The sequence below is a fragment of the Chanodichthys erythropterus genome, chromosome 24, assembly GCF_024489055.1.
Source record: "Chanodichthys erythropterus isolate Z2021 chromosome 24, ASM2448905v1, whole genome shotgun sequence".
NCBI classification, from domain to species: Eukaryota; Metazoa; Chordata; class Actinopteri; order Cypriniformes; family Xenocyprididae; genus Chanodichthys; species Chanodichthys erythropterus.
The window spans coordinates 20,837,322-20,981,500 of record NC_090244.1 but is presented as its reverse complement, the minus strand read 5'-3'; the positions used below and the strand labels follow the sequence as shown (position 1 = coordinate 20,981,500).

Below are 144,179 nucleotides of genomic sequence, written 5' to 3'. Positions count from 1 at the left end.
GTACTGGGAAATCTCTCATTAAAAGTGTAGGCAGTCAGAAGAACTCCCACTGAGGGAACTGAGATGGGGAGGGGCAGACTGTGAGACCACTCATCTCTGTGATTTAGCTCAAATATAATATAAGAAATGCGATAGAGCACCATTATACCTAGATTATCGAGGTTATGATCCGTGTATGAATGAAAGTTAAGCAAAACTGAACTTTTATAGCATATGACCCAGGTTACTGGATCATAAAGAGATATTTCAGACTGAACTGATATATGAACTTGATGAAATGCCCACAAAGATTAGTTTTATTTGTGTTTGGAACTTTATATAGCTAAATGAGCCAAGACTGATGCAAAGTTCAAGCTAACAAATGAGACGCTGAATTCTCATTGGTCATAAATTAATTATGGCTATTGACTTCAGCTCAGAATTACATCCAATGTCTTTGTTTGCAGCGTTTGAGGGCTTTTTACTCCTTCATTATGTTAAAATGCTTTTTTTGGATGTGAATTCTAGCATTGCAACAGATATCTGGTTCTATTATTGAGAACTGTGAACAAGCAATTATTAGGAAGGGCAAAATCCTTCAGACGTAATAAGGTCATATATTCTGTTCTCACTAGTGTGAATTCAGGGATGAATCATGAAAATAGAGAAGCATGATACAGTCTCTGACTGTACTGGCTTATATTCGCTTATCAGTAATGTTGTATATTCACATATCAAATGTCATAGTTCAGTCTATCTTGCCTCCACTGTCTGGCAACTCCTCCACATGGTTTTTCATTTGTCAAATACCCGTCATGATAATGTAATCAACAGCCCAACATTTTTCCTTACAGTGTACAGAAATTAATGAACACTTTTTACAGACTGTGATGATGAGTTTCTACAGATATTAACATAATAAACCTAGCAAATATATATATATATATATATATATATATATATATATATATATATATATATATATATATAAATATATATATATATATGGTCATTTTCACTTTAGAAAAGGATATACAAACTGTTTTTGACACATTTAATTTCAGATAACACTGATTGAGCCAGGATGTGACTTTTGCCATAACATCTGTTAACTTATTGCAACCTCTTCTGCATTTTTACCATGTGTTAAAAAAGTAACTGTATCATCAGCATACATTATGATATTACATTGTTGACACATCATGGGTAAATCATTAATATACATGCTAAAGAGAACTGGGCCCAATATGGACCCTTGGGGAACACCAGTTGATAGACATAGTGAATTAGATTTATAATTATCATTTTTTCTAATTGAGAAAAGGAAGAAAGATAAGATTTGATTAAATTTACAAACTTTGTTGAAAAATTTAAATTTAATAATTTATGCAAAAGGTTATTATGGTTTACAGTATCAAACGCTTTCTGCAAATCAAGAAATGCAGCCTTCTATTTTTTTTTTTTTCAGTGTAGGTTATTTGAGTTCTGTTTCTCTCACAATAAAGAGATTATACTTACAGTTCAAAATATGCTACATCCACAAAGATTAGTTCATATGGATTCTATATAGTTAAATCAGCCAAGGTTGACGCAAAGCTTAAGCAAACTACAAACCCGATTCCAAAAAAGTTGGGACACTGTACAAATTGTGAATAAAAACAGAATGCAATGATGTGGAAGTTTCAAATTTCAGTATTTTATTTTAGAATACAACATAGATGACATATCAAATGTTTAAACTGAGAAAATGTATAATTTTAAGGGGAAAATAAGTTGATTTTAAATTTCATGGCATAAACACATCTCAGAAAAGTTTGGACAAGGCCATGTTTACCACTGTGTGGCATCCCCTCTTCTTTTTATAACAGTCTGAAAATGTCTGGGGACTGAGGAGACAAGTTGCTCAAGTTTAGGAATAGGAATGTTGTCCCATTCTTGTCTAATACAGGCTTCTAGTTGCTCAACTGTCTTAGGTCTTCTTTGTCGCATCTTCCTCTTTATGATGCGCCAAACGTTTTCTATGGGTGAAAGATCTGGACTGCAGGCTGGCCATTTCAGTACCCAGATCCTTCTTCTATGCAGCCATGATGTTATGTAGTATGTGGTCTGGCATTGTCATGTTGGAAAATGCAAGGTCTTTCCTGAAAGAGACGACATCTGGATGGGAGCATATGTTGTTCTAGAACTTGGATATACCTTTCAGCATTGATGGTGCCTTTCTAGATGTGTAAGCTGCCCATGCCACACGCACTCATGCAACCCCATACCATCAGAGATGCAGGCTTCTGAATTGAATAACAACTTGGGTTGTCCTTGTCCTCTTTAGTCCGGATGACATGGCATCCCAGTTTTCCAAAAAGAACTTCAAATTTTGATTCATCTGACCACAGAACAGTTTTCCACTTTGCCACAGTCCATTTTAAATGAGCCTTGGCCCAGAGAAAAGGCCTGCGCTTCTGGATCATGTTTAGATATGGTTTCTTTTTTGACCTATAGAGTTTTAGCCGGCAACGGCAAATGGCACAGTGGATTGTGTTCACCGACAATGTTTTCTGGAAGTATTCCTGAGCCCATGTTGTGATTTCCATTACAGTAGCATTCCTGTATGTGATGCAGTGCCGTCTAAGGGCCCGAAGATCACGGGCATCCAGTATGGTTTTCCGGCCTTGACCCTTACAGAGATTGTTCCAGATTCTCTGAAGCTTTGGATGATATTATGCACCGTAGATGATGATAACTTCAACTCTTTGCAATTTTTCTCTGAGAAACTCCTTTCTGATATTGCTCCACTATTTTTCGCCGCAGCATTGGGGGAATTGGTGATCCTCTGCCCATCTTGACTTCTGAGAGACACTGCCACTCTGAGAGGCTCTTTTTATACCCAATCATGTTGCCAATTGACCTAATAAGTTTCAAATTGGTTCTTCCAGCTGTTCCTTATATGTACATTTAACTTTTTCGGCCTCTTATTGCTACCTGTCCCAACTTTTTTGGAATGTGTAGCTCTCATGAAATCCAAAATGAGCCAATATTTGGCATGACATTTCAAAATGTCTCACTTTCAACATTTGATTTATTATCTATATTCTATTGTGAATAAAATATAAGTTTATGAGATTTGCAAATTATTGCATTCCTTTTTTATTCACAATTTGCACAGAGTCCCAACTTTTTTGGAATCGGGTTTGTAATATAATGCAGAAATTAATATAAATACCAAAACAAATTAACATATAAATAAATAAAATGTAAAAAACAAAATAAATAAACAAATAAGTAAATAAATGTAAAAATGCATTAATAAACAAATAGAGTTTTCTCTAACTGCCTATTTTGGGGCATCATTAAATATACACCGATTCAGTGTGCGGCCACTTTAAATGGCACGCTTCCTGCAACATGCTAACGAAACATTTATAAAGACAATTCACAAATATCACTAAAAATATCATGATATCATGGATCATGTCAGTTATTATTGCTCCATCTGCCATTTTTTTATTCTAGGGCACCTTTAAATTAAGCACAGATGATTCTTAGGTTGGTTTTATGCATTCATAAAATGCATAAAATTATTTTAGTGCAGTTTCTCTCGTAATAAAGAGATTATACTTAAGATTGTTTAAAATATGGTGCATTGAGACTCATTGCAGTAAGTTTGACATCAATGGAGTGTCAGATGGCATTGGTTTTCAAGTCATCATTGACAACAAATGTTTTAATGTGTAATTCAAATTAATGCAAGTGAAAATGAGCTACAGCAGAAGGAAAGATTTAAATAAATCAACAGGGAAGGTTTAAATCAGTATTAAAATTAGAAAGTCATACAGGTTTGACACAACATGGAGGAGTAAATAATGGCAGAATTTTACTTTTTGAGGTAAACTATCCCTTCACTACATCTCACTGAGGGCATCTGGCAGTCACTTTCTTTCTCTCTTGTAGGACATCAATAGCATGAGCATCCTCTTGCTGTCCAAGAGATCACAGCTTCTGTTCTGCCCCGGTTTACTTAAAGAGAAGAGGCTGGGAGCATCCAAACAAGGCTGGGGTATAAACCGCTCTTTGTTCTTCTTCTGTAAATAATAATTGTGTTTTCTTTCGTTCCGTCAGCTCCCTCCCCCTCTTGTTTTCTCTGTCTTTTGGCTCCGAGAGCCCAGGATTGTGTAGAAGCTTTCGATTTGCCCCCCGACTGGCCTTTCCCCTTCCCCCATCTGCCTCAAAGCCAGATGCAGATGAAAAATTTATGGCAAAGTGCCTTGAAAAAGCCCCCTTCCACTCTATTTGAAGTGAAGCTCTTCCTCTGAAGTTGCCTCGTCTGATGACGGCCATCTTTGCTCTTGTTTTCGCCCCTCTGCGTGTCAGTCTGATACAAGGCGTGAAGGGTCATCCAGCTGGCATAATTTAGGGAATTGATCCAATCGACTATTGATTGGGTTTCTTTTCAATCAAGTCAGTCGTGATTATTATTGGGTTTATAATTAGTAATGGAAGCAAATCCCCAAGTAAATTTACATAGATAACGCTTCCCACTTCTCCGATTGCGGCCCATTGCATCTCCCCGCAAGGTCATACGGAACGATCCGGATTTATTATTCATAAGCGTCTCATTATTTGGGCATCAGATCAAAAGGTAGAGAAACATTAGCACAGTGTCTCTTTCTTTCACTGGGAAAAGCCTCCAGCTACCTAAATGGAGAACAACACTGAAATGGATTTACAATTCAATGTTTCATTTCAAATCGAAAGCACTCAAGGCATTTAACTTGACACTCAAAGGGCATTTTTGAATGTAATGGCATGTAATTTTTTTTAAAACTAAAAAAAAAAGGTAAAATGTTGACATCCTTTGCTCTAGCATTTAGAAAAAGATCATCTTTTATAGAGCTATGCTGTAAGAAATCTAATTTTAAAAAGAGGTAAGTAAGGGATAATGTACATTCAGACGGTTGTTATCGCAAAATAAACCCTGAAGGGTGATCAGGACCACAATGCGAAGTGGAGACCTTTTTTTCTGACACAAACTTAAGATCTGACAGTTTTCCTGCAAAAACATTTAGAGCAAAGATCAGATGACCTCGTAAAACACACCCTAAAGGCTAAAAAATACATGAACTGTCCATGTTAGATGGTCTCATCTAGTTCACTGTGAATCATTCATAAGTGCACACAGACATAGAAGCTGGAGAATCTCTTTCAAGAATTCATGTGCCCAGCCTGGCATGCAGATATTGCCCAATGTGGCATGAATCTTCACTCACACCAGATGCTAAAAGCACCATTACACAGATCACTCCAGGTGGAGGTCAGGTTCATTTCATGACAAACTGAGCCATCATGCTTCAAAAAGCAAAAACAATTACATTTAAACGACCATCAGTTGGTAGTTCAGCAAATTGTTCTTTCGCTAGTCAACAAGACCATGTTTCAGTGGTTCATACAGACCGGTAAGTCTTTCCTCAGATAATATGTAATCTTTAATACTAAACAAAACATAATTTACAAAGGGGCGGGGAACGTGATGGCTCATCAGCCAATCAGGAATGAGGAAGTTTATCCAGGTTACTCAATAAGGTGTTTCCAAGTTTTCCAATCTTCTCCTTACATAAAAAGAGGTTGTGGCATTGTATAGTGACTGTATTACCATGGTAAATTAAATGCACCGTATATCAATTTTACTGTATTATTATGTCCTAAATTGTCAGGGTTCTGTCACTTCAGTCTTGCTTATTTCTAGCTTTTGTGACAGAGCTCTGACACTCCCGTTCTTGTCGTGTTTTTGTGTGAGTGTACGGTCTCGAGTGTTCTCGGGGCTGTGCACTCTCTTGTCTGCGTGCCTTGTTTCATGTTGGGAGCGTGGCGTTCGGATCCCGGCACTCGTGTCTAGTTTGGTTTCGGTTTCGTGTTGGGATTCGGACACTCGCGCTCCCAGTCCTGTCTTTGTTGTGAGCGCACGGTCGAGTGTTCTTTCACTTGCCGTGCGTTCTTGTCTCCTGTTTTGTCTCTTGTATTGTCATGTTGTGTAGCACGCGGTTATTTCCACATGCCGCATGCTTTCATGTTGTTTTTGTCTTGTGTTGTGTAGCACGCAGTCTGTGTTTCACGGGCTGTGTGCTCTCATGTTGTCTTGTTTTGTGTGAACACGTGGCTTATGAGTTTTCATAGTCACGTGTTCATGTCTCGTCTTGTGTAAGCACATGGCTTGTGATTTTTGTCTTCATTGGCCATGTGCTTGTGTCTTTGTTTTGTTTTGGTGTGAGCACATGGCTTGTCATGTGTTTCTTTGTGCCATGTGCTCTCACGTCTATTGTCTTGACCCCGCCCACCTTGTTACCTCATTATTGGTTGATTTGCCCCACCTGTCCTCCTTTACCTGCCTTGTTTGCTCTCCTATTTATTCTCCTTGTGTTTGCAGTCCTGGGCTGGTTCGTCGTCGTTTATTCCCTCATGTTTTTCCTCCAAGTCAAGTCAGTCAAGTCCAAGTCAAGTGTTTTGTCTGTTTTCCCCCTCGGGGTAGTTTTTGTTGTTTTGTTTCTATTTATTATTAATAAAAAGCCCTTCCTTCCCTGCATTTGAGTCCTCGCTCCTTCTATCATCCTTCCAAACCTGACAGAACGAACCAGCCAATTGAGGACTCAGCAGAAGGATGGGTATCTTCCTTTTCCCATCTCCCAGCCCCTCCGCTCAGCTGATGGTGGATCAGCACAGCAAGCTCCTTTCTCTTCAGCAAGGGGGAGCCAGCATGAAGGAGTTTGCTCACCTGTTCGTGTTCACAGCGGAGGGGCTCAACATCAACGACGCAGCGCTCAAGGACATTTTCAACAGCAGCCTTAATGAGCCCGTCAGCGCCTGGGAGATGGGAATGCTGGGGATTTTGTCTTTCTGGCAGTTTGTGGGGTATGTATACAATCGCGGAGAAGAAGGTGGCCTTCCCCCTCTTGGTCCACCTCCCATTCCCCTCACAAGCTGCCAGGTCCCCAGTCCTCCAATGACCTCTTCGGGGAGAGGGAGGAGGAGGAAGAACAGGTCAGCCTCATCTGCCACCTGCCCAGAGGTGGCTGAACCCACTGCAGCCACTCCAGTGGTTGCTGTGACCGCTGCAGCATCCCCAGAGCTGACCAAGGAAGCTGCAGTGCCCACAGAGGAGGTAGGCACAGTGCCACCTCCTCGCCCACGTAAACGGAGGAAGAGGAAGAAGCCTTCCTCCAACCCTCAAGGCCCGGAGGCCTTCCCAGAGCCCGCTGTAGGCCCGGAGGCCTTCCCAGAGCCCGCTGTAGGCCCGGAGGCCTTCCCAGAGCCCGCTGTAGGCCCGGAGGCCTTCCCAGAGCCCGCTGTAGGCCCGGAGGCCTTCCCAGAGCCCGCTGTAGGCCCGGAGGCCTTCCCAGAGCCCGCTGTAGGCCCGGAGGCCTTCCCAGAGCCCGCTGTAGGCCCGGAGGCCTTTCCAGAGCCCGCTGTAGGCCCGGAGGCCTTTCCAGAGCCCGCTGTAGGCCCGGAGGCCTTCCCAGAGCCCGCTCCAGCCCGTGAGTCCGCTCCAGAGCCCGCTCCAGCCCGTGAGTCCGCTCCAACCCCAGAGGCCATTCTTGTGCCGCCCAAGTGCCTTGCCCTGCCGGCGCCACCCAAGCGCCTTGCCTTGCTGGCGCCTCCCCAGCGCCTTGCCCTGCCGGCGCCACCCGAGCGCCTTACCCTGCCGGCGCCTCCCCAGCGCCTTGCCCTGCCGGCGCCACCCCAGCTGTCTGCCCTGCCGGCGCCACCCGAGCGCCTTGCCCTGCCGGCGCCACCCGAGCGCCTTGCCCTGCCGGCGCCTCCCCAGCGCCTTGCCCTGCCGGCGCCTCCCCAGCGCCTTGCCCTGCCGGCGCCTCCCCAGCGCCTTGCCCTGCCGGCGCCTCCCCAGCGCCTTGCCCTGCCGGCGCCACCCCAGCGGTCTGCCCTGCCGGCGCCACCCGAGCGCCTTGCCCTGCCACCGCCTGCCAAGCTGTCTGCCCTGCCGGCGCGTCCCCAGCGCCTTGCCCTGCCGGCGCGTCCCCAGCACCTTGCCCTGCCGCCGCCTGCCAAGCTGTCTGCCCTGCCGCCGCCTGCCAAGCTGTCTGCCCTGCCGGCGCCTGCCAAGCTGTCTGCCCTGCCGGCGCCAGCCAAGCGCCTTGCCCTGCCGCCGCCTGCCAAGCTGTCTGCCCTGCTGGAGCCTGCCTGGATGGTCCCTCCAGTACCGCCCTGGTCCTTAGCCAGGAACCCTGTCCCGCCGGTCCCGCCCTGGTCTGTCCCGCCGGTCCCGCCCTGGTCTGTCCCGCAGGTCCCGCCCTGGTCTGTCCCGCAGGTCCCGCCCTGGTCTGTCCCGCAGGTCCCGCCCTGGTCTGTCCCGCAGGTCCCGCCCTGGTCTGTCCCGCCGGTCCCGCCCTGGTCTATCCCTCCAGCTCCTCCCTGGCCCTCAGCTGGGACCCCAGACCTGCCTGAGCCTCCCTGGCTCAACCCTCCCGTCCCTCCCCATTCTGTTTTTGTTTTGTTGACTGACTTGGCTCCCCTCCCTCCCTCCCCTCTTTGTCTTTGTGTTCTGTCATGTTGTCTTGTTGGTGTTTTTTTTGTCTTGTGTCATGTATGTTGTCATGTTTGTCTTGTGTCCCTCGTAGGGACGCCAGGTGGCGTCCCTTTAGAGGGGGGGGGGGTAGTGTCAGGGTTCTGTCACTTCAGTCTTGCTTATTTCTTGGTTTTGTGACAGAGCTCTGAAACTCCCTTTCTTGTCGTGTTTTTGTGTGAGCGTACGGTCTCGAGTGTTCTCGGGGCTGTGCGCTCTCTTGTCTGCGTGCCTTGTTTCATGTTGGGAGCGTGGCGTTCGGATCCCGGCACTCGTGTCTAGTTTGGTTTCGGTTTCGTGTCGGGATTCGGACACTCGCGCTCCCAGTCCTGTCTTTGTTGTGAGCGCACGGTCGAGTGTTCTTTCACTTGCCGTGCGTTCTTGTCTCCTGTTTTGTCTCTTGTATTGTCATGTTGTGTAGCACGCGGTTATTTCCACCTGTCGCGTGCTTTCATGTTGTTTTTGTCTTGTGTTGTGTAGCACGCAGTCTGTGTTTCACGGGCTGCGTGCTCTCATGTTGTCTTGTTTTGTGTGAACACGTGGCTTATGAGTTTTCATAGTCACGTGTTCATGTCTCGTCTTGTATAAGCACATGGCTTGTGATTTGTCTTCATTGGCCATGTGCTTGTGTCTTTGTTTTGTTTTGGTGTGAGCACATGGCTTGTCATGTGTTTCTTTGTGCCATGTGCTCTCACGTCTATTGTCTTGACCCCGCCCACCTTGTTACCTCATTATTGGTTGATTTGCCCCACCTGTCCTCCTTTACCTGCCTTGTTTGCTCTCCTATTTATTCTCCTTGTGTTTGCAGTCCTGGGCTGGTTCGTCGTCGTTTATTCCCTCATGTTTTTCCTCCAAGTCAGTCAAGTCCAAGTCAAGTGTTTTGTCTGTTTTCCCCCTCGGGGTAGTTTTTGTTGTTTTGTTTCTATTTATTATTAATAAAAAGCCCTTCCTTCCCTGCATTTGAGTCCTCGCTCCTTCTACCACCCACCCAACCTGACACTAAATAGCCTGGTAGTGGCATGGTACATGTCTAAAAATGTGCTGTTTTTTATTATCATCATCATGATATTATGTCTAGAAAATATGGAAGCTTGTTTCCACCACAGAATAAAAAAAAAAAGTTTATCTCACAATTCTGACTTTTTTTCTTGCAATTCTGACTTTTTTTCTTGCAATTGCAAGTTTATCTCACAATTCTGACATTTTTCCTCACAATTCTAACTTTTTTCTCACAATTACAAGTTTATATCTCGCAATTCTGACTTTTTTCTCACAATTACGAGTTTATATCTCGCAATTCTGACTTTTTTTCTCACAATTCTGACTTTTTTCTCGCAATTCTGACTTTTTTCTCACAATTACAAGTTTATATCTCGCAATTCTGACTTTTTTTCTTGCAATTCTGACTTTTTTCTCGCAATTCTGACTTTTTTCTCATAATTACGAGTTTATATCTCGCAATTCTGACTTTTTTTCTCACAATTCTGACTTTTTTCTGATAATTGTAAGTTTGTATTTAGGGCCTGAGCACCGATGGTGTGAGGACCCTATTGGAATTGCTCAGCCAATTATTCTTCTTCTCCAAAGTGAATCGCATTTTAGAGGGCCTAAACGTTCTCAAAAACTCATGAAACTTTGCACACGTGTCAGAAGTGGTGAAAATTTACATCTGATATGGGTTTCAGAATTAGGTGTGGCAAAATGGCTCGATAGCGCCACCTACAAAATTTCAATTAAGCGCCCTTCGTGCCACGTTTCATGTACAGTTATGAAATTCGGTAGACAGATGTAACAGCCCAATACCTACAAAAAAGCCCCGGGTGCAAAGTTTGTAAACCCAACAGGAAGTGAGATATTTTGGATTTTCCCTACAAAATTTTGGCAGTTTTTGCCATTTCCACATGTTGTACTTTAACGAACTCCTCCTAGAGCTTTAATCAGATCAACATCATATTTGGTCAGTCTAATCTAAAGGCTTTTGTGACGTTAAATTGCGAAGATCTAGAGTTTTCTCTGAAGGGCGTGTCCATGGCGGCATGACAAAGTCTGATGTTTTGCCATGAAAAAGGAAGTTGTTGTAACTCTGACAAACAATGTCGGATCTGCCCCAAACTTCACATGTGTGATAAGAGTCCTGGCCTAAAGACATCTATATGACAATATTCTGTGAGCCATGGCACCACCTGCTGGCAACAGGAAATGGAATGCTTTACACTGTAATTCACTACCAGATTCACATTTCTTTATGCCACGAAGTACCAAAAATGCTAGAAACACGTTAAATCATGCAACACTTGGCTGAGTGCTAATGTATGCAATTAACGGCACGAAAGAAACAGGAAGTTGTTGTAACTCAGGCATACAGTGTCCGATCTGCTCCAAACTTCACATGTTCGATAATAGTCCTGGCCTGAAGACATCAACATAGCAATATTCTGTTACGGTCAATGCGCCACCTGTTGATAGCAGGAAGTGTGGCATTTCTAAATGAATTTGGCATAATTCTCCTGTATTCTCTCGCTTACATCATGTCGCCCAATGTTCACTGTTTTCTTAAGGCCAACGGGTGGCAGTGAGCCTGGGTGCGAGGGCCCTTTCATCGCTGCTTGCAGCTTTAATTTACAATTGTGACTTTTTCTCACAATTCTGACTTTTTTCTCGTAATTGTAAGTTTGTATTTTACAATTGTGACACTTTTTCTTGCAATTCTGAAATTTTTTTCACAATTCTGACTTTTTTCTTGCAATTCTGACATTTTTCTCACAATTTGCACTTTTTTCTCACAATTTCGAGTTTATATCTCGCAATTCTGACTTTTTTCTCAGAATTCTGACATTTTTCTCGCAATTCTTTTTTTTTTTCGACAGACAAGACAGCAGGTTACTTTTGATATGAAACAAAGTCTCAAATTTTGTAATTTTTAAAGAAATTTAAACAATATACAGTTTTGTGGCTTAATGTGTCATGACAGGTCGCTGTAGCGCCTCAGTTCAAGCGGCTCATGAACCGATCATCTCTTTCTACTAGTTCATTTATAGCATCAAATAAACATGAATGAACATCAGAAGGAATGTTGTTTCAATCACGGAAAGACATCAGTACGCACCATTTTTCAAGTTCAAGTCTACTTACGTTATTTTGCTAACTCCCCTGACTGCTTTGTTTGACAAAATTGTGCTTTTTGATTGCTTAGATTGCCTGTCAATCAAACTCCTGGCGAAGGGTCAATTGGGATTTTTTTCTCGCAATTCTGACATTTTTTCCTCACAATTCTGACATTTTTTCTCGCAATCCTGACTTTTTTTCTCACAAATCTGAATTTGTTCTCATAATTGTAAGTTTGTATATTACGATTCTGACTTTTTTCCTCACAATTCTGACTATAACAATTCTGAGGGGAAAAAAAGTCAGAACTACGAAATAAAAAGTTGCAATTACCTTTTATTTTTTATTCAGTGGCAAAAACAAGCTTTCATAAGAAAAAGCATGATATTATCATGATCATTCATTCATTCAGTGATACCATTTCAGTCGGATCCAACTCTTGGTGATTCTATGGGCCTTCTTCCTCCATACATGAGAGACTCTCCCATGAATTATTGCCATGAATGTCCAAATAAATATGGCATTATCATGATACTTGTTCAAAAAAAAAAAAAAAAAAGGTATTAACATGATCCAAAAAAACAAAACAACATTTAAAAAAAAAAAAAAATTCACTGTTTTACCATTGTACCGTCCAAAAAAAAAAAAAAAAAAAACTCTGGTAATACCATGGTTCTTTTTTGCTAGTTCTAATTTTAATTTTAATGTCCTTCACATGTGATATGAAACAACTGTGTGTCCACAAATCGAATATACTTTAATACAAAGAGCTTAATTATTCATGAGTCGCTTATTAATTATTCTATATACAGCCTGTCTAGTTGTGGTTAGACAGATGGCATCTCCAACAGAGCAAACTCATTAGGAGAATTAGGAAAAAGAGAACCTTTACACTGATGGTGACCTAAGATCTTATGAATAATGCTTTAACTTATGACAAACATATCTTGAGGTGACCTGTATTTTGGGAACCTATTATCTCACCCAAACACATAATTATGAAAATAAAGATTGCTTATTCTATATGACTCTTGTCAGGCAGTGTTGAAAGGAAAGAAGTACAGGTATGATTAATGTTGAGCAGTGGGGTAATTATGGGGTGTTGTTACTCACACAATAACAAACGGCAGTGGGACGCCTTTGTCACTCATGGAGGGCAGGATGATGCTCCATGTCTCCGCCCTGAGCAGGCCACACTGAGATCAGGAGAAAGGGATTGGGCGGAGCCTGGTTCAAAACACAGTTTTACTTTTAACACATTAAAAATACCAAGATGTAATAGCTTGATTGTCTTTGCAAGATCATCAGTGTTTACAATCTACTCAAAATATGGAAACTCTAAATTGTTGCTAGGGTGTTGCGTGCCGTTGCTAGGGCATCATTATTATGTTATGGGTGATTTCTGGGGTCAAACTTTACATAAAACTAGATATCATGGGTGGATGCCAGGCAGTGTTATGCGGTTCCGAAAGTGTTCAGATTTTTCCCCCCATAATGCTAGGCATGGGTAGTTTCTATGGTGTTATTAGGTGGTTGCTAGGGTATTCTGTGTGGTTGTTAAGGCATTACTATGCAGGTTCTAGGGTGTTATGGCTGGTTAAGGGTATTGCTATGGTAAACTGCATGGTTGCTAGGGCATTACTATGCTGCTGCAAGGGTGTTTTCAAATTTTACATACTAGACTCTACTTTAACTAGATAATAGGGTGCATAGTTAGTAGTTGCTAGGTAGTTGTTAAGGCACAATTCTATGTGTTTGCCATGGTGTTCTGGGTGGCTGTTAGGGTTACTATGCAGTTGCTAGAGAGTTATGGCTGCTGTGCATTTGCTACGGTGTTCTGGATGGTTGTTAAGACATTTCTATGCTGCTAGGGTGTTCCCTTTCGAGGGAACTCGAGCTACGTCAAAAGACGACTCTTTGGGGAATGCCTTTGCACGATGGCGTCTGAAGCACATGTGAAACTAGTCCAATCTTGACTGGTGCTGCATCATGAGGTAGCATGTGACTGTGAACCTCAAGCTATAAAGGGATACTGGAACACAACAGCTTCTGATCTTCAGTAATCCCTCTGTGTGTGAACTTGAATGTCTTATTTGGTGTTGTCTGTCCCGATATATATTGTATATTTTACTGTTATGGTGAGCATTTTAAGCTGTGTGTGCCTCCCTGCCCAAGATACATCAAGGGTGGGGACACACACAAGCTTTGTGTTCATTGCCTGGGAGTGGAGCATGCACAGGCAGCCCTCAAGGAGGAGCAGCTGCCACTCAGAAAGCTCTGCTGCTGCATATGTCTGTTTGACCAACAGAACAGGCTCATGCTCCTTGCGGTTTGGGGCTGCAGCGTCTCAGATTGTGGGAGCTGGAGCTGTTGAGGAGCTTGAGATGGCTTCAGCCTTTTCTCAACCCTCACTGGCCAGCTCCAGCACACTCGCTCAGGATACTGAAGCCCACTCCATGGCTTCTTCCACCCAGAGTGAGAGTCCAATGCTGGGATTGTCTAGCTCTGAGGAAATAGACGTCCTGAGTATTGAAGTGGAGGGTTTTGAGGACTCACCACCTCTATCCCCATCATATGAGGAGCTGTTGGAAGCTGCGACTCGTGCAGTGGCTAAATTATTGATTGGCCATCTGAGAAGCATGAAGCCCTTAAAAAGAGCAAGCTCGATGAGAGCTTCTTGCGAAGCAGAGTGCAGCCTCCAGGTCGGGGCCTTCCATTCTTTCCTGATCTCCATGCTGAGGTATTGAGATCATGGAAAAAGCCATTCTCCTCGTGTCTCACTAGCCCTACAGCTCATAATTACTAGTCTATTTTGGGCGTGAAGGAGAATGGCTATGGGATGATGCCACGGGTTGAAGACATATCTCTCACCCGATGTTGCCTCATCCCTCAGTGCCCTGATACTGCACACCAACCCCTGTACAACAGCATCCGCTTTGGTGGTCAAGGCATATATGGCAGCAGGTCAGGCTGGTATGTGCTTGCACACTATGTCCATCATGCAAGTATACCAGCCCAACCTGCTTAAAGACCTAGATGAAGGCAAGGGGGTTTGGCCCGACTATATTAAAGTACTACATCAGGCCACAGACCTGTCTCTCCTGGCCACTAAGGAGACTGCCCGTGCCATCTACCACTCCATGGCAGCATTAGTGGTTGTGGCGAGACTTCTATGGCTGCACCTCATGGACATTAAGGAGAGAAATTGAACTTACCTCCCTGATGCCTTGCTTTTGCCTTCTGGCTTGTTCAGTGACTCCATCAACTAGATCTTTGACAGGTTTCAAGAGGCAAAGCGACAGTCAGTTGCTTTTAAGAGGTTCATTCCTCACATCTCTAGGTCACGTGGGGCTACTGCCAGGGAGCATTTAACCAGCTCCTCATATGTACAACAATAAAAAAGAAAGTGTTGCCTCTCGAGCCACCATTCAAAGAGCTTGGGGGTCGAAGCAACATTCTTGAGAGACTGATCCCCTTACTAGATTACATAGAAGCATGGAAGCTCCTACCCAATGTATCTCAGTGGGTCCTGCGTACAGTGGGAAAAGGGTACAGGATCCAGTTTGGGTCCCATGCATCAAGGCTAAACGGTATCTTCAAGACTGTTGTAGACCCCGAGCAGGGTTGGGTACTGGAACAAGAAGTTCAGTCCCTCTTTGCGAAGGGGGCGTAGAGTGTATAACTCCTCCAGAGGGGGAGTCTGGGTTCTACAGCCATAACTTCATTGAATCATTCTTTGAGGAGATTCAAGATGTTAACAATCCCTTTGATTGTGAGTAAAATCAAGTCTGAAGACTGGTTTGTCAATATAGATCTGATGGACGCATACTTCCATAATTCCATCCTTCCAGAGCACAGGAAGTTCCTGATGTTCGCTTTTGGGACAGAGCATTACAATATCAGGTTCTTCCGTTCGGCCTAGCCTTATCCTGTCGCACCTTCACAAAATGCATGGATGCAGCACTGGCTCCGTTGAGACTCCAGGGCATTCATGTCCTCAATTATATGAACGTCTGGCTGATTTTAGCTCAGTCGCGGGAAAATGGCAATTTGGCATCGAGATGTGGCCCTTGACCACTTAAGGTGCTTGTGTTTGCGACTCAATGCCAGGAAAAGTGTGTTATCCTCTCTGCAGGAAACTACGTTTCTGGAGGTGGTGTGGGACTTGACTACGATGCGGGCACAATGGTCTCCTGCTTGTATCGAGTCTATCCTGAATCCTGACTGCAGTTTCCAAGATCAAGCTAGGCCAGGCCATCACTGTAAAGCAATTCCAGAGACTGTTGGGGCTCATGGCAGCAGCGTCCAATGTTGTATCCTTTGGCCTGCTGTACATGAGACCCCTGCAGTGGTGACCAAGGAACAGGGGGTTTTCCCCAAGATGAAACCTGTTCTATATGATCAAGGTTACGTACAGATGCCTATATGGAAGAAATCATGGATCCTGTCCCAGGGAGCGCCTTGTCATCAGAAAATAGTGACAACAGACGCATCGCTCAAAGGCTGGTGTGCGGTTATTGAGGACTGATTCAAAAGGGGTCTGTAGAAAGCTCACATAAATTGCCTGGAGATGATGGCTGTACTTCTAGCTTTGAGGTACTTCCTTCCAGGCCTCAGGGGCCATCATGTTATATCACTTAGGTTGCGCTCTCTGTTCAGACTGGCCCATCAGGTCCTGTGGTCCCAGGTCAATTTGCTGTTGCTCAGAGCGATGTACAACCCGACTTTCAAATCACATGAGCCAATATTTTATTCACAGTTGAACATAGATAACATAAATGTTTAAACCAAGAAATTTTATAGTTTTATGCACAAAATCATTTTTGAGCTCATTTCAAATTAGATGCCTGCTACAGGTCTCAAAAAGTTGGCATGGGGGCAACAAATGGCTGAAAAAGCAAGAAATTTTGAAAAGATTTAGCTGGGAGAACATCTAGCAACTAATTAAGTTAATTGATATCAGGTCTGTAACATGATTAGCTATAAAAGGGATATCTTAGAGAGGCAGAGTCTCTCAGAAGTAAAGATGGGTAGAGCTGTGAAAGAGTGCATAAAAAGATTGTGGAATACTTTAAAAACAATGTTCCTCAACATCAAATTGAAAAGGCTTTGCAAATCTCATCATCTACAGTGCAAAACATCATCAAAAGCTTGATGAAACTGGAGAAATCTCTGTGCGTAAGGGACAAGGCCGAAGACCTTTATTGGATGCCTGTGGTCTTCGGGCCCTCTGACGACACTGCATCACTCATCAGCATGATTGTGTCAATAACATTACTAAATGGGCCCAGGAATACTTCCAGAAACCACTGTCGGTAAACACAATCCTCCGTGCCATCTGCTGATGCCAACCAAAGCTCTATCATGCAAAAAGGAAGCCATATATGAACATGGTCCAGAAGCACTGTTGTTTCCTTTGGACCAAGGCTCATTTAAAATGGACTGTTTCAAAGTGGAAAAGTGTTCTATGGTCAGACGAGTCCAAATTTGACATTCTTTGTCATTCCGTGTCCTCCGGGCTAAAGAGGAGGGAGACCTTCCAGCGTGTCATCAGTGTTCAGTTCAAAAGCCAGCATCTCTGATGGTATGGGGGTGCATAAGTGCATACGGTATAGGCAGCTTACATGTTTTGGAAGGCACTATGAATGCTGAAAGGTATATAAAGGTTTTAGAGTAACATTAAATGAAAAATATGTCAAAGACAACCACAAACTCTTCAGCAGCTGAAAACCTATATCAGGCAAGAATGAGACCAAATTCCAACACCAAACCTCCAGAAACCCATAAACTCAATGCCCGGACATCTTCAAAATGTTTTGAAAAGAAGAGGAGATGCTACACCATGGTAAACATGCCCCCGTCCCAACTATTTTGAGACCTGTAGCAAGCATCAAATTTGAAATTAGTTCATTTTGTACATAAAATTGTAAAATTTCTCAGTTATTTGTTATGTTATCTATGTTCTATTGTGAATAAAATATTAACTCATGTGATTTGAAAGTCTTTTAGTTTTCATTTTATTCAAATTTAAAAAGCGTCCCAACTTTTCTGGAATTCGGGTTGTATATACCTGGGAACCAGAATCTGGGGGCAGACATCCTGTCGAGACAGGGGCTGAGGCCCGGTGAATGGAGACTCCACCCTAAGATGGTGGAGTTGATTTGGAGGAAATTTGTCCAAGCAGAATTGGATCTGTTTGCGTCTCAAGAGACCACCCACTGACCGCTGTGGTTCTGCCTCATGCATCCAGCTTCACTGGGACTTGATAACATGGTACAGGCATGGATGAGGCGCATCTGGCTATAACATTGCATATAATCTATAACATGCTCTTTTACATTTTGGGAGGAGTAAAATTCAAATATGTGGTTTCAACAACCAGATGCATTTACACTTGTCCAGTATTGTCTGGGATGCATCTCAGACCACCTCCCGAAATTGGATTTAAATCCATCTCGAAAGCATTTCAGAGGGCATTTACACCTGGACTTTTTAAGATGGAATAGCTATCTGATCAGAGAAAACGCATAAAGTGCCCAGTTGTAAAGAGGCCTTAAATATGATTTAAGTCCCTCCCTCAACAGCATTTTCACCAGTTTTATCACCCACCAGGTGAAAATCATAAATCTGAATGCGTAAAAAATAACACACCTCTCCTCAACCCACACCCACTCTCAAGACAAACTGTGTGGGATGTGATACAAGCCAAAGTTTAATCCTTAGGGTTAGGGGTTTGTTCAATGCAAGTACCACTAATTATGCTAAACGAAGGTTTCTTTGTATAAAGAATTAAAAGGAGACCTTGGCTAAGCAAGAACAGATCCATTCAGTCATAATGGTTTCTAAGCAACAGGTAATTTCACAATAGACGCAGCTGTAGTTTAAATGGCTATTCACAGTGGGAGTCGTATGCAGCTCCTCTGGAAGTCAATCTACCCCTGCATCATGCAGCAACCTTGACGCAGTCCACATTCTTCACTGCACTGGGGTAATGACTATCACTTTTCAACCTGAAATAAAAGATAAGGAAAGTCTCTATGTCAAGATAATGAAATCACATCTCTCGCATTTCCCTGAGATTCTCTTAAAGAGAGGCTGGTTCAAGCACAAATCTAAAGTTCGATGGAATCAAGGTTTTTTTTCAGGTCTGCCTCAGTTTTTTCATCTTCTTATGAAATAAGCTTCTTAAACGAAGGCAGGGCAAAGAAAACAGCGCTAAAGCCCAACAGTATCAGTAAGCCAGCTGCTACAGTCCGAACGCAACTAAACTAGAGCTCCATTCAAAGTTGCTCAACCCAGAGACGTAATCAGATGGGGTATTTTGCAGCTGAACCTTGGCTTTTGGGTCTTACAACATCATGCTCAGTGGTCATGTGACCACTTATGAAGTTTAATTCTTGATTTCGATTGGTTGATATAATTTCAGCACATTCTTCATTCTTGTGTCTTGCTATGAACAAATGATTGACTCCGGACTGTTGAATTATTGAAAAATTAATGCATTATACTTTACATTGTGGCCACATTATGACCCTGGGTGAATGAAATCATTTTTAATAATTCAATGGTCTGTTGTCAATTATTCCTTTCTTAATATTAAATTTGGGATTTCTATTAACCCTCAAGTACATAGAATAAATTTTGTAGATCCAGATAATGATGGAAAACATTTGTCACAGTTGAGGCTGTAGTATTTGACACACCATGTTCAGTTTTCACTGTCTTGTATAGTTTTAGACATCACTGTCTAATATTAAACCATTTTAATAAAAATCATTATGCTAATTTGTTTTATTACAGGAATGTGTAACCGTAACGTGTACAAGAACTGGATATTAAAACCAACAAAAAACGACCATGGGTTATGTTAGACATTGTACCATGGTAACACCATATTGTTTTTGGAGATTTGTTAGCAGTTTTGTACCAAAAAACAATAGTTTTGGTACTATGGTAACACTTTGGAGACTAAAATGATGGAAATATCATGGTATTTGTTAAAAGACCACTGTAACACGGTTAGTAGTTGGGGAAAGAAGGAGGCGGGAACCGGCGAACATTCAACAAACTTTAATTCAAAATAAACAAAGAACAAAACGAAAGTAATGCCGGCAGACCCTCGCGGACGTCTGCCGGCCACACAAACATAATAAAACATAAAATAAAGTCCAGGCCTGGTCCTCTCTCGTCCTTCATTGTAGTCACTCCTCCTTTTATGCCTCCGGAGCTCCTCCGTGAGAGACTCGAGGCCGGCACGCCTGCAGGTGACGCTCATTATCACTCGCGTCACCGGCCTCACGCAGTTCCCTCACGGCTCTCGCCCGCCCTGCTCGTCACAACCACATTTTGCAACATTACAGTATGCATATATTAAAATACTATGGTATTAAATCAGTCAATCAATCAACCAATCAATCAATCAATCACATAAACTTAAAGAATATCAAACCATTTTGGCAAGTATCTGAGATATAACATACCCCATCTCTCTTATTTCGTCCTTCACCAAAAATCTCATGTTTCTATTGACAGAGACATGTACAAACACATCTCAAAAACAGTAGAAAATTATATGATTATCAAGAACTCCAGACAGACATTGAGAAATATCAGAGGAAACGTTCTTATCTGACTCTTTCCACTGGACTGATTGTTATGGAGGACAGGTCTGCATTCTCTTCAACGGTTCAATACAACCCAACATTGACTCAAGCTATCCACGTTCCACGATCTCTTGAGACTTCAGACTAGTCAATAATTCAGAAGCCTAGGCTGAAATGATATAAGCATGAACAGACAGCAGGAAAAGAAAGAAAATGTGGAGAAAAAAGAAGCGAAAAGGGGTCGTTTCGAAGTAAACAAAGCAAGATATACAGTGGACAATAGACCATGAGCATAAAATAAGTTTACGCTGCATAGCAACTTTACTTTCTAATAAAAAAAAAAGATTAAAAGATGGATAGAATTTATAACACGTATGAAAAATGAAAAAGAAAACACCAGGCAACGTGATAAATAACCGTCTAATACTCATGATAAATAACCGCCACCTTTAATTTGGTATCCAGCTGCTGACAGCAGTAATTTGAGAAACGAGACATCGTACATGTGTAAGAGTGATGATTTAGGTCATTATCAGCATCTACACTTATCAATGCTGCATCAGTTATTAGACTGAGTGGCTGTAAGGCTGGCAGACAAACTTCATTTACTGTTTAATTATTCCACATGCAGTATTAATCCCAGCTACAGATAACACATGTAATTTGTTAAATCCTAAATGTTTGCTTAATGATCTATTCTTGTGCGGTCTGTTTTGCTTGACCACATGAGTAAATAATTAAATTTGCAAGGCACAGCTGGTCTGTTAGGGAGGATTTATTGTATTGAGTTGGTTTGTGAATGTCATAAACATGTCAAGAACACATCCAGGTCATATTATCATTATAACCCCCCAAAATATAAGAAAGAAGCAAGACAAGGAAGTTTACTTCTAGGAGCATTGAGGGATTTTTTGCCTGGAATTGTGATAGTATTTGCATGAATAAGCATGCTTTCACAAAAATATTAATATGATAATGAATAATAATAATAATTAAAAGATGCCACTAAATTATTGCCTAATTTATGCTCATTTTAATAAATAATAAATAATTCATTATTATTATTATTATTATAAATTACTTATAATTTACTAAATTTAGCATACATTAGGCAATGATAGTGATACATTTTAATATATCTTTTTATCATTATTTTTAGATATATTTTTATTTGATTAAAGGTACCATAGAACGTCTTTTTAAAAGATGTAATATAAGTCTAAGGTGTCTCCTGAATGTGTCTGTGAAGTTTCAGCTCAAAATACCCCATAGATTTTTTTTATTAATTTTTTTAACTGCCTATTTTGGAGCATCATTAAATATGAGCTGATTTAGAGATGTATAAAGAATGAAGATGTGTTTATGAATTATACAGACTGCAAGTGTTTAAAAAATGAAAATAACGACAGTCTTGTCTCCGTGAGTAAGAAACAATTGTAACTTTAACCACATTTAACAGTACATTAGCAACATGCTAACGAAACATTTAGAAAGACAATTTACAAATATCACTAAAAATATCATGTTATCATGGATCATGTCAGTTATTATTGCTCAATCTGCCATTTTTCGCTATTGTCCTTGCTTGCTTATCTAGTCTGACGTTAATACTGGCTGCCCTTGTCTAATGCCTTGAACATGGGCTGGCATATGCAAATATTGGGGTCATACATATTAATGATCCCGACTGTTACGTAACAGACGGTGTTATGTTGAGATTTGCCTGTTCTTCGGAGGTCTTTTAAACGAATGAGATTTATATAAGAAGGAGGAAACAATGGAGTTTGATACTCACTGTATGTCATTTCCATGTACTGAACTCTTGTTATTCAACTATGCCGAGGTAAATTAAATTTTCCATTCTACGGCACCTTTAATATATTTCTTCTTATTGTTGTTGCTGTTGTTGTTATTATCATCTTTATTATATTTGTTGTTAATAATAATTCATTTTTATTTACCAAAATTTGAATACATTAGGCAGCGATATAGTGATATATTTTAATACATTTTTCTGTTTATTCTCATTTTAATTATCATCATTCTCAGTCTTATTAACTAATTATGAAAATTATCATACCTTAGGCAGATATATTTTAACATTTTGTTTATTATTAAAATAATATAATTATTATTATTATTATTATTATTATAAATAGAAAAAAGATAATATACAGTATCACCGCCTAATAAATGCCCATTTTAATTAAAAATTATTATATTAAATCACTGTATTACAGGAATGTTTAATGTAATGTGTACATGCACAACCAGAATGAAGGGAAACCAAGAGAGCCAAAAGTTTCCCAAGTTTTATAAGTTTACCTAATGTAAAGTTATTGTTGATCTCTTGATAGTAGAACCAACAAAAAATGAATTATGTTAGACAGTGTACCAGGGCAATATCATAGTGTTTTTGGAGATGTACTATGGTAACACCACAGTTTTGAAGACTAAAATGATGGAAATATCATGGTATTTCTTGAAGCACCTTACAAAGACCACATATGGCAGCACTACAAAATGCATATATTAAAATACTTTGGTATTTTAATCTGATCCCATCCTTGACCACGGGGCCAAACTAACAGATTATAGAAGATTATTCGATTGTTTGAAGGAGATCCTCTGTTCTCTGATTTTATAGTACTAACAATGGATCTGTTCAGTTTGTAGGTATTTAAAGACAAACAGAATTAGCTTTGTCAAGCATTGGTATTTTGGTAGGAACTATGATGAATTTTACTGAAGAATCACTGCAGTTATTGCGAGCTGCTGCATGTAAAGAATCATAGTGATGTAAGAGTACAAAAGTAAACCTTAAAACAAGAAAGGAACAAGATGCTGAGGCATTTAGCTGTTGATAAAAGAAGAACAAAGCCTGATCACGCTGAACACACTCGACAGCGCAGCGCTTTTGAAAACTTGCGCAAACAGCCGAAGGGCCAGAGTGACAGAACGCGACTGACTCGATAAAAGTGAGGCGGACTGAGGCGGTTTGAGCTCCGCGCCTCACGTCTCCAGAGGAAAGAAGTCTCCCAGCAGGATTTAAAAGCCTCGTCTTTATCAGGCTCCTCACTGCGCACCGACTTTGAAATAAAATGATACTCGTTTGCAAATCTCTCTGTGAAATTTTCAAATGCCACAAAATGCCATTGAGAAGATATCTTGTAGGGACGGTTTTGGATTTGTATAGCAGAAAGCTTTCAAAGGGATTTGCTTCTTTTATTGCCATGTTCTGTTCATTAAAATCACACTAGTGGGAATATGGGTTTCAGAAACTTTATACTGTAGCAGGCCTTAAACTGAAACAAGAATGAAAGTTACAGTAGTCACAGATCAGGCAAAACATTATGACCAATTTCCTAATATTGTGTTGGTCCCCCTTTTGCTGTCAAAACAGCCCTGACCCGTCGAGGCATGGACTCCACTAGACCCTTGAAGGTGTGCTGTGGTATCTGACACCAAGATGTTAGCAGCAGATCCTTTAAGTCCTGTAAGTTGCAAGGTGGGTCCTCCATGGATCAGACTTGTTTGTTCAGCACATCCCACAGATGCTCTACTGGATTGAGATCTGGGGAATTTGGAGGCCAAGTCAACACCTCAAACTCATTGTTGTGCTCCTCAAACCATTCCTGAACCATTTCTGCTTTGTGGCAGAGCGCATTATCCTGCTGGTATTGCAATTAATCTAATTTTTTTAAGCCGTTTTTCACTTCCAGCCTTTGTTAACAATTAAATATCATTAAATGAACACTCCACTTTTTTGAAAATAGGCGCATTTTCCAACTCCCCTAGAGTTAAGCAGTTGAGTTTTACCGTTCTCTAATCCATTCAGCCGATCTCCGGTTCTGGCGGTACCACTTTTAGCATAGCTTAGCATAGTTCATTGAATCTGATTAGACCGTTAGCATCTCGCTCAAAAATGACCAAAGAGTTTCAATTTTTTTCCTATCTAAAACTTGACTCTTCTGTAGTTACATTGTGTACTAAGACCGACGGAAAATGAAAAGTTGCGATTTTCTAGGCTGATATGGCTAGGAACTATACTCTCATTCCAGCGTAAAAATCAAGGAACTTTGCTGCCGTATCATGGCTGCAGCAGTGCAATGATTTTATGCAGCGTCTCTCACAAATGTCTCCATGGTTGCAAGGCACGTTCCCTGTGCAAGCAGGGGCTCACGGGCGCTGCGTAATATTGCGCCTGCTGCACCCATCTTAGAAAATCGCAACTTTTCATTTACCGTCGGTCTTAGTACACGATTTAACTACAGAAGAGTCAAGTTTTAAATAGGAAAAACTATTGAAACTCTTTGGTCATTTTTGGGCGAGATGCTAACGGTCTAATCAGATTCAATGAACTATGCTAAGCTATGCTAAAAGTGGTACCGCCAGACCCGGAGATCGGCTGAATGGATTCGAAAACGGTAAAACTCAACTGTTTAACTCTAGCGGAGTTGAAAAATGAGCCTATTTTCAAAAAAGCGGAGTGTTCCTTTAATATTAACAGTAGTTATTAAGATTGATGTGGTTTGGAATTAGTAAAATATGCTTGGAAAAAAATATGAACAGAATATCAACTTGCAAAATAATCATGCAAACACTGTATTTTGTTTATAAAGCCAAAGTTTTAAACAAAAGCATCAGAGAAAAGCATGATGTGAAGAAAACTGACTGATAATGGCAGCGTTTAAAGGGGCTGGAGTCTCTTTGTTCATGAAATAACACCAGCGGGGATTAAAGCTGCAGATCATGTCTCAGAGGAAATGGCACGTTTGTAACTAACACGTTTGGTGGCGGCTCAACAATACATGCTGTCTTTCATATCTGAAACAATCTTGTTTTATATTATAACAAGCAAATCCACTGGCTCAATGCTGTTTATCAGAGATTAAACAACTTTCATAAATAATTTTTTTCTCCACGGGGGAGCATTAAATATGAGACGGCTTCTGATTGCCTTAAAAACAACAGCAGACGTGACCTCATCTCCATTAGTGGAAGTCACTTCAGATGCTGAAAGGCAATCAACACCTTGCATATAATTAGCAGCAATATGAGTGTTTTACCAATGACTTTCTCTCCAAGGCCTGTTCAGAATCCAGTATTAAAGGGTCATCATCCCCAACTCTGAAACACAAACTCTCTCTCACACACACACAGCCACACATCACGTTCCTTCCTCTCACAGGGACCTGCGCATGCAAATGACAATCTGTTATGTTACTAATGAAGGGGCTGGGTCATGTGACGTACTCGTATCCTGAGGGTGAAGAGTCCCTGTACGGAGATGGGGGAGGTGCTGTGAATAGGATTGCCTTTAATCCCTACAATTAGAGGAATCATTCCCACCCAATTTGTTTTCATAAATTTAATTTTTATGAACAAATTTACCAAGATTTAATTAAAAAAAAAACTTGATAAAAGAATAACAAAAGTAGTTAATAAAACTTGAACTCAAAAGCTTTATGTGAGGAACAGAACCAAATTTAAATGAATACCATATACGTTTTCTGACAGACATGATAAATAGATAGATAGATAGATAGATAGATAGATAGATAGATAGATAGATAGATAGATAGATAGATAGATAGATAGATAGATAGATAGATAGATAGATAGATAGATAGATAGATAGATAGATAGATAGATAGATAGATAGATAGGAACTTGACTGGCCTGACCTCAACCCAATAAAACACCTTTGGGATGAATTAGAGCGGAGACTGTGAGCCAGGACTTATCATCCAACATTACTGCCTGACCTCACAAATGTGCTTCTAGAAGAATGGTCAAAAATTCTGATAAACACACTCCTAAACCTTGTGGAAAGCCTTCCCAGAAGAGTTGAAGCTGTTATTGCGACAAAGGGTGGGCCAACTCCATATTAAACCCTATTGATTAAGAATGGGATGTCATTAAAGTTCATGTGCACATAAAGGCAGGCGTCCCCAAACCTTTTGCAATATAGTGTAGATGAATAGACAGATAGACAGACAGATAGATAGATAGATAGATAGATAGATAGATAGATAGATAGATAGATAGATAGATAGATAGATAGATAGATAGATAGATAGATAGATAGATAGATAGATAGATAGATAGATAGATAGATAGATAGATAGATTTTTTTTTACAATGTTACATAATCCATCTATTACTGTATTATGACTGTTTGATATAAAACAGACTTCATTTATTTGTTAATTAGCATAATGTCATAAAATGTCTCTGGGGAGAGTGGAAGAATCATGTAACATGCTTCCTGCCATCGATTTCCACGCAACAACAGTAACAAAAAGGTATTATGTTCAGTCATTAGTAGGCTATCTATTTCATAAATGAGAGATTTCACATAACAGTCTGGGTGCAAGCTGTATCATGGAATATAAAGTTCTTCATAAAACCACAAGAGCACATCTGTCCCATGTCCACTGGGCTTTCGGAGATGCCTCATGTCCGGTCAGAGAGATGACTCAGAGACTGTATCATCCACCAACAAAACAATGAGGTCACTGTATAAAGGGACTGTAGGAAACTATGTATTGAACCAGTCTTTGCCATCTTTCTGAATAAAATGAGTTGTGATTGATATAAAAAAAAATACTATTTCTGCACTTCCTGTACAACAAAAGTAGACAATTTAATATGAATTCTTGTGGGAAGAAAAAGAGTGAGAAAAGCTGAGTCAGACTGTGGAGGAATTAAAACGTCACTTTGAAACTTTTATCAGCAAGGCTGCGGTGAGAGAAGTCAGTCTTAAGGAGTTATTCATAACATTCTGTTGCTACTGTATGAACAGGAAGACTATGCTAGGGTGCATTTCCCAAACGTATCGTTAGCCTAGCATCATAGTTCAACGAGACGGTGTTTCCCGAAACCACATTAGTTCCAATGAACATTCGCAAAGTTGTGTGGTTGGAAGGACAGCTGTGGTTAGAAGCATAGTTTCTTGTTTTTATGACATATGGACTTAATAAACACTTATCTTGAGCTAAATAAGCAAGCTGACATGCAGTATAATGTATATCTTTTATTTATATGCAAATGTCATTTACATCTTTTATTTTTTTAAGATGTAAAGCACCGTTTTTGAAGAGTGCGTATGTGCATACGTGCTCTAGTACGCAAGAATGAGCCTATGATTGAAGCTGGAAATAAAGCAAAATAACTGAGAAAAATGGCAATTAGCCCTCAGATCACAAGTCTATAATTTATAGCATTTCTAGCATTAATTCAATCTCAAACAGATTCATTATTATTCTATCACCTGCATGACATCATTAAAGGCACAATATGTCATTTTTCGCCACTAGAGGTCACCTATTCAAACAAAGGCTTAGCTTGTTGATGCCAAAATTGAGCACGGAATCATGGGAGATGTTGTCTTCAGCCAGGGGAAAAGGATCCGACTGGACTCGGGCAGAAATCATGCTCATGGATGAGAATATTAATGTTATGAGGCAGCTGGAGCGATTGCTAATGAGAGACGAGCGCAACATATGGCTCGAGAGCAGCAGAACTTTTATTATGCCCCAGTCGCCACTTTCACTTCTTCAGATCAAGCGTATGTGGGGTAAAGCAGCACTGTTTATATTTGATACATTTGACTGTGTTGCAAATTATGTTATAACGTTACTCTGAGCGTTCGCTCGGCAGCTGCAGTGAGACATTTGTTGCACACTGCAGTAAGCTAGATCGATATTAGAATATCTACAAAAAAAAACCGAGGGTAAATAGAGGGTAATCGGGAATGATGTTATTGACAGGCGACGCACTGACATGGTCCGTGTCCTGGTTAAAATAGCTTATTTCTCTGAATTTAAACATTCATGGAAACATCTGGGATAATGTAAGTACACAAGTATATAATATATAAAATATATAACACTGGTCTATTGGTTTTTGGATGTTTGAATCCAAAAATCTGGTAACACTTTATTTTACAGTGTCGCAGTTACACATTACTACCAACCTGGTCTCATGACGAAAACGTAGACGTGGGCACGTTTTTGCGAGTCGCGAAATACGTACAAGTGAGTACATATCACTGCAGTTTCGATGCGAAATGTCCACTGAGCTGCGATAAAAGCGTTTTTTTTTTGTTTTTTTCGGAGCAGATAATAGGGTGAATACGGTACGTTTTTATGACGTTGCTTTTTTGACAAAGCGCAGCGGTTCTCGATTTGACATTGGCGCTCCTTTGCGTTTTAAAATAACTTCCCACCGACACTACGCCTAAACCTACCCGATAGTGTTAACAAAAGCAAACGTGACGTAAGAAGCATCTGCGATCGTACCGTTTACAGCTCGTTTAAATCTCTCTTTGAGCTCTCTTGTTGCCGTCAGTCGCCTTTCACGGGATTCGTACCCAGGCAGGGGGAGTCGACTCCTCGTCGTAAGTTCAACTCCGTATCGGCTGAGCTGCCGAGCAAGCTTGGTTGCGGCCAAAAAAAGCGAAACGTGTAGAGCCGGAAAGTCAAAAGTACGTTCCTTTACAAATCGGGCATCCCGGTAAGAAGCGTTTTGAAGCCGTGACTTGATATTGCGCAAGGAGACGTCAAAACGAGTCTTTATGAATCCATAATCCGACCCCGGATTATGTGTGAAAACGAGCCAAAGTGTCAATGACGCTTTACCGGCCTCTAGTGTTCGTTTCTGTCGGAAACGGCAGCCAGACGTACGCGCCGGTACGTATTTTGTGTCTCGCGAAAACGTGCCCACGGGTACGTCTCTCCCATGAGACCAGGTTGATTACTACATGTACTTATATAGTAATAACAGTAAATTAAGCATAATTACAAGTAACTAAACCTAAACCAAACCCTACCCCTAACTGTAACTCTATAGTAAGTACACTTAGTTAAATTATAGTACTCAGTACTTATTTAAGTAATTACAATGTAACTATGGCACTGTAAAATAAAATGTAACCAAAAATTTTACATATCATGCCTTTAACTAACGTGGTTGAATTACAAATATGACAAATACGGTTTAAGGAGACAGTCGTGACTAGTGACTGTCAGCGATGCATTGTACTATGGTAATTAAGCAGCAAGTTACGTCATTGTACGGGAAACGGACCCCTGTAGGCCTCATGGGTGACGTACACTGTAAAAAGTAATATGCTTTATCTACTCAAAATTGTGGCAACAGATTACACGCAATATTATGAAATAAATTCACTATATACAAATTTAGATAGAATCAAATTAATTGGCAACCATTTAAAATGTGTTAATTAGCAAATTAATTAGCAAACAACATTACAAAAACCACAAACTGACATAAAAAGCAATGATTCAAACTGCAAAACTACATGAAACACTGATCACCATAATAGTGACCAACAATTTTCAATAAAATCTACATCAACATCTAAACCTCTGTTAATTCTTGTTTTTCTCTTTTCTTCAGTGATTCTGCTTGTTATCATCAGGTGTCTTCAATGTTGGCAATAAAAAATAAAGAGTTCTTAATTCATCTTTGACATCTGTCTGTTATTCAGATATTTGTTTAGATTTTACTTAAATTTTACTTGTTTTAAATGGTTGACATTTAATCTGACTAATTGTAACTCAAACAATAAATAAATAAATAAATAAATAAACACAACAAAATATTTACACATTTTTATAGGGAAATACAAATGATGTTATATATAGAGATAATGTGTTTAATCTTAAGTTGCAACTTCATAATAAATCATATCTTTTTTCTTTTGGGAAGCCATGTAAAAAAAAAAAAAATACCATTTTGTAATTTTGTATTATCTAAATTTCCGATCAGATGTTACTAATTTCAGAAAAGTTCTGGGCTCATTTGAAGCTGCTCCCAAAACAAGATTTTACTGCTGTACTGTGTTTATGTGGTCTGGCCAAAGCCGCAGATCGGATTTGTTGCCAGGCATATCTCTGCGTGATCTCAGTCAGGGAAAGGGAAGGAATAACACCATGCAGTTTTCCTTATGCCTGACAAAAAATATTCTGAAATTACTCAATTCACACATTACCACAGTTAATAACTGCACTGTGCATTAGGCCTACTTTACTTCCAGGAACTACTATTGGGATTCAAAATTAAATTTCTTAATTAATTTTAAAATATTTTCTTATCTTAAAAACGGCTGTATATGCTTATACTAATTAAAATATATTATATTATATTTTTTTTTTACATTTTTTTTTTTGACCGTATTTCATAGCATGAAGTACCTTAAAAATACAATGACATATCAATATTGCCATTAATATACCAAGGTATGTATCAAAGCACTATATCACCATTTCACATCTGTATTACTGCAGTGTCACTGCAGTACTTTTTAAATAGTAAGATGAAAAAAACATGTGTTCATCTGCATGTAAAATAAACACTGACAAATTATGACCATTTGCCCTCAGTCCATTTACAACTCGTGCAACCAGCCATACGGTGACATCAGTGTGTGTGAGTATTTGTCAACGTGTGTCTTTGTTTTCACAGAGTGGGCCGTAATGGAGGACCACAGTCATTGATCTCCACAGGGGGTTGAAAGAATGGAAGGTGGGACTCTCAGATGAAACGCATCAGGCTGTCGGGTCATTTGTATCGCGATGACGTTCACAAACATCACGCTGACTATTCACCGGCTTCAAAGCATCAGTTTCACGTCTGAAAACAGCTGTCCAGGGCTTCTCATGGTCAGACGATTTGTGTTATACTCCTAGATTTCTGAAGCCATATGATGCCATTTCAGTCAGAGTAAAATTGACTAAAATTAATAAATATAACATGACAAAAATACATATTTTCATCAAAAAGATAAAAGTACGACTAAAACAATCACTATATACGTTCCGCTGTATGGAAAAGAGCAGCGTGAACACTGTTCAAAATATCTTCTTTTGTCATCTACAGAAAAAAAAAAAAACAACAAGAGTGAATGATGAAAATTTTAATTTCTGGGTGAATTAATAATTTCATGATGATGAACTTCATCTTTAGTCAAGTCTATGGGAAACACAACAGATTACAATTATCAGTTTACACAGAATTATATAGTTTCAATCAAGTGTTCCTGCCATCTAACCTTTGTCTGAAGTCTGTCTGAAGACGATAAGCTCCTTCCACAAGAAAAGACTTACACAACACTAGCTTTCTGAACTACAGAAAATTACAGCTTTATGGCTGGTGTCGAAATCCCACAGAGATAAGACGCACACAGTCATATATCACCGCAAAATTGGGTCTTCTTCAAACACTGACAATAAACTCACAGCAAATTGATGCCAAGATTTAATTCTGACCATCCCAGATGGCCAAAACAGAGTCCACAATATTGTGCCAAATGAATCATATAGCAGTTATAAGTCCAGCCTGCATTGCCAGTGCTGTAAATGAGATTTTGCTAAACAAACTCTTTACAATATTTCATTTGTCCTCTTGCTGGCCTTTTGAATCAAATACAATTTTATTCTGGCATCATTTCCTCATTATAATGTTGTTCCCAACCCATATGACTTTCTACAGAACACAAAAGAAGATATTTTAAGGAATGTCTCAACTGTTTTTGTACAGTACCCTGACAGCAACATAGTGTTGGCCCAGATCCGGCCCACATCTGGTACATGTGGATTACACGCAGACCAGATGTGGGCCGGATCTGGGCCGGATCTGGGCCAACAGTATGTTGCTGTCAGGGATACATACAACGGAAATAAATGGGGCCCAAAACAACAATGGATCCCATAGACTTTCACTGTATGGACAAAAAAAAATACTGCTACAATATATTTACATGCAACCATGGTCAAAAGCACTTTAATTTTCTCACCTAAACCTCTGCTTTCCTAAAGCCTACTCTGCTCTGATTGGTCAAATGGCCCAGTCTGTTGTGATTGGTCAACTCTGCTCTGATTGGTCAGATAGAATTTGTTACAAACCTAAGTAGGTTTGAGCAGGAAGTAAGACTGGAATTACTGACTACTTGCTTCAGGCAGTTTAGAATCCGTTCTTTCTTTTACATGAGGTAAGTAATTTACATAAAACACGCCCAAACCATCTCCATATAAGGGCATTGCGTTTTTCTTTCGTCACTTATCGTCATTGTTGTAAAAAAAAAAAAAAAAGATATTTTTTATCACAATAAAATAGCATCTCTTGCCAGGCTCTAATGCTGACAGGGCAAACCCTAATTAGTGAACATACTCCAAATCCTGCAACAATGCCTCTGTCTCCCTGGTGAGTGTCTGAATGTTCCCGACAGAAATCAGGTTACTAAGGCGCACTATTTCCATCTTGCCTTTCCTTCAGCACTTAAGAAAAAAAGATGGCAGAGAATGTATATTAGATGGCACCAATACATACATGCAAACCTTGATATTCCATAACTGTACTAATGAAAATATGATAGGATGAAAAAAATCAGGACTCCCACAGCACACGCCATGATGATGAACCATGATGAATCTAAATAAGAGGAGCAAAACTGTCAGAGATGATTAGTGTTTGGATTCACTTTGAGATGAAAAGCCCAGTTGGACATTAAAGTTGGCATGAAACAGAAGTCGTGAAAGTCTTTTCTTTCCTATTGTGACATATATCTGAATGAAACGGCTTCTCAAACAAGAAAAAATGTAGGGCGGGACTTGATTTTGTTCATGGGTAACACAAAAACGTCTGACCCAGGATCTGGGTAACACAAAAACTACCCGAACACTGGGTTGTTACGTCTGACCCAGGATCTGGGTAACACAAAAACTACCCGAACACTGGGTTGTTACGTCTGACCCAGGATCTGGGTAACACAAAAACTACCCGAACACTGGGTTGTTACATCTGACCCAGGATCTGGGTAACACAGAAACTAAAACTGGGTTATTACGTCTGACCCAGTATCTGGGTAACACAAAAACTACCCGAACACTGGGTTGTTACATCTGACCCAGGATCTGGGTAACACAGAAACTAAAACTGGGTAATTACGTCTGACCCAGTATCTGGGTAACACAAAAACTACCCGAACACTGGGTTGTTACATCTGACCCAGGATCTGGGTAACACAGAAACTGAAACTGGGTTATTATGTCTGACCCAGTATCTGGGTAACACAAAAACTACCCAAACACAGGTTTATTATGTCTGACCCAGGATCTGGGTAACACAAAAACTACCCAAACACTGGGTTGTTACATCTGACCCAGGATCTGGGTAACACAGAAACTAAAACTGGGTAATTACGTCTGACCCAGTATCTGGGTAACACAAAAACTACCCAAACACAGGTTTATTATGTCTGACCCTGGATCTGGGTAACACAAAAACTACCCGAACACTGGGTTGTTACATCTGACCCAGGATCTGGGTAACACAGAAACTAAAACTGGGTAATTACGTCTGACCCAGTATCTGGGTAACACAAAAACTACCCGAACACTGGGTTGTTACATCTGACCCAGGATCTGGGTAACACAGAAACTAAAACTGGGTTATTATGTCTGACCCAGTATCTGGGTAACACAAAAACTATCCGGACACTGGGTTATTATGTCTGACCCAGGATCTGGGTAACACAAAAACTAAAACTGGGTTATTACGTCTGACCCAGGATCTGGGTAACACAAAAACTAAAACTGGGTTATTACGTCTGACTGATCTGGGTCACACAAAAACTACCCGAACACTGGAAAAATAACCCCAAAAAATGACCCAAAAGGCTCAACCCAGGAGTTGGGTGGAAAAAATAAAATAAAAGATTTTTTAGAGTGTTTGTAATAAATTTTACAGCAATATTAAGAATTGTCAATTTAGATTTCATGTTGACTTTAATATCATATGCAATACCAGTGAAAAAAGTAACATACAGTGGATGTAAATTAACATAATTAACAAACTAAGAAAAACAAATATTGCACTAATTATCATACCATTTTTTGAGTCTTTAATCTAAAAGCAGTTATATTAGACACTGACACAACATGGAGCAAATCTTAGCAGAAAAAGAAGTTGAATTTTCTCCAAACTGGAAGAGGCAGGAAAATCAATATTCATAATTGTCCCTGTGTGTGCATGCATAATGTTCCTTATTTGCATAAACATGTGAATATTTTGTTGCTGCTGCACTAGAGAAATATCACTGCAACTAATTTCACTGATGTAGAATGAGTGTTTATGAGTTTAAATGTGAGCAGAATATGAGATTAGCAAAAATCCCAAATGTCATATCTTGATTTAGCAAATTGATTTGCCATTTTCAATATCCTGCATGTTTACTTTCTTTTTGAAAATCAGCAGAGGTGTACAACTGCAAACTTAGTATAATTATTGCTAAAAATAAATTTAAAAAATGCATTACTAGTAAAGATAGTGATATTGTGTTTCATATTTCTCAATTTAACATGTTTAGATTTTTTTAATTGAATATTATTTCCTAGTAAATATATATTTTTTTCAATAATAATGATACAGAGTTTATTTTTCAGTACATTACTCGTCATTTTTATAATGTAACAAATTAGCTTAAATGACCACAGATTTACCCCCAAATCTCTCCCACACAAGTTCACAATAAAACCCAAATCTATAAATCCATCATCAGCATAAAACTAAATGCACTAATGGCAAAGGCACATGCAATCAGTCCTCGGCACAGCTTTCACACAAAATACTCCCTGAGCTACCATAAATTTCAGCCATTAATTACAGTACTAATTTGCTGGAGTACATCTTTACAGCCTGTGTATACGCAGCCACAGAACTCTGCAGAAACACCTATAGATCTGATTCTATTTAGGAAAGATCTTATTAAAATGGCTGCAAGCTGTGTTCGAAGGAGCTTAAAAAGAGCACCACAGGCCAAGGTCGAGACGACCGTGAAAACGCAGCAAGAGATGGACAATCACCTTACAGAACACCCTCAGTGCTGTAGAGGACAGAAGATGAATGTAAAAAAGTACAATTGACAGGAATTTATATATATATATATATATATTATAAAATGTTTGTGTGTATGCAAGTATTATTTTGGCTTACATATTAGATATTATTAAATAAAAAATAATGTTGATTAATTAAAGATATTATCATAAATAAATTATTCTACTAAACAAAATAAAATAGTTAAAATATTTTTTTAATATATTTTAAATATAAAATAAAATAGTTTAAATAAATTAAAAATAAATACTCTCAAACAAATAACATTACATCAAAAATATTTTAATTACATTTTTAATTTAATTAAATTTTTTAAATATTGAACAGATATTTTCATAAATGATTCTACTAAAATAAGAGTTCAAATTTTTTATATATTATATTTAAATTATTTTTTTTTATTTTAAATAAATAAATGTATTATTTATTTATTTTATTGTTTATTTATTTTAAATAAATTAAATATAAATATTCACAAACAAATAACACAACATTACAAATATTTTAAATCTTTCTTCTTTTTTTATTTTTTTTAAATTTTAAATATTGAATTTTTTTAGATATATATAACTTTAAATAAATGATAATACATCTAAAATAAAATATTTAAATTCATTTTCATCTTTAGTTTAAAACATTTTAAAAAAATTTAGATATCCTCGAAAAATATACTAATTTTAAAATAAAATTTGTTTGTGTGTGTGTATATATATATATATATATATATATATATATATATATATATATATATATATATATATATATATATATATATGTATATATGTATATGTATATACTGTATATATATATATATATATATATATATATATATATATGTGTGTGTGTGTGTGTGTGTGTGTGTGTGTGTGTGTGTATTCAGAGCCCCTTAAATTTTTCACTCTTTGTTATATTGCAGCCTTTTGCTAAAATCATTTGTTCATTCATTTTTGGTGAATTTTACTGGTAGTCCACTGTATGAGGAATTTTTGGGTATAATATGTCATGGTTTACTTGATTTTGCTATCCTCACTTACATAAATGAACTATAGTGTCCTGTACACACTAGTAAAAATATATCAAAAATATCAGAATAATTTTTGGTTTGACTGTGTGTGTATATATATATATATATATATATATATATATAAAATATATAACATATTACAAAATATATGCAAAATAAGTAAAGTCCTTTCTTTGAAATTGTACATGGTTTGAAGTGATACAGTATCTGTGTAGCATGCCACTGTTTTTAATTAAATTCGGCTTGTTCCTGTCATAGTGTCATCATGGTCTGTTCCCTGCCAGTAAGTCTTGGCACAGCAGACGGCGTGATGTGTCACACACAGCTCAACTGTATTACAGACGAGAGCCGTGAGTTTACAGGGGGCCCGAGTACACAGCCAAGAACAAAGAGTAATTAAAGAGAACGTCAATTTCAATGTTCTTCAGGCTCTCCTTGTTAAAGTACCTTAACCTCACACTCTGACCATTCATGTGCATTAGAAAAACACTTTCCCTGCAGGTTACCTCAATTACATTGGTATCTATAACTCGGTACTCAAATCGCAATTTGTGTCAATACGCAATAATAATGGAATCAAGTTTTTACAAAGCTTTTGTTTGGATGCTCCAGGAACATTGAGCTGTGGTGCTCATTTGGGAAAAACAGATTCGAATCCAGCATGCAACGTATCCCAATCTGATTGACTGTTTAATTATTTCTTATCACCTATCAATAGTCTTGCTTATGCTGAATGTCCTACGCCTTTCCTATTCAACTTACGGAAAAAACGAAACTGGCGCCGCGTTCGTTCCGTAAGTAGAATAGGAAAGGCGTAGGACATACAGCGTAGGCGTTTTGAAGAATGCGGAAACGGGAAGTACGTTCAAGGGGATATTTTGAGTTTATAAAGCATAAACGGTTGTATTTTTTTCGAAAATGACCGATCGTTTCACTAGATAAGACCCTTATTCCTCGTCTGGTATCGTTTAAAGCCCTTTGAAGCTGCAGTGAAACTGAAATTTGGACCTTCAACCTGTTGGTAGCCATTGAAGTCCACTATAAGGAGAACAATCCTGGAATGTTTTCATCAAAAACCTTAATTTCTTTTCGACTGACAAAAGAAAGACATGAACATCTTGCATGACATGGGGGTGAGTGAATTATCAGCAAAAGATTATTTAAAAGTGGACTAATCATTTAACTTGCGTACTTGTTTGAAAAAGTAACTCCGATATTTTGTTTACATTTAAAGGTAATGGATTACTCATTACTTGAAAAAAGTAATCTGATTACATTTGTTACTCTCAACACTGCCTATCAAAAAAATGGCAAAAAGTCTCCAAAAATGCATCTATAGCACAAACTGAATAAAAATGAGGAGTCTGACATCTCTATTAGCCCAAGATTTAGTAAATCAGTGTGGTAGACAGCAAGATGTGTGCTGTGTTAGTAAAAGAAGCCGTCATAACCTGACAGTGTGAATATGACAAGAGCTGCGCTGTCACACATCCACGAGCGAGAGTAATTGTGTGCGTATGCCTCTGTGAACGCAGACTGCTGCTGTTTTAATAACCAGCGGAGTGATTTGTACATGTCAAAGAGAGTCTAGTCTGTAGATTCTGACCCAGCTCAGGCTTCATTACACAGCGGTGCGATAAATCCGCACTCGCGCTCTCTGTAACAATGTTAAATCACAGAACAGATCATCCCCTCTGACTAAAATTGATTTCCCCTCTTTTATGTCCAGTCACCATTTGTGAAAATCTAATCAACCTTGGCTGTCAAGGCAGCTATATCATGTCTGAAAATCTCTCTATGTGGTTTTAAGCAAAAACAACCACTGACATAGACTTGAACGTTAAGATATTTTATATATTCTCTGATGCATTTATCAGTCATATATTACAACAAAAAAGTAAATTTACCACAGGTAAAGATCGTGGTTACACATAATGCAAAGTGGAGTGCTTAAAAAAATTGTTTTTAATTGAATGGCAACAACCATATAATAAAAGACACTAATGTTCAATAAAAAATGACTAATGTTCAATAAATAATTACATTTATTAATAATTATCACAAAAAATAAATAAATAAATAAATAAAACAATCTTCCAGAAAGTAATACTGCTCATTAGCCTAATATTATATTATATTATATTATATTATATTATATTATATTATATTATATTATATTATATTATATTATATTATATTATATTATATTATATGTTATTATATTATATTATATTATTTAAGGTTATAAAACTAAAACTATTATAATATATATATATTTTCAGTACATAAAAAAGGTTAAATATAAAAAGTCAACTTATTTTATTTTAGTTAGTTCAATTTCTATTTTTGATTTAATTTTACTTAATACTAAAATAAAACTAAAACTAAAATAAAATTAATAAAACCTATATAGACATATTTAAAAAAATACTAATGATAAAAAAACTCTTTAAAAATATTGCTTTTAATTTAATGGCACTAACCATATAATAATAAGACACTAATTTTCAATAAATTATTACATTTATAAAAAAAATAATCACCAAAAAAAAAAAAAAAAAAAAAATAAACTTCCAGAAACTAATATTGTTCATTAGACTTAAGTTTGAAGTAGCTATTCTATTCTATTCTATTCTATTCTATTCTATTCTATTCTATTCTATTCTATTCTATTTAAAACAAACTACTATAAAAAATAGATATTTTCAGTACTTAAAAAAAATATATATATAAAAAGTCAACTTACTTTATTTCAGTTAGATTTCCATATTTCATTTAGTTTAACTTAAGTACTAAAATAATTAAAACTGAAACAAAAATAAAATTAAAGAAATAAAAACTAAATAGACATATTTAAAAATTACTAATAAAAATAAATACTAAATTGATTTTAAAACTACTACACTTTGTAAACAGTATATTAATGATACTAAAATAACACTGATACATTCTCTAAAATACCCATATAATCTGCAGATTTTATATATCCAGATTACATATATTCAGAATAATTTCACAAATTATTGTGACAAGGAATGCGTGTAAGTGGTGTTTATCCTGACACAAGCAGCAGCTGTTTCAAGCTCTGTGTGTTACACTTGTCGACAGTAATAATCTGCTCTGTCTCCTCAACTGAACAGGGGACTGACAATTCCACCAGCAACACGCATCAATCCAATTAAGCCCTAATTGAGTGTTGCAAGGTCCATTGATTACAACTGCTGCAGAGTAATAGAACGAGCAAGCGCTGAGACGACCTCAGAAATTAGGCACACGACCCTGGAGGTTTCAGGGTGTCAGGTCGTAATGTTGGGGCCAATGAGGGTGAATCTGCTTTGGGAGCCCTGATTGCTTTCTTCTGTCAAGACTCTACAATCATTCAATGTCACATAGATAAGTACCTTCAGAAATGAGATGTTCTGAAGCTGTAAATGAAAGAGGACAGAGAATGATACTTACATGTGGTGTGTCTTCTATCGGAAAGACTGGCTTGCCATGCAAAAATGGGTAGGGAATGATCCTGGGTTGTTTTGTAACTGAAAGAATTTCACTTTGAGGACAGAGACGAGGACTGTCATCGGAAGTTTGTGATTTAACCTCAAGATCTTGATCTGGATTATCTGCGTTCACACTCTCCATATGGTCTGAATCTGGATCAACCAGGTCCACATTGTCCTTAAAAGGCATAAAAATAAATACTAAATTATAAAATGTATATTATATTTATTGAATCCATTTATTTTGTGTCTCTTATAAGTCTCTTATGCTCACCAAGACAACATTTATTTGATCAAAAATACAGTAAAACAGTAATATTGTGAAATATTTTTACAATTTAAAATAAATATGTTCTTTGTTAATATATAGTAAAATAGAGTTTATTCCTGTGATCAAAGCTGAATTTTCACCATCATTACTCTAATCTTCAGTGTCACATGATCCTTCAGAAATCTATCAGAAATTCTAATATGATGATTTGCTGATGAAAGAACACCTCACCTGCTTTCGTTTTTGAATCGGACACCCGGATGGCTTCAACTTTGAGAAGAATGTCATGATTTTTGTCATTCTGGCAGAAACATATAAAAATGTAATGAAATATAGTGACGTCCAAAATTAAGAAAAGGAAAACGTTTCTTAGAAATTAACTTTTTGCATTAATGTGAGGACTAATTTAACGTTTTTGGAGAGTTGCACCACATGGCATTTTACACCCTGAAATAACCTTAGCTTAACATAGAAAGGTCTCTATGACATCATTTCCTGTTATTAGTGTTGTCAAAAGTACCGACTTCGGTACTTAACTGTAGTCAGTACTGAAATTTTAAAAACGTGACGCTTTGAGCGCTGTTGAGTGGATTCGTAAACATCTCTGATTGGCCGTTGTTTTCACGGCTCATCGGATATGTCTGTGATAGGCTTCAATGATCAACGCTGTAAAAACGTTGTAAATAGTCATCAATTAATCTCTTCACTAAGCGCACAGATACACACAGGAGCGTTTGAAAGCAGGCGTCTATCGCGGATCGGTCCACTGTTAGACGCCTGCTTTCAATCGCTCGCGCTCCCACTTTCAAAACGCTCCCACTTTCAAAAGTATCTCAAATATATATTTTTTCTAAGAAATAAAAGACTACTTAATGAGATTTTTTGGCTTTTTCATTATGATATCAGGACAGTTGTACCACCCTAATATTTTTATGTTTTGCCCCCGAAAAAAAAAAAAAAAAATTATATTGATTTAAATTCAGAAATTAAAAAAAACACTAGAGGTCAATAGTTAGAATGGTTTCTGAAGGATCATGTGACTCTGAAGACTAGAGTAATGATGCTGAAAATTCAGCTTTGATCACAAGAATAAATTATATTTTAAATATATTCAAATAGAAAACAGATCCGCGAAAATGACTAAAAACGCTGTATTATTTAGGCAATGCCAGTAGGTGGCGATGCCACTTTGTAAGGAAAACAATGCGCCTATAGACTGAACATGTAATACGCATGTGAATGACATTACCGTTTTCACAAATTCACGCTTTTGTAGTTTACACAGAGCATATGTCGTGTAAACGAATGGCCAAAATGTATAAAAAGTTTACGCTTTTAGATGAAACATCACCATCTTCAAGTCTTCAATCTCGTTAATATGATATAGTTTTCAACCAAAATTGTTTTTAAAAACAAACAAAAAAAGTTATCATCTCTGTGTAAACTACAAAAATGAGAATTTGTGAAAATGGTGACGTCATGCACATGTGTAATATGTGTTCAGTCTATAGGCGAGTAGTGTTTCTTTACAAAGTGACATCGCCATCTACTGGCCTGGCATAAATAATACAGCATTTTAGCCGTTTTTGCGGATCCATGTGAATGGGGATCGTTTTGACACTGTTTTGTCGTCTATGCGCGAAAAATGAAAATACATTCTTTTTCCATTTTTAGTACGTTCCTTGATTCTCTCTGCACAATCAGAGAAGATAAAGAAAAACAAATGTGGTGAGAAAAGTTTACATTAATTAATCCAATTATAGCTGGTTTGTAATGCATATATAGAACATACAGTGTATGTATAAGTTTTGTTCTGTTGCTATAGCTAGAGTCAGAAGGCCAATCTGCTTGCCTTAAAGAGTAAACAGATGTTGCAAGGTTATTTGTTCCCAGAGACAATTAAAAGGCACTATAAAGCTTCATCCTGTGGTCTATATACCATGTGTTTGTGTTCAATGCAATAAAATACAAATGTTTTGTACAGTTTGCACTTCTGCACAGAAAACTTTGATCCAACTATATCCAGTACTATGTGAATGCAGAGCAAAGAATGTATCAATTTCCCTTGGTGATGTTTCGTATCAGTGATCAAAGGCCACTGCTTTGAACTTCAGCCAAGAGGTGTCCTATCTTACAACAGCACTTTCCTTGTGTCTTTTTTCTTTCGAAGTTCGTTACCAAGATATTGTGGCCACTGCAAAAAGGGTCAAAGTCTGCAGAGGCATGTAGTGTTCAGACAAAACCTTATCCACTTTCATAACATTGAACAAATGGTTATTGCAAAGTTAAAGTGGGAGACCCAAGTGTGTGATGCATACAGTATAAATACACTTAGCTGAAGAAACTTACGGAATATACTGGAATATAGAGGAATTTTGCATTGTAGAGTGTCTCAAGGTGGAAGAGAACTTTGGGATCTCTTGGAATCAAGGTAAAGAGTGATTTTATTTTTTTTAATGTTTAAAAATTGATTCAGTTTGATGGTTAAATGGTTTGTTTTGTTGTTGTTTTTTCATTGAAAAAAAAATGTATTTTGTATCATATTTTTTATATACAAATTTGAAAAAGGAACAGATTGGATATTGGGAAACTTGTAAACTGTAAAATGTAAAAAAAATACTTCCTTACAAATAATAATAAAAAAAAAATGGATCTGTGTGTGTATATATATATTCAATTAAATACTAATTTTATGCATTGTAAATTATGCTATTTCAATGGTAGAGGAGTTCTTGTTTCATATATTTAATATGTTTGTGTGTGTATATATATATATATATATGTATATATATACACACACACACACACACACACACACACACACGTCGAAATATATCAATGGCAATGAAAGTTGCATAAATTATCGATTGTCTTGTGTATGAATGCACGTGGGCCATTATGCACAGTATGATGGATCAGTTCACACAAACATCCATAATTGTTCGTAAAGGTCAGGTGAAAGAACATGTGCGCACGCGCCATCTGATGTCTGGAGATGGTAAAAGGTAATTTGTTATCACAATAACTTGCATTTCACACGCGCCATTGAAAAACACGCTAGTAAAAACCCTTTACTGCGCCATTCATTCATAAAATGCGTTACTCATCTTTCGATGCTAATTAACATAAGCTTACAAATACAATGCAATCTTAACATCCTCAAACACTTGTTAATAATCTAAGCAGTTGCACCGTTTGGGCGTGTATCAAACCCCTTGCACCTCGCATGAGCCTCGAGAAGAACTAGATCGTGGCATTTAACTATTTCACACACTCCGAACTTTGGCGTCGCACCGTTTGTGCTACAAACTTGAATGATGATCGAGCTAATACTTTTCTAAGCTATTACACTTACAAATTTCGACAATGAAACGTTGAGAAAATCCCATACACGGCGAAGGTTGGACCTGAGCCATATCTCCAAACTTAGGAGTGGGCTTTTTTGTGACAGAAAACGCCACCTTAAAGACCCCCTGTGGTGAAAATCAATTTTTTAATGTTGTTCATATGTCTATCTGGTGTTTTTAACATGCTTTAAGACAAACCATGTGCAAATTCATAAGTCAACACCATTGCTGAGTATTTTCTTTTTAAATCTGCTGTAAACCAAAGATAGCTGGTGTTTCTTAGGTCACAAACTACCTTGTAACCAATCAAGTCAACGTGCCGGTGGGCTTTAGCATATCATTAACAGGCCGCGCAAGGAGTCTCAAAAGAAGGTTATCCCGGTATATTTTTCTGTTGCTATGAAAAATCGGTAGATTTAGCAATATGGTGGGTGTATGATGCATATTACGATGTTATGAAGAACTATATGCCTTTCTCCATTGACGTTCTGAGTTGTTCAAAGTGTTTCTAAAGGCAGGAACACACCAAGCCATCGTCGGCCGTGGGGCAGTTTTTCTTCGTCAGCCGACTAAGTTTTCTCAGTGTGTTCCGCTCCACCGGCTGAAGTTGGTCCTTTTTTTCGACCGATTCGATATGTTGAATCGCCGTCGGAGCTCGTTGGGCCATCTGGTCACACCTGCTGGTACGGAAAGGCATTTCATCTTGCGCAGGCGCAGAACAGACGTGCTACTTGGCCGTCACTTGGTTTTATGTGTCAGGCCAACTTTGGACACAGACGCTGCCGACGTGAGCCAACCCCGCAGTCTGCTTTCGTCGCCACTATTTTGTCGGCGTCGGCTTGGTGTGTTCCTGCCTTTAGCAGCTGACTGACTCGTGAATGTGAACATGGTTTGTGTAACATTAGCAATACATTATTAGTTGATTGATAATGTAGTGAAGCAAAATGCTAATCATATTAATTGCCGTTATGTGTCCGACGTTGTAAAAACGATACCATTGTGCAGCGTTTACCTCAGTAAGTTGACCGAGTGGATCTCATCTGAGCTTGTGCGAGTGAGTGGAGGCGGGGATAATTAGCATATTCATACATCTGTGTATATTAAATGAGGCAAGAGTGTAGAGATACATTCAAGCTATTTTACGGCATTGATATTTTTTACAGGAAAAAAAAATTTAATATGGATAATAAGGATAGTAAATCATTGTTGATGGCCTTGATGTAAGCTAAAGCCTATTGGCTATTTTAAAAGGGGGAGGAGCTGTCCGATATATACCACACCCACATTTTCTGTTTCCGATAGTAATGGTGCGTTCAAGTCCTCCTGGGAAGCTCGTATTTATGAGTTGGAAAGTCGTAACAAAGACTATAGATTAACACGAGACGCATCACTCGTATTGTTTTGAATGGGTGAAAGTGCAACTCGCAATATGGCGGAATAAGTCCCGTCTTCTAAATAAGCCAATCGCCGATTGGAAAAGTCATCGCATCACTGCAGCGGTCGTTAGAAGCTCCGGTTTCTATAGAAACAGTCAGACATGCGCCTCCGAAATGAGGTACAAGAGACCCATACTTAGGTCTGCGTATGCGCATTAGCTTGATCCAGCCTAAAAAATACTTTTTTTTTTGTCATGATTTGAGTGTTTAGAAACAAAATTTATGAGATGTTGTCAGATTTCATTGGTGATTTTAAATATGAAATTTAATTGAAAGCTTGGCAAACAGCTTTGGAGAATTTGAGGTTTCCCCATACAAAGAGATAGGAGCTGCACTTGAATGCCCGAGAGGCGTTTCAAAGGTGACCGTCGAGTGAAATGGCTTGTCTTAAAGGGACTTTGGTCGTAATTAGGATATCAGGTGCATTCAAATCACTCTGGTCTGCGGAAGATGGACAATATGCCTTTTCTACAATAAATACAGCAAGTTTTTTTTATCTCTACCTTTACAAAATGACAAAATAACTAGCATATTTTGTACACAGACCTTATTGTAAAATTAAAGAAATGCATATTAATTTCATACATTTAATTTGTGGGTTACGTTTGTGTACGTTCAATTTGTAAATATGATCTTTCCAACATGATTTGAACACGCCATAAGTAAACAGAAAAAAAAGACACTTCAAATAGGCCTATTAGTTGGTGAAAGCTATGTGGCCCCCTTTTATGATTTAAAGAAAACAAACAGTTATATTAGTGTGTTCAGATGTGCCATTTTCAGTTCTCTCATGTACTTTATCTTCATCACCTCCAACTGCGTCTGTTTTGTATGTATATTCAGTTACAAAATCCATTGTCAGCCTATGTAATGGCAGTCTCGGTTGTCACCTGACCTTCTTTATCATCTAAAAGCTTTACCGTCAATGGCACGGTCATGTTAGCACCATGGAGACTGTTTTCTCTGTAAATGGTGACTGGAGGTTTTCCCCAGAGCCCTTGAGCGATGGTGGCTGATATGAAGTCATTACAGGCAGCATCCATCTTGTGTTGTGTGCTCCATGGCGTTGCCTCCTTAATCAGTTTCATCCTTGCTAAGAGCTCCTGTGGACACTGACAGGATCCCATTTAGGTTTAACCATGCCAGAATGAATCCTCTAAGCACACTACACCATTTCAAAGGCCACCCACAATGGTGGTCCATGATATTGATGGGCTTTGCAGTGTAATTCTGTTGGGGTCGTTTGTTACAATAGCACCAGTCCAGTATGTAATATGGTGTGAATGGTGCGGTAGGAGGGATATCACACAGATCAAGCTTCTACATGTGTTCGCTATGAAAATAAGTATAGCTGTGAGATGGCTTCATGGCTCCAGTGAATGGTGCACTATATCTTTTTCTTTTTGGAATAGCTACGTTGGGTTCTTTGAAATAAGAGAGGAAAGATTGAAAATCTAGGAAAGGAATTAGCCTCATATCTCTCAGGTAGATCCAGATAGATTCCGTAATCCATTGTCTATGTTATTTGGAAATTAGATGCGTCAGAACCTTCCACACAAAGGCGTTTAATGGAAATAACCGTTGACCTTTTCCCAACCAGACATAAGCAAACTTTCAGGCACATTTCCATGATGTAATCAGAGCTCTTCAAAGCATTCTTTGTTCTGCAACCATTATTTGTCAATCCTGCTTTGTTTTAGTTTATTTCCTGATGGACAAATGTGGTTTGAGAAGTTCTCAGCATTGTTAAAAATGGATTTGTGTTTTTTTTTAACCGTCTTTGACTGTAATCCCTGTATAATGAGTGAAACAATGCAGCCGAAGATTCCCTCATACTCGTGAAGGGGTGTGGTCAGTTGGTGGGTGGAGCAGTGGGTGTAACAATACACCTTACATCACAGCAGAGCATTCAATCATATTCATTCATTTTTTGAATCTGACAAAATGATCTGTGATCAGTGTTTGTATGCACGTTCATATCATAAATGTGGTCCCATACCAAATTGCATCATATTAGCTCTAATAATATGATCTGAAAAATGACAATGCAGTGGATTTAGCCATCTTAAAGAGTTAGTTCACCCAAAAATAAAAATTAATTTACTCCAACTCAAATTAAGACATTTTTAATGAAAACTGATAGATTTCTGATGCTCCATGCAACCAAAACTTTGACGCAACCAAGACTTTAATACAGATTGTAGTACTTAAGTAGGGTAGAATATTAAGGCTCCGGTATACTTCAAACAAACTTCTTTTTCGTTCTTCGTTTAGGGGTAAAACGAAGTTCGAAATGCGTGACCAGCGATATACTGTAAACGAACATATGACGCCGCCCACACCGCTGAGAGCGACGTTTAGATGAATATGTAAATGTGTACCGTGCACTTTCTTCTCAGTAACAAAATAAACACAACAAAAATGAGAAAACAGAAAGCATTTATTATAGAAAGCATAAGAAAAGGGTCTGATCATAACAACATGGGAATGTTAGCACTAGCTCTGCAAAGTCCAGTCACGTCATATCTTCATATAGCACTTTATTCAATAGATTGCTTAAAATCAAGCAGCTTTACAGTATCAAACATGAAAAACAGTGTTAGTGCCTCATTTTTTTACAAGCACAACTTCATTTTGCAGCTATCTAGTCTGTTCATGTTTTCACCCGCGGAGATCTTACCTAGACAAACTCTACAGATCAAATGAGTCAGAGAAGCGTTCTATGCGAATGAAGGCGGAGCCTCGGCGCACACCTCCTGCTACGTTATCGTCACTGACCAATGGTAGAACGAAGGTGTTTTGGTGCTGGAACGAACTAGTCCTGAAAGTTCGCTTTGGCAAGCCGTTTCGAACTTCCAAAAAGAACACAAAACAAACTTCATTTTTGGCCTGATTTTGTTCGAAATGACGTCACATCAGTTCGTTCTTCGATTTCATTTGAAGTATACCGGGGCCTTTAAAGGGATAGTTCACCCTAAAATAAAAATTAAAGGCCCACAGAAGTGTTTTGAAACACGTAGCATTGTTCGATGTGTTGACGTAATTTCCACTGAAACAGGAAGACAGCGTGGGAAATATTGAAGAGCTCCTCCCCTTTTTTAAAATAGCCAATAGCGTTTTGTTTATATCACAGCTCAGCCAGAGCTGTTGAACTTGGTAAAGCCTCATTTTCTTTCTAATCTCTAACCGTTTCTCCTCTTAGGGTGTACTCAGACTAGGCACGGTTGCCTTGAACCGAGCCCGAGCGTGATTGTCCCCCCCCTATCCTGCACTCACACTTCACTTAACATTCCAGGCCGAAGCACGCTTGCGTCATATGCGATGCAACTTTTTGAATGGAAGAAAACAGGAAGAAATGCACTTTCGCTAAGATACTGCCTAATATATAGGCTATTTATAATTTATGCCGCACAGCGATTTTCAATAGCACGTATCAGAGGATTATTATGAAGGCAGCCGACATTAATGGAGGAATTTGCAGCTTTACTCAATTCCTGTTCATGAATAAGGTGAGAATCAGATCCGTTATAAACCCTCACACTGCATGCAAACCGCACTCGAGCCCAACCGAGCCGTGCTCTGGCCCACCTCTTTCAAGCTGGCCAGGGCCGGCTAAACAAAACGGAACGGAACGGGCTTTAGGGTTCAAACGCGCTCGGGCGCGGTTCAGAGCGCCTAGTGTGAGTACACCCTGATTCTCCTCCATATGGCTTTAAAATATAGCAATCTGTGAAGAATTCATATAGCTCCCATGCGTTTCGTGGTCTGTGCCAACTCGCGCATATGATCCGCTCTGTGTTATTGTGTCTCTGGACCGGAGCAGACTGTGTGTGCGCTGTGGCGTTTTCGTGACACTAATGTGAAACCAGACTTCATTCACCTCAATGGAAAGCATATTTAGACTGTCTGAATCGTTCCCTATCTCCTATATAGTATGTGCCATTCACCATGTAGAAAATAGTAAATGTGTGAACAAGTGACCGATTTTTAGCTTTTTATAATGTTGGGGGCGGGACGCTTTAGATTCTAGAGAGCATTTGATTGGACAGAACATCTGATGAGAAGCTGAAGTGCATATTTATCTATATTGGCGGAAGTGAGAGACTGTAAGTAAGCGGCATTTAATAGACAGAGCCGTAGTTCACTGCTAAGCCACGCAATATCGCGTTCAATATCGACGGCGATTCATATCGATATTGAACGCGATATTGCGTGGCTTATCAGTGAACTACGTCTCTGTCTATTAAATGCTGTTTCATTTGAAAGCAGGTAATGGCGATTTAGCGGCAATCAGGGAACCGGCTTTACTGACGAAATGCGCGTGACAAAAGCATTCGATATATCGCCCAGCCTTATGAACGCTTATATCTTCTACAGTAAATACGAACTGTGTCATTGTTTTAGAGCACACTAGCTTATAGATAACAGTAAGCTTTATAACAGCAACTTTAAGTCATCATTTACTCACGCTGGTGTTGTTCTAATGCCCTTCTTTCTTTTATGGACCACAAAAGGAGAATTTTTTAAAAAATGTCCATATAATGGTAATGAATAGAAACCAGCATCAAGCTTTAAAATGTTCTGGAGGTATACAATATGAAATTTAATGCTGGTTTGTGTGACTCAAAACAGATTTTTTTTAATGAGAATTCAAGATGCACAAAAACGTGTCACGAAATATTTGATCATATACCATCAGAATACTTGGAATTTATGACACTTTTTTAAAAAGCTTGATGCTGGTTTCTATTCACTGCCATTATATGGACGAGCGCAAGCAGGACATTTTTAAAAATTCTCCTTTTGTGATCCATGAGAGAAAGAAGGGCGTACAACATTAGAACAACACCAGGGTGAGTAAATGACTTGATTTTCATTTTAGAGTTAACTTTAACATAATACTGTATCATATTAATAAACTATTCTGGGTTTGTTGTTGTTGTTGTTGTTTTCAGTTTTTTTAGTGCTGGCAACCACAGCTGCTGTTATTTTAATCATACATTTTTACAGAGTAATTTAGAAAGTGTAACACAAACTGCACCTGACTTGATTCTTCACTTGCCTGTCCGTTCGTGTGTGTGGTTAATGGAAATGATTTCCTTATACCTCACACTTTGAGTCACCTTTGGGAATCTCCACAGCCTGATAACTGAAGCTCACACACATGAATTTCCCTGTTATCACTCTGGAATATGTCAGCATTCGGCTCCCACACAGTTCCAGCCTGCTTTGGCTCAGTTTTATAAGTCCAGCGCTCACTCAACCAGCCACAAGACTGTCCACCTAATCCCTCTGAACTACAGGTGGCAGGAGAGATCGGCTGCCCCATCTGGAAATCTGGAAAACTTCTCTCTGGATTGATTTCAACCCCCTTCTCTTTCTTTCTCTCTCTCTCCATTGCTTTCCTCTCTCTCCTGGTTTCCAGTGAGGTGGTAATCCCCAATCTGAAAAGGAGATCCAAGCTGAAGTAAAGACGTTTTGGGTTGGCATGCTACAGAAAGGGACCCGTCACATTGCTCCTCACAGCTCTCGGCCGCAGTGGTAACACCTGAACAAGGGGGCTAAAAGAAGACTTAAAGAACACAAAGGAGCAGTTTCCAGCTGCCAAACTTTGGAGGAGACTTTATTTTCCCCCCCAAACCTGAATGAATTTGTATCCCGAAGGAGTGTGAAAGAGTGATTTCGGCTGCTCTCTAAGTTATTGGAGCTCACTGAAACTTCTGTTCCATCTGTAGGTTGGCACCATGAGTGCTGAAACTGTGAATGACTATGACTACTCAGATTGGTACGAAAATGCTCTGCCAACCAAACCTCCTGTTGAGTAAGTACTCTTAATTGCTGTTTTATAGATGTTTCCTTTGGGTAATTTTAAATATGTGGAAAAAAAAATTGCAATTTGAAGGTCTTTCACTTACATTTGTAATACATTTTTCCATCATTATAACTGAACATGTAAAATGTATACATTTTTTGAAAGAAATTAATACTTTTATTCATCAAGGATGCATTAAATCAGTCAAAAGTGACGGTAAATACATTCATAATGTTACAAAGCTTTCTATTTCAAATAAGTACTTAATTTAAAATATGTGCATTCATGGGTCTGCTGGGTTTAGACATTAACTTGTGATTTCAGCTAGATAACATGGGTAAGTTTATCAGATATTCATTATATATTATCTTTATATCTTTATTGCTGCTTGTCATATAGTCTTGTTGCCGTCCCATAATGCACTACCCAGAACATTTATGTGGTTCCAAGTCTACAGGTGTGCAAACATATCTGATTATATTTCAGCAGAAAGTGATATACACATCCATCACTGCGATTCATGCAGAGATTTTCTTTTTGATCTCATCTTTGATTCTTTTCACATATGCAAGAGACTTTTCGGCAACAAGACACCAAACTGTGAAGATAGGGTTACTTCATTGCGTCACCAGGACTTCTTCTGTTTGTAAAATTGAATGAATAAGGACCTTTTCATTCATCTAGAAGTTCCCTAATTCCATCTCTGCATTCCAGTTTACTTGGAAGTGTGATCGCATGCTCTGGCGTTTCGCGTCAGTCACATTACCTTCGCCAATCGGTTTAAATGAATAATCTTCACTTGAAGAGGTTCAGTAAAAGTGCTCTTGTTAGTAATGGTCTGTTGCTTAGGAAAGGAGGGGAGGAAGGCTGAGTAATCGGCCTGGATCTCACCAGCTTATGATAAATACTTTGTGTTTGTGAAATTTTCAGAGTTATCCCACCATGTGACCCCACAGCTGAAGAACGACTCTTCCACGTTTGCATTGCTGCAATATCTGTGAGTTCCCTTCGGATGAGACATGCTTGTTTCTTTATATTCTCATTTTGCTCTTTTTGTCTTTTGCCTCTTATTCTTTCTCTATATTGGTCTGTCTGAAATTCAGTATCTTTGAGTACTTGGAACATTGTAATCAGTCAGTACCATGGTATGCATCAAAGTACTAGCGATACACCAATATATGTGACCCTGGACCACAAAACCAGGGGTATATTTGTATCAGTAGCCAAAAATACATTGTATGGGTCAAAATTATAGATTTTTTCTTTTATGCCAAAAATCATTAAGTAAAGATCATGTTCCATGGAGATATTTTGTAAATTTCCTACCGTAAATATATAAAAAAAATATTTTTGTGAGTGGATATGCATTGCAAATGACTTCACTTGGACAAATTTAAAGGCGATTTTCTCAATATTTTTTTTTTTTTTGCGCCCTCAGATTCCAGATTTTCAAATAGTTGTATCCTGGCCAAATATTGCCCTATCCTAACAAGCCATACATCAATGGAAAGCTTATTTATTCATGTATAATGTATATAATGAGATGCATAAATCTCAATTTAAAAAAACTGACCCTTATGACTGGTTTTGTGGTCCAGGGTCACATATATTGGCCAGAATGATTAAACTGTCAATATCTAGATATTCTGATATGCACTTTTGTGTCAAAATCTAGAAATAGCCTTGGATACTAAACAATTTCTGATTTATTTGTTTGTTTGTTATATTTCGGGATGTGATTCTGGAGTAAATAATTTGTAAAAGAACTTCTAATCTTGGATAATCAATAGTAAATGTTTAATATATTTGTTTATTTAATAATAAGTGGGTGTCCCTTTTGAATTATGGCAATAAATAACTACCCAGAACACCTTAGCAACGTCTTAGCAACCACACTAAACACCCTAGCAACGTCTTAGCAACCACACTAAACACCCTAGTTATTCATATTTTTATGTTTTTATATTTATAATTTCTGTTTTTCTTTTAGTAAAAATCTTATACATTTGAGCGTGTTTGTCATTTTATTAGGTTTTTTAAAATATTTATAAATAGTTTTTATTAATTATCAGTTTTAGTTTATTTTAGTACATCGTACAACTAAATAAAAATGAGAAATGTTGCATTGGCAACTAGCTGAAATAAAATAAGATTAAGTGTTTTATTTTATTTCAACTAACAGAAGTTATTTTATGCTTTTAGTTTTAGCTTACTATTATAGCCCTCCTAATTTCTACATATAGCTATGAGCATTTGCCATTCAACACCTTATATAAGTTGACCACTGCAAAGTACTGTAGTATTTCCACCTGGTACCATGGTACTGCCATAGTACTTGTGTAAAAAAACATTTAAAAAGTATGCAACACATTTGTTGTCATTCATTTTGTAACTGCCAGACTTCCCACTGAGCTGCTGGCCTTTTCCTTTCTTTGATATTTATACAAAAAGCCACATGCTAATTGACTATGATGGACCCATGCGGACTCAGATGTCACCTTTAGGCCGTGACGCTTCCTAAAAGTGTTACAGGTCACTGCTGGTCCCTGACCCCAGAGAATCAGAGGCTTTGGAAATGGGCTCTGGCCTTGTTTCATAGGGGTCTGTGCTTTCATTTGAACCAAGAAGCTGTGATGCGGAAGAGGTTAACAAGAGGTGGACGTCACAGCTGCGCCAGGCTCTGGTGGGCCATTAGAGGAAGTCAGGGAGGTTGTAAGACTGACAGATTGTCCTCTCTTTATGTCCAAAGCTGGTGGTCATGCTGGTTCTTGCCATCCTGGCCAAACGACAGAAGTTGGGTGTCAATCAGAGGGGACTTACAGGTTTACTCAGGTCAGTTTGACATCTGCCAGTAAACATCCACCTTAGAACATCCTAGCAACACCCTGGCAACCACCACCAACATCAATTTTTGTCTGTTTTTATTTTAGCCCAGTAAACTTTTTAGACCACACACAACACAAGGGTCTTGCTGTAGCGGTGTACGGCGTTCTCTTCTGCAAGTTGGTCGGAATGGTCCTCAGTCACCAGCCACTTCCTTTCACTAAAGACATCGTGAACAAAGGTACGATGACTGGATTTCTTGCTCGATGGAGTGGTGACATGCATTTAGTGTGAATATTTCATGAGTAATTATATTTACAGTGGTGGCCAAAAGTGATGTCCGGCCTAGGAAAATCGACATCTTCACCCTTTATTCAAATATTTTTAAACATGTGTTAAAGATTTTTGTAAAGCATTTTGTAGTTGTGCTTGTAGTTGTGATAACGCAATGAAAGGTGCCAAATTTTGCGGATCTTTGGCCAGGCTGTCATTTAGTGTTTTGTTCTTCCCTCATATTTAAAATACTTAAAAAAATATAAAATATTTTCCTCATATTTTGATGGTTTAATCAAACTTGTAGGGTCATTAGAAACAAATGTCCCCTTCCAGCCATCACTTTTGGCCACTGCTGAGTTTACTTTCCTTGTTTTATTTTTTTCATGTGGCCTAGTGGTTAAGGCTCAGGACTGGCAAATGGAAGGTCGCTGATTCAATTCCCATAAGGAACGAGCCTTGAGCCACCAACATTTTGCACTTAAAGGATTAGTTCACTTTCAAATGAAAATTACCCCAAGCTTTACTCACCCTCAAGCCATCCTAGGTGTATATGACTTTCTTCTTTCTGATGAACACAGTCGGAGAAATATTAATAAATATCCTGACTCATCCAAGTTTATAATGGCAGTGAGCGGGATCAATGATTATGAGTTGAAGAAAGTGCCTTCATCCACATCCATCCATCATAAATGTATTCCACACAGCTCCGGGGGGTTAATAAAGGCTTTCTGAAGCGAAGCGATGTGTTCGTGTAAAAAAAAAAAATCATATTTAACAAGTTATGAAGTAAAATATGTACACAGCAAATCAACTGTATTCAGAGTACATATGGTCCCTCTCTATGTAGTGTTAAATTAAAACTGAAGCAGAGTTAAAGGTAATGAGATAAGTGATTAATTAAGTTATGATTGAGCATTAGTGATGAACACCTGCTGTTAACCAGCAGAATCACTGAACAGAAATACAAAAACTACAACTGACTTCCAGCCACAGCCTAAGATGAACTCAACTGAAGATAAAAGACATTAAACCTCTCAAGATCTGATTAAACAACTCCACAAACAGCATGTTATCTCATTAACTTTAACTCTGCTTCAGTGTTATTTTAACTCCATGTAGAGAGGGACCATATGTTCTCTGTGCAGAGTTGTTTTAACTCTGGGGATTTTGCTGTGTAGTTTCCGCCAGACCGCCTTCCATATTCAACTTAAGAAGAAAGCGCAAAGCCTCTCGCAGTTCAAAAAGCTTACGCTACATCCTACGCCTTCCCTACTCAACTTACGGAAAAGCTTAACTGACGTGACTCCAGTTCAGTTTTTTTCGTAAGTTGAATACGGAAGGAGGTCTGGCGGAAGCTAGATATTTTACTTCATAACTTGTTAAATATGGATATTTTTCTTACACAAATGCATCACTTTGTTCAGAAGGCCTTTTTACCCCCCCCCCGGAGCCATGTGGAGTATGATTATGATGGATGGAAGCACTTTCTTCAGCTCATACTTGTTGGTATCATTCACTGCCATTATAAAGCTTGGATGCATCAGGATATTTATTAATATATCTCCGATTGTGTTCATCACAAAGAAGAAAGTCATATACACTTAGAATGGCTTGAAGGCGAGTAAAGTTTGGGGTAATTTTCATTTGAAAGTGAACAAATCCTTTAACCCCAGGTTGCTATCGGAGAATTGCACTGTTCTTTGGCAGCATTGTGAAGATTCAATTCTTTAAAGATTCGAAAAGAAGAGATTCTTTTCTATCATAATGTTTATCAATGCTGTAAGATTTCAGGCCACCAAAGTGTTTGGGAAATTCACCGGTTAGGAGGGATATCTCATGGGGAATAGTGGCTCACCTTACTATCAAATGAACATTGAACACTCTCCCTATTCACAAGATGGCACCTATCCAAAGTAGGCTCAGTTCACACAAGAGGATGAAAAGTAGCACCCTACCTGATCCTTTTTTCCCCCATCTGAATTGCTAGTCCTTCTTAGTTGTTTTGTAATTGGATTATCGTCTGCATTTTTTCTTTTGCCAAACAGGGCCTTAAACATTATACATAATGCTGTATTTGCTTTATGTAACTATTTGGCGCTTTAATAAGTGAATTTTGACACATAAATCTGGATGAGCCACCATTGTTATTCCCCTAATTCTCTATCATATGACATGTTTTGCTGTTTCCAAAGTAAAATAATCATGATCAAGTAGCAAGCTGTCATTTTACTCAAAGTAACTTACAGTACACAATCCTCCTGGAGCAATCTGAGATTAAAAGAATGAAAAGAAATTAATCATTTACTCCCCCTCCTCTTTTAAATGTGAGTTTCTTTCTTGCGTTGAACACAAAAGAAGAAATGCTAAAGAATGACAAAATCCCCTTCAAGGAAAGTCTGTTCACTCGGCGGCCATACTTGCAACGCCTCCGGGCAGCTATTTCGGGCATCCAAGACCAAGTCCTGTCTGTTTGAATGGAAGAATCCTGAAATCTCAAAAACTGCTTGCCAAACTCACAATTAAATTACATATTTCAAATCAGCAACAAAATCTGACATGAACTGTCCCATAAATTATGTTTCTTATGCTCAAATAGCATTAAAAAAAGCATTTTTTTCAGGCTAGACGAGTCAATGCGCATGTGCAGTCCAATGCGTGAGTCTCAAGTTACTGTGGGAACCAAAGCTTCTAACGGCAGCTGCAGTGACGCAATGACTTTACCAGTCAGCGATTGGCTCTTTTACTTAGAAGGCGGGACGTATTCAGCCATATTGTGCATTGCAGTTTCTTCTATACGTAACTAATAAGAGTGAACCATCTATATAAAAGACAAATATCTATATTAGAGAGTACAGTGTTCTTTTATAGGGAACGTTTACACAACACCATTTTAACTAGAAAACTTTTTATGCATTTTGGCTGTTCATTTACAAGGCAATGGCATTTTGGAGGCCTGAAAATGCTAACGCTTGAAATGGGATTCAAAGTGCAACTTTTTGAAAACGATACCATCTCTGTGTAAACTACAAAAATGCGAACTGTTGAAAATGGTGATGTATTATATGTCATGAGTATTACGTGTTCAATCTATAGGCATGTAGTGTTTTCTTTACAAAGTGACATCGCCATCTACTGGCCTGGCATGAATAATACAGCGTTTTAGTCGTTTTCGCCGATCTGTGCGAACGAGGATCGTTTTGACAACATCGCATATACGCGAAAAAACATAAAAGTAGAACTTTTCTGTTTTTAGTACATCGTTGTCATGTAAACGTACCCTAAAGCCAGTTTGAGAGCACAGAGATGTTTACCTGGACTATAATATTTTGTTCTTTATTTCTGTAGAGTTATGGCTGATCCTGGCTCTGTTGTACTACCCCGCTTTGTACTACCCTCTTCTGGCCTGTGGTACGCTGCATAACAAGGTCGGTTACGTTCTGGGCAGCCTGCTGTCATGGACACACTTCGGAGTTCTAGTCTGGCAGAAGGTGGACTGTCCCAAAACACCACAGGTACATGTTATTATGGATCTAAAACATTGCCTATAGAGTATTTCAAGCATGGGTTCTTACTTTACTTTCCCACAGTGTTTTAGAGGACGTTGAATAAGACTCTGAGATAAGTTCATTAACCTCATCCGGTTTTGTTTCCATTGTCCTCGTGTCTCTTAAAACTTCAAAACAATTTGTTCTGCTTCTGGGGATCTCACCATGGAGCTTTCCTTCAGTTAATCACTTTAGTTTCTGTCAGAACTAAAGAAAAAGTACCAGTAGCAAGAAAACAAAGGGATCAAACTACAAAAACTGTCTGGGTTCTTACTGAAAGCCGTTTAATTATTTTAGGACAAAAAGAAAGACTTGTTTGGTTTGTAATATAAATTCTGAGCAATGTTTCTTGATTGATTTGCACAGAATATGTGTGAAATGAATTGTGGGTAATATAGCCAGACAAATTACTGATGTTATTTGAAATTGATTTGTCTGTTCTTTTTCAATGTCTGCAGATCTATAAGTACTTTGCGCTGTTCAGCAGTCTTCCTCAGATTGCCTGTCTGGCCTTTCTTAGTTTCCAATACCCGCTTCTTCTGTTCAAAGGCTTACAGAATAAAGAGACAAACAATGCCTCTGAGGTAAGACTGTCAAGGAATTATTACAAAATACAGTAAAGGATGAAAAGAAATGAAAGGATGAAAAAAATCTTCTAAACATATTGTTTCTTCTTTATTGCAATCTGAAAACAGTTGTATAATCATGACATTTTAGACATGCCCTTTGGAAAAATGAATTATACATTTTGGGGGGAATTGAACAACATATTATCATTTTTATGTATCATTTCATTTCATCCTTCCATTTTTGTTTTCATTCTTTTACTGTATTTTTATTTACTTTATAATAAAAGATTATCACTTAATAATGTAATGAGGGATATGTGTTTTTTTAATATATATATATATATATATATATATACAGTACAGTCCAAAAGTTTGGAACCACTAAGATTTTTAATGTTTTTAAAAGAAGTTTCGTCTGCTCACCAAGGCTACATTTATTTAATTAAAAATACAGTAAAAACAGTAATATTGTGAAATATTTTTACAATTTAAAATAACTGTTTTCTATTTGAATATATTTGACAAAGTAATTTATTCCTGTGATGCAAAGCTGAATTTTCAGCATCGTTACTCCAGTCTTCAGTGTCACATGATCCTTCAGAAATCATTCTGATATGCTGATCTGCTGCTCAATAAACATTTAATGTGTACAATTGTACAAAATATTTGTGTACAAATTTTTTTTCAGGATACTTTGATGAATAGAAAGTTCAAAAGAACAGTGTTTATCTGAAATCTAATCTTTTGTAACATTATAAATGTCTTTACTGCCATTTTTGATTGATTTAATGCATCCTTGCTGAATAAAAGTATTCATTTCTTTAATTTCTTTTCAAAAAAATAAAAATAAAAATTCTTACTGACCCCAAACTTTTGAACGGTAGTGTATAATGCTACAGAAGCTTTGTATTTCAGATAAATGCTGTTCTTTTGAACTTTCTATTCATCAAGGAATCCTGAAAAAAAAAAGTACACAACTGTTTTCAACATTGAAAATAATCATAAATGTTTCTTGAGCAGCAGATCAGCATATTAGAATGATTTCTGAAGGATCATGTGACACTGAAGACTGGAGTAATGATGCTGAAAATTCAGCTTTGCATCACAGGAATAAATTACTTTGTCAAATATATTCAAATAGTACACAGTTATTTTAAATTGTAATAATATTTCACAATATTACTGTTTTTTTACTGTATTTTTTATTAAATAAATGTAGCCTTGGTGAGCAGATGAAACTTCTTTTAAAAACATAAAAAAATCTTAGTGGTTCCAAACTTTTGGACTGTACTGTGTATATATATATATATATATATATATATATATATATATATATATATATATATATATATATATATATATATATATATATATATATATATATAATTGTGTATGCTCACATGTACCTAAAAAATATTATTATTTTAAGTAAATTATATTTTTAGAGTCATTAAATTGAACATTTTCTTGAAAATGGTATAAAAGTTTTCTAAAACACATGAAACTATTATGAAAAAACATTTCTAAGAACTTGCCACATGTTTTAAGCTAGATTTAAAAAATGTTTTCATTTTCTTTATCATGGACACTCTTATTTGTCATGGATCTATTTGTCTTATTTGTCACTGATCCATCATTTTTCCGTGCTGTACTGTATGCACCCTTTCAGAACAGACCTGTGACCCATTTTAGGGTCATGACCCACCAGTTAAGCACCACTGCGTTAATTCATAATGAGGGACTTAGCAACATGGAAAGGCAAGAGGGGAGTTTGTAAACTCGGCACCTGCATTCCAGAGGTCTAATCATTGTAAGCAGCTCAATGGGATTGGGTTATGTTTGACTCACAGAGGACATTACACAAACAGCGTGCTGTTTTCCCACACGAAACGCACAATGCCCATGCTATTCAGCTATAATCGCAATGACGAATAAGTTTGGATGCAATAAGAGGAACAATTCCCTCGCAAAGCGTCTAAACTGCAAGAAAACGATTTGACAAATCTAAAACATTTTTCAGAATTACCTATTTGTCTATAATGCAAGCAAGCAAAGTTTTGATCATGTCAAGCTGTATGATAGACACTGTTTTAGATTTGATAGATTCCATACAGAATGAATGTTGCTATTTTTTTCACAGGACCTCAGTAGCAGTTATTACCGAGATTATGTGAAGAAGATTCTCAAGAAGAAAAAGCCCACCAAAATCAGGTGAGGCCCACTTTTGTGGCACCTTTATTTAGTAACCCAAAGGTTTGAGAAAATTAAAGCAGCAGAAATTATACTAGTAACCCAAGACTTTCACAATGAGCTGACACTATCCTTGAATATTGTTGCACATTATTTTTATTTATTATTTTCATTATTACTGTCACAGCCAAGAAATAAAACTTTAGTTTGACCTCCTGAGGTTAACGTTTTCTGAAGGTTCAGCACCTTCTTGGATGGACCATTTTGACCTTGGACAAGACATTTTGACCTCAAGAATTGTTTTTTAATCATTTCACACCCTGTTCTGTTGCTTATTAATGGAAAGTGCCAGTTATAATGCTGACAACATGTAAATTACTCTTATGAAACCATTTTAGTAATGAAATGGATTCCACTAAAGGAATGTAAAGGTGAGGTATTTTCTCTCAAGCAGAGCACTGCACAATAGCCATGTAGATGGGCTATTGTCCAAAGACTACTTCCTTCCTCATTTTCATTGACAGACGATGAATCACACCTTCTGTAAATTGACTTATGCAAAGAGTCGTAGATAGCGATCAGCCACTGCCCTGCAGTCTTTAGAGTCTCAATCGTGAGCTAATGTCATTCAGTCTGTCTGTACTGTACAGATGCTGATCTTCTTCATGCAAAAATATATCTGGAATGTCATTGAAAATAGTCCTGTGAGCCACATGAGGAAATGTTTCCTGTTCCATGGAAACTCCTTTGTGTCTACATAGGAAAGCAACTTCACTTAACTTCACTTCCCAAGCTGGCCGGGTCTGTCCTCGGAGCGAGTACACTGCAGTGGGTGCCGCAGGATTCCGAATTTCATTCATAATGCCATTCAATGGTAATCAATGGCAAAATTCTTGGCGTCAAGGAGGTTGAGCCACATATTCCTCAGATCTTCCTCAATGTGTTTGATCCACGTCTTCTTCGGTGCGGGTATTTGCACCAACCAGACAGCTTCCAAAGGAACTGATATGGCATTCCACAGACCATTCAATTGGCCGAACCACCCAAACCATCCGCCTTCACTGGATCACTTCTTCATTCGTCTATTTATTACCATTTCTCTCCCGGATGACTCGGTTTCGGATCTGATCATAGAGGGACACAGATAGAAATATAGCTGCAAGCAGCAGTTATCGGGGTTAAACACTTTAAGGCCTTTAAGAACGTGTGAAAAGGTATTATGTTTTAATTAGCAAGCATGTAACCATCTCGATCATAGATAGAAAAGCCCATTTACAGCCAATACAGGTAATTTACCTAAAGAAAATATATAGTTTTTAAAGCTTTTTAACAGTTATCGAGGTTGAGCCAAAAACCTAGGACTAAGTCGCCAAAGTTGGTTTTTGAAATAATCGAACATTTAACGAACGATTCGATGGACATGTTGTGGGCGTGTGTGAAAAATTGTGCAATACACAATCCTTTAAGCATGTGAAAAACACGAAGGCAACCCTGGTGGCCGATTTCTTTCGAATTTCTCAAAGGCCTCTAGGGTTGTGAGTCGAACAGGCCCAGCGAGTTTCATTCCAATCGACCTCCGTTAACCTTGTCTGATAGCTGTTCAAAATTCATTGGCCAATGGCGGACATGTTTTTTGAGATATGTCAATGTCCTCATAAACAATCATGGCACCTCAAACAAAGACGCTGTATGCCAATTTTCAAGTCAATCGGACTAGCGGTTGCTTAGTTAAAGCCGTTTTTTTAATAATTATTGACTGTCAGACAATTTTACTGCACTGGTTTGGTTCTGATCGGGCCAAAAACCTAGGACTAGTTCGTAAAAGTAGGTTTTTCAAAAAATCCAAAATTCCAGAAAATTTCACAATGAGCGAATCCAAGGCATTTCATCGTGAGTCAAGGATTCCAATGATATAAGACACTTGAGTCTATGCCTAACGGTTCAGGAGTAATACACGATTTCATACTTTTCACTGCTGTAGCGCCCCCGTCAGGCCGATCGGGGTGAGTCTTGGTGACGTTGTAGGCGGTGTGAGTACTACCAGCCCTCAAAGTTTTAAGTCTCTACGACTTACAGTTTGGTCTGCCCGATCACATTTAGGGGAGAATGCTGATCCTTGGAAATTTTAACAATTACAATAGATTTTCAACGCTACGCGCTTGAACCCCTAATCAGCCACAGGCATCACATTTGGAAAACTTCAAGTTCATCTCTGGCTTTAGCAAGGTCTAAGTATGCATGCAATGAAGCGATAATATCCTTTGGTAAATGTGGCAATTATCTGAGGGAAGGTATAGACATTAGCAGCCATCTTTATTGTGCATTGTGTTTTGAACTTCCCTTTTTGCGGAAGCTCTGGATTATGGCATCGCTGTCGAAGAGTAGTTCGCTGGATTTACCTATTGTAGAGTTAACGGAAGTTATCGTGAGCATTGTAATGTTTGAAGTGGATGTCATAACAACTGTCAGTAGACCGGGAGGATTTTAAAACGAGCGGTTCATTCATAAATCCGTAAGATCTTACCTTCATGATGTGGAAATACAAACCGGAAAACAGAACACAAAGAGTGCAGCGCTGAAAAGTGTTATATTCATAAGGTCTATATGTCAACAAACTTCACATGTGCCTTAAATACCAAGAGGCCATGAGGTTGAAGATCTGGACTGGTTGTTCAAAGGTTGTAGGTTCGAATCCCATTAAAATTTTGAATTTTAAAATGTTGAAAATTGAACATTTTAAATTTTGCAACTTTAAAATTGTGCAAAGTAATATTTGTACTGTAATGGTGCTTTTCCACTGCATGGTACGGCTCAGTACGGCTAGCTTAAATAGTACCACCTCGGTTGAGGTTCCAAGCGTGCCGAACCGATACTAAAATGTGATGTGTAAACACTGCAGATCACTGATTGGTCAGAGAGAATAGCAGAATCCGCAGAGACACTATCAGCGTCATTGGATTTGCGACACGAGACACCAAACCTTTTAGATTTAGATAGTCAGCAACAACCACCGCAGTATTTGTTTGCACAACTTTTTTAAACGACTTGCTTTAAACGGCCGACATACGCAACTTGGAAAAAGAAACGTCTGTATCGTGGTCAGTAGACAAGGTGGTGGTGCAACTATAATAATCAATCTATAATCCCACCCACTTTGAAGCGGTACGAACCACAGTGGAAAAGCAAACCGAGCTGCGACATACCACACAGTGGAAAAATGAAGCAAGCCGAACCGAGCCATACCATGCAGTGGAAAAGCGCCATAAGTCACTTGAGAACAGGGGTGTCAAACATATGGCCGAGGGCCGAATAAGGCCCACAAAGGTGTCCAACCCGGCCCGCGGGATGATTTGAACTATAATAAAAAAATAGAGATGCACTAGTCCACTGGTCATAAATCGCTATATCACTGCTGTTCCATAAGCGCCACCTACTGTCAGAGAGTGAATTTGCATTTTCATTCAGTCCGTCTGCTGAATTTGTTTTGTGCAGGTGTCTTATGTAGCATAATTTCACAAAGCCAAAGTCAGACCATGCTGTTAATCTTGAAATTATACAATAATTTAAGTTAAAACTGCTCATGCTCATGTGCATAACATCTTTGTTGGGATTTTGATTAAAAAAATAAATAAATGCAGTGTTTGCCTCTAATATCAAAGAGCTACACATATTTTTTTGAACAAATAAACAACAAATAAATTTGCTTTAAAAAAAAAATCTGCAACCAATATCAGAATCGGCCAATTTGCTTCTAAAAAAAAATTGGAATTGGCCACGAATAATCAAAATAGGTGCATCACTAATAAAAAAATATTTTAAAAAACATTATTTAAAAATGTAAGTTTTTTCGCTGTAAACTGTATACTAGTTTTCTTGCAAATTAATTTGTTGTTCATATGGTTAATATTAATGCAACTATCAGTGCACTAAGATTTTTATTATTATTATTATTATTATTATTAATTCGGCCCGCACATGGTTATTTTTTTCCAATCTGATCCTCAACCTAAAATGAATTTGACACCCCTGCTTTACATAAAGGCATCTACTAAATGTCTAATTATGTATTCGAAAGAAAATGAAGGGGTATTATTATAGAATTATATTAAATTGTGTTTTCTTGTTGTTGTTTATGCTAATTTGCAGTTCCAGCGCATCAAAACCCAAACTACTTGAAAGACTCAGAGATACTGTCAAGTCTTACATCTACACACCAGAGGATGGTAACTATTACATTTGAATGCTTCTGATAAACCTAAAGTTATACAGTAAAAAATATACACTATTGTTCAAAATTTTGGAGTCAGTTAGAGTTTTTTTATTTTTATTTTAAGAAATTCATAAATTCATCAAAAATGTCAATAAATTCCAAATAAATGTTGTTCTTTTGAACTTTCTATTCATCAAAGAATTCTGAAAAATGTATTGATAATAATAATAAATGTTTCTTGAGCAGCAAATCATTATATTAGAATGATTTCTGAAGGATCGTGATGACTGAAGGCTGGAGTAATATTCAAATAGAAAACAGTTATTTTAAATTGTAATAATATTTCACAATATTACTTTGTTTGTTCAAATAAATGCAGCCTTGGTGAGCAGTAGAGACTTACAAACCAGAACTTTTGAATGCTCGTGTATGTATTCATTTATTGTGTTTCTTGTCCATCAGTTTTTAGGTTCCCGTTGAAACTAGCGATCTCTGTGGTTGTGGCATTCATTGCTCTTTATCAGGTAAACACGTGCCCGTTTTTGAGTTATTTCTGTCTAAAAGAGATAATTAATGCACTTCTAATTCATTTAACGTGGCAAAAGTATCATAGTAGTATTCCGAGTAATTTTCCATTCTTTCAAATCTCCGAATCTCTTAGATGGCGCTCTTGCTGGTCTCAGGAGTGCTGCCCACCCTACACATCGTCCGTAGAGGAGTGGATGAAAACATTGCCTTCCTGTTGGCTGGTTTCAATATCATCTTGTCAGATGACCGTCAGGAGGTGGTCAGGATTGTAATGTACTATTTGTGGTGTGTTGAAAGTGAGTCAGTTGTCTTTTTATGCTTCTTATACTTAGGCCTACACAGAATCTGTGCCCACAAATTCAGGCAGAATTCAAACGCACATCATTTATTAAATTCTACATACTTCCATTCCCTTGTATAAGCAAAGTGATTAATTGAAATACTTTTTCTAAAAATCTAGTTCACAGAAATCCTGCTGATTCTCCACAATAATCACAAAAAAACAAGTGTACAGATTTCATGTGGGCTTCGCAATTACCCTCTGAAGCCTTTTTAAGGTTGTATTCATTTAAAGTGCCCCTATTATGCTTTCTTAGATAAATTACAGTAAGAAAGCTGGAGTCATTTGGATCAGTGCAGTTGGCTAGAACTGGTTAAATGATGATCTCTGATAAGCTAATGTATACCAACACAGCCATGCAAATGTGAGCTCTCTGTTGAATCACTTGCATTGATCCAGAGGTTTGTGTGCATCAGTGCATCTACTGCATGCGGTCTAATCATTCGCATGCATTCACTTTCACTCAGCTTTAAATACCTATGTAAATCAACAGTTGAATAATGAAGCAGTCAGCAAAGCCGACTGCTGAACTGTAGCAAGACTCGTTTTCCAATCAGTCAGTGGGAAAAAGTGCTGAGGTCGTGAGTACATACTTGTGCTTCTGACATTGACTTTCCGGCTCATGTGATTGTGTTTATTTCAGTTTGCTATTTGTCAGCGGTGACCCTGGCCTGCCTGGTCAACCTGTTCATGCTCATGAGGTCCATGGTCCTGCACAGGTGATACTAAAAACTACAGATGTCACATCCTAATCCGTCTTTTTAGATGTTAAAATACTTTTTACTATCCCAGTTTGAAATGCTGAAACAAATATGTGTAAGGAGAAGCGAGTTTACTAGGTACATTTTATAAATTTGGAGTGAGAAATGGGCAGAAAAGACTTCAGAAGTTTCTGAGGTCAAAATAGACTTTATGATTGCTAATTGTTTTTTTATTTTAATTTTATATATAAATTATATGTTTTATATTTATTTAATTTAATCAAACTACTTATCAGAAACCAATTATCAAATTAAAATTTCAAAATTTCAATATTTTAAATCAAATGTATTTATTTATTTTTGTATTTATTTTGCAAAAATAAAAAAACAATTGTAACTTTTTTATTTGATTTAATATTATAAATATAAATATTTATATTTATATCATATTTATTAATATTAAATATTATGCATTTCATATAAAATATAAAAAAAATGCATTTTTGTTTTATTTATTTAATTTAATATAAATATAAATATTAAATCTATAATATATTAATGTTAAATATTATAGATTTAATATTAAATCACTTAAAATTTATTCTTTGTTTTGTTTATTTGATTTAATATTATATATATTAATATTGTATATTATGTATTTAATATTCAATATGTTAATGTGTATTTTTGTTTTATTTATTTAATTTAATATTATAAATATAACTATTTATATAATATATTAATGTTAGATATTATATATTTAATATTAAATATATTAAAAATGTATTCTTTGTTTTATTTATTTGATTTAATATTATAAATATTAATATAATATATATTAATATTAAATATTATGTATTTAATATTCAATATTTTAAGATGTATTTTTCTTTTATTTATTTAATATTATAAATGTCAATTTTTATATAATATATTAATATTAAATATTATGTATTTCATATAAAATATTTTTAAATGTATTTTTTTGTTTTTTGTCATTTGTAATTGTGTATGTATAACTCTAATATGTGAGTAACTCTGCCAGTTTACCTCTGCCAGATTTAATGACATATTTCCTATCTTTTTTTTTTATGTGAATGCATTACTAATAATTTTCTCTTCATCATAACTGCGTCTATTATGAATAATAGCTAGCTGGAGGTGTAACACTGGAAAAATCATTTACTAGGCTAATGAGAAAGAGGTAATTACAGTCAGGAATACCAGATTAAAAATAACGACTTTTCAAATTGAGTTTTTAAATGTCATTAATGGCAATTTGACTCTGTGACATGCAATTCCATCTCAGTTCCTTCTTGATAAAGTAACGTCCCCATTACATGCATTTGCGCAGATGCTGTGTGTCTATTACAGCTCTGAATGGTGTCTCTGTGTTGTCTCAGGTCTAACCTGAAGGGACTGTACAGAGGAGACATCTTTAATGTGTATAACTGCCACAGGAGTATTCGACCGTCTCGGCCCGCGCTGGTTTGCTGGATGGGCTACACCAGCTACCAAGCTGCCTTCATTTGTCTCGGTGAGACCACATTTCTTCTCTGTACTGCATGTAAAACCTGTCTGTTTGAGAAACTCCCTCATTCTCAAGGTATAATTATTTGCATTATAGTATAAAAGTATGAGAATAAATAGATCTGAGGACCTTTTTTTTAAGACTGACAGTAAAACCTTTTATTTAAACTTAGCTTTCACCAGCTAGTCTAAATTTGTGTACTGGAGCAAACAAATTCCCTTTTTTATGTATGTATGTAGGGCTTGACATTAACTTTTTGCTCACTAGCCACTGTGCCTAATGGTTTCTGGAGTTACTAGCCACTCAGCATTTTCACTGGTCACAATTTTGAAATCGATACCATGGGGAAAAACTGCCATATTTTAATATTATCTCATAATTTGGCAGCAGGTATATTAGGCTGCTGTCACTTTAAGACCTGACGCACAGATCTATTTTACTGTTACACATGCGTTTTCTTTGTTTAAACTGACTGTGTTTACTAAAATTATGCGCAATACCCACAATTCCACATCGCAATTCAAGCCCTGTAACACCAACAATATTCATCCGGAGCAAATGAAACAAGTGAGTGAGGGGAGGCGGGTTTGTGTGTCAACTCACTGTCAGAGATGAGAGAGAGAGAAAGAGCAGCTGGTATCGTGTATCTATTCTGCGGAAAATGATTATTGGAAGCTTTTCAGATATTTCAGTATCGTTATATATTATTATATTGTTTTTGACAACACTATATTGCACTTAATTTATTATTTCAGATGCCTTTTTAAAAGACTTCAATTTAAAAATGTATATTTTATATTAAATTCATCCCGTCAAAGTGGCTAGTAGGAGTGACTGCGTTACACACCACTGCTGAAATCCACCCGCATTTGGCGAGTTTGCGGGTGTTAATGTCAAGCCCTGTATGTATTTATGCATTTATTTTTATTTATTGATTGATTGATTGTTTGATTTTTGTATTTATTTATTATTTATTTATTTATATTTTTTAATTTATGTATTTATTTTAATTTTGAAATGAAAACTCCATACTTCGTACATTAGCAAACAATAAAAAAAAATCCATCATACATGATGAAAGTTATTATTTTTTAACAAATTTCTATAGATTAATGTATGCATCGAATATCCAAACAAAATACTAGGAAACACTTATTTAAGGGTTAGTTCACCCAAAAATTAAAATAATGTCTTTTATTACTCACCCTCATGTCGTTCCACACCTGTAAGACCTTCGTTCATCTTCAGAACACAAGTTAAGATATTATTGATGAAATCCGATGGCTCAGTGAGGCCATCATAGCCAGCAATGACATTTCCTCTCTCAAGATCCATTAATGTACTAAAAACATATTTAAATCAGTTCATGTGAATACAGTGGTTCAATATTAATATTATAAAGCGACGAGAATATTTTTTGTGCAACAAAAAAAACGACTTTTTAACAATATCTAGTGATGGCCAATTTCAAAACACAGCTTCTGACCTCTTATGAAACGAGTCGAATCAGTAATTCGGATTGCGTATCAAACCGCCAAACTGCTGAAATCACGTGACTTTGGCGCTCCGAACCACTGATTTGATTCGTAAAGCTCCGCAGCTTCATGAAGCAGTGTTTTGAAATCGGCCATTAATAGATATTGTTAAAAAGTCAGTATTTAGTTGTTGTTTTTTTGGCACACAATAAATATTCTTGTCGCTTTATAATATTACTATTGAGTCACTGTACTCACATGAGCTGATTTAAATATGTTTTTAGTACTTTAATGGATCTTGAGAGAGGAAGTGTCATTGCTGGCTATGTAGGCCTCTCTGAGCCATTGGATTTCATCAAAAATATCTTAATTTGTGTTCGGAAGATGAACGAAGGTCTGATACGTTTGTACATGGGTTGTCTTAAAGCATATTGAAAACACCACATAGACATATAAACAACATTAAAAACTTGATTTTCACCACAGGGGGACTTTAAATAATTAATAGGTTATGTATAAATATAATAATTTTTATTTATTTTTCAAGTGTAACCCTTCTGAACTAATATCTTGTATATAAGCATGTCTGAATTTGGCTCTGTGTGTCTTTGTGTCCAGGCATGGTGATCCAGACTCTGGTGTTCTTCATCTGCATTCTGTTCGCCGTCTTCCTGATCATCATCCCCATTCTCTATGGAACAAATCTCATGCTGTTCCATATTATCGGCAACATGTGGTGAGTGGCCTTCACTCTTCTCACTTTAGATGATGACGGTGACCTCATCGCATGTGGCCTTGAGGAAGCCAACATCCCCTCTGTCCTCCTTGTGACTCCAGGGTCGTGACCCTGTAAGCCACGAATCTCTACTAGAGCCTTCCTATCAGTCATCTCTCATCATATGCCATGAAGCAGAGCAATTAGATAAGTGCCTCTTAAGATGGTTCTCACTGACATATTCTCTTTGCTGAAGGCCTTTCTGGTTGACGCTGTTCCTGGCTGCGCTGATCCAGCACGTGACTTCCAGGTTTTTGTTCATCAGGAAGGATGCAGGGACAAGAGATCTGAACAACAGGTGCAAATTCATGTTACGACACAGCCAAAACATCTGGCTCTTATTGGTTATTGCTTTTAATGTTAGTGTAGCGTCTACATACACCATCTGGCAGGCCATGACTGATTGGCCAACAATAAAAACAATCTACCTTTCTGTATATCGTTGATTATGAAACTTATATTGAGTAACAGAAATTCCAGACACAAAATGTTCAACGTTGTTTTATTTTTGTGTTGTTGTTACTAATAACATTTAAATAGTTACATATTTAAGTCTATATTGTATACACTGTAAAAAAAAAAAAGGTGTATTTTCATGATTTGTTATCATGACATTTTTTCTTTTGCCAAATCAACTTAGATAATGAATGTCTTTCAGATAACATAATATTTTGAGTTACTGTCAATTAAACTAATCGCCTTCATTGTAATAACTCAAATTTTTAATTTCAATGAACTCAAAATTTTAAGGCAACCAGATAACTTACTTTTTTAAGTTAAACCAACAATTCTAATATATCTATTACTTTTTATTATATAAAATAAATTATAAATTATTAGTTAAAATAATGTTTATATTGTTTATATATTTTTTATATATTTATATTTGTGTGTGTGTGTGTGTGTGTGTGTGTGTGTGTGTGTGTGTGTGTGTGTGTGTGTGTGTGTGTGTGTGTGTGTGTGTGTGTGTGTGTGTGTATATATATATATATATATATATATATATATATAAAGCCATAAATATAATAAACATAATTTGTAATATATATATACCCTTAATTATTACATTATTAAGGCAAAATCTGTTTATTTATAAAATTAGTATATATTTAGTATATAAAATTACATAATTTAAAATATTCAAATATGTTATATTATATATTAATTATATAATATATATAAAATTATATATATAATTGTTAGTTATATAATAAATATCATTATATATATATATATATATATATATATATATATATATATATATATATATATATATATATATAAAAGTAACAATATATAATAATAAATAATATATTAATTAAAAAATATAAACAATATATCAATTTTACATTAACTATATATATATATATATATATATATATATATATATATATATATATATATATACCCTTAATTATTACATTATTAAGGCAAAATCTGTTTATTTATAAAATAAAATAAAAAAATATCAAATATATTAATAAATCTATATTACTACTTCTAATTATTTCTTTCTTTATATATTTACCAATTATGTATGTTTTGTAATTTATTATATATGTACACTTAGACACAAATTATCAAATATATAGTATTATTTTTATAATATGATTTATATATAATATATTTAAATATATATATAATGTTATTTTATTTTAATTTTATGTTTATTTATATGTTTAATACTATATTACTTTATTATGTAAATTCAAAAGATCAAATTTATGTATACATTTATCTTTATTATATGAATTACATTTGGTGTTTCTCTGCAGAGGGAGTCTGTTTCTCCTCAGCTACATGTGTTTCCTGGTTAATGTCATGGTTGGTGTGGTAGTGGGCATTTGGAGGATAGTCATCACTGCCCTTTTCAACATAGTCCACTTAGGACGCTTGGACATCAGCCTTCTGAACCGCAGCGTGGAGGCGTTTGACCCAGGTACTGCGACTGGATTCAGAGCGAGAGTGCACTCGTTTACAGCAAAACTACCCCCCAATGTATTGCTTTTATAGAATGAAAGTAACTACATGAAAGAGGACACCGAGGCATAATTATAGTTTTTTTTTTTTGTTGTTGTTTTTTTACACATTTTCAAATATATATTTTATAGAATCAGATTTAAGCCGGATTTGTAGTTATGCAAATAGTAGTTATACTTCTACCATAAAAAAAAGGTGCCACACTGAAAATCGATTGCTACCTCAGTTAATAGAAACCTCTGCAGTGTCAGACGTTGGATGTGATTGTAATTTGGATGTAGATTGCCTCTTGGTAGTCAGGCTCACACCCCCTGTGGTCTTTCTGCAGGCTACCGCTGCTACGCTCATTACCTGAAGATTGAGGTCAGCCAGTCTCACCCCGTGATGAAGGCCTTCTGCGGACTGCTGCTGCAAACCACAGGTCAGGACAGTCTCTCCGCACAGAGGATGCGAGATGCCGAAGAAGGTCTGTGGTTTTATTTCTTTATTACTGCAGTTCATGACAACAAAATGATTACATACCATTTGCTTGAGAGCAACCTGTTTCAGAGTCTGGTCTCAAACTCAAAGCTTTTAGGCTTATTCATTTAGACTGAGGATGTGGTTACTGTTTTAAATCTGCGCTGTGTTGATTCAATTTGAGCATTGTCAGCGAGTGTATGTGTACAACCACCTATTATTTATACTAATAATTACCATAATTATAAGTTAAATAATAATAAAATAAATTAAAATGAATAATAAAAAAAATTAAATGTAAAACAGTACTTTATATATATATATGACGGGTCTTTTTTTTTTTGTCCAAAGGCTTTAAGAGTAATAAAAAACAAAGATATGACATCCAAAGTATGTAAGGTAGTATAACTAGATCTCTTTTATTGAATCCAAAAGGTTTTAATTATATTTTGCTACACATAAAGGTATTTTAAAGATTTTGAAGTCTCAAAAGGTCATTCGGTTTAATCGTCTAAAGGCCAATACAGCCATTTCATTTGTGATTAAAATATCTTAAAATGTAATAAATGTAATTTTTTTTTCTGTCATGATTTTATAACATTATATATCAACATAGTGCAAAATGGTATTAAAATTATGTGTAGAAGTCGTTGCTTTGTTATGAGAAAGAATGTCCGGAAAAATTAATTTCATTGATGTCATTCGGAGTAACCAATAAAAAGGGACCATTTTGGATCAAGTCTTGCAGTCATTATCATGTGACAGGATGTGACATCATTCAGACACGTGCAAAGTAACTAACTCTCTTTTAACTATTTGACAAATTCATGTTTTCACTTGTTCATACGCATTCCGAAACATCAGGTCATTCGGTACAACCACTAATACATTTATGGAAAATGTTGTAATATTTTAAAAACTTGTACTAAATATAAAATGTTTAATTGTCCTTTTGCTAGATAGCTAGATATCAACCTGTTAGCATTGTTTGAAAATATTGTCATTCGCTAAAACCGAATTTTGGTTAGACCAAATGACTTTTTTAGTGACAAATTTTGTCCATCTTGTAAAAAATAACAAAATCAGTGTTAATTGATTATAAAAAAACACATAACCTCATTGTTAACACTTAATTAATTAATTAATTAATTAATTAATTAATTAAACTTCTTATAAATTATTATTATTATAATTGATAAAAAAATAAATTAAAAGAAATGATAAAAAAGAAATGTAAAACACTAATAAAAAAAAAAATAATAATTTGTACACGTCCAAAATTATTTGTACTGATAATTATAAATAATAATGAGTATTATATATATAATAAACTGACTATGCATAAAAATTGTTGCATTAGGATTATTATATACTATAGGTAACGGATAATCCACGGCTAATTACCATAATAATAATAAAAAATATTAATATTATTAATATTATTAACTTATTAATAACTTTGTTATATATCAAAAAATAATTTCATTATTAATCATTTTGGTTATTTATGTATATATTTAATCAGTTATTAGTTCACTGTGATTGATTATACTGCAGTTGTTGCAGACTCTAAACAGATTGACCTCCCAATACCCGGTAATACCATTTTTAAAAGAACAGACTAATTTCATTTATTTTTAATGCATTTCCAAACAGAAAGCAGTGCAAAATGATGTTGGATCATCTGTGTCAAATCTCTGACTGAAGCCAAGATTCATATTGATCTCTGTTTGATTTCTCCTGGGTGATTCATGTGTATATGCACAGACGGCTGGTTGGCCTTGTTTTTAGAATAATTGATTCATCATGTTGCCTCGCACGCAGCAGGCGAGCGTTCCCGCAATGATTAAATTTGTCAGGATAAATTGGGCCCTGATGTGCAATAACTCACCTCGGCCCTGCTACTGCTCAATCAGACATGTCATAGAGTACACGTCTGGGTCCATAGTGTGAACGTCCTCCGTAAATTCACAGTTCCTTTCATACAGCTGAGCAGAGATAAAATTAGAGCTTTATGTGTGTGTCTTGTCAAAGCTGTTAGGGCAGGACAGATCTGCCAGCTTTAGGTTTTTGCAGGATGATAGGCAGCAGATGGTGTATATTCCACATTATAAAAGCCCTGTCTTTTTGTTGATTTTACACCTACAGATGTGATGCTTTTTGCATACAAAAACTGGAGGAATCATATTTGCATGTTTGTATTTGCATACAGTAATAATCATCTGACAAAAACTGGTCTGTTACACTGACTGAGTTCTGTAATTGACTGTTTCGTATGTGTGTGGCTCATAGTTCTTACACTCTCCATATGGTAATTGCACCTCACATGTTTCAACTGTGATATTGTGGTTTGCGGTTAGACCTACATTTACAGTGCTATATTGTTATGAAGTAGCGCTCTTTGGACGATATTTATTTGCATTAACTGTGTTTTAAAGAATGGGCAGTCTTATTGAAATAAAGATTTGCTTTTTAATAGTTTAAGACTGAAAGAGTACAAATTCCAGCACCGCTTCTGGATAGCAGTAAACCCAGATAGCACAGTCTCTAAGATGTCTGCTAAAGAGGACTTCATCTGGAAAATATCTGTTGAGTATAAACATCTAATAAATGTCTCAGAAAAAGCAGTTTTGCACACATTCTGAATCATAAACATCTTAAAGACTTTTTCTAAATGTCTATTTAACGCCTGACAGGGAACATCTTAGAGACATGTTGCAGATGAGAAAATACACCTTGCAGAAATGCAGACATCAAATAGACGTCTCTGTGATGTAAATGTGTTATCAGGGCCGTGTCCCGCTATAACCAGGAAACCTTGCTGGAAAGTTGCACACACAAATGTACATCGCAACCAGTGAAGTCCCAGTTGTGAATGAATGTTTATTGTCGATTCTTTTTAATAAATTAGAAAACAGTACAGTACTGTGCGACCAGTGTGGTTCCTTGACGAATGACTCTTTATGAGTTGGTTCATTTTAGTAAATCAAAAATAGACTATAGCCTCGATCGTGAACAAAACACAAACTAAGGACTCATATGAGTCGGTTCTTTTCAGTGAATCAAAAACATACTGTACAACGCTACCAGAGATGTTCGATTACTGAACAAATGACTCTTATGACCAGGTTCTTTGTTGTGAATCATAAACAGGACGTATGTATGCATGTAGGGCTGTCAAGCGATTAAAATTTTTAATCTAATTACATGATATGGCAATTAATTAATCTAATTATTCGCAATTAATTAATCGCAAGACAGTTTAAAGTCGTTATTGTGTAAAGCATCAAGTAGACATTACAAAAAATGTAGCTTCAGAAAGAAATATTTCATTTGATTCAAAATAGAATTTATTACACAAACTTTTGGACCATGAGGTTGAGTAAATGATGACTGAATTTTTATTTTTGGGTGAACTTTACCTTTTAATGTTTTATTTTTATTTATGTTGTTAATTAATATGGAAATATGAAATTATTTTTAATTTAAATTATACTCTAAATAAGAGATTGGAAGTAAATCTTAATGGTTCAGTAATTCATTAATTCGATTCATTCATTCATACATTCGATTTGTTCAAACAGATAATTAATTCAGGAGTGAAGTAAATGGCTCTCCTTATGAAGGTTCCATTGAATCATTTGTTCCCTCGGTTCATTCAAAACACACACACACACACATATATAGTGTGTGTGTGTGTCTGTGTTTATATAATATATATATATATATATATATATGCATTATCAGTAATGACTGGAAGGGACTAAGCTTTTTCAATATGTTGACTCTTTCTTATGTGTTCAACATTTAAAGGTATTCAACTGGTCCAGCAAGAGAAGAAACAGAACAAGGTGTCCAACGCCAAGCGGGCACGAGCGCACTGGCAGCTCCTCTATACGCTGGTCAACAACCCGTCCTTGGTGGGCTCCAGGAAGCATTTCCAGTGTCAGAGTTCTGAAAGCTTCATCAATGGAGCCCTCAACCGGACCTCTAAGGAGGGCAGCAAAAAGGAAGGCAGCATCAAGGAGCCTAGCAAGGAGGCAGAAAGCGCCGCCACCAACAACTGAGGACTGAAAATCACAATGCGGAGAAGGAGATCACCCCCCACCCCCCAGCCTCTTAATACTTAATGGCTGCTGGCCAGATATTGATGATAGTATTATTTGCTTTGGTGTAGCAGAGAAGCACATGTGTTTTAGCCAAGTGCACTTACAGCTCAGTGCCTCAGGAAGAACTTCAAGCAGTTGTAGTTAATGAATCCTTTGCACATGTGTGTGGATGGATGGATATGCTGTGTCTTTTGTTGCATGTCTGAGTGAGACTGTCTTTCCGTCTTGGACTTAGAGTATCAGGAAATATAGTTTGGCACTGAACTCCAATCTAACCGCTTGATGCGAGGTTAGTATGTGTGACTATTTATGAATGTACAGGTTCAGCTCTTTTACAAATTGATGAACTATTCATTTCCACTCATTTTTGCACTCATTAGTGTGACTTTTAGCAGTGGTGAGAATGTTCTTATAGTAAACCAACAGATGAAACCAATAATGTCCATTATGGGTTGATTCTTATCAAGACAAAATCTACTGTAATTGTATTGCAATTGTTTTTCGTCTCTGACAAAATATAAATACAATCTGTCTCGCTGTTACACTTGACACTTAATTTTGATATTTCCCTCTTTTATGTCTTATTCTGCTACCTGTGGCATATTTGTGATTGAAATTAAATAAATATTAAAACTAAAAGTCTGTTCACTGTGTTGAATTAAGGGAAATAGTGCCCTCTCCTGCGTCGCGTACAATTTTTTTTTTTTTTTAAATTAAAGCCATTCAATTTATAATTCACTTTCACAAAATATTATGCTTTCATTTCAGTGCCGAAATTTTGAACACTGTGAAAAGATTTTCGTTCGATATTCATTTATAATGTTATTGAATATTTAAAATAACTACTGCGAAATCATTCATTTGTTCTGTCCTTCAGTTTTCTCAAGCAAGTGAATTCATATATCCATGACGAAAAATAATCAGATAAAATGATTTTGTGGGTTTAAATGTGTCTAATAAATATTTATAATTGTCCTATAGGTTATATTCAGGCTCTCTATACACTTATTTTCAAATATTCGTTTCAGAAAAACAGAAAATAAACGTGAGTGTTTTACCTGTTCTCCTTTCGGACGGCGTTTCGCAAGACATTTCCTTGCCAACGTTCAATATCCAGCGAACACACAAATTATTTATGATTTTATCATCATAGTTTAAGTTGTGTGGTTTTGTGCTGAAAAGCTTGCCCACATTCAAGCTATAAAAACACTTTTCTATATTTGCAAATAATTTCCCATAGGCTACATTCGTTCGTTCAATATTTTATTAAGGTCACGTACATAAAATCATATCAAAATCTTTAAAAGGTTCGAGAATTTTTACAACATCATTGGACAGCTGGACACGAAACAAGCCACTATGCGTCAATTTACTGGACACTCGATGTCAGATCGACTGATGGTAAAAACGGACCATTTATATTTATAAAAAAAGAGAGAACATTTTCTCAGATTACTTGGCTTACATCACAAATTGACATTGAATATCTACAGTCTATAGTACCCTAATAAAACACACTTGAAAATACTTTTGTGTGACATGCCACGAATAAAGGCTATCTCAAAGAGAAGAAAGGACACGTTCAGTCAATTCGTAAAGGCGAGAGATATTTGTAAAGCACCCGTTCGCAGAAAGAGATTAAAAATCACACATTTTTGGGATCCCACATTACACTTAACAAACTCATTTTTTTTTGTTCAAGGTGACCTGGTTCGTTTTCCAGACACACACATGCTGTGAAAAGAGTAACAGGGTGACATTTCCCTCAGAAGCGCTCGATGTCCACTATATCGATGACTTAAAATGGATGCTAGGCTACTTGAGACAATGTACGATTATGCGAAAGTGACGAGACTTACGGAAAGTGAATTATAGCTATTATGAGGTTTTTCTTTTGAAGATAGATTTGTTTATTAAGTCCAGTCCGCTCGATAAATCTCAAAATCCTATTTGTAATAATGAACACTCATCGTATGCACTTACTGCTAACTTGCTGAGGTAAAAATGAGCGCGCGATTGTCAGCGCGTGTCTGTATTACGTGAGATGACAGTCCGTGTTCACCTTTGTATTGTGTTTCGGAGCAAATGAAGAACAAACATCTCAACGGGGTTGTTTGTAATTACCGTTGATCTCCGCAGATATGTTTACCGCTTCAGCCCCAAGCGGCAACCGATCGCTGTATTCGGATCCAACTTCAAACTCCTCCTGCGTTTTGGATTGTGACTCGGGAATGGACTCAGTCACCACGCTGCCCTCGATGTCCTCACCTTCTCCATCTCCCTCCTCACCATCAGCCTCGCCTTCGCCCTCTCCCAGCTCACTCGGGTTAAAATTCTTCTCAGATCCCACAAAAGACGCCCTGGGGTCGAAATCCGTCGCTATCTGCTTCTCCATCTGATCTGGGTTTTGTGTCTTCATAATCAACTTGTAGGTCTTGCCTTGATACGTGTAGAGCAGATGGCAGCAGGTGGCTCCCATCAGGGGCACGGTTGCCAAACCTAGCAAAAAAATGCTAACGACCACTATAATAAACAAAGATGGGATTTTCTTTCGGGTTGTGAAAACCACTTGGACTTGACAGTCCTGGCCTCCATAGGTGAGGCACAGGGTGTAATTAGTGCCTGGCTTGAGGTGCTGAAAGCGATAGGCGTTGACGCCATCCTCTATTTTGGACCACTGCACCACTGAATGTCCATTGCCAATACTGACGCAAAGGTACAACATGTCCTGGACTGACTTTTTGGTGGATGGCTCCTTATTCACAGTTTGGAGGTCTTCTTGTTGACTGAGGTGAATGTTTGACTTTGCGTTAGCCATCTGGAAAGGGTTCAGCTGAACTTTGGCCTCAGTCTCTGAAACTTCCAGAGCGATCACCCCAAAATCAAACGTGTACTGTTTGAGTTCATCCAAGCTGAGGTTGAAAGCATGGTTGGAGATGTACTGCGTACCATCATTTATTCCACATTTGCCAACAAACGGCAAACTATCGGCCCCTTCTTCCATTTTCTCTTTATGCACCACTTGCTCTTTAGAAGTTCCTGGTGAAAGGCTCTTTGTCTTCTCCTCAGATTTAATAACGCTGTTTTTGGAGCCTTTTGAACCAAGTTTGTCTTCTGGCAAATGGCTGGGTGATTTTGTGTCAGGCATTGAATTGATGGTGTGCTTTTTGGTGGCTGCGACAACAAGTCTCACCGAGCTCTCTGCTTTTCCCATGTCATTGACAGCAGAGCAGGTGTAGTTGCCATCTTCTTTCTTGCTCAAGCGAGGGATGATCAAGGTGCCATTTTGAAACACAAGGAACCTGGTGTTCGTAGGCGGCCCGTTAATTGGAATCTCAATTTTTTCGACAATGGCAGGCAAAGGGAATGTAATTAGTTGGTTTCCAGCGAATATTTCCCATGTGACATCAGGTTTAGGGGTTCCTTTTGTTTCACAGTGTAGCGTGACCATATATCCCTCATAGAGTTCGGTTTTTTCAATGTTTGGCTGATACGTGATGGACATAGACGGGGCCTTGCAATCCAGTTTGGGCATGCTAATGACTTGTGTACCTTTGAGGTGCGAAGGAGCATCACAGATAATGTTGTTTTGGTCAGGGATTGAGATTGAGGATTTGATGATCCAGTCCCTAAGCCACTCAAGCTTGCAGGAGCAGATGAAGGGGTTGTGGAAGATTTGGAGGTGGGACATGGCAGCCAAAGCATTAAATGTTCCCTCCACGATGGTGGTAAACTTATTATTGTTAATACGGACTGAACGCAGGTCCTTCAGGTTGGAAAAAGCATTCTTGGGGATACTGACCATCTCATTATTGTTCATCTTTAACATCTGCAGGGCAGTGAGATTGGTCAAGTCCTCCCATGGAAAATGCACAATTTTGTTGTAGCTAATATCCAAATTTCTCAGCTGAATCATCGGAGCCAAGGTGTCCCTCTCAACGGTGACAATTTCATTGTGAGCCAGCCAAAGAGAGGTCACCTGGGTCACATTTATAAAGGTTTTGGATTTCAGCACTTTAATTTTGTTAGCTGAAAGACTCACGGTGGTCACATTGGACGGCAAGCCCACGGGTACTTCCAGAAGGTCTTTGTAGGCACAATCTGCAAACTGGTGGTTATATTTATCAGAGCAGGCACACTGCTGAGGGCAACAGTGTGCACTGCCAATCACTGCAGTCCCCAAGGCAATGAGCATCAGGTATTTGGTTGCCATTTTCAGCTCCTGCCAAGCACACATGAAGATGCAGATCAGTACATGTATTTTTCACACTCAAAGAACAAATGTAAATGAAAGATGAGTCATTTAAAGTGATAACCTGAAATGACAACTTTGCAAATGATGATGATGATGATGATAAAAAGCACTTGATGCAACATCATAGGGTCAAACAAATTTATTTTGAAAAGTTAACAAAAATCAAATGCTTTCCTGAGGAAACAAGTTCCTGAGGACTAACTGAGATGAAGATAAAAGACATCTCGAGCGTCTTGCTGTTCCCGTACGACTGAGCAGCAAAGACTCGAGAACGTGAGCGCGTGGACCTTGTTCGCTGTCCAGCGTGCTGAAAACGCGCTTCATTTTATACTAAAACTTCTTTGTGTTGAGAATGTCTTGAACATCTCGATATTTATAGCGACTTAACTATACAAACCTTACAATCTTTTGATGAAAGTTTAAAGAAACAACACACTTTTACAGTTTATTCGCTCTTGTTTCTGTCTACACTCTGGAAAATTGTTGCTTAAAAACTTTTTCATATTGCCTTACCTGTAAGTGATATATTCCTAACACTCGCGCGGATTTCAGTCAACACGACACTTGATGAAATTTAAAAGCAATATTTAATGCTCAGATGTCAAATTATCCCAAAACATGATGTAGCCTTTTATATCCCGCTGGAAATAACTGCTGTTTTGGTTCGCAGACGGCAGATGATACATTTTAGTGTCCGTGTGATGCTGAGCAGTCCAGAGGCTGTTTTCTCATCGCGCTTGAGTTTGGACAGAATTCATTGCGCGCTCCCGCCTCCACAGTGGAAGGGGAGGGATTGTGAACGCGCAGCCTCTCCCTTCAATTCCGCATTAATGCCACAGGGACTTTGCCGTCCAGATGAAGGTTATTCATAATTTAGATACACTTGATAATTTATATCACACGACCTATGCCCTTTGTCTTCTCGATGTGATTATTACCGATAGCCACACACTTTTTTTTCCATATATAAACTATAAAAAAAGTATTTTTAAAAGATTGCATACAAACACATTTATATTCACATTTGCTTTTGTCCAAGTGAATTTGACAGGTTTTTTAGAGATGGAAGAAGTCCATAAAATACTCTATGTACAGTATTGGTCAAAAACACAATTTATTTCTGCTTTTTTGTTCATTAAGAAAACAAAAGAGAATGACAAAAAATGAAGTCTAAATATTCTTGTCTAGTGACTATCTGTCAAAGAGGAAAAGAAAATCATTCAAAATTATATTTGCAATTATGTTTTTAATGTAAAGCCTATTTTTAATGTCTGTACGGTTGTCTGTCAATGTCTTCTCTTTTCCATAAAGGTGATTATGCGAATATTTTGCTGCTGTGAGCGAACCAGACATTAAAAACAAGTAGGCCGAGCTGCAGAAACAATAACTGCGTGATGAAGCTCAGAAAGAGCTGAAAATTCAGTTTGTAACTGCGATGACTTTATTGAAAGTTGCTTAATTTGATGACAAGTCTTCGCAGGGGGACCGGCTTCTCAAGAAACGACACTAAAATACAATCATAATGTAAATGCACTTGGCTTTGAGGGACACAGATCTTGTTTACGTCTGTTCATTGCCTTTTATTTTGTTGCAGTTTGCGGTGGTGAAGCCTGTCCTACCCTTTTTATATGCTGCCATCTAGTGGTCATTTTAGTCACACTTATTTTTGCTGTTGCTCGTCCGTTTTATTTTTTTTAAACATTATGGGATTAAATACTTTCTGGCATTTTAGGGGGAAAAAACTATAATGCATTGTGTGAATATAAAAGGCCGTTGTTGTTGTTGGGTTTTTTTTTAACTTGACCTTCATTTTTCCTTTCTGCTCTCAGCTCCATAAATCGGTCTATTTTAAACACACTTCGGTATGTCTTTTACATAATCATAACTAAACAACTTTATCTAACAGTTTTTCCCATATTGCATCTATGTAGGGGAGAGTGGGTTAAGATGAGCCATTTTTTACTTATGTGGTCCTCGAGATAAGGGAAAATGAGGCAGTATTACAATGAAAGTATTTAAAGTAATTTCAGGATGTTTCCTATCATTTTAATTGATCGGAATATTTCTATGACAAAGGGTTCTAAAAATATGGCTTCTTCTAAAAAAAGTGTTCCTCTGGCTCAATTTACCCCAGGTTAGGGGTAAGTTGAGCCGAGTCAGTAGGTGGGTGTAAACTGACCATCTAAATGAATCTGAATCAAACCCATGAGAAATTTTAAAGATAATGTACCTATTTTAAAAAACTATTATAACTTTTACAAATATTCTTTGTAAAAATATTTTACAAATATTTCTTTTTTTAAAGCTAAATTAATAAACATAAAACCAACCAAATGAAATTGAAATTTCAGTATCTTTAATCCTTTACATTACTGAAACAATATGTTGAACATCAAAGTTGTAACCTTCCCAAAAACAGACTAAACAGAGAGTTTGTTAAAATTAAAATTAAATAAAAATTAAATAAGAATGAATAAATGTCAATGAAAATAATAAACGTTTTAGTCAAAAGATTCTTGACATGGTAGTTTTTCTGCAATGTTGACCATGTTAGGCCATTAGAGACTACAGGTGGAAAGATCTATATGATTAAACATCCTCTGGTTTGTATCAGAGAAGGATTTGCTGTACTTGTACACTGTTCCTATCAAATAAACTTGAAAAGAAAGATAAACTAAACCAGTTGCGTAATATTACATTGAAATGATACCAGTTTATACTTCAGATTTAACTTAAATACATTAGCTTATGGTGAGGTAAGTTAAAACGCTGGCTCAGTTTACCCCACAGCATTTGCCCCATAGCTGCCATTTTAGGAAAAGCTAGCTAGCTTACAAATTCAGAATAATATTTAGCTAAATGACTTGCATGGTTTTATACGTTGCTAAAACACCAATATGCACCATAAATAGTTTTAGACCTGGACAAATTTGCTTTGTTGAAACAGCCATTACGTTTGTTATGTTGAAATTTTACTTTGACAAAAAAGTTTTTAAAGTAAATAAGTGACTTCCACTCCTCCCATGTGCTTCTCTTTTTCACAGTCTGGCAGAAATGACGGGTGGTTCTAAAATATATGGTCACATGACAATAAAATGATACGGTTGCTAAGATACAGGGGGTGGGTCAACTTACCCACTGGCTCATCTTACCCCACTCTCCCCTATCACTTGAAGAAGATTTACTTGGTTGTAAGGGTTGTGATTATATACCTTCCATCTCCAAGAGAAGAATTTGCTGGAAAGAACACCATCCTGAAATGTGGGTGATGCTCACACCACTCTTGCACCAGTGCTGAATAGTGAAAGTGGACAATTTTGCTCAATTTGCTCCCAAAAACAGCATTTTGTGCCACACCACCTGTGGATTGGAGCACTTGTTGTCCAGGGACATTGACTGTGGCACAATTCTTATATTGGGCTAGACTCTCTGTCTAGACCATAATTTATGGCATGGTCAACTAGGGTGGCTCTGCTTTTATTTGAAACCCAGTACCCTCTCCTACCTCTACTCCCTCCTCTTATATATTGCTCTCCATTGCTTTATTATTTTACTTACCTTTAAATTACTACATTTTATCAATAAATAATATAATTTTTAAAACATTCTCCACATATTTTCAACATAAATATAAAATAGCTCCCCAATACATGCATAACCCTGATAAATCATCTCAAAATATCTCACATTGGGTGTCTCTGCCGACCTCTTGTGGAAAAAATAATAATATAACAAGATATTTCAATACTCTTGCCACTAGATGGCCTATGGAGCAAATTAACTGTTCACCTGGGCCCTAAAGTCAGTTACTTCCGATTTTCTCTTCAGTATGCATTCAGGTACATATTTAGACATTATAAAATAATATTTTGATAAAGTTTAGCATTTTTACCCTTTTTTTTGTATATATACTGAAGTTGCTGCATTGTAAATGTGTTCAAATCTAACCGCTTCATATCTGTGTGCAGCCTGCATTATGACTGATTTATTGTATTGTATTAAAAAAAAAAAATAAATAAATAAAAAAGAGTTTTGGGTCAAAATGACTTGAGGTGAGGATAATCATATGGAATTCAGAATAAACAATTAATACAAATCCTCTTGTTGACAAAGGGGCACTAATTGTCAATTTTATTACAGTTACTTTTCTTAAATTAGACATCCTTGATGACATACAAATCAAATGCGACCTCCGGAGGACGCAGCCTTCAAATTGAGATGCAGCTAGTGATTTTAAATGATTTAAAGACACATGCAGGTTGGGTTTCCACCCATCTCGTTAAATAGTCGATTGTCCTGTATTTATGAATGAAATTACATGTCGTGTTTCAAATCGTTACACAACGCTATGTGTGCCATTATTTCAACCTGTTAGACGTTTAGATCATTCAAACAGACCCAGCATTATAAAGTTAGTTTTCATGATGAAAGATATTTGATTTGAAATTTGCCTATGGTGGGAAAGAGATCATGTAAAAAGTCAACACATTTACCATATTTTTACCATAGTAACTGTTGCTCGACCATGTCATGTGTAGTTAATGCACAGTAACCACAACATAATACCATACTTCTCCCATTGTAACTGTAGTTTTACTGTAGTATTTGTAGTTAAATCACGGTAACCGCAACACATGCTTTTACCACAGTGACTGTACTTTTAATGTGGTATTTGTAGTTAAAGCACAATAACCACAACACTTGGACTAAAGCTGTCCCATTTAAGTGGGGCACTAAAGACCACTTGGACTTGACAGTCCTGGCTTTCATAGGTGAAGCACAGGCTGTAATTAGTGCCTGGCTTAAGGCCCTGGAAGCGATAGGTTGAGACGCCCCCCACCTCTATTTTGGACCACTGCAACACTGAATATCCATTGTCAGTACTGACGCAAAGGTACAACATGTCCAGGGGTGACTTTTTGGTGGACGGCTCCTTATTCACAGCTTGGAGGTCTTCTTGTTGACTGAGGTGAATGTTTGACTTCTGAAAAGGGTTCAGCTGAACTTTGGCCTCAGTCTCTGAAACTTCCAGAGCAATCACCCCGAAATCAAACGTGTACTGTTTGAGTCTATTCAAGCTGAGGTTGAAAGCATGGTTGGAGGTGTACTGCATACCATCATTTATTTCGCATTTGCCAACAAATGGCAAAATATTGTTCTCTTCTTCCACTTGCTCTTTATCCACCATAGTGAGATGTGTTCTGGGTGAAAGGATGTTTGTCTGATATGTGATAGACACGGACGGGGCCTTGCAATCCAGTTTGGGCATGCTAGTGACTTGTGTACCTTTGAGGTGGGAAGGAGCATCACAGATAATGTTGTTTTGGTCAGGGATTGAGATTGAGGATTTGATGATCCAGTCCCTAAGCCACTCAAGCTTGCAGGAGCAGATGAAGGGGTTGTGGAAGATTTGGAGGTGGGACATGGCAGTCAAAGCGCCAAACGTTCCCTGCACGATGGTGGTAAACTTGTTATCGTTAATACGGACTGAACGCAGGTCCTTCAGGTTGGAAAAAGCGTTCTTGGGGATACTGACCATCTCATTATTGTTCATCTTTAACATCTGCAGGGCAGTGAGATTGGTCAAGTCCTCCCATGGAAAATGCACAATTTTGTTGTAGCTAATATCCAAATTTCTCAGCTGAATCATCGGAGCCAAGGTGTCCCTCTCAACGGTGACAATTTCATTGTGAGCCAGCCAAAGAGAGGTCACCTGGGTCACATTTATAAAGGTTTTGGATTTCAGCACTTTAATTTTGTTAGCTGAAAGACTCACGGTGGTCACATTGGACGGCAAGCCCACGGGTACTTCCAGAAGGTCTTTGTAGGCACAATCTGCAAACTGGTGGTTATATTTATCAGAGCAGATACACTGCTGAGGGCAACAGTGCACATTGCCAATCACTGCAGTCCCCAAGGCAATGAGCATCAAGTATTTGGTTGCCATTTTCAGCTCCTGCCAAGCACACATGAAGATGCAGATTAGTACAAATTATTTATGTATTTTTCACACTCAAAGAACAAATGTAAATAAAATAAGAGTCATTTAAAGTGATAACCTGAACTGACAACTTTGCAAATTATATGATGATTATGATGATAATGATAAAAGCACTTGACGCTACATCATCGGGTCAAACAAATTTATTTTGAAGATTTACCAAAAACCAAATGCTTTTTTGTATTATTATCTCTTTTTTTCTTTTGAAAACAAGTTCTTGAGGACTAATTGAGATGAGTGAAAAAAAGTGATAAAAGACATCAAACATTTCGACTCGAGAACATGGCGCATGAATTGTGTTCGCTTGACGCGCTGGACTTTATACTAAAACTTCTTTGTGTTGCAAATGTCTTGAACGTCTCAAGATTTGTAACAACTGCTTCTTAAATATACAAACCTTACAATCTTTTGCTTAAAGTTTAAAGAAACAACACACTTTACAGTCCCCGTTCGAGGGAACTCACACTGCGTCAATGACGCTTCGGGAACGCCTCTGCATGATTGCGGTATTGTCTTTATTTAACATGGTTGTGTTAATGTTTTTCGTACAATCTCTGAAAATTTCAGCTACGTTTCTAAAAGTGTATAATCAGACACATTCAAAAACATTGTTTTATTTTTGCTCTATGATCAGCTTTACACATCAATGGTAAAAGTAAAGTCTGGTATCCCTTACAAAAAATAAGTATACTTCAAGTTTATTTTATTAAGTATACTTAAAGTTCAAGTATATTTTAAGTATACCAATATCAATGTACTGGTAGTATACTTGTAAGTGTACTATTTCAATAAAACTTGGGATTAAATTGGCCCACTTTTTAGAGTATAAAAGTATGCTTTTACTTAAGTGTAACAGTAGTAAACTGAGTACACAACTAGTTTACAACTATGTTTTTCATTTGTACTCTGTGGTAGAAATCACCTTTTTTTCTGTACGACACTTCACAAAGCAGTTTTTTTCAGAGGTGAGGCACAGGTACACATCACATTTGGTGCACTTCACCCTAACAATACACTTACATCCACTTACACCTGCCTTTTTGAGACACCATGGTAGGCCAGTGGTTGGTCTGGTCCAGTAATACTGGCTGGGTGGCATGTCTCTGATGTTGATTTAATCCATAAAACAAATGCCATGGCAGTCCTTAACATACGACTAATCAACATTATATCACTAGTATTAATGTTGTTATTGTTACAACTTAACAGACTGCAGCTGACCTTTGCTAGCTAGCTAAGCTAAGCTAATGTCATTCCATTATTGCAGTGTTGCCATATGGCAACACAGACATTTTATCTATTTACCAAAAACTAATTTCATAAAAACCTTTTTGAATGGTGAATGTCATCATAACTTAGATGAAATGATGCTTTTTTGTGAATGTCACATGGACTGGTCCCTTTGTTACTGATGTTTTAGTTTGCTTTCAGCAACTACCGACAAGAGACGAGAGTCTGTCAGAAATCGCGCCACAGAAAAAAAATTGCCTGTTTTGTGACTTAACCAAAGCACATCATTGGCTAAACTAAGGTCTTCTTTTACCAACAAAAAATTTTTTTAATGTTCTCTTAAAGAGACAGTGGCAAGGAAATGAACACAAAGAGTATGCTGCCATATGGCAACACCATGCGTTAGAGGGTAAAGGTCTTTAGTGTTCTACTAACCTGCTGCGCAACAGACAGACTCCAGACAATGCCTTTGAATATGCTTTAATCACAGCCAGGAGGTTCTCGTATCAATCACAGATAATCCCCCTGACAAAGAGAGTACAACAGTTTTTATAGAATAGGAGCATGGGTTAGGATTCATTACATAATTTTTCTGCAACATGATTGGTTCTTCACAGGGGCGTTTCTAGGTTTCCAAAACATCAGGAGCTGGGTGATATTGGTAAACACAAATTAACTCTCTCAAATCTCTTCAGTTTTAAAATCTCAAATCTCTTCATTTGTTTATAATTTCACAGTCTTGGAGGTAAAAAAACCCCAAAAACATTCTCTCCCTCACACTCAGTTACTCCACGTAGGGTGGATTAGTGTAATGTGGGACACTGACTAATGTGGGGCGCATAAGCTTCAGTGCATTTATCTCTTCTTCTACAACATTAAAGTGAACATGATTGGTGTTGAATCAAAACAGGGGTGTCAAGTGATTGAAACATGAAGCAGCCCTTTTGAAATCCACTCAAAGGTCAGTGACGTAGGATTTCGACAAAATTAATGTTAAAGGTGCCCTAGAATTAAAAATTTAATTAATCTTGGCATAGTTGAATAACAAGAGTTCAGTACATGGAAATGACATACAGTGAGTCTCAAACTCCATTGTTTCCTCCTCCTTAAATAAATCTCATTTGTTTAAAAGACCTCCGAAGAACAGGCGAATCTCAACATAACACAGACTGTTACGTAACAGTCAGGATCATTAATATGTACGCCCCCAATATTTGCATATGCCAGCCCATGTTCAAGCAATTAGACAAGGGCAGGACGTCTGGATGTGCACAGCTGAATCAGACTAGGTAAGAAAGCAAGTACAATAGCGAAAAATGGCAGATGGAGCGATAATAACTGACATGATCCATGATAACATGATATTTTAGTGATATCTGTAAATTGTCTTTCTAAATTTTTCGTTAGCATGTTGCTAATGTATTGTTAAATGTGGTTAAAGTTACCATCGTTTCTTACTGTATTCACGGAGACAAGAGCCGTCGCTATTTTCATTATTAAACACTTGCAGTCTGTATAATTCATAAACACAACTTCATTCTTTATAAATCTCTCCAACAGTGTGTAATGTAAGCTTTAGCCACGGAGCACTATCAAACTCATTCAGAATCAAATGTAAACATCCAAATAAATACTATACTCACATAATCCAATGTATGCATGCAGCATGCATGACGAACACTTTGTAAAGATTCATTTTGAGGGTTAGAGCTGTGTGAACTTTATGCTCTTAAAGGCAAGCGCAAGCTCCGTGTGTCAGGTGGGAAGGAGCGAGGACTCAATGATGCAGGAAAGGAAGGGCTTTATTAATAATAAAAATAAAAACAAAAAAACAAACAAAAACTACCCCGTGGGGGAAACAGATTGACATAAAACTTGACCTTGACTAGACACACAAGGAATAATATGACAACGAACCAGCACAGGACAGCAAACACAAGGAGAATAAATAGGAGAGCAAATAACGCAGGTAACGAGGGAGGACAGGTGGGGCAAATCAACCAATAATCAGGTAACAAGGTGGGTGGGGTCAAGACTATAGACATGAGAGCACATGGCACAAAGAAACACATGACAAGCCATGTGTTCACAGCAAACCAAACACAGACACAAGCACATGGCCAATGAAGACAAAAATCACAAGCCATGTGCTTACACAAGACGAGACAAACACGTGACTATGAAAACTCATAAGCCACGTGTTCACACAAAACAAGACAACATGAGAGCACGCAGTCTGTGTTTCACAGGCTGCATGCTCTCATGTTGTCTTGTTTTGTGTGAACACGTGGCTTATGAGTTTTCGCTACACAACACAAGACAAAAACACAACATGAAAGCACGCGGCAGGTGGAAATAACCGCGTGCTACACAAAACATGAGACAAGAGTGCACGGCAAGTGAAAGTACACACAAACCGTGCGCTCACAATAAAGATAGGAATGGGAGCGTGAGTGTCCGAATCCCGACACAAACCAAACTAGACACGAGTGCCGTGATCCGAACGCCACGCTCCCAACATGAAACAAGGCACGCAGACGAGAGCGCACAGCCCCGAGAAAACTCGAGACTGTACGCTCACACAAAAACACGACAAGAACGGGAGTGTCAGAGCTCTGTCACAAAACCAAGAAATAAACAAGACTGAAGTGACAGAACCCTGACAACGTGGGCGGGGAGCGTGAGCATTTAAAGGGGCCGCAGCCTAAATCGGCTCATATTTAATGATGCCCCAAAATAGGCAGTTAAAAAAATTAATTAAAAAAATCTATGGGGTATTTTGAGCTGAAAATTCACAGACACATTCAGGGAACACCTTAGACTTACATCTTTTAAAAAGACGTTCTACGGCATCTTTAAGGATGTAAATCAGTTATAAATAAAGCAATGTTCTAAATTGTTTTCAAAATATATTTATGATGTATTTAGGGCTGTCAATCGGTTAAAATATTTAATTGTGATTAATCGCATGAATGTCATGCGTTAACTCATGATGAATCGCAACTTTTTCATCATTTTTTTTTCTGTAACAAAACATCGAAAGCTCAGCCAAACAGCTGATCATAGCTGTACAGTCCTCGCCTATTTTTGACAAAGTCCAAAATCCTGTCAATTTCAAAATAAACACCCTGTGCAGACTCATATGGGATAGCAAAAACACAACAAAAAGCAGAATTAAACTGGACAAAACAAACATTTAACTTACCCATGTTAGAACACAAAAAAATCAAGAAAAACAATGTAGGGCAGGCATATCACATGGTCTCGTGAATCCTTTCGCTTTGCTCCTAAAATGCTCCTGGTGTGAGTTGGGACCGCATAGAGGACAGAATAAAACCTCGCTAGAGGTAAACCACTTCTGGGACGCTACATCAGGGTCTCGTCATCCTCCCATCACCACCCCTCGCCTCATCCTGCCATCATCCTTTCTCTTCTGCCTCTCACCATCACCTTGTTCACCTCCAAAGCCCCCTCTGGCCCTCCCCCTGTTGTTATGTTACGGCACAAGATTGCACCTTGCTGGAGAGAGGCGTGATGACTCTTCTGTTTCTGTTTTCATGGACTTTCAGTTTGTTTTCATTTGTCACGTGTCTTCTTTGTTTATTCGCTGCCACTCACTCAATATTTGCACTAACCATTCCTCACAGCTTGTTGTGTGTTCAGTCATCACTGCGTATTTAAGTTCCTTCCCTTCTTTTGTTCATGGTCGGTTGTTGTTTGTGTCCAGCAGGCACATGCACAGGTAGGGCTCAACCTGTGCAGAGCACATGCCCTTTTTGTCCTTGCACTCCGAAGTGCCCTTTTTTTTGGAGGTGTTTTATTTTATTTATTTATTTTCTTTGATAAGTTAATGCTATTGGTCACCCTTTACGTGTCTCTGTCTGTTTTACAAATATATTTAGTCAATTGTTCTCCTGACCCGCGGTAGAAATTGCGTTCCTGGGGGAGAAATGGGAACGCAGGGGCACCACTATGCGACCGCAAAGGGCACTTTCACTTTCTCGATCAAATGGCCAGGGGCTCAAGAACCCGAAAAAATATTCTCGTCGCTTTATGATATTAATATTGAACCACTGTACTCACATGAACTGATTTAAATATGTTTTTATACATTAATAGATCTTGAGAGAAGAAATGTCATTGTTCCCAATGCAGACCTCACGGAGCCATCGGATTTCAACTAAAATATCTTAATTTGTGTTCTGAAGATGAACGAAGGTCTTACAGGTGTGGAACGACATGAGGGTGAGTAATAAATGATAGAATTTTTATTTTTGGGTGAACTAACCCTTGAAACATTGGCATACTGTGCTGACATCTGGTGGCATATGTTCGTATAAAAATAGCAATAAAATGAAATATTAATAGCCACTAGATGGCTGTATAATCATTGGCTGCATATAGGCTGAAATAAACCAATGTTGTAACAAACGTAACCTCTTAAGTTTTAGCTTTTATCACAAGTTAAAATTGTAGAATTTAAAAAAACATTAGAGATTATACGTGTGTGTGTGTGTGTGTGTGTGTGTTTGTGTGTGTGTGTGTGTGTGTGTGTGTGTGTGTGTGTGTGTGTGTGTGTTTGCCACATTGAGAATGTTATATAGGCTCACCCCTTCATTTATGTGTATGTATAATCTGCATTGTGTTGGATGTATTGATCTTCATTGGACAAATAAAAAAAAAATGCTCTGAATTGTAGTCTCTCCCATTCATTATGAGTGCCCACTTGCAGGAACAATTAAGAATTTTTTTTCTTCTTTTTTTCACCCATTTAAAATTGTTGAATCAAGTCCAACTTTTTTGTGTTCAGGTGGCAAACTTAAGAAAAGCAACCAAATCTTGTACCACTCAGACCAAGGAAACTATTATTTATTTATTTATTTTAAATGATTTTGCCCACATTTGTCCCAAAGGATAATTTAGGATTGAGTGTAACAATAGTAAACTTTGAGTGCACAACTAGTTTATAACTGTTTTCCATTTGTACTGCAACTATACAAGTGAACTAGTAGTTACTAGTAGTAGTTTACGAAAGTACTTTACTCTCAGTAAACTAGTTTAGTAGTTTTATACTGCAAATATAATGAACTACTTTCTTCTAGTTTACTATTATTATTTTTGCACTTTAAGTATACCATGTTGTTCCTATTTAGCTATTAACTCAGAATTAGGAACATATATTCTTTTCAAATAATGTAAGTTTATAAGACAGTAGCCTATTTAAAATTATAATGAAAAGATAAAGCCAAGTAGGCTATTTTAATTAATTAGCCTATAATTATATCTCGATCAAAAGATTGAATACACTATAGGGCAAATACAGCTACTTAGACATTTCTGTCAGTGTAAGTCAAGTATTCTTAAGTGATTTTTAAGTAACTTAGCTCTGAGAAGTATATAAAAAGTAAACTGAAAGTATAGATCTAAATCAGGCCATCTTTGCACATGGTTTTTAAGGATGGTGAAAAAAATACTATAGTAATTTATAGTAAATACTATAGTGTTTTTGAACAATACTATAGTAAATTGTAGTAGCTATAGCCTACATATTATTGTACATTTTGTTAATGAATGCTACAGCAAACATTATGAACTGATAAACTGTAATAAATACTGTAGTTTAGTTTTTACTACAGTAAACTGAAGCGTATATTGTAGTATAATACCCTATAGCTTAGTTGTAGAAAACTTATTAACTTACAGTATTAGGTAAAGTCATTTGTTTATATTGCTATAGTCGTTATGTTGCCACAGCAACAATAGAATTAGCACAACAAATTAATTCAAGTACTTCAAAAACACCATAGTATTTACTATAAATTAGGCCACTATCGTATTTTTTTCATCTGTGGGGTGATTTGAAGGATATTTATATCAGTTTTGGATATGTATGTGTTTCTTGGTAGGCCTATATTTCTCAATATTAGCGGTTGAATCGAGGGCGGCTTTAGTAACGTTCTCGGCTTATGTCGTCACAGTGCTCGCGCGAAGACCGCGCTGTTGACTTTTCAACTCGACTGGTGCTAATGTTACTCCTCTCCATCTGTATACATCTACAACTGGTGGTGGTGAGTAGAAAATAAGCTTTTCATTTTGCGTTAATGGTTTAATTTGCATATCAGTAATTGTAATCGTTAATGCTGCTTCCACATGAACCGAATTTGAGCCGAAAGAGCTGTCGAAGAGAGTCAATTTATTTAATCTAACGTTACATGACGGCACTCCTGCTATTTGTACTTCAAATAACCACTGTTAGTACGACCAGATGTAAGAAACATTTTACAAGTTGTACATCCTCATAATTTTCTGTAGGATCGTCTAAAAATGTTGCTGCAGAGCCAATGGTGAGCTGCTTAAAAGAAGGTTAGTGATTCAATCAATAATGTAATTAATTACATTCATCAGAGTGCAGGTAAGTGTTGTAGGAGAAAAGTATTGCGTTAAACCAGTGGTTTTCAATCCTGAGAGAACTTCATGAGCTAAAATAAGAGAGACATAGCCTACAAAATGTGCAATGCTGCAAGTCCTGGGGTTTTAAAAAACAGGAATGGGAAAATACAGTGGATATAAAACGTCTGCACTGTTAAAACAGCTGTTTTTTTTATCATGTAAAAAAATAAAACATAGTTGAATCACATCATAACTTTTCCATGTTTAATGTAAAAATTACAAGCTATGCAATGCCACTAAAAACCAGTTCCAGTGACACTCCAGAGAAAGTCTTATCAATCTCACAACATTACACTTTCTTTGCTGAAGCCATTCTTTTGTTGATTTAGATGTGTGTTTTGGATCATTGTCATGCTGAAAGGTGCAAGTTCTCTTCATTTTCAGCTTTCTAGCCGAAAAGCCAAAATGGACTGGTACTTGGAGCTATTCATGATTACCTCCACCTTCACTAAAGCCCCAGTTCCAGCTGAAGAAAAGCAGCCCATCATGACGCTGCCTCCATCATGCTTCACTGTTTGTATGGAGTCCTTTTGCTGATTTTTGCGGCAAACTTTCCCTTTACACTTTTGCCACAAATGTTCAATCTTGGTCTCATCTGACCATAACACATTTTTCCACATGGTTTTGAGAAGGACCAGTACTTTCCTGACAGAGCTGCAACTCTTGTTGCTATAGGCATCTTGACAGCCTCCCTGACCAGTTTTCTCTTTGTCTTCTCATCAGTTTTGGTGGGATGCCCTGTTCTTGATGATTTTGCCATACTTTCTCCACTTTCTTCACTTGTTGATGAAGGTCTTCACTGTGTTCCATGGAAGATCCTGTTGAGTACGCGACCTAAGAAGATATTGGGAAAGTCTTTCAAGAACAGCTGAGATTCAGGTGAAGACAGTGTACTATTTCACATGTGCTTGATGAATAGATAAATCTGAACACTGCAACCACATACCCAATTATAAAAGGGCGTGCAAACTTTTGCAGTTATGTTATTTTAAGTTTTCTTTTTTTATCTGTTTTTCTCTGAAATGTGTGACTTTGATTTTCAGTGGCATTGCATAGTTTTTTTTTTTTTTTTTTACATTAAACGTGCAAAAGTTCTGAAAATATTTATCTTTGTTTCATTTCTTTATATACCAGCTGTTTTAACAGGGGTGTGTAGACTTTTTATATCCACTGTAGTATATGATCTCAAAAGACTTAGGAAAAAAAGGAGAGCAAACCACTGGCATACAGCGCACCACTGTCAAACAAGTTTGAGTTTGCAGGACAAATTAGAGAAGCAATTACCTTCAATATCTTCTAAAAGTCTTAAGAAATAAGGTTGATTCATATAATGGTTAAATGTAAGTAAATGTTTAATTTTAGAATTAGTAAGGCACTTTAATGTAGTCTTGGGGTTATGGCGTCCCTGAAATACCTGACTTGGCCATGGCTTCGGAGATACCCATCACGGTTGCCGCTACTTGAGGTCCCTGTCTCGGCCATTGCCCCCTGAGGTCCCTGTCTTGTCCATTGCTTCCTGAGGACCCTGTGACGGCCACTGCCGCTTGAGGTCTCCCCTGTCATGGCCAACGCTCCCTTAGGTCCCTGTCACGGGCTTGGCGCCTGAGGTCCTTTTCATAACCGCAGTCCAAAAGTGCCTAGTTCCCTAATGTATAGTTTGTTCGAATTCATAGTAAAACAGCAGGCGAAGGGTGACCTACTACTTCTGCCGAGATTCTGAAATTCTCATCAAATGGTCACTATTATTCCTTAGAGTCTCAAGAGAGGAGTCGTGTAATTTTACATAATGCACATAATTTCTGCATTGTACTGCATTGTAAGTTAAAATATTATTTTATGCCCAAAAAAAACAGATGATTTTGCACAACATAGTAAATTATGGTTGTGTGGCTGCTGAAATCAATTAAGGACCACAGTAACGTTACCCTAGAAAGGCAAAATGTAGCAACTTAATTTTTGTCATCCAGCATCATTCCAGTAAAGAATTCTCCCATAGCAAACTGTGGTGTTAGTAAACTCTTTCTGTCATATTTCAATTAACTATCAGTTATCACAGTTTATTATATTTTAGTATAATATAAATACATATTATTAACCAGTAAGCATAATATTTTATTATATATCATTTAAAACATACCTTGTGAATGTGGATTGTATCAATAGTGCTGTGTATCCTGTTGTGTCACTTCCTCAAGCTTTAATTGTGTGCTTAGTTTTCACGCTTCACCAGAAGTTTGATTGACAGGCGATTTGACCAGTCATAATGCCAGATCCACCATTTTGTCTGACAAAGCAGTCAGGGGAGTTAGTAGATTAATGTTGGTGGACTTGAACTTGAAAAATTGTGTGTACTGATTTCTTTCCTATATTGAAACAACATTCCTTCTGATGTTCATTCATGATTATTTGAAGCTATAAATTAACTTGGAGCAGATGTTCAGTTCACAAGCTGCTTGAAGTGAAGCGCTACAGCGATTTTTCATGACACATTCAAGAGCCACATAACGGTATTGTTTAAATTTCTTTTAAAAAATACAAAATTTGAAATTTGAGACTTTAATATCAAAAGTAACCTGCTCTGTCTTGTCCGTTAACACGTTGTTAGTGTTCTCCTTGCTCCACAATGTATTTTTCACTGCGTGAGAACGTGTGGCGTGAGAGTTGCATGGCTTGTCGTAACTAAAGGGAACAGTCAATTTCAATTCACTGCACTGCACAGGACAGGAAGTTGCCACTGAGGCTAAATGCAGAAGCGCCGGTGCATAGAGTTCATTGTCCTACATTCCACACTTTCTTTGCTCAGTTTGCATCATCCAGGTATTTAAAGTGCCCTTCTTCTTGTTGAAATTTTCAGTGTAAGCACATTTACTCATAGGATTTATACTACAAATGGCAGAGTACTGCGTAAGCAAGTTGGGACTCACTTCCTGTCACGGCCCCTGCCCCTAAGCTTCATGTTCCGACCAGAGCTCTTTGAGGTTCTTGTTGCAGCCTATCCCAAGCCCAGATGCTTTTATCAAAAGCTACTTAGATTGCATTCAAATTATACACTGTATCAGTTTATACATGTGGGACTCAAACCAATGACCTTGGCGTTGCTTAGCACCATGATCTACTGTTTTAGCTACATAAATGCTTTGTCACAGAAGCCTTTTATATAGTTTCATGTAGCTTAAGTGTTTGTGAATTCATGCCCACGTCACAGTAAACTGACCTTGAGCCACTTTAGAGCCACAGTGCAGGTCCTCCTCAGCGCCACTGCCCAGACATCCCTCATTGCCGCGGCCGCAGTACAGGCACCCCTCAGCGCTGCGGCGTCAGTCCAGCACCCCTCAGCGCCGTGGCCACAGACTAGGCACCCCTCAGTGTGAGGCAAACCCTGGCAGTCCTCAGTGCGGCGCCCGTAGCCTAGGCCTCCCTTAGTGCCACAACTGACCAAAGGGCCATCTCAATGCCATGGCCAAAATACAGATACATTCTGGGTAGTCACTAGAGGGTGGCGGAGGGGGCCAGGCTGAGTGGGGTTAGATGGGAATGTAAAGGGAACCTTGTAATGTACAGGTAAATCTTGTAGAATAAAGTACATGTAAGAGTTGTAAAATACAGGTAAGAGTTGTAAAATACAGTTAAGAGTTGTAGAGTACATGTAAGAGTTGTAAAGTACAGGTAAGTGTTGTAAAGTGCATGTAATAGTTATAAAATATAGATACGAGTTGTAAAATACAGTAAAGAGTTGTAAAATACATGTAAGAGTTGTAAAGTACAGGTAAGTGTTGTAAAGTGCATGTAATAGTTATAAAATATAGATAAGAGTTGTAAAATACAGTAAAGAGTTGTACAATACATGTAAGAGTTGTAAAGTACAGGTAAGAGTTGTAAAGTACATGTAAGAATTGTAAAACACAGGTAAGAGTTGTAAAATACAGGTAAGAGTTGTAAAGTACATGTAAGAATTGTAAAACACAGGTAAGAGTTGTAAAGTACATGTAAGAGTTGTAAAGTACAGGTAAGAGTTGTAAAATACAGGTAAGAGTTGTAAAGTACATGTAAGAATTGTAGAGTACATGTAAGAGTTGTAAAGTACAGGTAAGTGTTGTAAAATACAGGTAAGAGTTGTAAAGTACATGTTAGAATTGTAGAGTACATGTAAGAGTTGTAAAGTACAGGTAAGTGTTGTAAAGTGCATGTCATAGTTATAAAATATAGATAAGAGTTGTAAAATTCATGTAAGAGTTGTAAAATACAGGTAAGAGTTGTAAAGTACATGTAAGAATTGTAGAGTACATGTAAGATTTGTAAAGTACAGGTAAGTGTTGTAAAGTGCATGTAATAGTTATAAAATGTAGATACGAGTTGTAAAATACAGGTAAGAGTTGTAAAGTACATGTAAGAATTGTAAAACACAGGTAAGAGTTGTAAAATATAGGTAAGAGTTGTAAATTACATGTAAGAATTGTAAAAAATGTAAGAGTTGTAAAATACAGGTAACAGTTGTAAAATACAGGTAAGAATTGTAAAGTACATGTAAGAGTTGTAAAATACAAGTAAGAGTTGTAAAGTACATGTAAGGATTGTAAAATACAGGTAAGAGTTGTAAAGTACATGTAAGAGTTGTAAAATACAAGTAAGAGTTGTAAAGTACATGTAAGAGTTGTAAAATACAAGTAAGAGTTGTAAAGTACATGTAAGAATTGTAAAGTACAGGTAAGAGTTGTAAAGTACAGTTAAGAGTTGTAGAGTACATGTAAGAGTTGTAAAGTACAGGTAAGAGTTGTAAAGTGCATGTAATAGTTATAAAATATAGATAAGAGTTGTAAAATACAGGTAAGAGTTGTAAAGTACATGTAAGAATTGTAAAGTACAGGTAAGAGTTGTAAAGTGCATGTAATAGTTATGAAATATAGATAAGAGTTGTAAAATACACGTAAGAGTTGTAAAGTACAGTTAAGAGTTGTAGAGTACATGTAAGAGTTGTAAAGTACAGGTAAGAGTTGTAAAGTGCATGTAATAGTTATAAAATATAGATAAGAGTTGTAAAATACACGTAAGAGTTGTAAAGTACAGGTAAGAGTTGTAAAGTGCATGTAATAGTTATGAAATATAGATAAGAGTTGTAAAATACACGTAAGAGTTGTAAAGTACAGTTAAGAGTTGTAGAGTACATGTAAGAGTTGTAAAGTACAGGTAAGAGTTGTAAAGTGCATGTAATAGTTATAAAATATAGATAAGAGTTGTAAAATACATGTAAGTGTTGTAAAGTACAGGTAAGAGTTGTAAAGTGCATGTAATAGTTATGAAATATAGATAAGAGTTGTAAAATACACGTAAGAGTTGTAAAGTACAGTTAAGAGTTGTAGAGTACATGTAAGAGTTGTAAAGTACAGGTAAGAGTTGTAAAGTGCATGTAATAGTTATAAAATATAGATAAGAGTTGTAAAATACATGTAAGTGTTGTAAAGTACAGGTAAGAGTTGTAAAGTGCATGTAATAGTTATGAAATATAGATAAGAGTTGTAAAATACACGTAAGAGTTGTAAAGTACAGTTAAGAGTTGTAAAGTGCATGTAATAGTTATAAAATATAGATAAGAGTTGTAAAATACATGTAAGTGTTGTAAAGTACATGTAATAGTTATTAAATACAGATAAGAGTTGTAAAGTACAGGTAAGTGTTGTAAAGTACATGTAATAGTTATTAAATACAGATAAGAGTTGTAAAGTACATGTAAGAATTGTAAAACAGGTAAGAGTTGTAAAATAAAGTTAAGAGTTGTAGAGAACATGTAAGAGTTGTAGAATACATGTAAGAATTGTAAAGTACATGTAAGAATTGTAAAACAGGTAAGAGTTGTAGAATACAGGTAAGAGTTATTTAAACTTTAGATGATAATTAACAAAATAACTACACAATTTAATCATAAATATTATAAATCAAATATGCATTTTTTTTTTTTTTTTAATGTGCCGACCAGAGGAGGATGGGTCCCCCCTGTTGAGTCTTGGTTCCTCCCAAGGTTTCTCCCTACATTTTGAAGGGTGTTTTTCCTTGCCACTGTCACCTTTGGCTTGCTCACTGGGGGTATTGAGGCACAATTTAACCCGTGTAGTAAATGAGACTTTGCCGTCTAAATTGAATGTAATATATATAAAAAAAAAGAATATAAATATAAATATAAAAAATATAAATATAAAAGACTGTGTACTCTAAAATAATGGCTAAAAAAACATTTAAATGACTAAATCTTATTTTTTAGTGAATTGCTTAAAATTTAAAAAAAAAAAAAGCTCACAAACTAAGAAGTTACCAGTTTTTAAAATAGTCTGAAGAATCATTCAATTAATCTATAACTTAAGCTCAGTATAACACAACAACATACAGAGCGTGACCACTGTCCGATTCACAGGCAAATGATTCTGAACTGGTTCTTAATAGTCATTCAAAAACATACAAAACACTCGGTGTAGTCCGATTCACAAGCAAATGACTCTTAAGACCTGGTTATTTTAATGAATGATAAAAAATATTCACAAACTTAGGAGTTACCGGTTTAAAACAGTTTAATCCAATTAATGAATTCATTTAAGCACAATAACTGAAGCTCAGTATAGCACAATTACAGTGTGACTAGTGTCTGATTTACAACCAAATGACTCTTTCAACCGGTCTACAGCCATGGACCAGGTCCAAGTAAACAAATTTTGAATAAAGAGTGATTCTTCCACAATACACGAGTCTCAACTGTTATTTCCATCTTATAAAGTTTCATAAGAATGCAGAGATATGCTCAGATTGTATTTTTACCTCAAGGATGTGTTGGGAGAGTGAAAACAGTGACACAATTTCACACTGTAGTATTGAGTTTATTTCATTTTCATGGCATTTATAAATTGGTCCAGATATCTGTGACAGAAAAGTAAAAAATTGAGGCACATTTACATTATTTTACTTCTTGTTTCAACAACTTTTATCCTAAATCAAAACAATGAGGTCAGTGTAATTGCAGTCTCATAGTTATGTTGGGCATATCTTACATTCACTCTTTGGTCTTGTCTATTTTAAAATGCAAATTACATTCTCTTGTGGTCACAAAAGTGTCTAACAACCTTCCATAAGGTGACAAAAGTTAAATGTATGGGTAAAGTTGTAGCTGTAAGAGTTGTAAAACTCACCAAAAAGGTAATATAATTTATTTTCCTAATGCGGTCTGTAGTAGCGTTAAAACAGACAGGTGCTGTAGACAGTAACTTTCTGACTGATCTCCTGCAGCAGGTCTTTCACAGCCTTCTCCAGATCCACCAGCTCATTGGCCTTGTCCTCCAGCAGCTTCTGATTTTCATCATAGCTCTTCTCAAGATCTGCAAAACAACAGAAGTTTAGCTCTTCTTAATTGAGAACACTAAAATCTAAACTGGAAACAGTTATGTGATAGTTCTTTTTAACCCTCTGGTGCTCTTCACATGTCGGTCAACAATTACAGATTTTTTTTGTACTATATTTTATGTATGTATATTTTAGATGATATGTTTTTTATTTAATATTTTGTATTTTTAGGGGATTTATGGTGCTAAATTATATTTACTCTGTAGTTATAATCCATTTATTCACTTTTTGAACATAGACCTGAAAATTAAATTTCCAACTTAAACTGTCATAAATTTTGAATGCTTTATAGCACAGACTTTTTGATCTCTTTTCAAAGATGACACTTGGCATATTACTGCTGACGTGAACAAAAGTTTTAAAAAGTTAACTTAAAAACGACAGAATTTTACATTTATTGTTATGAAAAATGCACAAAAATACTTTTTTCAATTTTTATATGAAATATATATTTTCAATAACACGTTTTACTCTAAAACTGCAATAAAATCAAAACCATAAAACTAAACAAGTAGTGTTCCAAATTTGAGCTTGATGTCTCAAATATCAGCTTTCAGTAAGATTTTGTTTGGCCGCAGTACCAAAAGTTTTCACTAGATGAAATTCGTCTGCCATTCATTTCCAACGTGGTCATTTTTGACCGCGAGGAGCACAAGTGTGACTATTTTGTTCAGGACCATTTAACCTTAGTAGTGATGCACCAAAATATTCGCTACCGAAAATTTTATGTTTTGGCCGAAATGGTTTAGGAGAGCTGAAATCATTCAACGAAATGGTGATGTTTTATTAGCATTGCACGTTTTGACTGTGTTTTGTGCACACAATGTAAATAAGCTTCAAAAAGATTTGTGTTTTGATACTTTTAACCCCAGTTTCACAGACAAGGCTTAAGCCTAATCCCAGACTAAAATGCATGTTTGAGCTGTTTTAACTAAAAGCAACTTGTACTGATATATCTTAAATATGTCATTGCCATTGTTTTGTCTCAAGATGCACACCAGTAATGTTTTTTTCTAAGGCATGTTTATAAAAGCTACTTAAGGCCCGGTTTCACAGACAGGGCTTAGCCTAAGCCAGGATTAAGCCTTAGTTCAATTAGGGCATTTAAGTAGCTTTTAGAAACGTTCACTAAGAAAAAAACATTATTGGTGTGCATCTTGGGACAAAGCACTGGCAGTGGCATATTTTAAGATCTGCCAGTACAAGTTACTTTTAGTTAAAACAGCTCAAACATGCATCTAAGTCTATGAATAACTTAAGCATTGTCTGTGAAACCGGGGGAAAATGTCATGATTGAACTAAGGATTAATCCTGGCTTAAGACCTGTCTGTGAAACCGGGCCTAATAATATGAAACAAAGTCTCAACTTTTAAATTCTCAACTTATTTTTTTCAAATAAAATTTTGTGGTTTTATCACAAAATTCAAGTAATAAATATGTTGTTTTGGTGCTCTTTTGTATTTGCTCGATCAGTGTTTCGACCTAGGAAAGATGTCAACTATTTTAATAGCTTGTATATTGAAAACTATTCAGTGACCATAAACTTGTTAGCTAGAAAAAATAAATCTAGACACGCATTTTGATAAAAATATGCACCGTATTACATATTCATTATAATTTTTATTATTGTTAGTGATGTCATCATTAGAAGAAACATTATTCTATTATTAAAGAGTTTATATAAAAACGTATGTGTGATTTAAATGTTTGTACAACTTAGTTTTATTTGAGTGTTGATTTTTAAATTAATGACTAATTAATTGATTATCAAATAAACCATTTTCCTTTTCACATTTCGACCAAGTCCATCCTGAATTTTTGGTATCGGCCCAGAATTTTTACTTCACATCACTATTTTAAACCCCAATGTTTAAAAGTTTTAACCCAGAAATCAGTTCAGATTCGCAGCTGTTGAAGTTGAAGCTGATGTTGCATTTGCGCTTATTTGACGCAGAAATAACATGTCAAGAGGCCTCAGGTTTATCATACTCTTACAACAATGCGTATTATTGCATAAAATTTGCTTCACAATTAGCAATCAGAAAAGCACAACTGACTTACTTTTCAGAAGCTGAAGTTTTTCGCTGGCCTGTAGCAACAGATTTTTGGCTTCCTGTTGGAGTTCCTCTGCTCTTTTCTTGGCCTCTGCCACTCCTTTAGCTTTCTGTGTGATCAGTTCTTCAACAGTACTGTACTTGTCTTTCAGCTCTGAATCCAGATCCTGCAGTCAACCACAACATAAGTGGTTACAAACGCAAAACATTTAATACCAAAAACTATGCAACAGTGTCCAGATATTACAGGCACCTTTTTGAGCTGTGCAGCCAGTGCATTAATGCTTTCAGCCTCTTTCTCTGTGATGTTGGCGCTTGTGGAGGTATTGAGAGCCTTTTCTTTCAGCAGAGCTACATCGCTTTCCAACTTCAGGAGCCTTCGGGTGGCGTTACTCAGTTTTAGCTCTGAGTCGGATGTCTCTGACTCCACCTTTTGTACAAAAGAGTTACTTAAAGTGTTTTGGTACCATCCAAAAGCAGAAAATTCTTATTCATGACAAAACAAGTCTTAGAGCAAATGACTGGTGATATAAACCAGTGTAGACTTACCGAGACCAGCAAGTCTTGTGTTCCCTTGATGTCAGCAGTGGCCTGTTTCAACGCCTCTGTTACAGAGCTCTGAGCGCGTTCGGCCTGCTTCAAGGCCTCCTTCACCATCTCAGCTGTGTCTTTTACATCTGTCGCCTCCTTCCTGTGAAAAATAGAGAACGAACAAACATGTTGTTCAATGAACTGTCCACTAGGTGGCAATGGTGCCACATTCCATAGATATGGTGCACTTTAGTACAGTCATTCTCAACCAGGGGCCCACTAGGGGGCCTCAGCAAACACCCAAAGGGCCCACAGGATGACTTAAAAGGGATAGTTGACCAAATAATGTCATCATTATTTTCTCACCCTCAAGTTGTTCCAAATTGACATTAATTTTTTTTCTTCTGCTGAACGCAAAAGATGATATTTTGAAGAATATGGGTATCCAAACAGTTGATAGAAAATAGTTGATTGACTTCCATAGTATTTTTCCCCAACAGTTTGGAACAAAATATCTTTTGTGTTCAGCAGAAAAAAATTCATAGAGGTTTGGAACAACTTGAGGGTGAGTACATTTTGACAGAATTTTCATTTTTGGGTGAACTATCCCTTTATAGTAAATATATTATAATAAACTGACTCTAAAATGCTAAAAAACAAAACAAAATCAAGCTGAAATCACAATTCTTTTCGCCCTTTCAATAACTATTGGTTTTTATTAACATACAGAAACTTATCAAGTCGTGTCAAATTGATTTATATAGCTCTTTTCACAGCTTTACTGACAATTGTGATTTTAATGATTATAATATCTTGTAATATCAACATGCCTTATAGTCAAATTTAGTAGATTATAGCTTGGCGATAATATAGTTTACATTTTGTGACGATACAAGCATTCAGGTAATTTAGATTTGCTATATAGTATCGCTTTGCCTGAGTGAAAGATATATATGCAGATGAATTTGGACATATTTGAATTTATATATCCATCTTTATATAAAGATCTTGGTGATAACGTAGCTAGATTTTGCACCAAAATGAAAAATCAGTAAGTTTAATTTTATATTTTATATATGTCGCTTTACGTTAGTGTACTGTATGTATGCAAATTAAGTTGGATATAATATAAATCCAACTTTATATAAAGAGCTGGGCAATAATGTTACATTTTTGCAACAATATAAATAATCACACCGTCAAGATTCTATATAGTATATTGCTTTACGTGAATATACTGTATATATGGAGAGAAAGTAGGTTGTTCTATATATACAATTTTTTATTAATATGTATATCCCTGGGCGGTAATATATAAATATATACATTTCAATGATATAACAATCAAGCAGTTGAGGTTTGCTATATAGTGAGTATACTGTATTTACTGTAGATATAGTCAATAGTTGCATTCCAAATTATATAGTTCCAAATCACAAAATATGTTCATTTAATATGGCAATTTAATATTTCAGTTAATGAAAAAAATTGAAAACAAGCATCTTTGTCATGTCAGAAACACTGAAAATATCTTTTATATAATAGGGAGGGAAGAAAACCTCGAGTTTTATGTTGAACAAAGGGGAGCCTTAGAGTCAAAAAAAGTTAAGAACCATTGAATTAGTGTCCCATTACTTTTTTTTTTTAAGTATTAGAGGTTAATTTTTTTGTAAGAACTATTAAATACACTTATAGCTTAGCATTCAAACCGTTTTCTGGGATTGATGTATATGACTGAATATATCTCAGACCTGGCCTTGCGGGCTTGTTCCAGCAAGCTTTCTGCTTTCAGGATGTCATCGGCGCTCTGGTTGAGGATGTCTTCAACATCTGTCAAGCTGCCCACACGCTCCCTGATCTCCGCTGTCAGGTTCTGCAGCTGGGCTGGTGTGGTGGGCATCTGCATCTGCAGAACTTCATTGGCCACAGCCTCGATGCTTTCCAGGTCCGCTCCATCTTCTGAAGAATCAGATACAGTAGGAGTTGAAATTCAAGCCAATTTTCATCATCCAAACAACTTATCTCAAGGAAACTTGCTAAGTGTGTCTTACGAGTGAGGAAGTCTCGGATCTGTTTGATGAGTTGGCGAAGCTCCTCGTTGCTGCTGTCCACACGTTTTTTGGTCTCATTGGTCTTCGCCAACACCTCCTGAGCATTTAGCTTTGCTTCGTCGGCTTTTACCTTGGCTTCTGACACCTGAACACACATATGAAGGACTCTTTAAAGAAAGGATCCTCAAAGAAGAAATCCTTGTTTTCAGAAAGGCATTCAGCAGTTAGCAAGTGCTTAACAGTGAAAAGATCCGAATATAGGAAGAAAATGCAGAAAATAATTGCAAAATCCTTTATTAAATCGATAGCAGATACAGTGTCTGCTGAGAAACCTCACCATTTTGGACAGCTTGTCCACTTCCTCCATGGCGCTGATAATCTCCAGGTCAAAGTCCTTGGCTTTCTGCCAGGCATTGTGGGCTAGCGTAGTGAGCCCACCACATCCCTCTCCTCCACACTTCCTGTTTCCTTCCCCGTCCACACAGCTCAGGCCTCCACAGGGAGAGTCGGCACAGTTCTCAGAGCCAGCTGGACTACCACATGTCTGTATGCGAGGAGAGATCTCAAAGTTAAAACTAGGTTTTAAATAAGCAAAACTTAGTTTCATAATGCTAGAGTTTTGTGTGCGATTGCAGGGGTGTTTCTATGCAGTTACTAGTGTTCTGGGTGGTCACAAATGTGTGTTTGTTCATTGGCCCAAGCAAAAAACAAAAAGTCCAATCACTTTGAAATGTAATAGTACACCTGTCCTTGACTGCTTTACCTTCTCACTAAGTTCAGACAGGTCCAGAGTCTCTAGCTGTCCTGCCAGGTTGTCCAGTTTTGTTGAAAATTCATCCTGCTTTTGACTGAACTCTTTTTTGGTCTGGTTCATCAAGTCCTCCGTTTCTGTCCGCAGGGTGGCAGACTGATTGACCAGATTGTATGGGTCACTGGTGGAGGCATTGGCACGGGCCTCCGCCTTCTGGGACTGCTCGTAATATCGATTCACGCTGGCTCTGGCCCCTGTGGACCAAAAAAGATGGTGGATTGATGGCTTTTCCTAGTCAAGAAAAGTGCTTTACAACATCTTGAGTAATGTTACTCACCTCGAATATCCGAATTCTTCACAAACTCCACCTGTTCCTGCAGGTCTTTCACTGTCTGTTCCAGTTTCTGAGCTTCTTCTTTGAGAGAGTTCAGTTTGGTGTCTGTGCTGTTGTTGTCAGATGAGATCTCGGACAAGTTCTCCTCCGTCAGGTTAAGGTTGGTGTTCATTTTAGCCATCAAATCACTTTAGAGAAAGAAGATTATTCTTATGAGAAGAGTCAAAAATGATCTCTCAATGCGAACTAATAAGAAGGATCTGCACTTGCTTCCACATGCCAAGCAAGGACATAACTTACGTAGCTTTTTCGAGAAGTTCCTGGATCTCCGTTAGAGGCTCAGTCGCTGGATTCTGGGCCAGGATGTTACGGATTGAGTTGGCGCTGCTTTCAACATTATTGATAGTGGCTTGGTAGGGTCCAGTAATGCCAGTGGCTTTGATGGTATTGACTTTCTGGACCAGTCTATGGGTCTGATTGGTGAGGTCGCCTACAATTACATCCCATTCAGCAAAGCACTGATGGCAGCGCTCGCACTGTGGGAACTCGCCCGTGTAGCCTCGAGCGCACGCGTCACATCGGGGTCCGGAAACACCCTCCACACAAACGCAGTGACCTGTGGCCTTGTTGCACTGCTGCTCCACGATGCCTCTTGGGTCACAGTCACACGCTGAAAAAATATACAGGAACATTGAGGTTTATGTACAGTTATTATTGTTAATTTAAACTATTTGAAATAAAGCTTGAAGTAAAATATAAATATTAGCTAAAAATGTAACTAAATGACTAAATATTGCATTGGCAACTAACCAAGTTAGTTGAAATTAGATTGTGCAAGCTTATTTCATCCATTAGATCGAAAGATCTGAAAAAACCCATACACACATAGACCCTCCCCAAAAAGAAGTGGTTGAAAGTGATAAAAAGAGACTGATTAAAACACCAGGTCTAAACTGGTATGTGTCTCCCCCATCTACTTGTGATCCGATCGACCAAAACGCATCTTAATACCAGGTGTAAACAGGGCAAAAGCAACAGCTCATTGACTGGCATTTTCTGGCAATGGCTGCAAACTTCGAGTTACTGTGACCTTATTAGGCTGGAGTTTAAAGAGTGAGTGATTGAGCCAGGGAGAGGAGGTGGGAGTAGAAGCATTAAGGAAAAGACTGTTTGCTCACTTTAGTGCTGCACGTCTAGCGATGTTTCAGAGTGTTTGGTGAACAAAAGGCAGTAACTGCCTACAATGACAGACGAGACACTTAGCAAACACCACATCAGGAATGACCTAACATGAGGCCCTTAAACAAACATACTCATCTACAGAAAATTCTAGGAGTTGTAAGAACCTTGTTAACCTTCATCAAGACTTTTTTCACCAGAAAAAAAATCCCTTTTTTAGATTCTTTTTAGATAATAGTACCGAAAAATCATGATCCTATCCTTTATCTCCAGTGATTTGTCTTTTATGAATCGTTAAAATATTTGTACATGTAATGTACACTTATATGTGTGATATGAATAAATAGTGCTCATTGAGCTGTTGAGATTCTCAAGTGAAAAATGTAGAGGCTTTGACCAGAAACCAAAGATACTGTATGTATATGTAAATGCCACACTCGACCACTTCAGACACGTCGGCGCGTCCGCCATCTTGGAATGGTCAACATGTCGTCATTTACAGTAAGAATCAATGATACCACAACATTGCGCAACTTCTGGTTGTGAAACCGCTGTGATTTAAATTCCTGAAGAAATGGGATAACCTTTCCCAGGTGAGAATGTGTTTGTGTTATATGTATTAACTCAATATTACAGGTTTTTATACTATGGTAACCTTTTTAATGTTGTGTTAGCTGATGCCGTCGTATTGTATTGTGTTAGTTTAGCAAAATCATCTGCTGAAAATATTGCAGATATAGATAATCAAACATGCTTCTAACTACGGTTGCAGATGCACAGTAAACTTGCTCTTGAATGTTTACAGACTGGCTTTGACTGTTCCAATATGGCGGATGACTTGTGTATCATGACCCACAGAAACAGCAGCTAATGAGAAATCTATGTGTATATATACATATATACGTGTGTGTGTATATGCCATAACAATATTCCCTATTTCACAACTTAAAAAGCGGTTACATTAGCATGATGCTAAGCTAACAATGTGGTAATAAGCATAATGCCTCGTTTCCACTGAGCGGTTCGGAGCAGTACACCTTGATCAGGCTTGCGTTTCCACCGCAAACAGTACCCTTACTTGATAGGCGTGGTGTAGCCGGAAAATAGTGATGGAAGTCATTCTCGCGCGAAGAAGAAAACGATATAGTAAACAACAATGGAGGACATACTACAGCAGATCTTGTTCTTGCTTCTCGGCTTGATTATAATGGTTATTATTGATAATTAAAACTGACGTTTAACAAAAAGAGAAGGTTGTTTTGTCTTATTTCATTTTATTATAGGCTACATACAGTGAAGATAATCAGAGTACATATGCACATATTGCCTGAACCAAACATTAATAGGTTTCTTATTTTTTAAATAAAAACGAAAAGAGGCAGGGTTGTGTTTTATATTTTGTTTTGTTATATAGCCTACATGAAGTGAAGATAATTAATGCACGCGTTGTCTGAACCACATTTGTGTGTGGCGCCTCGTGTTGTCATTCCCCTTGTAGCACGCGCAAGTGACGATTCTCTGTCAACCAATCAACGTTCTGCAGAGTGTAGCTCCACCCTTTTGGTACGGTACTGTTGTGCTTGGTACCCCAACGAAAGGGTCCCAAAAAAGTGGTATGGTACGGTTCGGAATTAGGGTACCATTCACAACTTTTGACAATGGAAACGGAAAAAAATGCGTACCGTACCGTACCGCTCAGTGGAAACGAGGCATAAGCACTAGTCCATAAAATGGGCATTTTTTTATGTATTACTTTATCAATACTATTCAGTACTATTCAGTTGTAATTAAAACATCAGGTGTGTTCAAATCACTTTAGTCGGAGCAAGACATCAATGTAGCCTTTTACAAACAATACTGCAATATTTTTTAACTCCACATAAATGATGAATAAAGAATGCGCATCAGGTGTTTTTGCTGTTTTTTCAATTTATTAAAGTGCTTTAACTTGAATCAAATATTTTATCATAATTATACAATACTATCATTTTGTAGAAGCAACTTAGCTTATTTTATTGTAAATTTAAAAAAAAATTAATTCATCAACTTTACCTTAAATACAGACACTACATCTATTGCCTTTCACAATGTTTTCAAAATTTAGAGTTTCCACTTCAAATTCTGGTGTTGTTCATGTGCATTCAGCTAGTAATTATGATCTTTTCAACATAACTTAACCACAGCATGAGATTGCCTTCTCCATGAACGATGCCTTAATTTGCACACACACACCCCCAAACCCCCCCCCAAAAAAAGATCAGACCTAGTTACAATGCTTTGCCTGCTAAAAATTCAATTTAAAGACATAATTCTGCACAACAGATAGATTTAATTAAGCCTGCTCTGACCCTCTTCAGTCCCTAGAGTCAAAGTATTCAGTTGAAACTGCTGTGTAAATGTATTTATGTCACCTCTGAGCAGTATTAAACAGTCTGTGTAAACACACCTAATTGCCAGTTCTGTGCCACCTTTGCTGTGCCAATTTGGCATTAGAGAGCAGGAAAGTTATGCTGGGTTGGTAGCTCATTACGATTTGGAACAGAGACCATGTCTTTCTGGGTAGATAAGTAACCAGGAATTCAGGACAATACATGTGACACATACAATATGTGAATGGGGACCCTGTCTGGGATGGTTAATTTACTTAAAACACATTCCAGTGTGTAGTGATTACACACACATTCCACGGGAAAAGACTCCTTCACCTAAGGGCACCAATGCATACAAGGTACTGGAGATATGGAATTATCTTGGAGGTTAATCCCTGCTATTATCCAGGGGGCCTCAGGCGGCACCGGGGTGTGTCTTGCTGGGACAATGCCGTGAATGTGTCCCCTGGAGATGGTGACATGCGTAGGAGTTTTTGCGAAGGTGATTTCGTAGCAATTTACAACACACACAATAACACTAGGACATGCGTTTACTGTCTAAGCAACACATCTGCATTCTATTGTTTAAAAGCTGGCTTGAGAGTTAAATGAACCTTTTAAAAGTAGACCTAAAATAAACATGCTTCTTGAAGATTGAATGCATTGCATTTGTGTACTCAGCCAGCGGTTACACAGACGTATATGGCCAAGGTATGGGGATGTAAATCTTTAACATCTCACACTCCAGCCGAGAAGAGAAGAGAAACCACAGTCTCCCAGCCTAAACCACCCTAGAGGTACTTCTGTAAAACAATGTCCAGTTTACTGCTGTTAAACATTCATGACGGTGTTAACAAGCTCTCGGAAATTATGCCTTTAAAACATACCAACTTCTGGGTTAGTGATGTATTCGCCAGATTTGTGTAAACAGTAACCAGCCATGAAGATCCTATTTCTGTCAATAAATTTAATCTGGAACCAACTAAAGACCTGCAATAAGTTCTAATATAACAGTCAGTAGGTTTTTTTTCATTAATGTATGTATCCTTTCAATCTGTTTTTTATCACCATGCAGATAAGGTTATTGTACAAAAGCATGGGAGTAAACTTCACTTCTTGGTCTAGGTATCATTCTTCCACAAGGGCTTTGGGAGTTTAAGTAGCATTCAATTAACATTTGAACAAATTTGTTTTACTGTTCGGCTAGAGTATTTTGTATAAGCACATCAAATTAACTTGTATACTTTAAGTATATGTCTTAATATCCTATGCAATTTTGCATCTAAGGTACAATAATCATTATTTCATTATTTAAGAAGAAAATAGTGATAAATTTTTCTTTCAAAGTCTAGCTAAAATATGTCTATAATTCATAAATCATATTATATATATATATATATATATATATATATATATATATATATATATATATATATATATATATATATATATATATATATAAAAATGTGTGTGTGTAAATAATATTTATATATATTTATATTAAATACTGTATATATATAAGTGCTGTCAAATTGATTAATCGTGATTAACTATATATATGAGTGTGTGTGAGTGTGTTTATATATATATATATATATATATAATTACACACACACACACGCATTAGGGCATTGTCACTAAGCCAAATCGTTTAAGTGTGATTTCAATCGTCCGATTAATTGTGCAGCCCTAATATATTATATATATATATATATATATATATATATATATATATATATATATATATATATATATATATATATATATATTACATACATTTTATGTTAGATGTGATTAATCACGATTAATCGATTTAACAGCATTGTATATATATATATATATATATATATATATATATATATATATATATATATTATTCTATTTATGTATGTTTATATTGTTATTATTATGACCTATAAAAGTTTATAAAAGTTATAAAAAAAAAGCTTGAGCACTAGTCTTAACTTAAAAACTCTAAAACTCAAGTTCTCAAGAGCAAATCAGACACAAGTACGGCTGAAGCCTCTATAAAAAATGTACAAGTTAAACTACAACCTACAAAATCTCTGAGCAAATCAGATGTGTTTGGACAGAACTTAAAGCTCGGGATTTCACAAGATTACCAAACTAGTAAGAGAAAACCACATAAAGCACAGCCCAAGCTGAACAAACGCTCAGTCCTGTGTTGGAAGAAGGAGAGCATGTTGAGGGCGAGTAAACAGCAGGGTTATAGAGGGGTAACTGGATCTTAGAGGAGCACGGGGGGCTTCCTGCTCCATCAGGACTCTTTAAACAAATGGATTGGTGTGGGGGTGGAACAGATCTCTGTTAGCACACCGCTTTTTCTGCTCAAAGAGAGTCCAAAACCTGCTCTGCTGACGGCCAAATGGGTTAATAACGTAATCGTTTGTGCAAAAAAATATAAATCTGCATTTAGTTTCCTTCATTTAATTCTAAAAACATAGCATAAAAGTGTTTATATGACTTGTTGGAAATGCTGTAGGTATTGCTGTCATAATTTACATATATCACCTTTGATTATGAGCTGTTAATTGGGCAGAGATTGTAGTGTTTATTTGAAGTTCTAATGAAATGCTTCACAACCATCTTGAAGGAGATCATTAGATAGTTGATGCTCAATCAGAATCTTACCATTTTTCCTTAAAAGCACATGAAATTCTTCATCAAGTTCAAATAGATTTTCAAAGATAATGGTCTGCACAGCCACAAAATCAGTCAGAGAGAGGACAAAAACTCTTTTCTGTGAAGAGGTGCTGCGTCAGACTCTAATGGCCCCATAAGGGGAAAGCCCATAAGTACAAAGGTGCATTGTGGGAGTAGAGAAGATATTGCTAGGCTTCGACAGATCCCCCCACGAGCTCGTCATGGTCACGCACATCTGGGGCAAATCAAAGAGTGGGTCGAGGGCTTTTCCATTCTGCTACACATTCCTACAAAACTGGGTTGCCTACAGTTATGGTTTAGAGTATTGGCAGAACTCACAATTGGTGTGTTTCCACGGTCAGCAAAACGTTTAGTTATTTTCTTTGGGTTTATTTCATGTTTAGCAGTGATAATTAAAATTTAATATCTAAAATTAAATTAAAATAACTTTAACGATTTATTGGTGTGCAATAGGGCTAGGACAATACATCAATTCTTGATTTGCGATACAATGATTCTGGATTGATTCTCTCTCGAATCGATCCTGAGCTTACTTTTAACAGCAGATGGCGCTCAAGGCTAGTTTTTAACCACACACTCAAATGCTCATGAAGAACAGTGCTGGAAAGCACTAGTATGGAGAAATACGTCACATTATACTAAAGTTAAATGATAAGAACTATCATAATTCACTGGGTAATTTAATGCACTAATATTTCTCATTTTTTCAGAACTCACCGTGACATTTGACCTCAGGGTTCCCCCAGAACAGTTCTCTACACTCTCGGCAGGTTCTGCCACCAAATCCAGGTTTACAAGAGCACTGGCCCATAATCTACAGCACAGAGGATAAAAACACAGATTAATCCATCAGAAAATCTGCACTTTATTACTATCCCAAACATGAGATGGCTGTGAATGTGGTCTAACCTCATTGCAGGAAGAGCCAAAAGAATGGTTGAGGTCGCAGTCGCAGGCCTCACAGCCTTTCCCGCTGGCCAAGTTCCAAGTGTCCGGGGCGCACTGATCGCAGTGCTGGCCCACCACGTTGGGATGACACTGGCACTGTCCACTGTTTAAGTCACAGTTGCAGTTACCTTGAGAGGGACACGTCTCCGCAGCAGTGCCCATTTTATTACACACACACTCTGGGAAAGAAAAGGACAAAACATTTTAAACCATACTTACACTAGATGCACAATATGTACATTTTTTAAACCATTTTTTAAATTGTATTTTTTATATTGTATTTGGCTATTATACGGTAGGGGGCGCTATTACACATCTTCTGAAAGAGTACAGACTCTCCGGATCAAAACAGGCGAAAAAGAAGCAGAAACAAGAGATAGGTCCCACTTCATTACACTTTCGGTCTTGTGGACTTACAATGGCTGCTGTGTACATGTGTCCATTAAGTCCACGAGACAGTAGGGTGTCCCATTTGTCAATTTTAGGTCTCAGAAGGGTGCTCGTGAGTGCTCCCTTTGCGGTCGATATGTGCCCTCAATGCTCCACAGCAGACAGGTTTAGGGATATGTAAAGTGGGAGGAGTTGGATCCAGAACCAGGGGGTGGAGATGGGTAGGTTTAGATCCAAGGGGTGGAGACGGGTAGGTTTAGGGATATGTAAAGTGGGAGGAGTTGGATCTAGATCCGGGGGGTGGAGATGAGTATGTTTAGATCCAGGGGTGGAGATGGGAAGGTTTAGATCCAAGGGGCAGAGACAGGTAGGTTTAGGGATATGTAAAGTGGGAGGAGTTGGATCTAGATCCAGGGAAGGTTTAGATCCAAGGGGCAGAGATGGGTAGGTTTAGGGATATGTAAAGTGGGAGGAGTTGGATCTAGATCCAGGGGTGGAGATGGGAAGGTTTAGATCCAAGGGGCGGAGACAGGTAGGTTTAGGGATATGTAAAGTGGGAGGAGTTGGATCTAGATCCAAGGGGTGGAGATGAGTAGGTTTAGATCCAGGGGTGGAGATGGGAAGGTTTAGATCCAAGGGGCGGAGACAGGTAGGTTTAGGGATATGTAAAAGTGGGAGGAGTTGGATCCAGATCCAGGGGGTGGAGATGGGTAGGTTTAGATCCAAGGGGTGGAGACGGGTAGGTTTAGGGATATGTAAAGTGGGAGGAGTTGATCTGGATTCAGGGGGTGGAGATGGGTAGGTTTAGAACCAGGGGGCGGAGATGGGTAGGTTTAGAACCAGGGGGCGGAGACAGGTAGGTTTAGGGATATCTAAAGTGGGAGTAGCTGGATCTAGATCCAGGGGGTGGAGATGGGTAGGTTTAGATCCAAGGGGTGGAGACGGGTAGGTTTAGGGATATGTAAAGTGGGAGGAGTTGGATCCAACCTCGCCCCCTGGATCTCGTGTTCTGCAGTGAGGACCATCTCAAGTCTGCAGACTTAGCCAGAAAAAGTGTAATGCCTGCTAACACTGCGGCATGCAGGGATTGAGACCAGAGGCATTTTTTTTTAATGGATGTCAATGGAGATGTGGCTTCACTATGCTGAATAAACCTGCTTTTGTGAGGAAATAGATTATCATTTCAGCTAATTAGAGTTTACACCGAAAACAAATGCTGGTTTATAAGTGAAGTCACAGACAATTGCACGACAGGTATGATTCAGTTTACGGCACTTCTCTTTGATTTCTATGGTATCCGCACACAGTGATTGACAGTCGCACAACTCTGAATGAAATTCAATGATGTCAAGTCTGTAATGTGATTGGTTATCAAGGCACACGTGATCCAAGTTAGTCATTATGCTCTCTCCAATAGTAGAGCCACTGACCCTTGTTTCTCCCAATAATAACACCATCTCTGATAGAAGCATTGCTTACGCACGTGTAAAATAACACAATCATCAAACATTAAACAGCATATAAATCAAAACTGCCTAATGATAACAAAAAGGTATAGGACTATGAAGCTTTGGGTATATTGATGGGACTTGATCTACTCAATCTGTGTTTTGATCATCATTCTGAATCTAATCCGGACAAAGTAATTGTCAAAAATATGATTTTCTCAGCTTTTTGTTTAGTTTGTTTAGCTTAGTTTTTTTTCATGACACTTACATACACACAAGTGTTGATAAAAAAGAATGCATGAAGCTAGAATTAATTTTTTGTATAATTTCTTTTGTTTGTTTTTGTTTACAAAATATTCTGGAGGCCATGACATTTTTGCGAAAATGCTGAAGCTGGCTAGCAACTTTAACTTTAACGCTGGTGGGAAAAGAGTTAAAGTAGATTTCAAAAGTACTAAACTTTTCATGTTTTAAAAAAATTTATTAATCAGGCATCGTATTGGCAATAATAATTGTATTGTCAATAAAAATTCAATAATTTGCAGTATGGAAACTGATTTCTTCAAAAACTTACTTCTGCAACTCTGGGTCAGAGCATTGCCATAATAACCAAGCTTACAACGGTTGCAGCCCTCGCCCTCTGTGTGGTACAGGCATTTGAGACAGGCGCCCGTGCGGGCGTCACAGGACTCTGGGTCCGTCATGTCAATGTTGTTATTGCACTGACAAGCCCTACATTCTCCGCCCGCCTCGTGTGGGTTTCCGTAATAACCAGGGGCGCACTCTTCACACCTGGCACCTATGGGCAACATGAGAGGAGGTGTGTTAAATTACAGCTTTCACTACTAAAAAATTACATATTGCAAGATACTAAAGAAATATATATTTCAAGTCAAAATATTACCATATTCTTCCACATACACTACCTTTCAAAAGGTTGGAATCTTTTAAAAAGAAATGTCATGCTAATCAAGTCTGCATTTATTTGACCAGAAATACAGTAAAACGAATATTATTGTGAAATATTATTACAATTTAAAATAACTGTATTCTATTTGAATATATTTTAAAATGTATTTCATTCCTGTGATCAAAGCTGAATTTTCAGCATCGTTACTCCAGTCTTCAGTGTCACATGATCCTTCAGAAACCATTCTAATATGCTGATCTGGTGCTTAAGGCACTTTTTTTATATTATCAATGTATCACTGTAATTTTAAATGGTAATAATATTTAACAATATTAATGTTTTACTGTGTTTTTGATCAAATAAGAGAGCAGAAGAGACTTATTTCAAAAACCTAAAAAACGTTGAAGATTCTAAACGTTTGAACTATAACAAGTTGTAGCATGTGTCATGATAAAGGAAATTTACAGTGTTTTTGACAGATGCTGTTATAAATCAAGTAAGGTGTCTGGTGTTTACCTTTATATCCCTGGTTGCAGACGCAGAACACCTGGTTGGAGTCGAGATTTTTATAACACCCGCCGGAAAACTGCCGGCCGCTGCCGGGTCCGTCAGGACACATGCAGGGGCGGCAGTGGTCTCCAGAGCCCAGGACAGGGTCACCATAGTAGCCGCTCAAACACCTGCGGAAATTATTTGATGAGTAAAAGGCTTACATTTTGATCAATAATGTTGAACAAAGAAAACCGTAACAAACCTCTCGCAGTTGTGGCCAGTGGTGTGGTCTCTGCAGGTCAGACACTGTCCGGTGTGAGGGTCACACTGCTCAGCGTGGCCATTACAAGTGCAAGGGCGACAGTTAGGGAAACCCCAGTGTCCAGGAAGACAACGGTCACACTGCCGCCCATACGCTCCGGGAATACATTCACACTGACCCGTGGCCTCATGGCAGAAAGAGTGGACAGACCCCTCGGGACTGCAATCACATGCTAAATAACCAGAGACCAGAATTACGCTTGAGAGACACATTTTAGAAATAGTTTATACATGGCACAATCTATACTACAGTTAACACTGACGGAGTGATGGCAAATTTGACATTTTTCTCTCATCTGACCAACATAAGCAATCTCTCGATATTTTTCCTTCTTTTGTTAAGTCAGAAATGCTATTATATATTTTTTTTTTCTACTGGAGCAAATGAGAACGCAAAAAAAAAATATTTGTTGTAGTTTTCATTCACCACTGTAGTAGTTTACCCAACTATGACGACTTCTGACAAACCCCAGAAATGTGAAAAGAGTCCACTGGCAAGTTGTACTTACGCCTGCAGCCTTGCGGCCCGAAAAGGAAGGTAGCTGGGGCGCACTTGTCACAGTTCCTGCCAACCACATTGGGGCGACACTGGCACTGCCCACCGCTCGGGTCACAAACAGTGCTGAGAGAACCCTGCGGGTCACACTGGCAGGCTAAGAGAAACAGGAAAAAGAAAGGAACATAACTTTTTTTAAATTGTCAGGATTGATCTGATCCAATTTTCCAGCAATTTTTTTCCACAATTTTGAGTTATCCATCTTTTCTCTGCATTCTAGATATCGACCAATTATTTTTCCAATATTTAAGCATTTTGTCTTAATCGGATATCGGTTTTGAATATTGGATCCACCATTAAATGGCCACTATATGCAACTTTTAACAAGATCCATTTGTTTAAAAAGTCCATGCATTATATTAACATTTACCATTTATTTCACTATTATAGGGTAAGTTCACCCCAAAATAGGTGTATATGACTTTCTTCTTTCAGACAAATACAATCAGAGTTATATTATACTTCCGCTTTTCCGGTCATGAGTATGAGGTAACGCAGCTCTGTTTATCATATTAGATACATTTGAGTGTGTTGAAAATGTTATAACGTTACTTTGTGCGTTCGCTCGGCGGCTGCTGTGAGACACTGTTGCACACTGCAGTAAGATAGATCGATATTAGAATATCATATTAAATACTGGATGGCTTGTGTTGATAAATGGCATGCAATTAATTTTAAAACGTATTGTATGATGGAGAAAATGCTGTATTACTGATACTAAAAATAAAGCTGAATCTGATTATGCTATGTTAGCTACTTCACAAAATAGTGTTTTTCTCTGAGGCATGGTAAAGCATGGTACTCGCAATCAAGAAAACTGATTTAAACAATAAGACTAAACATGTTGAGCTATATAACAACAATTGTTGTTATAATAGGCAAGGGAACAGTTGTTCCCTTGCCTATTAAAACATGTAAATATTAAATTGTCTTTGGTGTTTCCATGGTTTCTACAAAATAAACCGGAAACCGAGGGTAATGCGGGTATGACGCAATTGACAGGCGACTCCTCACACGTCCCGGAGCCTTGGTTAAAACAGCAATTTTCTCACGATTTATGAATAGTTGCAAACATTTGGGACATTGTAAGTACTCAAGTGAACAAAATATATAACACTGGCTTAGTGGTTTTTGGATATTTTACTGCAAAATTCTTACATATTGCACCTTTAATTTGTATCTCTATCGTATTTGTCATATTGTTTGTAAATTTCTGCTCACCCGTCCCATATTCCACCATGAGAAATCTGGTCACCCTTAGCCTATTTTTCCTAGAAAGGAGTATGACTGTTGTTTTTACATTATCTATCACATGAAGCTTGACAAGTTACAGTTTCAAAAAATTCTTAAAGTATGACTTCAACACATATTTCTAGCAGTAGAGTGTTTTTGTTATGTTTGATTTTATCATGTAGAAGTGAACGTTTTCACACCGAAAACATTCATAGTCAGCAAAGCTTTTGTTCTGATTAATGCCTCTAGCCATCTCTTTTGCTTTTCTTCTTGCTCTGACAGTTGATGAAATTGTAAAGTCTCAGACAGGAAGCATGTAAGGCAGTATAATTATGTTACAAGCCCTGACACGAGGCAGGAAAGCACCTCTGCTGAGAGACAGCAGACGGAAGAAAATGAAAGCTGAATGAACGATGACAGAATGAAGACTGGCACGTCTATCATAAAGGGAAAAGGGGATGCCTTTGTGGTTAGAGAATGGAGCCAACCTTATGCGATGATGACAGAGTGAGTAGCTGTATGTGTGTGCACTTTAAACAAAGTGGAAAGATCTTGTAGATCAAGTTGAAGTACCATATTTGATAACAGAACTACATTTTTTTTATTTTCTCAGGGAAATTCTTAGCAAACATAACTAATCATTTGACTTTGTATACCTTTAACTCCTTGGTGCAGAAGAGCCGAAACGCTGAAGATGTAATTTCTGCAGATATCAGTCATGGGGGTTTTCACCACAGCTTGGCTGTTCTCCAAACAGCGGTAACGCTGGAAGGTTTCCCAGGCGCTGTTGGTCACCAGATCCCCACCCTCTGATCCAGAGCCAGAGAATATATCCAGGTTTTTACAGTGTGGCATGAGGACGATCTGAGGGCAAGAATCGAAATCAATCGATCAGCATTTGACTATTCCAATGCAGTTGAGTATTTCTGTTTTGAGGGCAAGAGAAGGAGCCTACCGAGTCGATGAGCGTGTATGGCGACTGCATATCGCTGAGAGCCGAGTATAGAGACAGACTCAAGCGCACGGTGTAGTTCAAGCCCTCTTCAAAACATACAGGCCTGGGCAGCACCACATACCTGATGGGTAAAACCAAGAGAATTGACTTTCTCAACACTCAAAGACATTGGCTTCCAAAACCCAGTGAGTGTCAGGTTCTAAACACAGTTAACGTTGCGTATTTTCATGATCAAAAGCAAGTAATTCATGCAATCTAGAACTTTGCATGGGGGTGGAAAATTTTCGGACGCAGCAACATACCTGGATCCAGGATGCAGAGACACCATTTGGTTGTCATCATCGGGCATTGTGTTGGCACAGCGGCTGTCGGCGGTAATGACACGAGGCCTGACGACAGTCATCAACACTTCTTCCCACTGCTCTGGCAGCTAGAGACCATGAAAGAGCAAAAACATGATGTAATGATGTGAAGCCTGCTGAAGATGTCAGCTTACCCTTTAACTCAAGAGAGGTCTGATGAAACATGTCCCAGCTGACTTGAGTTAGACATCTTCAAAAGTCAAATGTCAGTACGAGTATTAGACAATGTAATTGTAGAGGAAGTCACCTGTGGTTCATATCGGATGATGATGTCATACTCCATAGAGTAGGGAATGTTGTCAATGCTGAATTCAAGATAGGCACCTTCAGGGACATTCACGAATCCAATGCCTGTCCAAGTAGGGGATCTGTCCTGAGGGTGTGTTCTCGGGACAACGGTCACACCCTGCAGGGAGATGGAGAGATATTTGGGTCAAGCATTGGGTCAAATGAGGACTTTGTTAAATGAGAATAATGAAGAAACCTACTGGTCCAAACTTGGCGTCCTCTGCTTCATAAGTGTAGTGGTCCAGAGCGATGAAGTAAAAACCAGATTCCACCTGGTCACAGCGCCTGCCAAACATGTGCTCGCGACACTGACACTGGCCTGTTTCAGGAGAACAACTGGGAAAAGAAAAGTCAAGAGGTTTAGATGGTTCTTCTGAAAGGTCTGGAGAAAAATAGCTCAGGAGGAAATATTTACCGGTGACACACACACACACATTTAAGATACAAAACCTGTGAGAAAGGGCACCCGACTGAGTGTTGGACTGCAGTTAAAGCCTCCCTTTGTAACTCATGTAAATAGAGTTTTCTTATTGGGCGATATTGCCAGTTCAGGGCTTAATCTGAGACTAAGAAACATTCTTTTTCATTGCTATTTCAGGCCTCCTGCCAGTAGTTTCTCAACAGGCTGATACAACTTATAAGAAGGACAGCACAGTAGGAGGAGAAAGTAAGTTTTTACGAGTTCTTATGAAAATGTATTTTCTGCAGGTTTCTACAAGGTAAATGTAATACTTTTAAGGTCTTTTAATGACCATTATTTAAGACCTCTCATGTCCTTTCACGTCCAAAAAAGTAAGAAAAGTCCCAGATTTACTTGTAAAGTAAATTAATTTATTCACGTTCAACATCAACATTCAACCGAATATGACAATACAGAACTCTCTGTGTGTAACAAGAAATTGAAAATAAAATAAAATAAAATAAAAAAGACCCTGGTTACCCCACACATGACACCACAACTTCCTGGCCGTGCTAAATAAAATATAAATAAATTCTGATAAAATATAATAAATTCTGCACAGTTTGCACATTGGTTATTGGTTTCATGTTGGTTTTGTTTTGTTATAGCATGATAGAAAAAAAAATTCTCCCAAAATCACATTTAAAAAATGTATCCCAAAAAGCATTTAGTTTAGAACATTTTAAAAGTAACGTTAAAGGTGCAATATGTAAGATTTCTGTCCGCTAGAGGTCGCTAGAGGCCTATTCAAAACAAAGCGCGGAATCTTGGGACATGTGGTCTGTACACCACAGCCGGTGGAAACAATCAGGATAGGACTCACGAAAAAATCGTGTTCATGGATGCGTTTATTAACGTTACTGTAGTATGAAGCAGAGCAGGACCGAGTGTTATGGGAGCTGAACAAGGCCGCTGGAGCGAATGCGCAACACACCGCAAGCAGCGGGACTTTTATTAGTAGTTTTCTGTCTATAAATATTTCAAAACAGTTATTCCCTTGCCTATTAAAACATGTAATATATTAAAGCGTCTTTGGTGTTTCCATGGTTTCTACAAAATAAAAGCGGAAACTGAGGATAACGTGGGTATGACGCAAATGACAGGCGACTCCTCACACGTCCCAGAGCCTTGGTTAAAGTTGCAATTTTCTCATGATTTACAAATAGTTGGAAACATTTGGGATATTGTAAGTACTGAAGTGAACAAAATATATAACATTGGCCTAGTGGAGTGGTTTTTGGATATTTTACGGCAAAAATCTTACATATTACACCTTTAACGTCATAATACAATCAATAACCAATCTTAATTAAGACATTTTAAGGCCTAAAATTCAGATTAGACTTTTTAAAGGGATAGCTCACCCAAAAATGAAACTGATAACTGACAGTTACACAAGTTCATAAAGAGATCGTAAAGCGGTTTAGTCCACATATCCTGAGACACAATCACTTTATATGACAGACAGATTTAATTTAGACTTTTATTCACATATAAAAATTGATCAGCAAACATAAACAGAAGCTCAAACTGCGTAACACATGAGAATTAACCTCATTGGTTCTCGCACATCAAGCAAACATGCTTGAGTTTCTGTTTAACACAACTGATATGTGAGTTGATGAATGTTTATATGTGAATAAAAGCCTAAATTCAATCTGTTCATCATATAAAGCGATTGTGTCTCTTCAGAAAATTTGGACTAAACCGCTCAATTCAAACAGATTAGTTTTACGAGCTCTTTATGAACTTTTTAGAGCGTCAAAGTGGTAGTTGTGTAGCTTGTCAATGGAGCGACAGAAATCTATCAGATAATTAAATAATACTAAGGTAACACTGGGTTCACACTGGTAAATCAGGGTTGGTCAAATCCCTTACATTATAAACTATAATAATAGTGATAAAAACTGAATTTGAATGAGAGATTCAGGCAGAAAGAAGAACTACATACAGAAAGGAGTAGTTTTACTCACTGGTTGTTGATTGCGCCACCATGATCACAGTCACATGGTCTGCAGCCATCCATATCATTACTGAGACCCCAGTGCTGAGGCTGAGTGTGAGAGAAAGAGAGAGAGAGAGAGAGAGAGAGAGACTTGTTAAAAGACCGTTTGAACACCATAGTGTTTATAACAGACCTCACAAGAAGCAAAATGTAAGCAGTTGTTAAAGAGACTGCATTTTCACACAATAGAATGCTTATATATATATATATATATATATATATATATATATATATATATATATATATATATATATATATATATATATATATATATATATAAAATAAAAAAAAACAACTTTAATAATTTAATTTCATAACAATTTAAGATTTTTTACACAAGCTAAAGTGCTATTATAGTGAATATCAGGGCTACTAGAACACTGATCAGCCAATCAAATTCAAGCACTGGCACAAACTGTTGTATAATTTACATAATAAAACGGCTAGTTCCAGTCCTTGAATCTGATTGGTTAAGCCTTGTTCAAAGCTGTTGTAAATTACTCTAAAAACCTCATTTCATCAGTATTACTGTGCCACTGAGTCTAAATATTAAAACAAATATTTTTATGGACTAACCGTTTTATAAAAGCAACAAGCCCCATGGGAGCCGCTCCACGTCGTTTCTAACAACAAGCCTTAGCTGTTGTAAATTCACTGGTGATTCTTGGTGATTATTGCTTTATAATAAATATTACATTAATTACCATAAAAGTAAGATTTTATATTTTTTAAATAAAACAACTTACAGATTTACTGCTCAAAGACATATGAATTAACTCATAAAGGAAGCAGAACACCCACCAGACACTGGTCACAATTCCTTCCGGTAACCAGGCGTTTACAGTAGCAGTTTCCTGAGTCCGTATCGCATGGGCTTCCACCTGGAACTGTCCCCAAAGCATTGCACGTGCATGCTGGGTAACAACAACACAAGAATATCTTTCTTTAGAGTTATGAAGACCTTTCAAAGTAATTCTCAAATGGTTTGGATTTAGACTGATTGGTTGCTTTATTGTGTGAGCCGTCGACTTACGCTGACATCCCAGAGGGTCGTCGCTGAGTCCGTAATGGCCCTGTTTGCACTGGTCACAGCGCTCTCCCTCCACATTAGGCTTACAGCGGCACTGACCCGTGATCAGCCCGAGAGACACGTCTGTCAGCGGATCACAAACTCCGCCATTGAGAGAGCCGACCGGATCACAGTTACAGGCTGGAAAAGACAAATCCAGAAAGCATACTTAAAGACAATGGGAGGAACTGTGGACAGATGGGAAAACTAACAAATGAAGCCATGCTGGCTCTTATGGTGTATCAGTGCAGCTCAGAAAAATCTCATTATATATATATCACAGTTTTTCAAGCCAAACAAAGTTCATTGTTTAGCATTAATAATCGCACAACAAACTATTGGTAACAATTTGCAACAAAATTTAGTTTGTTAACAGTTATTGCATTAACAAACAATGAACAATTTTAAGACCGTAAAAGAATACATTATCTCAAAAATCCAAGACAGGAAAAAAATTAATTTTTTACATACAATGAAAAAAGTATTTCTCATTGTTATTTTATGTTAATTATTAGATTAATATTAATGAATCTTATTGTAAACTGTTATCAAAGTTTTGTGTAAAATTCACAGACTGCATTTCTGCTTTGTGGTCAGAGGTTTCAAACTAAAAACCTCAGTCACCACAACAAAAGAGGAATGTGAAACCGTAGACGCGTGTGCTTTGTAAAAAGGCGGAGCTTTGCCCTGTGGTAACGGACTACTTCAAAGCCCAGGTGTTTCTACTTCCCAAATCAGAGATGAATAAAAGAACAGCTGGACCAGACTCATATCACAAACTAGACCAGACAGGTAGAGGAGAAGCAGCCGCCTGAATGGGGAAAAAAGCTCAGAGGAAATGACAGGAGAGGAAATGAGAGGGAACACGTACGCTCGCAGATGTTGGGGTCGCGGATGTCTTTCTCCGGATGTTGGTAGAAGAACGGCTTGCACTGCTCGCATTTGTGTCCCATGGTGTTGTGCTCGCAGCCGTCGCACACGCCACCGCTCACGTTACCCGAGGCCTGATACACGGCCATGTCGAAATGACAGGAATCAGAGTGATGATTGCAGTTACACTCTGTAAACGAAGCAAGGGAATGTTAGTGAGATAATGCAGAAACATTTGTACAACAAAAAACTACAACAACGTTGTTTAAAAACTATAATGCGGTAAAATTTGCAAAACAAAGAACTACAACTACGTTGTTTAAAAACTACAATGCGGTAAAATTTGTACAACAAAGAACTACAACGACGTTGTTTAAAAACTACAATGCGGTAAAATTTGTACAACAAAGAACTACAACGACGTTGTTTAAAAACTACAATGCGGTAAAATTTGTACAACAAAGAACTACAACAACGTTGTTTAAAAACTACAATGCGGTAAAATTTGTACAACAAAGAACTACAACGACGTTGTTTAAAAACTACAATGCGGTAAAATTTGTACAACAAAGAACTACAACGACGTTGTTTAAAAACTACAATGCGGTAAAATTTGTACAACAAAGAACTACAACGACGTTGTTTAAAAACTACAATGCGGTAAAATTTGTACAACAAAGAACTACAACGACGTTGTTTAAAAACTACAATGCGGTAAAATTTGTACAACAAAGAACTACAACAACGTTGTTTAAACTATAATGCGGTAACTTGTACAACAAAGAACTACAACAACGTTGTTTAAAAACTACAATGCGGTAAAATTTGTACAACAAAGAACTACAACAACGTTGTTTAAAAACTACAATGCAGTAAAATTTGTACAACAAAGAACTACAACGACGTTGTTTAAAAACTATAATGCGGTAAAATTTGTACAACAAAGAACTACAACAACGTTGTTTAAAAACTAATGCGGTAAAATTTGCACAACAAAGAACTACAACAACGTTGTTTAAAAACTACAATGCGGTAAAATTTGTACAACAAAAACGATTAAAAACTATAATGCGGTAAAATTTGTACAACAAAGAACTACAACAATTTTGTTTAAAAACTAATGCGGTAACTTGTACAACAAAGAACTACAACAACGTTGTTTAAAAACTAATGCGGTACAATTTGTACAACAAAGAACTACAATGTTGTTTAAAACAATAATTTGGTAAAATTTGTACAACAAAGTACAACAACATTGTTTAAAACTATAATTTGGTAAAATTTGTACAACAAAGAACTACAACAACGTTGTTTAAAAACTATAATGCAGTAAAATTTGTACAACAAAGAACTACAAGAACGTTGTTTAAAAACTATAATTTGGTAAAATTTGTACAACACAGAACTACAACAACGTTGTTTAAAAACTATAATGCAGTAAAATTTGTACAACAAAGAACTACAAGAACGTTGTTTAAAAACTACAATGCAGTAAAATTTGTACAACAAAAACAATTAAAAACTATAATGCGGTAAAATTTGTACAACAAAGAACTACAACAATGTTGTTTAAAACTATAATGTGGTAAAATCTGGTTGGTTTGCTGCCAAAAAGCTCTTTTTTTAGTTTCATCTTAACATAAAACCAGGTCCCTTTTGAAGATCCAGTCGTGTCTGACAGCTGAATATGCTGGAGTTTTTGGATGAGCGAGGAGTATTTTTCTTGTAAGCCTCCCGAACAACTTGTGGGGATGTAGGTGCTGTTTGATAATTTTTTTAGGCTTTCTAAAACTCAAGACTCAACTAATTTCAGCAATTCTCCAGCTGTCATCTTTGGAGAGTCTTTGGTCACTCAAACTCTCCTCCTTACTGTGCATTAGGACGATTAAGACACATGTCCTCATATTACTTATTTCATAAATACTTCCTAAATATTAAGTTTTTGGGTTTTGTACCACATTTTATAACATGATTTTGTGTAACCTTTTTAGATAAATTAATAGATTCTGACCAAAAAAATAGCGTGATTTCATTGACCCATGATTTAACGTAGCATAACATCATACTTTTACAGGCGTTGGTGTTGCGTCCTTCGGCGGGCCTCCATGGCAGGTCATGGTAGAAGTCCTGACAGCGCTCACAGTTCAGACCCATGGTGTTATGATTACACATACAATGGCCATGGACCTAAGGCAAAAGCAGACATAATAATGATAACCAATAACGAAACACTGAAAATATTTGTAATCAAATTGATACTATTTGGTACAGGATGCTTGGAAGCACCAAAAAATATAAACAGAAGATGAAAATTTGGAGAGCTAACTTCTCACTGAGACCCTGAAATGTTTTGTGAAACGTTTCTTCCTACAACAGAAACTTAGGTAAAAGATGCAGTTTCTCACAACATACAAATCCGGCCCGAAACCTGATGGCAACAGGAAATGTTTATACTGATGCATCTGGACTACATTAAACAAACTCCAGCTCTGGCACATACGCAGATTTAAACAAAATCTATGTGATCTTTCATTGGAACTGCTTTGTACCTAGAGACAATCAGGGGTCACTTCAATAAATACTTCATAAAAATTTAGTGAGATTGAGATCTGTATGTATTTTCAGTTTATTACTTTTGTAAGAGCAGCAACAGACTGAGATGCATCCCAGTTCAGACGGACTGTAAACAGAGGAGATGACAGACTAAACAGGAACCTCGTTCCTTTGGTATATTTCGTTTTTGGCTCTAAAAATCATTTATATAAACCGGTAGAAACACTTACTACAACTTCAAACATAAATGAAACAAAACCAAAAAAGATACTCGAACAAGACCCTCTGCGTGCATTTTCTCTGCCACATGATTATTTGCACTGTAAACTATTCAATAATGAAACCATGAGGCGGGCCACATACTTTCATACTAATGTGAAACAGATCCAGACTGAATTAGCAGCAGACTGTGATGGAAGTTCAAACGATTTCTTTCCATGACAAATGTCTGTGAGATGTTTTCTTCAAACCGGAGGTTAAAAAAGCCACAAAAGCATCTGCTCCATTTAAATGTGGCATAAATCAAAAACTACTTCCTCTAAATTTGCTGTATTTATGGCCTATTCATTTTCAACACAACATTAAATTTCTAGCCATTTACAATTGCTAAGTCAATTTGTGGTGACTGGAGGGAAAACCTTGGAATTAATTTAAATGTGATTAAAAAAAAGGGTTATATAACATTAAATAATATAAATAATACAAATAATATATGATTATAATTTAATTTAAAAAATAATAATAGTGAACGATATAAAAAAAAATATATGTACTAATAGCTTAATTTATCCACCTCTATTATGCTTTCTTAGATATTACCTTAACATGTAGTGTGTAAATTTGTGAATTTGGGTCATCTGACCAATCAGAGCAGAGTAGACCAATCACACCAGACTGGGCCATCTGACCAATCAGAGGGTTTTAGAGAGACTGAATCTTTTATCGTACCATTTCAGATAGTGTGAGAAATGTATATTATGAGAAAATTAAAGTGTTTTTTGATCTTGGATGCATGTAAACTTTTTGTAGGAGACCTCTAAAACAAAATTAGGACCCTTTAAGATAGTAAAATAACTACAATAAAGAATGACTTTGGCATGACTTGGGATAACACTCACCATGCCCTCCACGGCCTCTCCAACTCCATCAATGGGGGCGCATTCAGATGCGTGTCCATAGCAAAAACAGTTTCCTCTGACCACCATGTCATAGATTGCGTAGTAGTACTTCTCCTTGATCTCTATACGTGAGTCCAGAAGGTTGTCCCCGAGAGTGTGCAGCCTAGTGAACTTCACCCTCAGATTAGTGATCTTTAACATGTCTATAGAAGGGAAACGTAAATTACAGAAAGCAAGAAGTTAGTAATACAACCATTTGGTTGGTCTGTTAGGGCACTTAACGACAAGGACGTATGTTTTTAAAGAAAAGGTCACTGGTTCTTTTTCGTTTGTGTCCTTACTTTGGATTCTGGGGCTGTAGGGATCATCAATCCTGAAGGCTGGATCCAAAACCCTAAAGATGACCTTCAGAACCAAAAGGAACAAGAGTCAATGAAAAATCCAAGGAAGTATTCACAGGAAGTGCATTAAATTTCCAGACGCTCACCTCGCCCTCAGTTGAGGGTTCAATGTCAGAGTAGCGAGAATCGCAGATAACATCGTCCACTTTGGTCATGGGTCCTTGAGAGATGAAGGGGAAGGAGGCCTCGCAGTCATAAGCAAAGTAACGGTACACTTGCCAAGTCTTGCCAAAGTCCGAAGAACGCTCGATCACCATGGCAGCCGGTCGAAATGTCTATATAGAGAGAGACATTGGATTAATACTTCCAATGTTGATGATAATCCTGTATCATTAAGATTGATCTTTACATAATATCTATACTCGTTGTTTGGTTACACTTTATTTTAAAGGGTTATTTCTCACCCCCCCAAAAAAATCTGTCATTAATTACTTACCCTCATGTCGTTCCACACCCATAAGACCTTTGTTCATCTTCGGAACACAAATTAAGATATTTTTGATAAAATCAGATGGTTCAGTGAGGCCTCCATTGACAGCAAAAAAACAAAATAACGATGTTAAATAGTGAGGGGAGATTTCAAAATACTGCTTCATGAAGCTTCTTTTGTTTCGAATCAGTGGTTCGGAGCGTGTATCAAACTGCCAAAGTCACGTGAACCATTGAAATTTCGAAACGTTTTGAAACACTTATGACTAGGGTTGGGTATCGTTTGAATTTGAACGATTCCGATTCCTTGTTTCGATTCCGGTTCCTAACGATTCTCGATTCAGATTCTTTTAAAAAGGCAGGGTCAAAAAAAAGTTTAGGATATTTTAAATGAGCTACCTAACCAACGGTCTTTCTGAAGGAAATAGTCTGACCTTCTCCATCAGTTTTAATTCTATGAACTTTTTACTTTTTATGAACTTTACTTATGAATTTCTCACAGGGCTGTTTTCAACTACAATATAAATATCAAATCTATGAACTTGAATATAAATATTATAAATTATGAATATATTGAAAACACATTTACACATGAGTGTATGGCTGCATTTACACTGCAAGTCTTAATGCACAAATCCGATCTTTTGACCATATCCGATTTTTTTTTGGCCAGTGTGTTTACACTCACTTTAGACGCGACTGGTATCGATATCTGTGTTTACATTAGGCTACTTCCTGCCCCAAAATGATCGTCACTGATAGTTTTAAATGCACATAGTAGATCCTCGGGTTTTGAATGGCGTGCTATTAAAATTATTTATATAATTCATGTTTGGCCATGATTAGCCTGTCAGAATGGATAAGTTAACAGCTGTCATGGGTGTATTGCAGCGCGAATTCTGACTGAACGGATATAGACTGGAAAATAAAGATAATTTGTTTTTGATATTTTATCTACATTTATTAGTTTTAGAATTCCGTTTTTTTGAATGAATTCGAGCGAGCAATGGAGAGAGCACGCGCGTGCGAAGCTGCTGAATATATGTGTGTGCGCAATTTCTTTCATGTTAGACAAAGTTCCCACATTAATATTGAGCTGCGAATTTTTAGTGCGAGTGCATACATGCACGGCTGCTTCATAATACAACATTGAAGCTATATTTTAGTGAGCAAACATGCCGCCCTCGCCGTTTGATGGCTTGGAATTACAATAGGAATCGGATATGCGCGTTTAGACGTAGGTCGCATGTTCAGAGATTGGATATGTATCGGATTTAAAACCACATTTGGAAGTGGCTCAGATCGGATATGAAAAAATCGGATCTCGTGTGGATTGCCAGGCTGGGGGTCGGAGCCAGAGGAAGAGGCAGCGGAGGACGGTCGGAGCAGCGCATCAAAGACATTTATATATTTCTACTCCATGAACTCGGAGGTGCTTTATCATGTTCGACGTGCACCCTCCTAAGCACGAAACAATCTTGCCGCAAATGTTGCATTTCGCCGAGATTTCGTTCTATTTAGAAAATTGAAGCAACACTTTTGACCGCCGACGCACGCTATCCATGTTCGACTCGCTCGGTTATGCCAACACTTTCGGTGGACGCTTCTTCGTTGGTGTTAAGCGGTTTCTTCTTCCAGTCAGCGGACTGGGAATCGAAACTAGGAATCGAAATTTAAACTTTTGAACGATTCCGGGAAAATCGCAAAGCTAGTCCCGGTTCCAATCGATACTCGATACCCAAGCCTACTTATGACGCAACGAAGACTTGTTTACTGAAAACACGTGACTTCGGCAGTTTTATACAAACTCCGAACCACTGATTCGAAACAAAAGATTCTTAAAGCTTCGAAGCTTCATGAAGCAGTGTTTTGAAATCGCCATCACTAGATAGTGTTGAATAAATTTGTTATTTAGTTTTTTTGCCGTATAAAAATATTCTCGTCGCTTCACAACATTAAGGTTGAACCACTGTAGTCACATGAACTGTTTTAAATATGTCTTTAGTAGCTTTCTGGGCATCTGAAAGTGTTAATTATCTTGCTGTCAATGCAGGCCTCACTGAGCCATCAGATTTTATCAAAAATATCTTAATTTGTGTTCGGAAGATGAACGAAGTTCTTACGGGTGTGTCTTACGACATGAGGGTGAGTAATTAATGACAGAATGTTCATTTTTGGGTGAACTAACCCTTTAAGGTGATGCTGTTACAGTGCATTTTCACAGATAAGTACGGAGTAATATTAATTAACTAGATTTACTTACTATAGGGTTATGGCTAGTGTTAGTTGATTGTAATTATGCATAATTTATTAGTTATTACTACAGTAAGTGCATGTAAGGCTTAAAATTTTGTTACCCATTTTTAACTACTTTGTATTTGATTAGCATTAAAATTACAGTGTATTAAAGTGCACCTTCGAAGTTTTCATACCACTAAATGTGACATTTGTTATAATAGTTCTTTTTTTTGGGGGGGGGGTATTCATTGATCTAAAAATTCTGGCCTATACAATAAACCGAAAATTAAATTAAATTAAATTATTTGTCTTTGTTTTTTAATTAACAATTTAATTAAATTTTCTTTTTTCTTTTTTTTTTTTTAGGCATCTCATTACAATGCATCATTTCAAAATGGATACTCATTTTGAAATTGACTAAATTAATTAAAATTAATTAAATTTAAGTGTTATTAAATTACCCTGACAAAATGTTGACCAGTATGGTAGCGATATATCATCCAGTGCTGTTTTATTATCACTGATATACGATTATAGTTTTTGTTAATGTTTTGAATTAGATTATAATGTTCTATTTTCTGTTTTCACTTTAATTTCAGTTTAAGTTTTAGTAATTTTGTTGCGTGTTTGAGAAATTTTATTTCAAGTAACGAAAATGTTTTTTATGGTTTTAATTAACAATAATAACCCTGATATCATGACTAGTTTGATAATTTGTCATAATTTGCTGTTTATTTGTTGTTTTTTTATTTGATTTTATTAAGATATAATGTTAAATGGCTATACTGTTTAATAATAAATTCAGTCCTGGTATCGATATTGGTAATATTGACCTGAAAAGAACATTATATTATATTATAACAAGTAAACAGTGATGAATGTCTTGTTCCTGTGCCATTTCACAACAATGTTTGCAATGAACCTCACATGAGCACTATTGTTCTCGTGATGCCAGTCGTTTAATCTGTGTGCTCTGATTTCTTTTAACTGTATTGCTGAAGTGAGATCATGCTGAAATGTAATCTTTAGTTGAAGCATTCCATCGGTCTGCACAGCTGGGTTTATCCCAGACCTCCCACGACTCCCACACACTGAGCAACACTTCCCCTCCTGCCAACAAAATCCACATCAACCCCCTTCCTTTCCCACATTCTCGCTTAACGACCTCAAATCTCACCTCAGCCCGGGGCTGTGGCGACACCTTCCCCCTAAACACACATCACCAACTGACTGTGTCCCCTAAGCACTTACTTTAAACGTCATGATGAGGTGGGTGAAGTGGAACTCTGCCTCAAGGTTCAACTGGACGGTGATGTTCTCCAGGCCTGAGAGAAAGAAAGACATCAGGAAAGAGAGTCCAGACAAAGGGATGTATTTCTCCACATTTATTTATGCACTTCCATTTATTAACTGCCCAACTGTTCTTCTAGATACAAGGTTATTTACTGGCATCTATGGTTTCATGAAGAATCTTTCCATTCTCCAAAATGTTCTTTATAGTGGAAAAAGGTTCTTCAAATATTTCAAAATGGTTCTTTTAAGAACTGTTTGCTGAAGGTTCTTTTAGGAACCCAAAATGGTTGCGAGTTATAAAGTCAGAATTGCACGATATAAAGTCAGAATTGTGAGTAATAATGTCAGAATTGCTTGATAAAGTCAGAATTGTGAGTTATAAAGTCAGAATTGCAAGTTATAAAGTCAGAATTGAGAGTTATAAAGTCAGAATTGCGAGATATAAAGTCAGAACTGTGAGATATAAAGTCAGAATTGCAGGTAATAATGTCAGAATTGCTTTATATAAAGTCAGAATTGCTTGATATAAAGTCAGAATTGCGCGATATAAAGTCAGGATTGCGAGATATAAAGTCAGGATTGCGAGATATAAAGTCAGGATTGCGAGATATAAAGTCAGGATTGCTTGATATAAAGTCAGAATTGCTTGATATAAAGTCAGAATTGCGAGATATAATGTCAGAATTGCAAGTTATAAAGTCAGAATTGCACGATATAAAGTCAGAATTGTGTGATATAAAGTCAGAATTGTGAGATATAAAGTCAGAATTGCACGATATAAAGTAAGAATTGTGAGATACAAAGTCAGAATTGCACGATATAAAGTCAGAATTGCGAGTTATAAATTCAGAATTGCAGGTAATAATGTCAGAATTGCTTTATATAAAGTCAGAATTGCGAGTTACAATGTCAGAACTGCGAATTATAAAGTCAGAATTGCGAATTATAAAGTCAGAATTGCACGATATAAAGTCAGAATTGTGTGATATAAAGTCAGAATTGCGAGTTATAAAGTCAGAATTGCAGGTAATAATGTCAGAATTGCTTTATATAAAGTCAGAATTGCGAGTTATAAATTCAGAATTGCAGGTAATAATGTCAGAATTGCTTTATATAAAGTCAGAATTGCGAGTTACAATGTCAGAACTGCGAATTATAAAGTCAGAATTGCACGATATAAAGTCAGAATTGTGAGTTATAAAGTCAGAATTGCGCGATATAACGTCAGAATTGCGCGATATAAAGTCAGAACTGCGAATTATAAAGTCAGAATTGCACGATATAAAGTCAGAATTGTGTGATATAAAGTCAGAATTGCGTGATATAAAGTCAGAATTGTGAGTTATAAAGTCAGAATTGCGCGATATAACGTCAGAATTGCGCGATATAAAGTCAGAACTGCGAATTATAAAGTCGGAATTGTGAGATATAAAGTCAGAATTGCACGATATAAAGTCAGAATTGCGAGTTATAAATTCAGAATTGCAGGTAATAATGTCAGAATTGCTTTATATAAAGTCAGAATTGCGAGTTACAATGTCAGAACTGCGAATTATAAAGTCAGAATTGCGAATTATAAAGTCAGAATTGCACGATATAAAGTCAGAATTGTGTGATATAAAGTCAGAATTGCGAGTTATAAAGTCAGAATTGCAGGTAATAATGTCAGAATTGCTTTATATAAAGTCAGAATTGCGAGTTATAAATTCAGAATTGCAGGTAATAATGTCAGAATTGCTTTATATAAAGTCAGAATTGCGAGTTACAATGTCAGAACTGCGAATTATAAAGTCAGAATTGCACGATATAAAGTCAGAATTGTGAGTTATAAAGTCAGAATTGCGCGATATAACGTCAGAATTGCGCGATATAAAGTCAGAACTGCGAATTATAAAGTCAGAATTGCACGATATAAAGTCAGAATTGTGTGATATAAAGTCAGAATTGTGAGTTATAAAGTCAGAATTGCGCGATATAACGTCAGAATTGCGCGATATAAAGTCAGAACTGCGAATTATAAAGTCGGAATTGTGAGATATAAAGTCAGAATTGCACGATATAAAGTCAGATTTGTGTGATATAAAGTCAGAATTGCGAGTTATAAAGTCAGAATTGCGAGTTATAAAGTCAGAATTGCGAGTTATAAATTCAGAATTGCGAGTTATAAATTCAGAATTGCGAGTTATAAATTCAGAATTGCGAGTAATAAATTCAGAATTGCGAGTAATAAATTCAGAATTGCGAGTTATAAATTCAGAATTGCACGTAATAATGTCAGAATTGCTTTATATAAAGTCAGAATTGCGCGATATAAAGTCAGAATTGCGCGATATAAAGTCAGAATTGCGCGATATAACGTCAGAATGGCAGATATAAAGTCAGAACTGCGAATTATAAAGTCAGAATTGCACGATATAAAGTCAGAATTGCGTGATATAAAGTCAGAATTGTGAGTTATAAAGTCAGAATTGCGCGATATAACGTCAGAATTGCGCGATATAAAGTCAGAACTGCGAATTATAAAGTCGGAATTGTGAGATATAAAGTCAGAATTGCACGATATAAAGTCAGATTTGTGTGATATAAAGTCAGAATTGCGAGTTATAAAGTCAGAATTGCGAGTTATAAAGTCAGAATTGCGAGTTATAAATTCAGAATTGCGAGTTATAAATTCAGAATTGCGAGTTATAAATTCAGAATTGCGAGTAATAAATTCAGAATTGCGAGTTATAAATTCAGAATTGCACGTAATAATGTCAGAATTGCTTTATATAAAGTCAGAATTGCGCGATATAAAGTCAGAATTGCGCGATATAAAGTCAGAATTGCGAGATATAATGTCAGCATTGCAAGTTATAAAGTCAGAATTGCGAGATATAAAGTCAGAACTGTGAGATATAAATTCAGAATTGCAGGTAATAATGTCAGAATTGCTTTATATAAAGTCAGAATTGCGAGTTATAATGTCAGAACTGCGAATTATAAAGTCAGAATTGCGAATTATAAAGTCAGAATTGCGAGATATAAATTCAGAATTGCAGGTAATAATGTCAGAATTGCTTTATATAAAGTCAGAATTGCGAGTTACAATGTCAGAACTGCGAATTATAAAGTCAGAATTGCACGATATAAAGTCAGAATTGTGTGATATAAAGTCAGAATTGCGTGATATAAAGTCAGAATTGTGAGTTATAAAGTCAGAATTGCGCGATATAACGTCAGAATTGCGCGATATAAAGTCAGAACTGCGAATTATAAAGTCAGAATTGCACGATATAAAGTCAGAATTGTGTGATATAAAGTCAGAATTGCGTGATATAAAGTCAGAATTGTGAGTTATAAAGTCAGAATTGCGCGATATAACGTCAGAATGGCAGATATAAAGTCAGAACTGCGAATTATAAAGTCAGAATTGCACGATATAAAGTCAGAATTGCGTGATATAAAGTCAGAATTGTGAGTTATAAAGTCAGAATTGTGAGTTATAAAGTCAGAATTGCGCGATATAACGTCAGAATGGCAGATATAAAGTCAGAACTGCGAATTATAAAGTCAGAATTGCACGATATAAAGTCAGAATTGCGTGATATAAAGTCAGAATTGTGAGTTATAAAGTCAGAATTGCGCGATATAACGTCAGAATTGCGCGATATAAAGTCAGAACTGCGAATTATAAAGTCGGAATTGTGAGATATAAAGTCAGAATTGCACGATATAAAGTCAGATTTGTGTGATATAAAGTCAGAATTGCGAGTTATAAAGTCAGAATTGCGAGTTATAAAGTCAGAATTGCGAGTTATAAATTCAGAATTGCGAGTTATAAATTCAGAATTGCGAGTAATAAATTCAGAATTGCGAGTAATAAATTCAGAATTGCGAGTTATAAATTCAGAATTGCACGTAATAATGTCAGAATTGCTTTATATAAAGTCAGAATTGCGCGATATAAAGTCAGAATTGCGCGATATAAAGTCAGAATTGCGAGATATAATGTCAGCATTGCAAGTTATAAAGTCAGAATTGCGAGATATAAAGTCAGAACTGTGAGATATAAATTCAGAATTGCAGGTAATAATGTCAGAATTGCTTTATATAAAGTCAGAATTGCGAGTTATAATGTCAGAACTGCGAATTATAAAGTCAGAATTGCGAATTATAAAGTCAGAATTGCGAGATATAAATTCAGAATTGCAGGTAATAATGTCAGAATTGCTTTATATGAAGTCAGAATTGCGAGTTATAATGTCAGAATTGCTTGATATAAAATCAGAATTGTGCATTATAAAGTCAGAATTGTGAGATATAAACTCACAATTGCATGTTGTCCAATTGTGAGGGGGAAAATACTTTTTTTCTCAGAATTGCGAGTTTATATCATGCAATTTTACTTTATAACTCGCAATTGTGTTTATATCTCGCAATTCAAAGAAACAAAAAGTCAGAATTGTGAGCTATAAAGACAGAATTACATTTTTTAATTTTTTATTTAGTGGCGGAAACAAGCTTCCATAGATTTTTTTCATTGTAGTAATGAAACTTGAAAGAAAGGCTTGAGCAACATGGTTACAGTACAAATTACAAAATTTTACCAGGAACATCTGCAGCTTGTACATTAAGAAGCAATTCACAATTGCTCTAATAGTACTGCTGAACTCTGCTGCTCTATAGTTACACTGCTTTTTTATTGGGAAAGTGCTTTGGGGGTCTATAAACATCAAAAATTTGAATAAACAGAATCGTATCTTTAATTAAGTAGAAGTTCCCCCTGTATTCCCAAGCCTTTGGTCCAGTTGGCAGCTGTATCTCTCATGGGTAAGTACTTCTCTGTCCTCCTACCACATGCTCTTTCCTAAACCATATATTCACAGGCTTCTCTGGTTGCATTCATGGCCCCTTTGTTTCCTGTCCCACTACATTTCACACTCCTCCACTGGCAATAACCAGTAAATCTCTGGATTTCCATTTCCTCTGTCTGTTCATGTAATTGAGGAACATATGGCTTGTAGAAACTACATTCTAACAGCTTAAAACAGCTGAACCTTCTCCTTGTTGGCTGAAGATGTTTCGCAACTTTTAATGAAGACTAATGAAGTGGCTTCATTAGTCATAGAATAATGGGAAAGTTTACACGACACCATTTTCAAATAAAAACGGAAAGCTTTTTATGCCTTTTGGCCATTCATTTACATGACAACAACGTTTTGGGGGCCTGAAAATGCAACCTTTTAAAAAAAACTGGTTTCAAAGGGCAAGTTTTTGAAAACGATACTAGTATTGTCTCCATTTAAGCTACATTAACACAAATATATGAAACAGTGATGTCATGCACATGCGTATTGTGTGTTCAGTCTATAGGCACATAGTGTTACTTTCTTTACGAAGTGACATCACCAACAGGCTGGCATGAATAATACAGCGTTTTTAGACGTTTTCGCAGATCGGTGTGAACAGGGATCATTTTCATAATGTTGTTGCATATACACGAAAAACGCAAAGGAAAAACTTTTCCGCACATTGTTGTGTAATCTTCTGAACTTATATGATTGCTTTGTGTGAGCAATAAATTTACATTTTACATTTTCATACACATAGACAAGAATCACAAGTTTAAGGGTAAAAATAAGTGTCTGCACTAAAGAAAAGGAAAAATCTTTAGAACTCGAGATCTTAGAAATGTATTCATAATGATTTCATATGATTTTGAAAACTTTCCGACCATTTTAAAGAAAGTTTAAAATAAATAACTAAAAATGCCATGGTATGATTAAGTACTTTGGGTGTACAGTAGTACATATACAAATGATTGATTGATTGATTGATTGACTGACTGACTGATTGATTGACTGACTAATCAATCAAAGATTGATTGATTGATTGAATGAATGATATACTGAATGAATGTTGTAACATCAAGTAAAAACATATTTTCCATACACCATGAATAATATATTTAATCAGTGTTTGAGTGTCTTAATAATCATTTTAAAAAGTTTTAAAATATATTTACATATTTGTAAAAAAGTTTTTTTTTTTTTTTTTTTTTACAAATAAATTATTCATTATAAGTGTCTTTTGTCTGGTTTTCAGAAAATCGCACCATATGAGCTAAACTAATTTTTGTCATAAAAAGTTTAAATTATTTGATATTTTAAGAGAGTCATTGAATTACTGAAGGTCTGTCCTCTATGATATTTCCTTTATGTTTTTTTTTCTGCACATTGGTTGAGTCAGATGACTTTGATTTAGCTGACTTTTTTTCAAATATTAATAATCAGTGAAGTAGTTTTGCTCATGTATATTTTTTTCCTAAGAAATAATAAAAGTATTATTTTATCATTTTTTTTATGATATAAAATTACATATTACTAGATTATGAGAACTTATCTCATGCTATTCCAAACCTGTATAAACATTTTGGGTGAAATGTTCTTTCAAAACTATCAGCAGGTAAAAGAAAACTTTTTCCCAAGGGAAAAAAGTTGTCATTCCACACTTTAAAGATGGTCATCACCTTAACAGGTCAGTAATTACACAACTGCTTTGAAGTTATTAGTCCCTCCATTGGTCTGATTATAGGGGAACTAACAGACACACTAATAAGAGAGAGTTCCCTATAATAAGACCTTGTTTCACAGCCTTCCTATGTTCCCATGAGAACTATACGGATAGTGCAGTCTTTCATACATCGACTGTGAACAAACACTTCAAATGGTACTGAACAGTACTGAAAAGGAAGGGAGATGAGCAATTGTCTTGTTTGGCGTCACAGCTCAACTCACCATTTTCTGACTGCCACCAAGTCTTGAGGCGGTTTGGAGCAAATGTAGTCACAACATTTTCAATTCTGTGGCTGGTTACTTGGTGCATCCTCTCATCGTAGGTCTCCCTGGAATCGCACACAAAGCACTTCTTCTCTTCCTGTGATGGAGGGGGTGGGAAAACCAGATAATGTCAATTGCATTCTTGTGACGCAAGAACTTCTCCAAATGAAATGAATGACTGTAAAGGTCTCTGAGATACTGAAGCAAGTCAACCCACTTGGTCTGATTTACATTACGCAGCTTTTTCAAAGTCTGATGGCCTACAGAGAGCATTGGTTTCATGTGCTCTCCAGATGTTCAGAGTTGCTTTGAGACATTTTTCTCTTCATTAAAAACCTATTACAGCAATTTAGTTCTGTTGAGAGGAATTAGCACGAACTTTGGGAAATATATGGTTTTGTAATGTGGCTAGCGCATTAAAATGACTTCCTGTCTACCTCCACCTCATAACCTCCATTTGACCTCACGAGGGAGGGAGCCACCACCATTTTAATGACTATCTTCATGCCATGAGCTCCTACTCAAAATGTTGCACTGCAAAGGTTTGTCTTTAAAGACACCACTTAAATGATTAAACGTGAAAAGGGATTGAGGTAAACTGAAGACTGCTGATCAAAAGAACGGATACAATGGTGTTAATCAAATTCTTGGTCTCGAGACAAGTCTTAGAAGCAATTATCTCTGTTATGGTGTGGCATGAGTGATTACAACTCAGCCATAGCATCAACTATGGACCTCTATAAACATGCAGGTTGCAGTTTTGAAGATTCAGAAGACCCTCATAACATTTTCAATAGACCTACATAAAACATTTTAGGGCACTTTGTCTAAAAGGAAGCAGTCTAGACAGTCAAAAGTCACAGGTCCTGAAACAAATCTCTACAGACAAACATAACTTGGTGTTCCAAAAACACCCACATGAAATAACAAGACTGCAATAAAGCTCTTTCTAAAGATGTTCCAGATAAAACCCCCAAGGGGTTTTGGGAGAAATCCCACATGTGGAAGTAAATCCTCATTTGTGGTATTACAATTTAATTATCAGGCCAACTATAGAGCGCACAGGCATGCAGTTTTCATTTTGAATGAACATATATCATTTGACACTGACGTTAACATAAAATTAATGATTATCTTTGCAACCTGAAAAATGAAGTCACAATTCCACCACAATGGAATGATGTTAGCTCATTGTAATTTTAATTCAAGTCAATAAGTCAATGTTTCTGAGACTTTTAATGGCAAAACATCTGCATTTATTCAAAAGGGTTTCAAGATGCAGCACATAGGTTACCTGCAAATGACTGACGATACAAAAGGGCTCAGGTTTCTGGAGTCCGCATGTTGAGGTGGCCGAGAGTTGGTGAGCTCTTCCAATGAGAAGATCTCCTGTGGCAGGATAACAGCTCCCCTCAGTGCAAACATCTCCCAGCTCAGGCACATCTGCAAGAGCCCATGCCCCTAGAACTTTGTGGAAGAAAAACTTTTATATGCATTTGTACTAATGAAACATAATGGAGTTTGTTTACTTGTATTTTCAAGGTATTTTTGCTTGTATTTTCCTTTAAGTTTTAGAAAAGCTACAAAAAGTGAGTGGTGATAGAACAACACATCAACCAGGCTACAAAATTAGACATTTTAAAGGGATAGTTCACCCAAAAATGAAGATTCTGTCATCATTTACTCACCATTGTTCTGTCATCATTTACTGGATTGTTTCAAACCTGTGTAAATTTCTTTGTTCTGTTGAACACAAAGGAGGAAAGTTTGAAGAACGTTTGTGCTGCTTTGAGGCACCATTGACTTCCACAGTAGAAAAAACAAATACTATAGAACTCAATAGTGCCCCAAAACTGTTCAGTTTCCCACATTCTTCAAAATATCTTCCATTGTGTTCAACAGAACTGAGAAATTTATACAAGTTTGGAACAACCTGAGGCTGAATAAATAATGACAGAATTGTAATTTTTGGGTATCCATTCAATTCTGACTTTATAACTCGCAATTCTGACTTTAAACTATCCCTTTAAAATACATACACTCTTAAAATTATGGTAAACATCCATGGAATCTTGCCATTGCAAAAAAAAAAAAAGAAAAAAAAAGTTCTTTATAGTGGAAATGGTTCTTCAGATTATTATCTGAGGGTAGGGGTGAGATGGGTGAGAGAGACCTCTTTTGAAACCTACATTCAAACATAGATTCACACATACTTATACACACACAGACACATAAATATATATACAAATAAATATAAATATGCTATCTAAATAAGATGCAACTGGCTGTATGGAACTTAACTGAAATTAACTTTAAATTCATTATTAAAAGTAAATGTAAAAAGTTCATTGTAATAAGACAACAAAAAATATATAATTCACAAGAGAACAAGCAAAGGTGTTAAAGTTAATTAAATATTTTCTTTTGAAAGTTTAAGATATACTTAGATGCTTAAAGTTTGAGAAACCATGCCTTGTGGCAGTTAAAATAGACCTTATAAATAAACCTTTATATTGAGAGACTTTACCTCAACCAAACTAAAATGAAACTTACTTAGAAGGGCTGCGAGCTGTAACAGCATGTTTCTAGATTCTTTCTTCAGTCTGGGTGCAGTAATCCTGGTTTGCGTTGGAAACTGCAGAGCTGAGTCTGATCCCTGCAGACTGTGCTGCTGCTAAACTACTGCAGCTGGAACTACGATAAACTTTTTCTCCTCCGCCGCCACTCTTCTGCGCATGCGTCGAGTCGCGCACTCCCTCCCCCATTCACGAAGGTGGTCTTGAGGTAAGTCGGTCAAAAACGGATAAAACTAATTAAATAAGCACTGAAGTGAAGAATCAAGTAGGCTGATATATGTACATGTCAAATAAATAACACTGATTGCAAGCATTTGCATACAGTGAGTAAAACTCGCAGTTTTATGGGATTTTAAACGGTACCTCAGACCAAGCAAAGATATTTACCCTGTTCAGGGCGGGATTGTTCGGGTTTGTGACTGAAAAATTAGTAATATAGAAATATTTTGTCCCGTATAGGCAAATATTTTCTTTTAATTTGTATTTCGGTACCAACGAAATGTCAGATCTGTTTGTAGTAGGTCTACTGTGGTATATCAAGTTTTAATAATGATAATTATTATATCACATAGGGCAGGCCTACTGGTAAAATCATGCACAATGGTACATACTACATGGTACATGTCCCAGAAAACCATGGTACTTTTAGTTAGTGTTAGCCTAAGAGAAAGATAAAAAACATATCAGTGGTTGCAACTGATTTTTTTTATAAAAAGAAATTAATTTTTCTCTTTTACAAAGTTTTAACAATAATTATGTTAACAGCTATTCTCACTTTCAAAGATGATACGCTGAAATGAACTGGCCTGTGATCAGTGAAATGGCCTTAAATAAGGGAGGATTCCTCAATAATTAGACAGTTCAGGAGGTTCATGAAGAACTAATGGTTGCTTCGGCTGAACTAAATTAGTGAAATAATCTAAATGACCAGGCAGAGAAAAACAAAACTCTTGTCAGTTTAGACACCAATAAGTAACCCAGAGCTTTTGATTATCAGTGTATTTCTAAAGCAATAAAAAGTGGTCAGTTATTTGGATGGAAGGCAAGTTCTCCAAAGCACACTGTGTAAAAAGTGAAACTAAATTGATTTACCCTAC

The 144,179-nt window shown here is 37.0% G+C and overlaps 4 protein-coding genes across 6 annotated transcripts; 1 reads left to right on the top strand and 3 right to left on the bottom strand.

The window, feature by feature from the left end:
• The first annotated feature begins 42,188 nt into the window (after window positions 1–42,188).
• Window positions 42,189–76,663, top strand: stra6 (signaling receptor and transporter of retinol STRA6). 2 transcript variants are annotated; one of them, XM_067379855.1, is made up of 18 exons: window positions 42,189–42,401; window positions 50,489–50,574; window positions 51,496–51,562; window positions 53,315–53,397; window positions 53,496–53,629; window positions 57,010–57,176; window positions 57,668–57,793; window positions 59,919–59,989; window positions 64,115–64,191; window positions 64,641–64,702; window positions 64,840–65,002; window positions 65,690–65,765; window positions 67,151–67,284; window positions 69,372–69,489; window positions 69,725–69,826; window positions 71,304–71,467; window positions 71,837–71,929; window positions 75,781–76,663. In XM_067379855.1, exons 2-18 carry the CDS (start codon window positions 50,498–50,500, stop codon window positions 76,032–76,034), a joined length of 1,968 nt encoding a protein of 655 aa, XP_067235956.1. In that variant the 5' UTR covers window positions 42,189–42,401; window positions 50,489–50,497; the 3' UTR covers window positions 76,035–76,663. The 2 variants fall into 2 exon arrangements, with proteins under 2 accessions (XP_067235956.1, XP_067235955.1); XM_067379854.1 differs by having other exon boundaries at window positions 71,837–71,974.
• Window positions 76,664–77,417: 754 nt separating this feature from the next.
• On the bottom strand, window positions 77,418–80,289 carry LOC137015116 (immunoglobulin superfamily containing leucine-rich repeat protein 2-like). The gene has a single exon (XM_067379827.1). It carries the CDS (start codon window positions 80,287–80,289, stop codon window positions 78,178–78,180), a length of 2,112 nt encoding a protein of 703 aa, XP_067235928.1. The 3' UTR covers window positions 77,418–78,177.
• A 4,044-nt stretch (window positions 80,290–84,333) lies between these two features.
• LOC137015008 (immunoglobulin superfamily containing leucine-rich repeat protein 2-like) lies at window positions 84,334–90,786 on the bottom strand. 2 transcript variants are annotated; one of them, XM_067379633.1, is made up of 3 exons: window positions 90,768–90,786; window positions 87,998–88,087; window positions 84,334–86,287 (listed from the first exon to the last, which is right to left on the bottom strand). In XM_067379633.1, exon 3 carries the CDS (start codon window positions 86,276–86,278, stop codon window positions 85,010–85,012), a length of 1,269 nt encoding a protein of 422 aa, XP_067235734.1. In that variant the 5' UTR covers window positions 86,279–86,287; window positions 87,998–88,087; window positions 90,768–90,786; the 3' UTR covers window positions 84,334–85,009. The 2 variants fall into 2 exon arrangements, with proteins under 2 accessions (XP_067235734.1, XP_067235733.1); XM_067379632.1 differs by lacking the exon at window positions 90,768–90,786 and having other exon boundaries at window positions 87,998–88,118.
• Window positions 90,787–100,746: 9,960 nt separating this feature from the next.
• Window positions 100,747–143,169, bottom strand: lamb1a (laminin, beta 1a). Its single transcript, XM_067378797.1, has 33 exons — window positions 143,060–143,169; window positions 141,801–141,973; window positions 140,465–140,603; window positions 133,644–133,717; window positions 129,812–130,000; window positions 129,666–129,729; window positions 129,325–129,527; window positions 127,720–127,840; window positions 125,655–125,843; window positions 124,748–124,924; window positions 124,516–124,628; window positions 123,683–123,762; window positions 121,450–121,585; window positions 121,209–121,367; window positions 120,902–121,029; window positions 120,600–120,720; window positions 120,301–120,508; window positions 118,365–118,508; window positions 117,797–118,028; window positions 117,559–117,722; window positions 116,707–116,931; window positions 114,256–114,473; window positions 114,064–114,160; window positions 107,414–107,783; window positions 107,117–107,301; window positions 106,792–107,033; window positions 106,366–106,572; window positions 106,029–106,173; window positions 105,729–105,936; window positions 103,996–104,137; window positions 103,700–103,876; window positions 103,454–103,613; window positions 100,747–101,367 (listed from the first exon to the last, which is right to left on the bottom strand). Exons 1-33 carry the CDS (start codon window positions 143,085–143,087, stop codon window positions 101,228–101,230), a joined length of 5,358 nt encoding a protein of 1,785 aa, XP_067234898.1. The 5' UTR covers window positions 143,088–143,169; the 3' UTR covers window positions 100,747–101,227.
• Between the last annotated feature and the right edge of the window lie 1,010 nt (window positions 143,170–144,179).

What these genes read in the sequence shown, in the direction of transcription:
- LOC137015116 (XM_067379827.1), bottom strand. Translation starts at nt 80,289, where the DNA reads ATGGCAACCAAATACCTGATGCTCATTGCCTTGGGGACTGCAGTGATT.
- stra6 (XM_067379854.1), top strand. Translation starts at nt 50,498, where the DNA reads ATGAGTGCTGAAACTGTGAATGACTATGACTACTCAGATTGGTACGAA. An exon ending in TTTGCATTGCTGCAATATCT is followed by an intron (nt 51,563 to 53,314) that starts GTGAGTTCCCTT and finishes TTATGTCCAAAG; the next exon opens with CTGGTGGTCATGCTGGTTCT. An exon ending in CTATTTGTGGTGTGTTGAAA is followed by an intron (nt 65,003 to 65,689) that starts GTGAGTCAGTTG and finishes TGTTTATTTCAG; the next exon opens with TTTGCTATTTGTCAGCGGTG.
- LOC137015008 (XM_067379633.1), bottom strand. Translation starts at nt 86,278, where the DNA reads ATGGCAACCAAATACTTGATGCTCATTGCCTTGGGGACTGCAGTGATT.
- lamb1a (XM_067378797.1), bottom strand. Translation starts at nt 143,087, where the DNA reads ATGCTGTTACAGCTCGCAGCCCTTCTAA. An exon ending in GGTGGCGCAATCAACAACCA is followed by an intron (nt 121,586 to 123,682) that starts GTGAGTAAAACT and finishes TTCTTTTCCCAG; the next exon opens with TTGTTCTCCTGAAACAGGCC. An exon ending in GAACAAGCCCGCAAGGCCAG is followed by an intron (nt 104,138 to 105,728) that starts GTCTGAGATATA and finishes TATTTTTCACAG; the next exon opens with GAAGGAGGCGACAGATGTAA.